The following is a 144,179-nucleotide window of genomic DNA, read 5'->3' on the forward strand; positions in this document are numbered from 1 at the left end:
CCGAGGGGCCAACGACTTCCGACGGGAGAACTATTTTTACTTGGATGTTGGTCGCCCCCGCGCCCCCAATGGAGTAAATACCACTGAAACCCAGTAGGCAGCATATGTTCTCCAGATAAGTGGCGGCTGAAAAAGGGATCTGTTCATCAGATTAGGGGTGTTTCATACAAAGTTAGCGGTAGGCATAAAATGGCCGAATTCAGGCTGTGGTGGCGACAAGTCGGTTGGTATTCTCGTCGCAACTTATGGACCAGAAAGACGCCGCTTAACCCCCTTAATGACGAGTTAAGGGCTGAACAATGGCATTCGAAGAACGGCCAGTGCCTGCAAATTATATCAAACCTATTTACGTACTTGGTGAGTGAAGCTGTCATAACAAGCAATAGCAAGTTAACTTGTGACGTGACTTTTCATAATGTCACCGTAGCCATGGTACCTCCAGTTTTGTGTAGAATCCGAACCATAGAGACCCATCATTTCAAAAAACCCATATGCATTGACCAGGTTTGTGATCACAGACACCGTGCCCAGAGAACAGTGACTATGCGACTCGGTTATCACGCCTATGCTAAAATAACAGTTCCTGACACCGTGGAGAACCTCATCTTTCCTCGCTACATAACCTACGGTTGCGTTTCGTATGTCAAATATATCCTTCAAGTTGATGACTGCAACAACCAAACAGGCAAGCAAATAAACACTATGGTGTCTTCCTTGCAGACGATTGAATTGCTGGAGATTAGAAGAATTCTGAAACTGAACATATCCATAGCTTTTCCAAATACATACTTCGGTTGTAAAGACGCTTTCATACAAAGAGGTTCACCGAACTAACGATGGAAGACATGGCGCTCTATGATGAAGATGCATGAAGATAAGAATGTGGAATTAATGCAGAGTAGGTTACATGTTATTTATTTATTTATTTATTTATTTATTTATTTATTTATTTATTTATTTATTTATTTATTTATTTATTTATTTATTTACTTAACATTTCGGGTTACATTGACCAGTACTTGCAATAAATATAAATTCATCTCCACAAAGTTCCAGAATGTGTCTATGGAAGGGAAGGAAAATATTTCCACTATCCGTAACCTCAGTACTAAGAAATATATTGTGTTTAGTTCAAGACATAGCCAGGAATCGAGCCGATACTCATTTCTCTTGCAGTATCTTTCGCAATATATATGATTATACTCGACTGAGCATATTATCAATTGTGCTTCGCAGCCGAAATGAATCATTTATTTCCAGTTTTCCTTTCCTAAAGCACTGCTCCTATCTTAGAGGTTTTATTCGTGCTTGTGGTGAGCTGCTGAAAGAGAAGTGTAGTGAAAGGTGCTACCGGCGTATTTGGCGTGCTATGGAAATAAAGCCATCGAAGCAGCCGGACTCATACCCTAATTTAGACGTCAACGGCGACAGGCGTCGACAGAGCAGGAAGCGCTTCTCTCCGGAACTACAGGGATTAATATTCAACAAGTTTGCATCCGGCACGCACAAGAAGCTCCCTCCCTTCCGCAGACTGCGGGCTCCTTCTAAGATACTGTATCACCACCCCTATGCTACATTATGAGGGCGCCTGCTGAAGATCAGATGTCAGCGGTACTAGTCTCTCTATCGACGTTCGTGGACTTAAACTTTGCTTGTTGTTATTTCCTTCATGGACCTAGGATACCGTGTACTAACTATAGGTGTTCGATAAATATTTAGCTTTCACGACTGGATTGTACCTAGGTACTTGAAAATACACTGACTGACAGAGCAAATGCAACACCAAGAAGGAGTGGTCAGAACTTTATGCCAATTGCAGGGTAGACTGACGTCACTGAGGTATGCTCATGATGCGAAATGCGCCGCTGTGCTGCGCACGTAGCGAACGATAAATGGGACACGGCGTTGGCGAATGGCCCACTTCGTACCGTGATTTCTCAGCCGACAGTCATTGTAGAACGTGTTGTCGTGTGCCACAGGACACGTGTATAGCTAAGAATGCCAGGCCGCCTTCAACGGAGGCATTTCCAGCAGACAGACGACTTTACGAGGGGTATGGTGATCGGGCTGAGAAGGGCAGGTTGGTCGCTTCGTCAAATCGCAGCCGGTGCAGCGCCTGTGGCGAAGATGGTTGGCGCAGGGACATGTGGCACGTGCGAGGGGTCCAGGCGCAGCCCGAGTGACGTCAGCACGCGAGGATCGGCGCATCCGCCGCCAAGCGGTGGCAGCCCCGCACGCCACGTCAACCGCCATTCTTCAGCATGTGCAAGACACCCTGGCTGTTCCAATATCGACCAGAACAATTTCCCGTCGATTGGTTGAAGGAGGCCTGCACTCCCGGCGTCCGCTCAGAAGACTACCATTGACTCCACAGCATAGACGTGCACGCCTGGCATGGTGCCGGGCTAGAGCGACTTGGATGAGGGAATGGCGGAACGTCGTGTTCTCCGATGAGTCACGCTTCTGTTCTGTCAGTGATAGTCACCGCAGACGAGTGTGGCGTCGGCGTGGAGAAAGGTCAAATCCGGCAGTAACTGTGGAGCGCCCTAACGCTAGACAACGCGGCATCATGGTTTGGGGCGCTATTGCGTATGATTCCACGTCACCTCTAGTGCGTATTCAAGGCACGTTAAATGCCCACCGCTACGTGCAGCGTGTGCTGCGGCCGGTGGCACTCCCGTGCCTTCAGGGGCTGCCCAATGCTCTGTTTCAGCAGGATAATGCCCGCCCACACACTGCTCGCATCTCCCAACAGGCTCTACGAGGTGTACAGATGCTTCCGTGGCCAGCGTACTCTCCGGATCTCTCACCAATCGAACACGTGTGGGATCTCATTGGACGCCGTTTGCAAACTCTGCCCCAGCCTCGTACGGACGACCAACTGTGGCAAATGGTTGACAGAGAATGGAGAACCATCCCTCAGGACACCATCCGCACTCTTATTGACTCTGTACCTCGACGTGTTTCTGCGTGCATCGCCGCTCGCGGTGGTCCTACATCCTACTGAGTCGATGCCATGCGCATTGTGTAACCTGCATATCGGTTTGAAATAAACATCAATTATTCGTCCGTGCCGTCTCTGTTTTTTCCCCAACTTTCATCCCTTTCGAACCACTCCTTCTTGGTGTTGCATTTGCTCTGTCAGTCAGTGTAGTAATATTTCAGCGTATTAGATCGAGTCCAATTCATACAGTAGGCCTACATAAGATAGATATGTGGCTACACATTTAATGTAAGTATTATTCCTTTCTTTCTTTCTTTCTTTCTTTCTTTCTTCCCTACTTCCTTCCTTTCTTTCTTTCTTTCTTTCTTTCTTTCTTTCTTTCTTTCTTTCTTTCTTTCTTAATCTGTTTACCCTCCAGGGTTAGTTTCTTCCTCGGACTCAGTGAGGGATCCCGCCTTCTACCACCTCAAGGGCAGTGTCCTGGAGCGTGAGACTTTGGGTTCTTGGAATACAACTGGGGAGGAGGACCAGTACCTCGCCCAGGTGACCTCACTTGGTAAGCTGAACAGGGGCCTTGTGTGGGGATGGGAAGATTGGAAGGAAGCGGTCGTGGCCTTAAGTTAGGTACCATCTCGGCATTTGCTTGGAAAAGTGACCAGTTTATTTGCCTAAAAACATTTGTGTCAATTTCAATAACATTCGATACGGATCTTTGCATTTTTTTATCCTTTCATGGCAATGACTAAAGTGAATTCAGAACTCACACCTCAGACTAATACGTCCAATATGTACATGGACTTCAATGCGTGTGTTCGCGTTATCCTTCGGAGTGAGTGATCTTGGCGAACAAAACTTCCAGACTTCCAAGATCTTCAAGTACTTCAGGAATTTCTAGAACTTCTAGAACTTCTAGAGCGTCCCTCATTGGAGCGGACGTGGTTCCATGGTGCCGAGAGCTGATCTATGGTGAGGACGAGAGGAGTAGTAGAGCAACGCGGGACATCGCAAGCCACATGACTGAGAAAGGTCATTCGAACTTGAATTTTCACAACAAAACAAACAGTTTAAAAAATTGAAAACTTCAAAGCAAATCCTCACACTCTCTGTACAACTCCAGTTTAATTTGTCGCACACGCCCTGCGTACTATCTCATGCTTTTCAAGCATAAAGTACAGGCATTTCCTGTTACAATATATATAAAATAAGGATTAATAGGGATGTTTTTAGTGAAAAGGCTATAGGTTTAATTAATTTTAAAACTGTATTTTGTTTTATCTGCCACTGTATTTTAGTATACAACACCTCAGTTGTTTGAGGTGTCTTTTACATAAATAAATAAATAAATAAATAAATAAATAAATAAATAAATAAATAAATAAATAAATAAATAAATAAATGTGTCCCAATCTGCATTCTGTATTCCCTCGCTATTCTCTGCAGTGTATAACAGATCCTTCGTTATGGCTGGGTCACGACTTTGGAATTCACTTCCAGCTGCTATCAGGTACTCTAACTCAATATCAAAATTTAAGAATTTTTGTAGTGTGTACTTGCTGAGTGCCACTGACTGTTTCGTGTGATTGGTGACGTACGATAGGTTGGGTGATTGTGGTAGGTAGGCTAGTAACATGCCTATTTTACTCTACAGCTGAAGAACACTGTCATTTCTTTTAATTAATAGTAATAATGTTATTTGCATTACGTCCCACTAACTACTTTTTAAGGTCTTCGGAGACGCCGAGGTGCCGGAATTTAGTCCCGCAGGAGTTCTTTTACGTGCCAGTAAATCTACCGACACGGGGCTGTCGTATTTGAGCACCTTCAAATACCACCGGACCGAGCCAGGATCGAACCTGCCAAGTTGGGGTTAGAAGGCCAGCGCCTTAACCGTCTGAGCCACTCAGCCCGGCATTTCTTTTAATTAATATTAGATTATTATTATTATTATTATTATTATTATTAATATTTTTATTATTATTACTATTATTATAGTGTGAATGTACATAATGTTTTACTTTTAACTCATGTACATAGATCATTATTTATGGCCATACTTATATTTACATTACTTTATTATGTATTGTGTTCTGTTTATGCATGTCCGACTCGTTGGCTGAATGGCCAGCGTACTGGCCTTCGGTTTAGAGGCTCCCGGGTTCGATTTCCGGCCGAGTCGGGGATTTTAACCTTCATTGGTTAATTCTAATGGCCCGAGGGCTGGGTGTTTGTGCCGTCCCCAACATCCCTGCAACTCATACACCACACATAACACTATCCTCCACCACAATCACATGCAGTTATCTACACATGGCAGATGCCGCCCACCCTCATCGGAGGGTATGCCTTACAAGGGCTGCACTCGGCTGGAAATAGCCACACGAAATTATTATTAAATTATTATGTTTATGCATTGCTTATATTCTTTTCAGTTTATATGTTACTTTTTTCATGATGACATATTCTCTTTCTTGTTTACATTTATAATCTTGATTTTTTACTTTTTTATTTTATTTGTTGTCCTTTGTCTTCTTCATTACATGTTCTCCCAAATCTGTAATTTTGCTTAGTTACTTTTTATTTTGTAATAGAATAGAACTTTATATATATTTGTGTGTATTATCTAGTAATTTACGTGGTTAAGTGCAACTTCATACTGCTAAAGTCAAATCAATAAATAAATTAATTAATTCCTCCTCTCGTGCATTTGATTTACTGATCGTTATGCCTTCCACCATTCCCCTTGTGAACTCTGCGAATGGAATCACCTTCACAGTCGTCCATTCCCAATTGGTACCGTGACATTTCTGCTTCTCACTTCTTACCCAGAAATAAATAAATAAATAAATAAATAAATAAATAAATAAATAAATAAATAAATAAATAAATAAATAAATAAATAAATAAATAAATAAATAAATAAATAAATAAATAAATAAATACAGAGTCTAACGATGGCCCTTACGTCTCTCTCTCTCTCTCTCTCTCTTTCTCTCTCTGACTCTCAACCTCCCCTGCTCTCCTAAGTTACTTTATTGTGCCTACCCGAACTTTTTTTTTTTGCTAGGGGCTTTACGTCGCGCCGACACAGATAGGTCTTATGGCGACGATGGGATAGGAAAGGTCTAGGAGTTGGAAGGAAGCGGCCGTGGCCTTAATTAAGGTACAGCCCCAGCATTTGCCTGGTGTGAAAATGGGAAACCACGGAAAACCATTTTCAGCCTACCCGAACTACCATGACACCACCAAATAAGCCCATTCTTACCCACTGTTCCATGCATTTTATTCTTACCGAGCTAATAATGGTAATTAACGATAGGCCTACTGTTATGTGATCATAATTATATTATTGGTTTACGCCCTACGAAATACTTTTGCGATTTATGGGGTCGGCGAGAATCCGAAATTCTTTTGCCGCAAGCGTTCTTTTGTGTGCCGATACATGTACCGACAAGAGACTGGCATGTTATAGCACCTTGAGGTACGATCAGACTGAATCGGGATCTAACCCACCAACTCCAGCACAGGGTGCGACCTATTTATCGTCTGTGCCTCTCAGCCCTGTGTAACTTGTTTGAGCACGGACTATACTCTGACACTGGTAAATGACTATAACTCTCTCTCTCTCTCTCTCTCTCTCTGTGTGTGTGTGTGTGTGTGTGTGTGTATTTTGTGGAAAGTTTTCCTTTAAAACTGGACCTACAGTAGCTGTGTCTCAGCACGGACATTGCTGTATGGTTTCACTTCCCTATGTTTCTGCGAGAACTGAGCTGTAAACGTTGAATTCCACTTCGTTACGTCACGTACATTTCTGAAAAACACACTGTGTTACGGCAAGGACTCTACTGTAGAGCCTTTTTTTTGCTATTTGCTTTACGTCGCAACGACACAGATATGTCTTATGGCGACGATGGGATGGGAAAGGCCTAGGAAGTGGAAGGAAGCGGCCGTGGCCTTAATTAAGGTACAGCCCCGGCATTTGCTGGTGTGAAAATGGGAAACCACTGAAAACCATCCTCAGAGCTACCGACAGTGGGGCTCTAACCCACGATCTCCCTATTACTGGATACTGGCCGCACACTGTAGAGACTGTACCGCACTGTGCTACAGCAAGGGCTGAATTTTTAAGTCTGTACTGCACCCTACTGTACCACACTGTGTTAAGTCAAGGACTATTAATGTAGAGACTGTACCGCACTGTGCTATAGCAAGACCTGTATTGTAATGTCTGTACTGCACCCTACTGTACCACACTGTGTTACGGCAAGGACTCTACTGTAGAGACTGTACCGCACTGTGCTACAACAAGGGCTGTACTGTAATGTCTGTACTGCATGCTACTGTACCACACTGTGTTACGGCAAGGACTCTACTGTAGAGACTTTTTTTTTTTTGCTAGTTGCTTTACGTCGCACCGACACAGATATGTCTTATGGCGACGATGGGACAGGAAAGAGCTAGGAGTGGGAAGGAAACGGCCGTGGCCTTAATGGCCTGGTGTGAAAATGGGATACCACGGAAAACCATTTTCAGGGCTGCCGACAGTGGGGTTCGAACCTACTATCTCCCGAATACTGGATACTGGTCGCACTTCAGCGACTGCAGCTATCGAGCTCGGTGTAGAGACTGTAACGCACTGTGCTACAGCTGTACTTTAAAATCTGTACCACACTGTGTATCAGCAAAGCCTGTACTGTACTGTGTTACTGCGAAGGCTGTACGTAGCGCAGTGTGTTTCAGCAAGGACTGTACTCTGACACAGGTTATAGACGCTCTAATGAGGGTATTAACACGAGCAGAAAGAGTCGAGCAGTCGGAAGCGATTTGCAATTAAGCTCCCAACAAAACAGAAGCCTCTTATCAGAAGAATTCTGCGCGGAGATGATGAACCCCGCCGGCCAGGGAGAATCAGGGGTATCCATCAGGCGTTCAGCCTGCATTTTGGTCCTTACTGACGATACATTCAAATATAACAATATTAGAATATTTTTTTTTGAACATTTATCAGTATTACAAAGTAAAGAGCATGAAGAACGTATATCCCGTGTAGTACAAGAACTCGAAATCAAAGAATTATTTCATGAATTTATCAACCAGTTTCATTTTCCTACAAAGTTACACATGATTAGTCAATGTATAATATGTGGTCAGTTTTGTTTAATATAACATCAAGCGACATTGTACTAGTCCGCCTCTGTGGTGTAGTGGTTAGCGTGATTAGCTGCCACCCCCGGAGGCCCGGGTTCGATTCCCGGCTCTGCCACGAAATTTGAAAAGTGGTACGAGGGCTGGAACGAGCAGAACGGGGTCCACTCAGCCTCGGGAGGTCAACTGAGTAGAGGTGGGTTCGATTCCCACCTCAGCCATCCTGGAAGTGGTTTTCCGTGGTTTCCCACTTCTCCTCCAGGCGAATGCCGGGATGGTACCTAACTTAAGGCCACGGCCGCTTCCTTCCCTCTTCCTTGCCTATCCCTTCCAATCTTCCCATCCCTCCACAAGGCCCCTGTTCAGCATAGCAGGTGAGGCCGCCTGGGCGAGGTACTGGTCATTCTCCCCAGTTGTATCCCCCGACCAAGAGTCTGAAGCTCCAGGACACTGCCCTCGAGGCGGTAGAGGTGGGATCCCTCGCTGAGTCCGAGGGAAAAACCGAACCTGGAGGGTAAACAGATGATGATGATGATGATGATGATGATGATGATGATGACATTGTACTAAGTGAAACGGGACAATACTCAAACGGTGACTACTCTTCTGCAATATACCACATTCATGTTAATTTTGAAATTATATATAGAATACGTACAGCGAGTAGTATGCGTTTGCTGGCAAGATGTAGTGTTTACAGTGTACTATGCCTTCTGGTATGGGCTATATCAAATTTGTGACTTTCATTGACCTGTCTCAGTCTCATCCTTGGCTTTGACAATATGAAAGTGACTGAGGTATGAGTGATGCTAATAATACCATTCCTTATGCAGCCAGCCCCTGTTATGAATGGTGTGAAAATATCGCTCATAGAGTCAGTTGGTGCATGCATTTCAGTGGACTTGGCAAATTGATATGTAATAGCAACGGCTAGCTCGGTGAGGAAAGCAAGGGGAAACTACCTCACTCCTTATTTCCCTAGTATGCTTCTTCACTGACGCTTAGGCTATTTATGACAGCTGTTGGCGGAGCTGCAGAGGGTCACACCAGCCTTCGGGCTGAATACACAACATAGACATACACACAGCGAGTAGTATACGCAGGTACTTGCTCTCAGAATTTTCTGTTTGTTCTACAATTTCGGTTTCTTTCCTGTAAAGTTGGTGTTCGATTTTCCTAAATTTTAGTGGATCACTGGCAGTGTGTCAGCATCTCGATCCTAAGAACGCGAGTTCAACTCCGGTAGAGGTAGTCAGATTTGTGAAGGGCGGAAAATAGCCCAAGCTGCATTCTATATCATATGATAATAATAATAATAATAATAATAATAATAATAATAATAATAATAATAATAATAATAATAATAGCGTGTGGCCTCCAGAGAGGCCTGGTGCAGATTTTTCAAGTTGACACCCGGTGGGCGTCCTGCGCGTCTATGAAAATGGGGCCCAGCCTATTATGAATTCTAATGCGGAAGACAGCACATATACCCAGCCCCAGAACGATCGGAATTACCCAATGAAGGTTAAAATCCCCGACCCGGCCAAGAATCCAATCCGGACCGCATGGACCAAAGGCCATCACGTTAACCATTTAGCTATGGAACCGGACCTCGCACGATGCAAGTACGTAAAAGATCTCTAGACACGTATTTGATGATTACCCGACAAAGTTAATTAAAACCTCAGCCATAGACCACTCTATGGAGTTGCAGTTTCTCTAACATCCTGTAGTGTAAAACAGAACGTCAAAATTGACATGTAGTAGCCTAAATAACTTAAAATTAAAATGACTGCACATGATATCTGAGTTCATCTGTCTGTTAGGTCAACAGCCCAGAGGCTGGTTGGATCCTCAAATAGCACCGCCAAAGGTTACCGTATGCAGTTATAAGGAAACCCAAAAAACCAATGGCAGCACCAAAATGAAGCGTACTAGGCAAGATGAGGAGTGAGGTAGTTTGCCATTGCTTTCCTCACTGGGTCAAAAGATACTATGCAGCACGACTGACCCTGTGAGCAGCACCTTTCATAACACTCAGATGCATACTATTCTTCTTCTTCTTATTATTATTATTTCTTAATTTATTACTTTTCTTAAAATCTGGTCTGGTCCGGCCCCACGGTGTGTGGAGCAACGCGCCTATCTTTCACCCGGTGGCTCCAGGTTCAATTCCCGGGCGTGTCGGGGGTTTTTAATTGTAAATAATTAATATCCCTGGCCTGGGGACTGGATGTTTGTGTCGTCTTTAACGTTCTTTTCCTCACATTCAACACTCTACACTCCGTCAATTCAAATTACACGCAGTTTCATATCATATGGTGCAAGTACGGGCAAAAGATCTCTAGAGATCGACGCCCCGAACAAATAGCATTTTAAAAAAATCTGGTCTATATTTAGTGCACTACAGGAGTATATACAGTAGATAGATAGATAGATAGATAGATAGATAGATAGATAGATAGATAGATAGATAGATAGATAGATAGACAGCCAGTAAGCAAGGATGATTGATTGATTGATTGATTGATTGATTGATTGATTGATTGATTGATTGATTGATTGATTGATTGATTGATTGATTGATTGATTGATTGATTGATTGATTGATTGATTGATTGATTGATTGATTGATTGATTGATTGATTGATTGATTGATTGATTGATTGATTGATTGATTGATTGATTGATTGATTGATTGAATCTATTTGCACTAGATGTATCAATATAATCTAATTTGCAGCCCTGAGACAGGAAAATGAAATGAAATTAGTGTACTGTTACCTGTAGTACCCACGCTGCCCGGGTTCTTTTTTGAATACACTTTTAGGATGTTTCTTACCTGTGTAATGTGAGAAGTAATTTCTTTATTAAGACGATAATTTACATTTTACGAACTATTTCGTGGTTTTAGAGTATTTTATCTGCTTAATTCTAAATTTTAGTTTTAAATTATTTTGTTTCGCGTTAAAAGTCGTCCTTGTCGCAGCTCCGCTAAGTAGCTGATACCTTCAAATAAATAATACAAGTAAATAAGAACTGCATATATATACCCGTCGCGCTATACATATGGATTATATGATTCCAGTCGTCATTGAAACTGTCGTCCCCGAAAACTGTGGATTCAACATAATCTCTGTCATGTCGAACATGTTCTCTCCCCTCACCCCCCCCCCTCCCTTCATGCCCCTTGGATTCAAAAGGCATCCGGAGTGTCACTACTCATCTCAGCGATCCCGAAAACTGTGGATTCAACACTAATATTGGTAGTTTTCGATTATTTTTTGCAGGTCACTCCCACCGCTAGTGGCGTTTTACCTCCACAGTATATCTTTTCAGATAATACTGTAAGTCATATGTGTACCAAGTTTGGTTGAAATTGCTTATGCGTTCCAGAGCTACTGTATGTTGGAGCACACTCACACATATAGGCAACATTTGATTTTAGGATTACCGGGCGAGTTGGCCGTGCGGTTAGGAGCGCGCAGATGTGAGCTCGCATCCGGAAGATAGTGGGTTCGAACCCCACTGTCGGCAGCCCTGAAGATGGTTTTCCGTGTTTTCCCATTTTCACACCAGGCATATTCTGGGGCTGTACCTTAATTAAGGCCTCGGTCGCTTTCTTCTCATTCCTAGACCTTTCCTCTCCCATCGTCGCCATAAGACCTATCTGTGTCGGTGCGACGTAAAGCAACTGAACCGAGCTCGATAGCTGCAGTCGCTTAAGTGCGGCCAGTATCCAGTAATCGGGAGATAGTGGGTTCGAGCCCCACTGTCGGCAGCCTTGAAGATAGTTTTCCGTGGTTTCTTATTTTCACACCAGGCAAATGCTGGGGCTGTAACTTAATTAAGGCCACGGCCGTTTCCTTCCAACTCCTAGGCCTTTCCTATCCCATCGTCGCCATAAGACCTATCTGTGTCGGTGCGACGTAAAGCAAATAGCAACAAAATAAAAATAAAGCAACTGCCAAAAAAAATTAGAAAGAAAAAAACGTTTTTGAGGATCACACAAAGTTGAATGAACTTAGAGACCTATCACTACTTGAAAGCTCATCTGCAGGTCATTCTGTAGTGAACGTTATTTATTTATTTATTTATTTATTTATTTATTTATTTATTTATTTATTTATTTATTTATTTATTTATTTATTTATTTAGCTTATGGAACAAGTTAAGCCGCGCACAAATTGAGTAACATGTCAATGCAACAAATAATTTATAAAATGGAATAAATATATAAAGTCAAGGTAAAGCATAAAGTAGAAATCGAGAGATATATGTACAATACAGAAAAATAGAAAGAAAAACTACAAAAAGACAATATGTAAAATATAAGAAAATACATAAATTAACAAAGGAACGTGCTCGGTTCACCCGGAAGGACGTGGTTTCGATTCCCCGTCAGGAAATCGTAAAATTTAAGAAACCAGATTTCCACTTCCGGAGGTGCACATGGCCCTGAGGTTTACTCAGCCTACACCAAAAATGAGTACCAGGTTAATTCCTTTGGGCGAAGACGGCCGGGCGTAGAGATAACCACTCTACCCCATCAAGTGCCGAGGTTACGGATAGTGGAAGCCTTTACCTTCCACCCCTCCAAGGGCCTTCATGGCCTGTACGGAAAGGACTGAACAAAGGAAAACTAAACTAGGATGTCCAGTTGTTGCAGCCACTGAATAGCGGTTGTTGAAGCTGTGAGGAGGTCGATAGTTCCACAGAAGGCTCTATGTGGGCATCCGTAGGTGATGTGTCGCATTGCCTGAAGTTCTTCACCATAGTCATAGCTTGGAGGTGGTCGCAGGCCTCAGAGAATTAAAAAAAATAGGATAATCAAGTCGGTCCAGTAGAATGGCTGGTCGGACTGGACAAAGCTGTTTTTAGTTTTTTTTTTAATATACAGATGGTTGCACGAAGCGAAGATTTTAAATGACAAGAGTGCAGTGAGATCTATGCCATGGTTTACCAAGTACGAAAGTAGAATGGGATATTTTCTTATTTTTATTTTTTTTTCTATTTGATTTACGTCGCACCGACACAGATACGTCTTATGGCAACGGTAGAATAGGAAAGTTTTAGGAGTGGGAAGGAAGCGCACGTGGCCTTGCATTTGCCTGGTAGGAAAATGGGAAACCACGGAAAACCATCTTCAAGGCTGCCGACAGTGGGGTTCGAACCCACTATCTCCCGAATGCAAGTTCTCAGCTATGCGACGCTAACCATACGGCCAACTCGCTTGGTAAAATAATTTGATATAATTAGCCCTTCATCCCTCTTTTTATGGTTCTCGGCGCAGAGATGCAAGAATATTTTTCCGGCAAGATTCTTTCACGTGCCATTCACTTTATTGACACCAGGGTGGCCTAATTATGTACCTTCAAATACCATCGAACTGAGGCAAGATCGGACCCATCACCTTAGGCTTAGAAATCTACCACGTAAGCCACTCAGTCCAGCATATGAAGGGAATCTTTGCGGAAAGTTGTTAGAAAGAATCTCCACATCTCATGCCGGTGTAGCTGAGCTGGTCACCACACGCCATATAGGTTACAGGATCCTCGGGTGATCTTGTCCAGCAGATGTGTTATTATAATTTCTGCCCTTTGAATTGAAAGCTCACCGGGCGAGTTGGCCGTGCGTGTAGAGGCGCGCGGCTGTGAGCTTGCATCCGGGAGATAGTAGGTTCGAATCCCACTATCGGCAGCCCTGAAAATGGTTTTCCGTGGTTTCCCATTTTCACACCAGGCAAATGCTGGGGCTGTACCTTAATTAAGGCTACGGCCGCTTCCTTCCAACTCCTGGGCCTTTCCTATCCCATCGTCGCCATAAGACCTATCTGTGTCGATGCGACGTAAAGCCCCTAGCAAAAAAAAAATAATTGAAAGCTGGATAGTTATCGTATTTTTTTAATAGAGTAATTCAGAAAAATGAGGTTAGAATATTTCTAAGATTCCTTTCGTAAGTTTCTCCGGGAATAGGAAGCATGTAATTAAGAGTTCAGACTTCCGTCTGAAAGGATGCCTTTATGAAGTCTAAGCTAATTTTCCACTTAGCAATAAAAACCCTCTCCATACAGGCCAGGCAGTCCCTTGGAGGAGTGAAAAGTAAAGGCTCCCACTGTCTGCAACGACAGCACAGAATGAGATAGGGAAGTTAGCTTTTCTCTTGTCCAACTTCGCCCCCCACGAATTAATCTGGTACTCATTCTTAATGCAGGCTGAGTGAATCTCAGAACTACGTGCACCTTCAGAAGTGAATATCTCGTTTCTTTCTGAATTGCAATAGAATCCACGTCCTTCTGGGTGAACCGACCATGCCTTCATCGCCTAGGCTAAGCAGTCCCTGACGAAATTAGAAAGTTTCTGGAACAGGGTAGGACGTGGTTGTTAGTTTGGACTCCCCTGTAGCCCTCCCGACTTGCTCAAGTAGCATTAAGTTCCGTCTCTTATTAAAAACAATTAGCTAATACTCTCAACTGACTTGCCCTTTTTATGAGCTTCAATTCCTGAAAGGGAGAACATGAGGGGAAAGAACAACATTAAATCAGGCTTAAAATAATAAAATAAAATAAACTGTTGCAAGAAGCGGTCTTAAAATTTGTCCAGATGTATACATATTCGCTGTTTCCTAGCATTCAGGTATAAAATACATGATTCTGTACCATAGTTATCTAAGATATCCGTAACTTTATAGCTCAAAACATCTTGAAGCAGCCATTAAAGTATCATTAAAAAGATAGTATATAATCTTCAGGTCATTATTATAGTTAAGCTCATCAACTTCAGTTCTGACTCGAGCCTCGAAAGGGGTCTCGAAACTTTATGGCAAACAGATTAAGAAAGAAAGAAAGAAAGAAAGAAAGAAAGAAAGAAAGAACGAACGAAAGAAAGAAAGAAAGAAAGAAAGAAGTCCTAATAAATATAGCTCCGGAAACCAACCATTTCTGAGATTTGATGTAATCACATTTACAACCGTTAAAACGTTGTTCATGATTTATGACCAAGATAACAGGTTCCACATTGAATTTTAACAGCGTCTTTCATATATAGCGGAATTTGAAGTAGATTTCATCGTTCCTTACACGTTTTTCAACGAAGAAATGGCCGACTTCAGTTTCCCGTATGGACGTACCAACGTGTCAGGTGCCATAACAACGCTTCTAACGTCGCTACAAATGTAACGTAAGATATTGTTCAAATGGAATGTAGAGCCTGCCGCATAAAACATAAAGCATGAACAACGTTGTAATATTTTAAAATATCGTTGCATTATCTTGAAAAAAATGGTTTGTTTCCAGATCTATGTTTATTACGTAGTGGATCAAAAGGTTAGTTGCACTAACGCGCCGCAGCAGCGCGCTGTGTGTCGCAAACGTGGGCACAGCGGAAAAAGGGACATACACTGCCCACACGTCTGTTAGGCAGGTCGCTGTGGTGTCTCGTCTAGTACTGTGTGAATAGCGGTCAAGTGCAATGGCGCGTCAATTGGACGTTCACTCCAAATATGAGGTGCGTGCGACTATCCGATTCCTATGGGCCAAAAGGAAGAATTGCACGGACATTCATCGTGAAATTAGTGCTCTGTATGGGGAGCGGGCCATTTCCAGGCAAGGTATCGTAAAGTGGTGTCAGCAATTCGAAGCCGTATGCACGGATATCACGGACAACCATCGCGAAGGCAGGCCCGCAACGTCCAGGACCCGTGCAAAGGTCAACAGTGTGAATGCGATCATTAGACAGAACCGGCGCATTAAACTGAAAGAAATCGCGACGTAGCTGAACATGTCGTATGGCAGTGTGTTCGCCATTATTCACGAGGACATTGGATATCGTAAGCTGTGTTAAAGATGGGTCCCACATCTTATCACCGATGAGCACAAGGGACAACGTTTCCAATCCTCCCTGGCATGTTTGCAACGCTATGCCGCAGACGGCAACGGGTTTCTGCGGCGAATCGTCACAGGCGACGAAACGTGGGTCCACCACTTCACCCTCGAAACGAAGAGAACATCAATGGAATGGGTACACCCCTCATCACCCCAATGAAAGAAGGCCAAGGTTCAACCTTCAGACGGTAAGGTTATGGCGACAGTGTTCTTTGACATGGCGGGTTTGCTCAACGTGGAATTCATGCCGAAAGGAACGACGATCAACGCGGCGTCGTATTTTCAAACGTTGTATTGGTTGCGTAAAGCGATTAAAGAGAAACGGTAGGAGGAGACCGTGGCCTTAAGTTAGACACTATCCCGGCATTGACCTTGAGGGGAAGTGGAAAACCACGGAAAACCACTTCGAGGATGACTGAGGCGAGAATCGAACTCCCTCTACTCAGTTGACCTCCCGAGGCTGAGTGGACCCCGCTCCACTCCTCGTTCCACGTTTCAAATTTCGTGGCAGAGCCGGATCTCCGGAGGTGGCAGCTAATCACACTAACCACTACTCCACAGAGGCAGGCTTAAGTACATATTCCGGGCTTTTTCCTGTTGTTTATGTGTGTTTTAAGACTGACCTTTTCCCATTTTTTTTTTCGTTTATAACGGATTAAATAGTAAGTGCGTAAAGTTTCTGGCCACCACATTGAAAAAGTTAATTATTGAAAAATCAGCTTAGACTCGTGTGTGATCAAATATATCATATATATCGTAATCAAATTTCAGCTCAGTTAGTCCAGCAGTTCAGGCATGATTGAGCGAAAAGTAAACAAACACTATCTCACTTTAAACAATCACATGATTTTTTGGGAATAATTCCGCAAATAATATATTTTAGATCAAAATTTCGAAATAAAGTATAATTAATCATTTGACAGCTCCCTCGGAGAATGTTCCTTAAAAAAATGTTGTCATATTTCCCTATGGGAAAATTAAATAACCATAAATATGTCATATATGTCTGTCGGTCATGGACATCCATCAACGATTGCTAAATTTAGCTGACCGCCAACCATAAGACATAACATTGTCTGGCCATTCATCCATACTTTACATCACTGCCTGCACGGTTGCTAGGTTACAGTTCCGTCACACATTTTATTACATACACTATTTCCCTTACACAAATTTCTGGGCGAGCCTCCAGCTCTAAAACATACTTATGTCAGTGTCATGAAATTCCACCCACGGGTTTAGACGTGATGTTGTTTCGGAAGATGAACAAACGTAATTTTATTTTCATAACCCGAGTTAAAGAAAAGTGCTCTAAGAAATAGTACTCCGCCTCCTATTTCCTTCGACTTCAATTCTTAGGAAGAAATTGTTTTAAAATTGTTCGAAAGCGTTCATTTGTTTGTAAAATAAATCTTCAGATTCGAATTATTAAAATAACAGATGAAAACCCACAACCTGTTTTCCAGTCATTGGCCGGGTCAAGGATCTATGTTTAATGAATGAATCAGATATAGGCTGTTATTACGATGGGGTCGCCACTCCCAAAGTGACTTATATTAATGAGTGATAGATGCTATGAAATGAAAATGGAGAGTGTTGCTGGAATGAAAGATGACGGGGAAAACCGGAGTACCCGGAGAAAAACCTGTCCCGCCCCCGCTTTGTCCAGCACAAATCTCACATAGAGTGACCGGGATTTGAACCACGGTATCCAGCGGTGAGAGGCCGACGCGCTGCCGTCTGAGCCACGGAGGCTCCCTAAAATAACAGATATATAGAGAAAATAGTTCTGAAAATATTAATATTCATCTGTCTGCATGTTACGTCATAGAGGGCACCGTGGTCTTCTGGGTCCGAACCGGAGTGACCCGGCTTTGAACATCGATTTTCAGTAAGGTTTTCATCAGGACAATCTAGTGGGAAAGTAAGGGAATTCAGGCCTTAAACCCATCAGTCGGGGGGCTCCGCTGAGTTCACATAAGCGAGGAAAGGAGACGAGGACAATAATGTATCGTCATGTCACTGTCAAACATTATATTCATATAATAATAATAATAATAATCGTATGGACTCAGCTACCGTGTGCAGACATTTCAATTTGACGCCATCTGGCTGTCTGCTCGTCAATTTCGACGTTCCGTTTTACTCTAGGCCCCCACTAGGTGGCAGACCGAGTAAACCGAAACTCTCTTGGGCGTCTATGGCTGAGATTTAATGAATTTTGTCGGGTAAACACCAAATGTGTCACCAGAGGTCTTTTACATGCCGACATCGTACGACATGGAGTGTCGAATGGACTTTTTTCCGCCCTTCAAAAATCCGACTACCTCTGCCGGGTTTGAACCCGCTATCTTGGGATCCGGAGGCCGACACTCTACCGCTGATGCGAGTACGTTAAATATTTGAGAACTAGGTGGTGAAGATTGACGGCTCTGAGGAGTTGGATGCATGCCGTGACGTCTTAAGTTCACCCTTACAGACTTCTTCATAGGTTGTTTTGATTCCATGCACGAGACAATGCATACAGATTACAATATACATTTTTACAATTTACTTTTTGTCGCACAGACGCAGATAGGTCTTATGGCGACGATGGAATAGGAGTAGGCAGGAAGTGACCATAGCCTTCAACAAGGTATAGCCCCAGTATTTACCTGGGGTGAAAATTGGAAACCACGGAAAACCATCTTCAGTTGGATTCGAACCCGCTAACTTCAGAATGCAAGCTTATGACTACGGGACGCAAACCGCGCATCTCGGTGATTAAAAAATTGAATACAATATTTCGAAACAAAAGCAATACAATAATTTTCTTTACAAGTTGCTTCCCGTCGCACCGAGAAAGGTCCTAAGGCGACGATGGATCACGGAAGGGCTAGGAGTGGGAAGGAAGCGGCCGTGGCCTTAATTAACGTACAGCCCAGCATGTGCCTGATGTGAAAATGGGAAACCACGGAAAACCATCTTCAGGGTTGCCGACAGTGGGGTTCGAACCTACTATCTCCCGAATACTGGATACTGGCCGCACTTAAGCGACTGCAGCTATCGAGCTCAGTAATCAAACAAATTAGGTCGAGGTCTTCGTTCATAAAGAAAAGAACAAAATGATTCAGAACTTGCACAACATAGACGAAATGACATTATGTCTGACAAATACGATGATTAGCTTGAGTAACATTTCTCTCTTGCTACAAATAAAAGAATTTAACTTTATTCTGACCAACTATGAGGTTCAAGCACCTGTGCTTGACGATATGGGTTGTTTTGTAAATCGTGTGATTAGACATTATCTGAAGCACTACCGCTGATGAATAACGATAAGCATTTGCATTAACTGGTAAGGAACGTGAGGAGAAAATCATCACTTCGTTCTTTCTCAAACCAGTTAGGTAAATACCGACTTTGAAATAACATACGTTACAGTTTTGTTGTAACGGATACAAAGAAATCGAACACAAAATAACTCTTCACACAGCGCTGCAAATAGAACCGGGTAGAGTGAAATGTGTTCATCCAAGAAACTATGCTAAAGTGATGTCCTGAGACAGATGTGGATCCATTTATAGTACATGTTCCCCGAGAAACTGAATCTTGCGAACAAATCCACAATTCTAGCCCTTCAGGCAAGCCACTCAATGTTGAAAACATCCCAGAGATATGAGCTACGAATGTTAGATAAATAAAATATTGTATGAGAAAGTATTCCATCTTTATTCTTAAATATTAAAATACTTTTCTTAAATCGTCATTATCCGGTCGATTAAATTAGTAATTTGCCTTTTTCTACCCCTATGAGCGGCGCTAATGTGAGTCACTGTATTGTTTCACTTAAGCATCACTATGAGCGCTCATGTGAGTCAATGTATTGTTTCACTTAAGCACCACTATGAGCGCTCATGTGAGTCAATGTGTTGTTTCACTTAAGCACCACTATGAGAGCTAATGTGAGTCAATCTGTTGTTTCACTTAATCACCACTATGAACGCTCATGTGAGTCAATGTATTGTTCCACTTAAGCACCACTATGAGCGCTAATGTGAGTCAATGTGTTGTTTCACTTAAGCACCACTATGAGCGCTAATGTGAGTCAATGTGTTGTTTCACTTAAGCACCACTATGAGCGCTAAAGTGAGTCAATGTATTGTTTCACTTAAGCACCACTATGAGCGCTAATGTGAGTCAATGTATTGTTTCACTTAAGCACCACTATGAGCGATAATATGAGTCACTGTATTGTTTCACTTCAGCACCACTATGAGCGATAATATGAGTCAATGTATTGTTTCACCAAAGCACCAATATGAGCGCTAATGTGAGTCAATGTATTGTTTCACCAAAGCACCACTATGAGCGCTAATGTGAGTCAATGTATTGTTTCACCAAAGCACCACTATGAGCACTAATGTGAGTCAATGTATTGTTTCACTAAAACACCACTATGAGCGCTAATATAAGTTAATGTATTGTTTCACTAAAGCACCACTATGAGCGCTAATGTGAGTCAATGTATTCAAGGTCTATCTAGACAGACCTTGAATGTATTGTTTCACAAGAGCCGTTACAACTAATTAATTAATTAATACTTTATTAACGGTAATACAGTACCATACCACATTCGATGTGGACATTTTTCAAGAATTCAAGTAAAATCTCAGTGTATTGAACCAAGAAGCACATTACAGAAGTAATTGTATAAGTAAGTTATTTCGACTTGATTAGGATTTGAAACAAAAAAGAAAAAAGAGTAAAAAATAAATGATTTTAGGCAGTTTTTCCGGAACTGCATTTAGGTCGGAAGTGGTTTCCGAAATTTGTGTTTTGTTTTGATAGAATTACCCAAGACTCAGAACGTGATACCTTTCCTGGCCCTTTAGCCGTTCAATTTTCGGCACAATTGAGGAAATTGCTTAATTTTACGTTTTTCTTAGTATGGGCCCCCACTTTGTCTGCTAAGATTTTTTGTCAAAATTAATATACTCGTATATAATGCGTAAGTATGGAGCTGAAAGTGTATAATAAATGAAAAGCTACTTGAAAGTGTTGAAAACTGGAACATTTTGAAATTATTAAACAAAGAGACAGACAAATATTAAAACATAAATAGTATACATTTTCTTGTTAAATGTTTAGTAGCGTGTTAATGGGCGCATGCGACTGACTGGAACTCAAAAGGTTAACAAATATATAACTATGTTTAACATACATTTAATCTTTAATTTTTGTTAACCAATTAAGGATAATTTCGAAAAGATACCATTGTTGGACAGTAAAGTGATGAAAAGACATTAAGTCACGATAGTATAAAGGGATCATTTACATCTCGCGAACATTTTGCAAATATAAGCGCCCTTCTAATTTCGATTTCAAATGAATAAGCTCGCTTTGAAATTCATCATCTTTACGCAGTGTAGATTTGCAGCAGTGAACCCGGTGCTGCATAAAGGAGTGTTCCGCTAAGACTTCTCGCTCTCTGACAAACAAAGCTACTTAAGAAGCGAGACGTTCCATAGCGAACATTCGGAATCAAGAGACAACCATTCCACAAGCACACAATTAATTAAATGGATTCTGCTTTGCTTTGCTTTGCTTTGCATCAGAATGCTGACTCCAGATCGATACACATGAAATCGACGGGGTTGTATCATTTCACCCATGCGCGAAAATATACGACTTTTCAGATAGAAAAAGTTGAGATAAATTGCTCGTGGGATTTGGTCTTTGTGGTGAACAGGAGTTATTTAACTATGGTGGCTGCACAATCTCATATCGTCAATCCTCAGCGGAATCGATACCAACTGAAGTATTTTACATTTAAACTAAATCGATACCGGTATTCAATTATTCCGTGTATTATGTAAGCTCTGCTCTTTGAGGTCAACCGAATAGAAGGGATTTGATTCCCACCTCAGCCATCGACGAACTGGCTTTCCGTCGCTTCCCAATTCTCCTCCAGGCTAATGCCGGGATGGTACACAACATAAGGCGACGGCCACTTCCTTCCCTTCCCCTTGTCCATGCCTTAAAAACTTCCCATCCTCAACAACGCCATTGTTAAGCATAACAGGTGAGGCCGCCTGTGCTAGGTATTGGTCCTCTTGCCTAGTTGTATCCCCGACCAAAACTCTAACGCTCCAGTACACTGCCCTTGATGCGGTAGAGGTGGGATCCATCACTGAGTCCGGGGGAAAACCCAACCCTAGAGGGTAAGCGTATTAATAAAAATAAATGTAATGTACCTTTTAAATAATTAATGTTAATTAATTGAATAATTATTATTACAGATCTACTCCAAAACTAACCATTGTAATTTTTAACATTCAGTTTCGCCACTGCATCTTAAAATATAATATACTAGACAGATATGCTCCTAATTTCAGTGCCCAGAGAATTCCAAGCGTTCTTTCCAAGAAACAAATATACAAGAGATAATTTGAAAATAACATCCAAATATTTTGTTTTTGTTTTTTTACAATTTGCTTCACGTTGGACCATCACAAGTAGGTCTTATGATGACGATGAGGCAGGAAAGGTCCGGGAATGGGAAGGAAGAGACCATGGCCTTAAGTAAGGTGCAGCCCGAGCATTTGCCTGGTGTATATTTGGGAATCCACGGAACACCATCTTCAGAGCTTCCGTCAGTGAGGTTCGAACCCACTATCTCCCGAATGGAAGCAGTTTAATACGCGAACCAAACCGCGCAGCCACTTGTTCTTTACATCCACATATACAAATCTAAAGTGTAACAATAACTTGTAGAAACTAATCTACAGTAAGGGAGGAACAAAGGGTCTGTCATTCCGAAACGACAAAGGTCTTAACGGTTCACCACTAAGGAAATGGGTTCGATTCCCCGTCTGGAAATAGAAAATCATTAAGAAATGAGATTTCTACTTCCGGAGAGGCCATGGCCTTGAGGTTCACTCATCTCACACCAAAATCTGAGTACCGGGATAATACCTAGGGCCAAAGATGACCAGGCACAGAGCTAACGACCCACTCCCACTCCCACTCCCACTCCCACTCCCACTCCCACTCCCACTGTTTTGTTGGTTTTTTTTTTTTTTTTTTTTTTTTGCTATTTGCTTTAAGTCGCACTGACACAGATAGGTCTTACGGTGACGATGGGACAGAAAAAGGCCTAGGAATGGGAAGGAAGCGGCCGTGGCGTTAATTAAGGTACAGCCCTGGTGTGAAAATGGGAAACCACGGAAAACCATATTCAGGGCTGCCGACAAAGGGGTTCGAACCCACTATCTCCCGGATATCCTCTCCCACTTAGTGCCCGGGTTATGATCAGTGGAAACCTTCCACTCACCCAAGAGCCTTCATGGCCTTTATTGAGAAGACGTTGAGTTGGCTTTTAAGAAATACTAGAGAAGAATTATGCAGATGGAAACAATATTCCAAAAACCTCACCAAAAGTAAATCCTTCCGGTAACGTTTTGAATCATAGAATTAATTCTTTCTTTCTTTCTTTCTTTCTTTCTTTCTTTCTTTCTTTCTTTCTTTCTTTCTTTCTTTCTTTCTTTCTTTCTTTCCTTCCTTTCCTTTCTTAATCCATTTACTCTCCATGGTTCACTTCTCCGTCGGACTCAGCGAGAAATCAAACCTTTACCACCTCAAAGGCAGTGTCCTGGAGCGTGAGACTTTGGGTAGGGGGCTGAAACAGCTAAGGAGGACCAGTACCTCGCACAGGTGATCTCACCTGCTATGCTGAACAGGGGCCCCGTGCGGGCACGGGAAATGAAATGTCGTATGGCTTTTAGTGCCGGGATATCCCAGGGGCAGGACGGGTTCGGCTCGCCAGGTGCAGGTCTTTCTATTTGACTCCCGTAGGCGACCTGCGCGTTACGATGAGGATGAAATGATGATGAAGACTACACATACACCCAGCCCCCGTGCCGTAGGAATTAACCAGTTAAGGTTAAAATCCCCGACCCGGTCGGGAATCAAACCCGGGACCCTATGAGCGGAAGGTCAGTACGCTGACCGTTCAGCCAACGAGTCGGACGGGCACGGGAAGATTGAAAGGGATAGACAAGAAAGAGGGAAGGAAGTGGTCGTGGGCTAAAGTTAGGCACCATCCCAGCATTTGCCAGGAGGAGAAGTCGGGAAACCACTTCGAGGATGGCTGAGGTTGTCCCGCTCCGGGTTCAAATCCCGGTCGTTTCAGGGGTTGTTAATTGTCTGAGTGTTTGTGTCGTCCTTAATGTTCCTTTCCTCGCATTCAACATATTACATTTCCGCAATTTCCAAATATCCGCAGGTACATAACATATGGCGCATACTAGAGGCAAAAGATCTTCTTAGGTCGACTCCCCGAATAAATAGCAAAGGAATGGCTGAGGTGGGAATCGAACCCCCTTCTACTCAACTGACCTCCCGAGGCTGAGTGGACACCATTCCAGCCCTCGTACCACTTTTCAAATTTCATGGTGGAGCCGGGAATCGAACCCGTCCTCTGGGCTTGCAGTTATTCACACTAACCACTCCCCCCAGAGGCGGACAAATAATTAATTGTTCTTGAAAAGAATGAAAACAGACAAAAGCTAAAGGAGCGAAGAGTATTGTAAATGAAACACAGTACAGTACGTAATAAAGAGTGGATGAAAAGGGGAGTGAAATGATGTTATTGTGAGGCAGGACAGGGAAGGAATAGCATTTCAAATTAATGGTATTATAAAAGTACTTTCTCCAGGTATCTCCTGATTGCAAGAAGGCAGTAATTGCGCCAATGTTCAGGCAAAGGAACAGGAAGAATGATTCCAACCTAATACTGAATTACAAAGCCTGTCTCTTGTTAAAAAGCTGTCGAAAATTTGTTAGAAGAATTGAGAATTCTGTTCTTGGACGAGACATAAATGTTAAAATAAAACATTAATGGGTCAGTCTCTCGTTTTGTCTTCCTAAAAATCATAGGTGGCAATTCATGACACTCTGGATCAAGTATTAATATTTCAGTAGAGTATACATGGTGGTCAGTACTTTTGACGTATGCATGTATATAATTTGACGGGCACTTACGGAGTGGTGTGAGTAAACGTATCTCTGCTATGTCGAGTAAAACGTATATTAATATTATCTCAAGAAAAACCTTGCCTGATTTACTTCAGTAGCGTACCTTATCTGGAATTACTGTACTTGGAGTCATGTTTCATGTCAATGCAACTCCATGTTTTTCGGATCATATTCTGTAGTTGGTAACAAGCTCTTATGAGAGATATCTCTTTATGTAACATCCGTGGAAGCAGAGTCTATGGGACATTACATTACAGGGTTTCCGGAAATTTTTATAAAAATGTCTTCGGCTTTGTACAGAGAACTGGCTGAAGTGGCTAGTGAAGGGATTTCATTTCACTGAATCGAATCATTTCATTCTTTCACACCGAGTAAGTTGGCCGTGCGGTTAGGGCCGTGCAGCTGTGAGCTTAAATTTGGAGGATAGTGGGATGCTCTGAAGATGGTTTTCGTGGCATTTTCTCACCAGTAAAATGAAGGCTGTACCTTAATTAAGGTCACGGTCGCTTCCTCTCCACTCCTAGACTTCTCCTATCCCATGATCGCCATAAAACCTATCTGTGTCGGTGCAACATAAAGCAAATTGATTGTAAAATAAAGGAAAAATGAAAATTCCGTTCATGTTCTTGAACCGATACAGTGATCCGATACACCGAACATTAGAGTCACAGTTCCTGTAACACCTAACCGCAACAATATTCGATGCACACTGCTGCCATCTGGTATTAATTCCATGAATTGCTTTTCCAGTCTTCAGATTCAGGTTTCTCCTGCAGCCACGTCTTCGCATCAAGCCTTTCCTCCAGAATGACAACTCTAAAATATACACAATTGGACGTACATTCATGTGATCTCGATGATTGAAGTCTTGTTCAATGATGCGATACACGAACTTCCCAGCGTTGTGTTGTTTGAGTCATCAGTCCATAGACCGCTTCGATTCAGCTTTCCATGCCATCCCATCCTGTGCTAACATTTTCATTTCTATGTAACTGCTGCATCCTACATCTGCTCTAATCTGCTTTTCATATTCATACCTTGGTCTATCCCTACCGTTCTTACCGCCTGCACTTCCCTCTAAAACCAACTGCACAAGTCCTGGGTGTCTTAAGGTGCGTCGTATTATTATATTTCTTTTTCTGGTGAAACTTAGCCAAATTGATCTCCTCTCACCAATTCGATTTAGTATCACTTCATTCGTGATTCAATCTATCCATCTCACCTTCAGCATTCTTCTGTAACACCACATCTCAAAATCCTCTATTATTTCTGAGCTACTTAGCCTATTGTCCATGTTTCACTTCCATACAATGCCACGCTCCAGACAAAAGTCTTCTAAAACCTCTTTCTAATTCCTATATCAATGTTCGAAGTGAGCAAATTTCTTTTCTTCTTTCTTACTCTACCAAACAAACCAAAACCAAACCCCATGGCACTACAGCCCTTGCAGGGCCTTGGGCTACCAAGCGACCGCTGCTCAGCCCGAAGGCCAGCAGATTGCGAAGTGTCGTGTGGTCAGCACGATGAATCCTCTCGGCCGTTAATCTTGGCTCCCTAGACCGGGTCCGCTATCTCACCGTCAGATAGCGCCTCAATTCTAATCACGTAGCCTGAGTGGACCTCGAACCAGCCCTCAGGTCCAGGTAAAAATCTCTGACCTGGCCGGGAATCGAACCCGGGCCTCCGGGTAAGAGACAGGCACGATACCCCTACACCACGGGGCCGGCGTTCCTTACTCTACCACCGTTACTTATTTTACTACCTAAGTACAAATATTCATTTACAACCTTTAAGACTTCATTTCCTAATCTAATATTCCCTGATCACCTGACTTCGTTCGACTGCACCCCATTACTTTTGTTTTGGAATTATTTATATTCATTTTTACTCCTTATCCAAGACTATTTCCATACCATTCAGCAATTTCTCCTGATGTTCTGCAGAATCAGATAAAACAACTATGTGATCAGCGGACCTCAGGGTTTTGATTTTCTCTCCATGGATTGTGACTCCCTTCCCAAATTCTCCTTTGATTTCTTTTACTACCTTTTGTATATAAATATTGAAAAGGAAGGGAGGGGGACAAACTGCAACTTTGCCTCACTTCTTTCTGGATCGCTGCTTCTTTTTCAAAGCCCTTGATTTTTATCACTGAAGACTGATTTTTATAGATGTTTTAGATAATTCTTTGTTCTCGGTATCTGATCTCGATTACTTTCAGAATCTCAAATAGCTTGGTCCAATCAACCTTCATAAATGCCTTTTTCTATATTTACGAATGCCATGTATGTGGGCGAGTCGCTCCATGTCGGCCCTCAGGTTCAAGATCCATATCGATATCTCGGCGCACCACCACCGACTGGTAAAATGTCCCTGCGAACCTCTCTGTCGTTATAAACCGAAGGTAATGGATCAGTGTGACTTGAGCAGACGTGCAGGATGCCTCGCAGACGTATGCGAGAACCGTACCGACAAATAACTGAGTTTGAAAGAGGGCGCATTATTGGCATGTGAGAACGTGATGCATCCATACGGCAAAGTGCTGCTCGAGTAGAGAATGGTTCACAGAAGGCCGTAGAACACGACGAGGTTGATCTGAATGCACCAACCTGACCCCCACACACCCCTCCCTCCGAGAAGATCAATACCTCATCCGAATGGCATTGCAGGACAGATCTGCGTCCTCGTCGACTCTGGCGCAACAACGGAACAGTCTAACATATTGTACACTACCAGGAGTGACAGTCCGTCGCCGTTTATTACGGTCTGGATGTCGTTCACTTCTCCGCCTACCATTGAATAATATGAATAAATATGCTAGACAGCAATGGTGTATGCAACGACGTCACTGGGGACAGAAATGGCAGGAGATAGTGTTTTCGGACGAATCTAGGTTCTGTTTGTTTGAAAATGATGGCCGCATTTAGGTTTACCGCAGACAACTGGAAAGGCATCACATTGACTGCATTCGCACAAGACATACAGCGCCAAGTCAAGGCCTTATAGTGCGGGGTGCTATTGGGTACAACCACAAATCACAGATGGTGCATGTCCATGGCACTGTGACCAGTTTGACCTACGTGAATGACATCGCGTGATCCGTCGCCGTACGCTTTCTGCATGACACCCCAGTTATCATATTACAGCAAGACAACGCGCAACCACATGTTGCTGCACGAACGCGTGCCTCCTTGTTGTCACAGGATGTCAGACTGTTGCCCTGGCCTGTCCGATCACCGGACTTGTCACCAATCGGAAATGTGTGGGATATGGAAAAACGACGGGTGCGGCGCTGTGATCCAATGCCAACCACAAAAGATGGACTGTAGAACCAGGTGAATGTGCTGTAGCATGGATGGCTATACCCCAGGACGCCATTCGCGCCTCATACGCGTCAATTTTTTCAGTCACTACTGATCTGCATTTAGGGCAGTTGCCCAGGTGGCAGATTCCCTATCTGTTGTTTTCCTAGCCTTTTCTTAAATGATTGCAAAGACATTGGAAATTTATTGAACATCTCCCTTGGTAAGTTATTCCAATCCCTACCTCCCCTTCCTATAACGAATATTTGCCCTAATTTTTCCTCATGAATTCCAGCTTTATCTTCATATTGTGATCATTCCTACTTTTAAAGATACCACTTAAACTTATTCGTCTACTGATGTCCTCCCATGCCATCTCTCCACTGACAGCTCGGTACATACCACTTAGTCGAGCAGCTCGTCCCCTTTCTCCCAAGTCTTCCCAGCCCAAACTTTGCAACATATTTGTAACGCGACTCTTTCGTCAGAAATCGCCCAGAACAAATCGAGATACTTTTACGTGTATTTTTCCAGTTCCTGAAACAAGTAAAGAATTTCGTGTTCGTCATCTTTAACTTTTTCGTAGCTTACAAATTCTTCTTTCACCAGAATGAATACTCCCCCTCGTACCATTCGTATCCTATCTCTACGATACACCCTCCAGATCCGTGGGAAAATTTCTGCATCCATTATATCATTTCTCAGCCATGATTCAACTCCTATTACAATATCTGGTAAGTATATATCTCTTAAATTAATTCTATTTCTTTCTTTACAATACTTCTACAGTTGAGAACTAATATTTTTATGTCATCTCTACTTGATTTCCAGTTCCGTGTTCCCTTAACACCACTCCCTAGGCCACCCTGTTTCCCTGAATGTATCTTCCTATAACCCTTGTAAACACATTTCCTAACTTATATGTACCACGGTGGTTTAAGTGAAGGCCATCTGAGAGCAGATCCCTATATCCTACCCACCCATTAGGATCTAGAAATCTCACTCCCAGTTTCCCACGTACCCCCTCCATAGTCTCATTTAAATCCCCAATCACCTTCCAGTCAGTACCCCTCCTACACAGTATTCCTGATAACAATCTCCGCTTCCTTAAACTACACCCCTGCTGCATTTGCCAGGTCCCACACATCCCTAACTATTTTGGTACTTATACCTGCTTGCCTTACGTTGTTAGTACCAACTTGAAATACTACCACCTTCTCCTTTTCCTCCTCCTTCTCTTCTACTTTCCTCAACATCTGCCTTAACGTAATTTCTGGATAGCACTCTACCCTGGTACCCTTTCCTCCACACATTTTCCCGACATGTCTAACGATGGAATCCCCCATGACCAGAGCCTCAACCCTACCCACCTCATTTGATGCCCTCCCCTCCTGGTCAGTCCTATCTTTCCTGACAGCTGCAGAAGCTACTTCCTCCTCCTTTTTCTCCATCCCATGACCCTGTTCCACCTGTCTTTTTCTATCCACTGCTCCATTTACCTTTCCTACCTCTTCCCTTTCTCCTACTTCCACACTTCTCGCCAACAGTTCCCTGTCCCTTATCTTCCCTCGGTTGTTCTACCTGCAGTGACTCGTACCGATTTCTCACCGACACCTGTACTGATTTCTTAGCCTGGAATCTCCTTCCCCTTAAAACATTAGAGCACCTTTCTTCTACAATTCCCCCCCTCCCTTTTACTTCCCATCCATCTCTTACACCTACTGTACCCTGTACATTATTTGAGGGAGGACTACTCTCCTTCCTGTCTTCTGAGAGAACTCTAATTATCTCCTTCAAGCTCTCTAACTCCTCTCCCATACGCCTTAATGCCTGGCCACACCCACAGTTCCTACACTCGCACTCCTTGGCCATTATTTACTAAATAATGGAAAGAAAAGGAAAAATAAGATAACTTATTCTGTGCAAAATAAAAATTAAAGAAAGAAATATTGTCTAGGTTAGTTCAAAAATATCACACGACAATAAGTTAATTAATATAGGCTACGATTTTTTATTCCTACAACACGCTAACAGGATGAAAATTGCTGTTAATTACTGGAAACAGTAATGCCATCACAAACGGAACAAGTTATCAGTACCCTTGTAGGACCCAGTGCCTACTAGGCAACGGGACACATGCTGTACCTAGGTGACTAAAATGCTAATCGTTTGTGCAGAACATACTAATGAACATGTCCTGTGAACATGAACTTTCACGATGTTCTGTTTCTTACGAACATGAGTGTAACACTGAAAACGAATCCAGCTATAATTTAAACTTCCCTGCTAGTGGAAATGAAAGAGAGTGTATTATTTTCAAATAGCTGAGACCGAGAGTCTGCTAAAACGTCCAAAGCGTACGATTCATTCCGTGACGCATAGCTTTCATGTCTTGCTCTCAGCGTAAGTTGGAGTCTTCGCCACTGTCCAGTGTTGCGATAATGAACCGAGTGTGTGTTTCGGCTCACTGATCCGCGAATGCGCTATTCATCATTGTCTGCTGCGAATCAGCTGACTTGTGTGCCTTGAGCTTGCTGGTGCTGAGATTCGATTCACTTGGAGATATGAAAGAATCGATACATTACTTCGAAGCATACACTCAGTAGCCATCACTTATAGGAACCCATCTCCAGAAACGTACAGTATCCGTACTATATGTACAACATCTTATAACCTCCACTTCTCCTGCATGAATGATGAAGTACACCTGTATATCATGTTTACCTGGACTGATATGCAATCGCGTTGATAAGGTGCGGGATGCTGAGGTTACATCATTCCTGCATGACGGGACGGACACGAAGTTCGCAATTCAGAAAACGGGGAAATATCCTCGAATCACCGAACCCGAATTTCGCAACTTGTCTTTGAGGTTGAAGAGCTAAAGCATGGGTTCTTCCGCCGAACAGGAGAGTCTGGCTAGCTTGTAGCTGGCGGCAGAGAAGAGTTTAGTAGTGGTGAAACGAGTGCTGAGAATGTAAGGTACTGAAGAATGCTGCTATTAAACGTCTAGGATAGTGATGCTTAAGATTGAGAAGAGTGTAAAAGTTACGTATAGTGAAAGGGGTCAGACACTCTTATTTTATAGGAACTGAGCATCATGCAAGAAAGATACACATACAAGTATACTGATGAGAAAATTGCATATTTCTCACCTGTTATTTAGGCAGACGAATCCTCCGCGCTTTCGAGAACGACACATGCGTGCGAGAGTTTATATTCTCGTTCTAACTCTTTGTTTGAATCGAATCAGCGTAACATTTACATTTTTTAGTAACATGATAATACAATAAGGCCCTTACATTCGGCTGAATGGTGTCGGTTCTGATTCCGTACCAAAAACTGAACAAAAAGGAGGGACATGTATTCATCCAGAAGAAAATTACGCAATCGCAAAATGGTGAAATGTACATCACTTTTTAAAATGTGTTTCGAACAAAGCTTAAATTGTATCGTTACATTAAAAATATTTTATAAATTTAAGTACTGTGCTTGCAACTGAAGATCATTACAGCTTGAAATATATTGTGGATTAAATTACTTGCAAATGAATCTCGTTATTATATGGCTTATTGATTTGTTTCGGGGAGTGGCAAAGAGGAAACCACAGAGCTGTTGCTGGTTGCAGAATTCGGATGTTGAGCAGGTAAAAGTTGCGGAGCTCGTGCGAGTCGGTATGATGATCACCTAATATGCCGTAAGAGCAGGTTAATACTTTTAGTGGCCAACAAGCCACAGCCGCAGTCGCTCATGACAGCCACTGGTGGAGTGATTCTCGGCCACACTTCTGAAGTTTCGTCCTGTCGAAGCAAATGACGACGAGACAGAAATTGCTGAGAAAAAAGTGTATACGAAACCATTCACGATAAAGTAATAAGGTTATCAGACTTATAAGGAGGAAAATAAGTGTACAGTTCTTTTCTATATCCAGTCAGTTATTGGAAGCCCTGGATAAGGAATTTAGTATATTATAGTTTCTGTAAATACAGTAGGCTTAAGAGATCGTAGAAATTACTTGAAAATACATAGTTCAAAAATAATATTTATTGATCAAATAATTTCTTAATATTGTGTAAGAGTACATGTTACAGTCGGTTTTCTTTTACTTTGATTCAAGTCATTAGAACTTCTGGAAGCCTGTCCAGTAAAGTGTATTTTACTGATTGAAGATAATATAAAATCGACTCAACAAAGAAGCACTCCAACCTTCAGAAGATCCTCCTAATGTTCTTAATGGGAAAAGGACTTCCAATTTACGTCATGACATGCACCAGAGTTTATACGGAAATTTTCATATTGATCTGCTGTCAGTATTAACAAAATGTGAATTTTAATAATAATATGTGTAATCAAAGGACAATGATAATATTTAATGTACTAATTCCATTAACGCAAGAGCAATAAATTATTCACCAACTCTAATTGGTGGGAAACCTATTTCGTTATTATCAACAGACTTTTAATCACTCAGGTCGTCATAAACGTGAAAGTGTGCAACATTAATTTGCAGTCCAATTTTACAAAGTATTTCAATCTCACAACACATTCACAATTTAAGACCTCCCCGAAATAAAGATGTAATCAACAAATTTTTGAAAGGTGAGATTTCAGTGCACCATCAAGCCTCTACGCTGTGGTGTCATATTACACTGACTGACAGAGCAAATGCAAGACCAAGAAGGAGTGGTTCGAAAGGGATGAAAGTTGGGGAAAAAACAGAGACGGCACGGACGAATAATTGATGTTTATTTCAAACCGATATGCAGGTTACACAATGCGCACGGCATCGACTCAGTAGGATGTAGGACCACCGCGAGCGGCGATGCACGCAGAAACACGTCGAGGTACAGAGTCAGTAAGAGTGCGGATGGTGTCCTGAGGGATGGTTCTCCATTCTCTGTCAACCATTTGCCACAGTTGGTCGTCCGTACGAGGCTGGGGCAGAGTTTGCAAACGGCGTCCAATGAGATCCCACACGTGTTCGATTGGTGAGAGATCCGGAGAGTACGCTGGCCACGGAAGCATCTGTACACCTCGTAGAGCCTGTTGGGAGATGCGAGCAGTGTGTGGGCGGGCATTATCCTGCTGAAACAGAGCATTGGGCTGCCCCTGAAGGTACGGGAGTGCCACCGGCCGCAGCACATGCTGCACGTAGCGCTGGGCATTTAATGTGCCTTGAATACGCACTAGAGGTGACGTGGAATCATACGCAATAGCGCCCCAAACCATGATGCCGCGTTGTCTAGCGGTAGGGCGCTCCACAGTTACTGCCGGATTTGACCTTTCTCCACGCCGACGCCACACTCGTCTGCGGTGACTATCACTGACAGAACAGAAGCGTGACTCATCGGAGAACACGACGTTCCGCCATTCCCTCATCCAAGTCGCTCTAGCCCGGCACCATGCCAGGCGTGCACGTCCATGCTGTGGAGTCAATGGTAGTCTTCTGAGCGGACGCCGGGAGTGCAGGTCTCCTTCAACCAATCGACGGGAAATTGTTCTGGTCGATATTGGAACAGCCAGGGTGTCTTGCACATGCTGAAGAATGGCGGTTGACGTGGCGTGCGGGGCTGCCACCGTTTGGCGGCGGATGCGCCGATCCTCGCGTGCTGACGTCACTCGGGCTGCGCCTGGACCCCTCGCACGTGCCACATGTCCCTGCGCCAACCATCTTCGCCACAGGCGCTGCACCGTGGACACATCCCTATGGGTATCGGCTGCGATTTGACGAAGCGACCAACCTGCCCTTCTCAGCCCGATCACCATACCCCTCGTAAAGTCGTCTGTCTGCTGGAAATGCCTCCGTTGACGGCGGCCTGGCATTCTTAGCTATAGACGTGTCCTGTGGCACACGACAACACGTTCTACAATGACTGTCGGCTGAGAAATCACGGTACGAAGTGGGCCATTCGCCAACGCCGTGTCCCATTTATCGTTCGCTACGTGCGCAGCACAGCGGCGCATTTCACATCATGAGCATACCTCAGTGACGTCAGTCTACCCTGCAATTGGCATAAAGTTCTGACCACTCCTTCTTGGTGTTGCATTTGCTCTGTCAGTCAGTGTACATTTGAACTTCAAGCTGTTTTACAGCTCCTTAGTATAAGGATCGAACATCAGTCGAGATGGTGGAGTGTGTTTGTGTTGTTTCATCACCAGGTGGAATAGTTCGTTCAAATACAGGCCATAGACGAAATCACATCTGTACTTTGAAATTGACATTTTATTGTTATTGTTGTTATTTTTATTACTATACTAATTATTTTTAGCTGTCATTTGTGTTGCAAGTGTGTGTGTACTTGATTTATCTTCAGTTATATACATACTTGCAGATTATTTTCCATTGTATCACTGGTCGGTCGAGGCAGAGTGGGTGTCAGCGCTAAGTGACCACGGCTGGTCCGTGCTCCAACTGCTCTGCACTCTGACCGGGCAACCGAGCAGAGAAGGGGTGGCCAAGGCTCTACCGTGGCTCTACGCCTCTGCATTTGGGAGACGGGACAGGGCTGGACCTCACGGCTGGCCCCAACTGTCGGCTGTTCTGAGGATGGTTTTCCATTCTCCTGCACTAAGGCGAATGCCGGGACAGTTCTTAGTACACGCCACGGCCGCCAACCCCCTCATCTTCTCCGTGCATCTCCTTCACCGTAACAAATCTCCCGGCCTGTGAGATGACGTCACCGTCTAAGAGGCCCTTCAGGGGAGGAATGAAAGCATTTTAGTAGTAGTAGTTGTATCACTTACAATTCATTAATTATTTTAAAAACCTCAAGTTATAACAATAAAATATCCTTTTTAACAGATGAACTCATCTGTACACTTGCATACGCAACTGGTTCCAATAAACCCAAAAATAATTTTCCTCTCTCCTGAAAAATTACTAATTTGTTCGTTACATCCTTATACCGCGGAGTTCTTCGATTATTGCTGGATTTTCATCATTTCACATCTCGATTGATCTTAGAAATTGAGTCCGACTCGTTGGCTGAACGGTCAGCGTACTGGCCTTCGGTTCAGAGGGTCCCGGGTTCGATTCCCGGCCGGGTCGGGGATTTTAACCTTAATTGGTTAATTCCAATGTCACGGGGGCTGGGTGTATGTGTTGTCTTCATCATCATTTCATCCTCATCACGACGCGCAGGTGGCCTACAGGCGTCAAATAGAAAGAACTGCACCTGGCGAGTCGAACTCGTCCTGGGATATCCCGGCACTAAAAGCCATACGACATTTCATTTCATTTAGAAATTGAGATTTCCAGACACTGATGATCAGAAAACTGTATGCTGTACTTTAAATATCCCTAATTTAGACACACAGATTTACAAGGTTTCCAATACTACGAGAATACTTTGGAGACGGACGACCAAATAATTTGTACGCTATACTTAAAATATTTCATGTTTTAGACGGAACACCTTTGTAAAGTTTGTAAGCTTTGGAAGATAAGTCGGTTACCTTTCTAAATTTTCTAATACTTCAGGATACTATGGACTGTATTAACTCAGCACACTTCTGTAGATTATTTGTTTTTGAGAAAGCTGTGAAAACTGAACTATAATACCCATAGAAAGTTCAATAATTGGCATAAGAGATCTTGCAGTGCTCTATTGCGGACCGTTGTGTTTGTGCTGCATAAATACTAAAACCTCCCTTACCACTCACTGTTGCTTGAAGGAAAGTTAGGAGAATTATCGAATACTAGCAAATGTACCCGTGCTTCGCTACGGTATTCTACATTGTACACGGATATCGAAGTAAATTACTGTATATGAAGTGAATAAGATTTTTTTAAATGGCATGTCTCTTGGCGTTATCCGGGAAACAGCATAGGGAGGTACGCAGACGTTGTTTCCAATGTAAAATGCGAGTTGCGGAGTTGTGATGATAACGACGGGTCCACTTGTCTACTGGAATTGGCTATTTTTAACGTCAGTCACCATTTTTATGGGTAAATTTGTTTATAATCGGGGGCACCATTGCAAGGTGGCACCTTTGCCTACTGACGAAGAGAATTAGGCAAAGGAGTTTTGAAAAAAGAGAATAACTGCTGCTAAACGGTGCATCATATCGAAAAACGGATTGTACGCTAAGACGCCTCTGGCCTCCCTTGCCTTCTGCTAGTCAAATCGAGAAGAGAATTATTCATTACAATGGTACACAGGATTTGGAGGAGGACCCCATTCCTACTGCCAGTTAGAGTCGATATGGGGAGTACTGATTACAATAGCAGGCAGTCACTATTGATGTGTAAAGTATTAATTAAAATGGCAGACACACCCCTTCCAGATCGCTACAAACCGACTTCAGTGAACAAATATAGATCGACATACGGAATTATATGCATGTTCACCTTGACTTACAGAATAACTGCTGCTAAACGGTGCATCATATCGAAAAACGGATTGTACGCTAAGACGCCTCTGGCCTCATTTAGCGATCTAAATGGCTGGTCCTATGATATTTCCTCGTATCTCATCTATTTAGAGGTAAGATTGTTTTAGAAACGTTGAATAGGGTGAAATTTGTGTAAGTTTTTCACACAGTGAATTACTTTTCAGATACTTATGCAGCAGCTTCAAACATAGGATTTGGCTCACATATGGCTACTGGGTGGGCCAATATTCGTGTAGAATTTGATGATCCTATCTTTTCTATAAGTGATTCAAACCATCAATTGTACGTATACAAAGTGCAAAATTTAGGTAAATCCAGATATATAGCTAAATGTAATGTATAAGGGATAGAGATACGACAAAAGGTCATAGGACCAAAGTTGTAGATCACTCCATATTGAGCCATCCATTTTGGACTACGACTTACCGTTTAGCCACCAAATACGTCGAAAGGAAGGTCTGCACCATTATTAAAATAGCCTCCATATTTCGATATTTTTCGGGGGTAAAAATAAAAAATTTAAACATCTTGTAAATTTCGGTTACACGCTAAAAGCTATTTTGCCAAATTTCAATTTTCTAACTCGTCTGGCAGATTGTGCCACCATCTTGATATGGGGGAGGGGGTTAAAAATTAGGACTTTCAGGAAACGTTTAAGCCCATGAAACCTGTACGTTATCGTTTTGGATAAATATATCCGACTGCGTTCTTATGCAGATTTGAAACTCCCAGCATCTCCCACTCAGAGAATTTTGAGAATTTTCGATTTTTCTAGGGATTCTGAAGACATCAGCTTGTCTTATAAGTTTCTAAGATGCCTGGAAGTGTCTCATTCATTCACGACTGTTTTCATTTTCATGCCTTAATTATTTTATAAATATGTACAGTATAGTATATATAGATCGCACCAAACTGACTTCCATTTATTAATATGGATTATATTTCACCAGCTTCCCTATAGGTTCTAGGGGCGTACTACTCCCACAGTATATTTTCCAGGTAGTAAGTCATACTCGAACATACACACGTCCATTATCTCGATCATTTTGGACAATTTATTTCTTCACCCTTTCTAGCCTCCTTTGCCAAAGGGGGCAGACGTTGGACTTTAAAAAATCTGGAATGTTACTATTCTTCCCAGCGACTCAGAAAACTATGGATTCGACACTATTTTCGATTATTTATATATCTTAATCACCCCTCGCCCCTACCCAAAAGGGGGTTGAAATTGGACATTAAAATTTCCGGAGTATCACTATTCATTTCAGCGACCCAGAAAACTATGGATTCGGCGCTACTTTCGATGATTCTTATATCTCACCCCCTCGTCATCCGCTGTTAAGGGTTTCTGAGGTGTCTTACCCCCACGTGGTTTTTCTCCTGATATTAAAAATCCGGAGTGTACAATTCACCTCGGCGACACTATTGTCGATTACTTTTATATATCACTCTCCCATAGGCCCCACCCCGAAAGGGACTGAAATTGGACTTTAAACTATTTCGGAGTGTCTCTATTCATCTCAGCGACCCCGAAAAGTATGTATTTGACACTACTTTCGGTGATTTTTATATCGCAGCCCTCTTACCCCCCCCCCCAGCTGCTTCTAAAGGTTCCTGAGGTGTATTACTTCCAGGTGGTTTGTCTCCTGATACTAAAAATCCGGAGTGTTCCTATTCATCTCAGCGACCCAGAGAACTATGGATTCGACACTATTTTCTATTATTTTTATATACCACTCTCCCCATCGCCCCCCATCCCGACGGGGGATGAACTCGGACATTAAAAATTCCGGAGTGTCACTATTCATTTCAGCGACCCCGAAAAGTATGAATTCGACACTACTATCTCACCCCTCGCACCCCCGCCCCTAAGGTTTTCTGGGGTGTCATAATCCCACGTGGTTTGTCTCCTGTTATTAAAAATTCAGAGTGAACAATTCACTTGGCGACCCCGAAAACTATGTATTCGACACTATTTTCGATTAATTTTATATATCACTCCCCCATCGCCCCCGAAGGGGGCTGAATTTGGATATTAAAAAATTCGGAGCGTCACTATTTATTCAAAGATTCACCCTTTCGTATCCTTCAGTTCTATTCCCAACTCTCGCATTGAAATCGCCCATTAGAAGTATTCTATCCTTGCTGTTGAACCTGACCACGATGTCACCCAATGCTTCATAAAACTTGTCAACTTCATCCTCATCTGCACCCTCACATGGTGAATACACAAACACAATTCTAGTCCTAATTCCTTCAACTGACAAATCTACCCACATCATTCGCTCATTTACGTGCCTAACAGAAACTATGTTGCGTGCAATGGTATTCCTGATAAAGAGCCCTACCCCAGACTCTGCCTTTCCCTTCCTAACACCCGTCAAGGAGACTTTATAATCTCCTATCTCTTCCTCGTTATCTCCCTTTACCCGAATATCACTTTCTCCTAGCACATCCAGATGCATCCTCTTTGCTGACTCAGCCAGTTCTACCTTCTTTCTTCCATAAACCCCATTAATTTGATAGCTCCCCATCGAATTCTATTTCCTTCGCCAAGTTGTTTCCAAGGAGTCCCTCGCCTGTCAAATGGGAGTGGGACTCCATTACTCCCATAGGTCCGAGGCTTGCTTAAAATGTACATAGTAGCAAAAAATAAATCAAGCATCCTGACTCAGCACTTTCACATCGGCATAATCTTCTAAGCAAACACTCCTTTTTTTGTAATTCAGTTTCAGACTCGGAGAACTGACATTCCAACCACTCTGCGTAAGTTAACTTACTGATTCTAAAAGTATGGATTCGACACTACTTCCGATGATTTTTATATATACTTCAATTGGCCAAGAATTGGACATCCCTTTCTTCCACTTCGTCACTCTGTCTTTTCCAAGAAATAAAGTACCACTACTTTCTGCCGCATTATCTTCACTGCCACTTTCATCACTGTCTGTCTCATGTTCACTGCATATCTGAAAAACGGGATCAGCATTAGAATCTTCATCTGATTCCATAAGGTCGGTACCCTCAGCATCATTCCGCGCATCCAGCAACTCAAGAATGATGTTTCTTGCCATACTCTACCACATCGTTTTTCTGTAACTTACACCCTTGCCCCTATTGCACTACAGTCCATTGCCTTCCAACAAACCACTGCTGAGACCAATGGCCTGCAGCTTAAAAGGCGACGCTTGGTCAGCGTAACAAATCCTCTAGGCCATTATTCTTGGCTTCTAGACAGAAGCCGCTATCTTACAGTCATACAATTACTCGATTGTTCTCTAGTAGGCTTAATGGACCCTGAAAAAGCCTTCAGACCCAGGTAAAAAGACTTGACCTAGCAGGGAACTGAACCAGTGGCCTTCTGGTAAGAACCAAACTCCCCACGCATTAACCCTTCCATCCTCCACTGCATCATCATCTTCAACAGACTGTACCTTAACTTCCTCATTATTTCTTCCGTCCTCTGCTCCTGTTTTTCTTCTACTCTGAGTAGGATAGCTTCCTGATTATTCCTTCCATCATCCACTTAATCATTCTTCCACTCTGCACTAGTTAGTTTACTGATTATTCCTTCCATCATCCACATAATCATTCTTCCACTCTGCACTAGTTAGTTTACTGATTATTCCTTCCATCATCCACTTAATCATTCTTCCACTCTGCATTAGTTAGTTTACTGATTATTCCTTCCATCATCCGCTTAATCATTCTTCCACTCTGCACTAGTTAGTTTACTGATTACTCCTTCCATCATCCACTTAATCATTCTTCCACTCTGCACTAGTTAGTTTACTGATTATTCCTTCCATCATCCACTTAATCATTCTTCCACTCTGCACTAGTTAACTTACTGATGATTACTTCCATCCTCCACTGAATCATTCTTCCACTCTGCACTAATTAGTGCACCGATGATTTCTACTATCCCCCAATGAATCATTCTTCCACTCTGCACTAGTTAGTGCACTGATGATTTCTTCTATCCTCCATTGAATCATTCTTCTGCTCTGCACTAGTTAGTTTACTGATTATCATCCATTGAATCATTCTTCCACTCTGCACTAGTTAGTGCACTGATGATTTCTTCTATCCCCCATTGAAAAATTCTTCTGCTCTGCACTAGTTACTTTAATGATTATCATCCATTGAATCATTCTTCCACTCTGCACTAGTTAGTGCACTGATGATTTCTTCTATCCCCCATTGAATCATTCTTCCACTCTGCACTAGTTAGTGCACTGATGATTTCTTCTATCCCCCAATGAATCATTCTTCTGCTCTGCACTAGTTAGTTTAATAATTATCATCCATTGAATCATTCTTCCACTCTGCACTAGTTAGTGCACTGATGATTTCTTCTATCCCCCATTGAATCATTCTTCCACTCTGCACTATTTAGTGCACTGATGATTTCTTCTATCCCCCATTGAATCATTCTTCTGCTCTGCACTAGTTAGTTTACTGGTTGTTATCCATTGAATCATTCTTCCACTCTGCACTAGTTAGTGCACTGATGATATCTTCTATCCCCCATTGAATCATTCTTCTGCTCTGCACTAGTTAGTTTACTGATTATCATCCATTGAATAATTCTTCTGCTCTGCACTAGTTAGTTTACTGGTTGTTATCCATTGAATCATTCTTCCACTCTGCACTAGTTAGTGCACTGATGATATCTTCTATCCCCCATTGAATCATTCTTCCACTCTGCACTAGTTAGTGCACTGATTATTCTTTCACCGAGTGAGTTGGCTACGTGGCTCGGGACATGTAGATGTTAAATGTAATAACGTTATTGGTTTTGTGTCCCATTAACCACTTTTGCTGTTTTCGGAGACGCCAAGTTGCTGGGATTTTGTTCCGCAGGAGTAAATCTACCGACATGAAGCTGGCGTACTTGAACACTTTCAAATACCGCCAGACTGTGCCAGGATGGAACCTGCTAATCTAGAGTCAGAAGACCAGCATTTTACCGTCTGAGCTATTCAGCCTGGTGTGTGTGTGTGTGTTAACTTGCATTGGAGAAAGAGTGGGTTCGAACCATTGTCATGAGCACTGAACAGGGTGTCCGTGGTTTTTCAAATCCTAGGGCTATAAGTTAATTAAGACCACGTCTCATTCCTTCCGAAAGCCTCTGTGGCTCAGGCGGCAGCACGCCGGCCTCTCACAGCTGGGTTCCTTGGTTCAAAATCCAGTCACTCAAAGTGAGATTTGTGCTGGACAAAGCAGAGCGGGACAGGTTTTTCTCCGGGTAATCCGGTTTTCCCTGCCATCTTTCATTTGAGCAACACTCTCCAATATCATTTTATCTGTCATTCAGTAATCATTTCCCCAGAGGACTGCAGCAGGCTTGGGCAGCCGCACAATTCCTATCTTCTTCACTAGATTGGGGCTTCATTCATTCCATTTCTGACCCGGTCGAAATAGGCTGTGGATTTTCTATTCCTTCCCAGTCCCAGTCCTGCCGTATGACCTGTCTGAGGCAGCACGACATAAGACGAGAAAAAATAAGTGATTCCTTCCGCCTTCCACTAATCGTCTCCTTTCAAAATGTATAAGTTCCTTTATGATTACTCCCTGTATCCTCCAATAAATCATCTTCTTACACCTGCTGTATTTAACTCTACACCCTCCATTAATCACATTACTGATGTTCGCTCCCCGTAGTGTACTGTACTGTAGTGTCAGCACTGTTAGCTGCCGTCCTCGGAGGCTCGGGTTCGATTCCTGGTACTGCCAAAGATTTAAAAATGTTAAAAATTTTGATATATGATCGCCTGCTCGGAACGAAGACACGTGTTGACGTTACCTTACTGATATTTCTCTCATGCTGCATACAATTAAAATAATTCATTTCCAAATTCGGACTCCCTTTGTTTTTGAAGGGTGAACTACTTAGCCTAGTTGTCTCCACTTTAACTCTCTTACACACGTGTACTCCGCACTCAGCATTTCACAATTTATTTTTCTGAACGAGGCACGTGTGTTTTGTCTAAAAAAAGAACAAACAAATTAGAGTTTTAATTCCGTGTCCGCTCTTCGGCCATCACTTCACTTCTCTCGAGAATGCCCACTTCCATTAACGGCATCCCTCTCTCTCTCTCGCCTCGTTCTCCCTCAGCCATGCTCTTTATTTATGTAATTGAATGAACAACCCAAGTAATTGTTGACCGAAAAAAGAAAAAATGAAATTTGTCCAGAAACAGGACTGAACATCAAATTAGAGAAGATTAATGGAGTTTTGTGAAAATTGGAATGTATTAATTATTGGATACACACAGTCATACATGAGTACATGGCACTGAATAAACAGGATATTGCATGGTATCAGTTATTGGCTGCGCTTTGTCGATAAACATAATGAAATAGAGAGGGAATTGTAACTTCGTAATTCATAAAGATACCTAGATGAACGTTCACTACTAAATAGCATGTATTTTTGTTTTGATGGATGTACAATATTTTTTAGTCATCCAAGAAGTATTCATATTTAGTTTGACAGTTTTTACAGAATGGTTTGTTAATAAATTGTCCTATATTTACAGTGTCTCCAAACAAGTGTGCAATGACAAGAAAAGTCCATGTCAAATTGGACAAGAAACAGCAAAGAATAATCTTCTAAAGTAAAGCCATCTCCGTACAAAAACTTTCTAGGCACTAATTGGTAAAGGGAGGTGGTACACCCGTAAGGGACAAAAATGTATACTTTTTGTTTTTTTACTAATTTTAGTTACTTGAGGTATGATAAATAATATTTCAGTAGTTATATCGATGGAAGTCGTTTCTAATGGCTCATATCCTCTAGAGACCCAAGGTATAAAGGAATGGCATTTTCAAAATATAAATTAGATATATTGCTAAATAGCAAATGTACCCGTGCTTCGCTACGGTATTCTACATTGTATACGGTTATCGAATTAAATTACTGTACATGCAGTAAAAGCCTCTTAGCGTTATCCAGAAACAGCAGGGTAAAATTCCCATACATTGTTTCCAGTGTAAGGTGTGAGTTGCGGAGTTGTAATGATAATGGCTGGCTCACTTGCCTACCGCCATTCACAATCGAGTAGGAACATTTTCACTATAATGGGAGGCTCCATTATCTACTGCGCCGTTACCATCTATTTGGGGAGATTTCGTTACAGCTGCAGGTGCCTTTTCCTACTTCCAGACAGATCACATCTGAGGAGTTTTTATTATAATAGCAGGCACCTTCCCTACTGCCAGTCAAAGTTGGATTGTGCTGTTATAATTATAATGACAGGCCCCTTTTCTTAATGGCAGTCACACCGAGTTAATTAACTTATATTACAATAGCAAGGAAACTATGCCTAATACAAGTCACATTTTAGATGGGTAAATTTGTTTATAATAGCAGGCACACTTGCCTACTCCCGAACACAATCGGTTAGGGGAGTTTTGAACATAATTGCATGCTCCTTTGAGTTCTGCTAGTCAAATAGAGAAAGGAATTATTACTTCCAATGGTAGTCCCTCCTTACTAATGCTAGTTACAAAGGAGTTGGAGAAGGATCCCATTCCTACTGCCAGTCAAAGTCGATATGGGAGGTAATGATTACAATAGCTGACGCCATTCACCTGAGAGTCACTATCGATATAAAATATTAATTATAATGGCAAAAGCACCCTTTCTACGTCGCTACAAATCAACTTCAATGAATATATATAGATCCGCATACGAAGTATATGCATGATTACAATATTGCAAACCTTCATGATACATATTAACTACTGCTAAATGATACATGATATCGACAAACGGATTGTATTATAAGACGCCTTATTTGGCGCTCTAAATGGCTGGTCTTAAGATATTTTCTCCTTTCCCATCTATTTATCGGTAAAATTGAGTTAGGAACGTTGAATAGGGTGACATTTTCGTAAGGTAGTCTCACAGTGCATTACTTTTGGGTACGAATGTGACAGCTACATGCATAGAATTTGGCTCACGTATGGATACTGCGTGGGCCAATATTCGTGTATTTTCTTTTTTTGCTAGTTTATTTACGTCGCACCGACACAGATAGGTCTTATGGCGACGATGGGATGGGAAAGGCCTAGGAGTTGGAAGGAAGCGGCCGTGGCCTTAATTAAGGTACAGCCCCAGCATTTGCCTGGTGTGAAAATGGGAAACTACGGAAAACCATCTTCAGGGCTGCCGACAGTGGGGCTCGAACCCACGATCTCCCGGATGCAAGCTCACAGCCGCACGCCTCTACGCGCACGGCCAACTCGCCCGGTAATATTCGTGTAGAATTAGATGATTCTATTTTTCATATAAGTGATTTGAATTACGAATTATACGTGTACAAAGTGCAATATGTAGCTATAATCGAGAAATTGAGACAAATCTAACATATAAGGAATAGAGATACGACCTAACGTCATAGGACCCAAGTTGTAGATCACTCCAAATTGAACTGAGACTGGGCCATCCGTTTTCTGATATGACTGACCGTTTAGCCGCAAAATACCTCGAAACGAAGGTCTGCATCGTCATTAAAATTGCCTCCATATTTCGATATTCTTCGGGGATAAAAAGTGAAAAATTTAAAGATCGTGGAAATTTTTCATCGGTTACAGGATAAATTGTATAATTTCGCCTAATTTCAATTTTCTGGCTCGTCTGGCAGATTGTGCCACAATCTTGATTTTGAGCGAGAGGAGTAAAATTTAGGACTTTCAGGAAACTATATCTAAAAATTATGCGGATGTTCATTATTACCCCTTAAATGGATAGCTGCATGAAAATTTCACCATAATAGTCAATGCACAGGCGCACGGTTGTTACAATTTTATTTATATAAATAGATAAGAAATCTGTTCCACGTACAACACCTTTTGGGCTATGTCCGCTGGACTTAGCCAGCAAAACCAACCGTTCGTGATATCTCCCTTATTATTACTCCTGTCGAAAAAATGCACATGAGAAAAAATTTTAGAAATTGGTTTCAATGTAGATTGGTCGATTTCCAGTCAAACTGGTCTTGTATATATTGTGGGAGAGTAAAATCACTGTTTCGGTTCCCAATAAACCCCAAATCCATTTCGGGAATTTGAGATGGTATGGACCAAAAAATCTACCTTTGGACAGGTGGATGCTAAACATAAAGTTTGGTTGAAATACCTTCAGTAGTTTTCAAGTTATAGCCAAACAGAAAATAAACAGACACCAAAGCTAAAAAGTAAACGGATAACTGTACGGATATTTCTCCAAAATAGCCAATGTACAGACACACGGTCGTTACGATTTTATTTATACAGATAAGGAATCTACTCCACGTATAACACCTTTTGGGCTATGTCCTCTGGACATAGCCTGAGAAACCGACCTTTCATGATGTTTCCCTTATTAATCCTCCTGTTGAATAAATGTACATGAGAAAAAAATGAGAATTGGATTTCCATCAAGTTTGGTCGATTTCCAGTCAGGTTGGTCTTGTACTGTATATATTGTGGGAAACTAAAATCACCATTTCGGTTCCCTAGAAAACCCCAGTCCATTCCGGGAATTCGAAATGGTATTGGCCTTGAAACCTCCACTTGGACAGGTGGATGCTAAATATAAAGTTTGGTTCTAATATCTTCAGTAGTTTTCAAGTTGTAAGAAATACGCTTTACACGCACCCGCTCTTGCGTTAAGTCCGTTAATGACATCTCCCTTATTAATCCTGCTATCGAAATGATGCACATGAAAAAATGTTTAGAAATTAATTTCCATTAAGGCAGGTTGATTTCCATTAAGTTTGGTTGTGTATATTTTGAGGGAGTGCAAAATTACAGTTTCGGTTTCGTATAAACCCCCAGTCAGTTCAGGGATTTAGAAACAATATTCACCCTAAAACCTACCCAAAGACACGTGGATTCTAAATGTGAAGTTTGGTGGAAATATATCCAGTAGTTTTCATGTTATAGAAAGACAGACAAACAGGCAAACAGACGAACAAACAGACAGACACCAGAAAAACCTACCCTTGGACAGGTGGATGCTAAATATAAAGTTTGTTTCAAATATCTTCAGTAGTTTTCAAGTTGTAAGAAATACGCCTCACACGCACCCGCTCTAGCGTTAAGCCCGGTGGGACTTGTACCGAAAAACGGTCCGTTAATGATATATCCCTTATTAATCCTGTTATCGAAATGATGTACAAGAGAAAAAAGTTTTAGAAATTAATTTTCATTAAGGGGATACGGAATGGGTATTTTGCCAAAAATTTGTCATTTTTATATTATTGTTATTTCTTAATATGTCAAATGTCCTCTTTAAAATGGTGTATGAGTTATGATGATATGATAACGACAAGCGTGCTTTTTAAAATAATTTATATGATGATGCACGCTAGATTTCTGCTGTTAGTAGACATGACGGTCTCTTGCAAGTCACTTGACTAACGTTCTATTCAGTGGTACAACGCTAGGTATTTATATTACTTAGAGGATGGTGACTCTAAGGCTTTCAAAGTGGTTCAGGATTCTAAACCCTATGGAAATGATGTAAATATAACCAAATTGGAATGTGTTGGTCACGCTCTGAAACATATGGGGACAAGATTGAGACGACTAAAATCAAGCACGAAGGGAAAGAAACTTAGTGTTGGTAGAACATCAGAGGGTAAGAACAGATTGACTGATTCAGTCATTGATACTCTCCAGAATTACTATGGTCTGGAAATCAGGCAAAATACTGGTAATGTGGAAGCAATGAAGTAAGCTGTCTGGGCATCATACCTAGGTATTTCCACATTTATTCCAGTAATGAAAATCCAGTACATGGCTTGTGTCCTTCAGGGACAGGCAGCTGGTGCAAATATAACAGGAGCAAAGTAACAGGGGAGAAGTAGGCTATAACCATCCTCATGGTTTACCACCAGCCATTATGGATGAAATCAAATCAATTTTCAGGGATCTTTCTGACAATAATCTCCTGAAAAAATGCCTGCACTGTAGGACACAAAACCCGAACGAATGTGTCAACAGTGTCATCTGTATCCGCCTACCCAAAACCGTGTTTGTGGGTATCAGCACACTTCATTTCGGCGTATATGATGCTGTTTCAAGTTTTAACCAGGGCAACATCACAAAGTGCAAAGTTCGGCAAATGTTAGGGTTGAATGTTGGGTGTCGAACTGTTGATGCAATGTTGCGTAGTGACCTGGTAAGACTAAGGTCTGCTGAAAATGCCATTAAAAATAGCCCTTCAAGCCACAAAGGACAGGAGAGGTGCCAAGATGAGACTACAGGAGGAATTTGAAGAAGAATCAAATAATCCAAGCTATGGACATGGCAAGCACTTATGTGTTAACTTTGAAGCCCGTTTCCCATAAGTTTACTTTTTAATACTTAAGGTGCATTTTCTCAGCTAGTTTTGAATATATGAACTTAAAATTTTTAGGTCATACTGATAAATATCTCTTTCAACTGCTGAAATAACAGTTTTTAATTTGTCTGTATATTACAAATTTTATTAGCAAAATATATTTTTAAAATGCCAAAACTATCTAGTTTCAAAATTAAAAATAATAACTTTCTTAATTAAGTCCTTATAAAAATTATGCCTATTTCAGTAAAAGACCAAGATATTCAACTATAAGCTGCAACAATTTGAAGTGTCTACCTTCAGTGGTTTCAGAGAAAAATTACAATATAAACAGCCGATTTTATCATTGGAAGCATAGAGTATTCCGTACCCCTTCAAGGCAGGTAGATTCCCATTAAGTTTGGTTGTGTATATTTTGAGGGGTTGCATAATCACGGTTTCGGTTTCGTATAAAACCCCAGTGAGTTCAAGGATTTAGAAACAATATTTGCTCTAAAACTTACCCAAGGACAGGTGGATTCTAAATATGAAGTTTGGTGGAAATATATCCAGTAGTTTTCAATTTATAGAAGGACAGACAAACAGACAGACACAAAGCTACAATTTATGCAGATGGTCATTATTACACCTGAAATGGATAACTGTGCGGAAATTTCGCCAAAATATTCAATGTACAGACACATGGTCGTTACGATTTTATTTATATAGATAGATTGGGTATCACAAATCACAAATACAATAAAAACTATGAATTTTTGAATTTTTTTTTTGAAAACTGCATGTCTCGTATGCGTCACACTGGTACTGTAACTTACTAAGAGGCACTTCATAGTCTTGAATGAATTCCTGGGTTCTTGGATCAAATTTACAAAATCTACCACACAAAACACTACTGTATGTTCAGTACTGCAAGCCAATTATCTATGTCTATGTTCTGAGTACAGTTAAGGATACTGGACCTGAAATTGTGATGATGAAAGTGTCCCCAGCTATTGGCAGCATATCACCATATCTAATTTTTTTGACGGTCTAAGAAAATTCCAAGCCAAATAAGTATTAGAATTAAGGTTGAGTTCCAATATGTTGTATGGGACACACGCTTTCAAAACACCTCATACACAAAATTCTAAATTATACTGCATGAACAGACTCTTTAATGCGTTGTAATTGCAGCTGAATTGAAACAAATCAGGTACATACAAATAAAAACAGTGAAAATTACTTACAGACAGAACGGGCCATTTTCTGTTCTCTTTCTGAGGACACGGTCTCAAACAATGATATCCCTGGCACGCAGTTCCCGCTCTTTGGGCTCAAAACTACTTGCAGTCGTTAACTGCACTCTACAGTTTACAATGAGAACTAAAGTGGATGTGTCGCACGCGATACACCGGTTCCCTAGCCTTCAGAACAATGCTAATTTTATGTGTCGTATAGGACACACAGGATCCGTAGAGGAAGTCAAGTTGACACTTGAGGTTACGCCCACCTATTCCACATGGTACCGGTACGCATATTTTTGAAATGATGCCCGTAATTTCAAACTTCGCGCTCTGGTGGCACAATTTTGTTTCCACAGTGCGTAGCACCTGTTTCCGCTCGTCAATTGTTTGTTTGGCCATGTTTGGAGTTGTTTACTGAAACCACATGTGTTAGCTTGTTATGGCAGTGAATCAAACGTACTTTTAGAATGCCTCCTTCTAATAGAATGTTTAAGACACGTACTGGAATGGGTGGAAGGAAAGGACGTGGGCCAACATGTGAAATAGTTGGTAATCAGGAGACTGGTATTGGAAATGATGCAGTTTTGACATACAAAGAGGGGTGTGCAAACCGATCGAGGGTTTGCAATGAAAGATTTGCAATGAAGTTGATGCCCTAAGGATAAAAATTTCAGACCTACAGGCCCAGGTGTTAATCGCAAAGCAACAGAGAAAGGTGAAAAGATCATTTGAAGATACTGATATTGACCCAGATCCAGATTACGGGCCAGGAATGCACTGAGGTATCGTTCATCTTTGTTCAATTTATCTCACATATTTTGAAACTTTATGTTCCTTTTTCTTTAGAACTACTAAGTTAGGAACATGAAACTTGCACCGCATCATCTTCTTAGAGTTGAAAGTACACTGAGTTCATATAATACTTCTGTATTTTATATCTTCAACATTGGTTATTCAAATAATAATTATTTTTTAAAAGAAAAGTTGACCTCTAAACAAATAACGCTCAAAAATGTATTTGTGGGTTAATATTTTAAAAAAGCAAACTGAAAGTGTGCATGAGGCTTCAGTCTTTAAGTGTGGTAAATCCTAATAACTTCTATGCAATGGTCTTTGAGGAAAAAGAACACGAATTTGACAAATTTAACATTATGAAGATAGGGCGTACCACCTCCATTTATACATTAGACATGATAATATTTTGGCTTTCTTGCCGAGTCACAGAAAACAAAGAGAAATTCTTTACGTTCTGCGCAGAATTTTATCTTCGTCTTCAGAAGAGAAAAGTGGTCTGTCCGCGAGGAAATCTTCTCCAACAGTGATGGTCTGAACTTGGTATACTCGACCGTTGGTATATTGTTAGTATACAACTGCAGAAGTACTCTTATGAGATTTCATTTATTTATCCTTCCTTGGTACACTTTCGTTCCGTACTAGACTCCATACCTAGTACTCTTAACCTGCAGCCTTCTATCAATTTCCATATCCAGTCTCGTATTTTCCAACAGATCAATCACCGCTTTGTCTCCAAGGTTATTTTCATTCCTTCTTTCTTTCCTCTACTCATCACTAAGTCCTTGTAGATCTTTCACTGCACGTCATTTTGTCTTATTTCTTCTACCATATTTCCCCATCATATTCGATAAATATGATGATCTCGATATCATTTCGCAACACATAGACGTATTGGACGTACTAAGCAGGAAACATCTTATTGTCGGTTAAGATAATAATAATTTCGTGTGGCTATTTCTAGTCAAGTGCAGCTTTGCAAGGCATACCCTCCGATGAGGGTGGGTGGCATCGGCCATGAGTAGGTAACTGCGTGTTATTGTGGTAGAATACAGTGGTATGTGTGGTATGTGAGTTGCAGGGTTGTTGGGGACCGCACTATCACCCAGTCCCCGGGCCACAGGAATTAACCAATAAAGGTTAAAATCCCCGACCCTGCCGGAAATTGAACCCGGGCCCCTCTGAACCGAAGGTCAGTACGCTGACCATTCAGCCAATGAGTCGGACTTCAGTTAAGATGTCGTCACCACTTCCCACTCGGAAGTTTGGGTAAAAAGTGAAATTCCATTCCACCCACTTGTCTTTTCATGCGACAGACAGACGTCTATTCATGTTTAAAGATAGAGATAAATTATTGATCTGTAGATTTCGGTAGCTACAAGCCTATCTTTTTTAATTGCAGTGTTTATTAAACGCATACCTTCCTGGGGGTCTCAGAGACCTAATGCGAGTAATAAGAATGAGCGCAAATAACTAAAGGCTAAGAATAAATTGATCACAACATCTCTGTTCAAGTTATACATAATACTTCGTACTATAACGTGAAAAGAAGATGTGTGGGGGGGGGGGGTGAGCTTCATATTTATTATTACAGGAAAATTGAAATGACAGAATGGCTGCAGGAGAATCATATTGTATATGATGTGATAATATTATAACGTTGAGCTATTATATCTCATGAAGGAGTGCAAAAACTGAGTGTGGAATGTAACAGAACATTGTAGGCTCAGTTGGCTACATAGTGCTGAGGTAACCACTCAGATACGTCAACAGCTTAAATGGTTCGGGCAAATGAAACAAAGCTATGCAATTCACACTCAAATGTCTAATGCCTGTTGTACGCCATCAAATGTTTCCTTCAATTCAATACTTCACAAGAAAAGTTGTTATATCTTGTCAAAGATTGTTCAGCATTTCTGAAGGTTTGAAAAGATTTGAAAAGATTTGGAAATGTTTGATAGCATTTGATTCTAACATGGAGGAAAGGCATACAGCAGTTATGGTTTTTGGACTACCAGTGGGGTATATTCTTGAAAAGAAGAGAAACGTGCAGAAAGCCTTACTTTACGTGGGGAAGATATTAATGTGATTATCTTCAACATAATATTTTGCAATGTACGGTAAGTTTCTCTCATCTTCTGGCGGGCAAGCACGCCCAGCTTATCTGCCTCCCGCTGATTCATCACTTCCCGTTACACAGGGCAGCGACAACACGAGAATGCCCGCAATTCGCAGTTCAGGTTCGTGCTTAGAACGTGTATTAAATGTTTGATCTGTCGCTCCATTTATGTACAATAATTATGTGAAAACAGAGTCTTGCAGGGAAGTCGTTAGGCGATTTGTAACACAATTTCCAGGTGTACGCCCTCCACATAGAGAGACCGTGCGGAAACTCGTAAACAAATTGAGAGGAACTGGTTCTTTACTCGATAAGAAGCGAAGTGTTAAAACACGTGTACTTAACAAGAAAAAGTAAAAGAAATCGCAGAAAGATTAGATCATACGCCTACAAAATCCCTATGATGTTTTGAACAAGAAGCCGGGGTTTCGAAGAACTCACCATGACGGGCTACCAAAATGTTAAAACCGGGCGAGTTTAGAGCGCGCAGCTGGGAGCTTGCAACCGGGAGATAGTGGGTTCGAACCTCATTGTCCGCAGCACTGCAGATGGTTTTCCGTGGTTTCCCATTTTCACACCAGGCAAATTCCGGGGCTGTGCCTTAATTAAGGCCACGGCCGCTTCCTTCCCATTCCTAGGTCTTTCCTGCATCGTCGCCATAAGACCTATCTGTGTCGGTGCGACGTAAACCAAAGAGCAAAAAAAAGTCAAAATTTAAACCATACAAGGATTGAAGATCATGTTATTAGTACAGTCTTATGGACGTCACGGTCTCTAAATTTAACTGTTTGCGACTGTTATTTATTGGGGAGCTTAAAAAATAAAGGCTGTGCAAGAAACTGTCACACGTTGGAAGAAGTGAAAGAAAATATCCGGAGATTATGGAAGGCGAACTTATACGTGTGAATCGGAGTTTCCTAAGATTATGCCAGAAATGTGTTGATGCAGGAGGAAAACATTTCCAACATCTGCTGTCATAAAGTACGAGCTTATTTTCTTAATTGTTGATTACTAATTTTCTTAATTGTTATTTTCTTAATTTTAATTGTTATCTCATGTCATGTACGGACAAAGTGAGCGAAGTGCTGTCCTTATTTCTATGCCGCGGAGCGGGCAGTGATGAGTCAACGGGAGGCAGGTCTGGGCGGGCCTGAAGGCCAACCGACGAGAGAAACTCAATGTATTTACTGCCATAAAATAACTTGCAGTGGTTGTACTATATTTTATTCACTCACATTAATTGAATAAAAATTGAATAAAATGATAGCAATGCAACGAAAAATTCATATCTTATTATATGGAAACACATTAGGAATACATTAATAATAATAATAATAATAATAATAATAATAATAATAATAATAATAATAATAATAATAATAATAATAATATGCGAAGATTTCCATAAATCGAACATTGCTGATAGTGTTTAGTTATAGGTCACCGTACGGTAATTATACAGGATGTTTCAGAAATGGGGGGCATAATTTCAGGTATGTATTTATTATATGTAGACAATCAAAAGAGTTCATTACAACATGCGTCCGGAAATGCTTCGTTTCCGAGTTATGGCCTTCACAACACTGAACTTCACCGGAACGTTTTCTTTCCGCAGGTCATTGTCATTACAGAAGATGTTCAAAATATCCACCTCCTGCTTGAATACAGACCTCACATAGATGTCTCATTGACTTGGATCGAATGTTTCCTGATCGATAGATAGGTAGAGGTGACCCGATTGCTTGGTGTCCACGCTCACCTGATCTGAAGCCTCTCGTTTTCTACTTGTGGTGCCATTTAAAATCATCGGTGTATTCGTCTTCGCTGCCTGATGTGGAAACCCTTCGGAATCGAATTGTGGCATCGTGTGAGGACATACGCAATACTCTTGGCGTTTGGGATCGTGTTCGGAGGTCAATGAGACATCGATGTGAGGTCTGTATTCAAGCAGGAGGTGGACATCTTCTGTAATGACAGTGACCTGCGGAAGAAAAACGTTTTGGTGAAGTCCAGTGTTGTGAACGCCATAACTCGGAAATGAAACATCTCCGGACACATGTTGTAATGCACTATTTTGATTGTCTACATGTAAGCAATACACACTTGAAATTATGCCCCCTATTTTTGAAACACCCTGTAGAGCCCGGATGTTTATGACCTAAAAAGTGTTAAAATATGACAATAAATATGACTTCAATAATATTTTGTTAATATTTGCGAAATCTTCAAACTCTTGCCGCTGTTTAAATTAACATTGTATTAAAAATATACTTTTAATATCTAGCACGTTCAATATCAATAATAAATAATAATATTAATTATACGGTATTTTGAATTTAGTGAATCAATTAACCAATCAATGCACAGGTAACTCTCGACCAGTGTTGCCAACTTATATATTCAAGATCCGCTAAATACTACCAAAAATCCGCTAAAATTCTGCCAAGAAATCCGATCTCAAATAATGTGCACTAAAAATGAGTAATAATAATGATAATAAAAGTAAATGTCTGCACTCACTTGATCTGTGAGTTTCACTGGGATTAACCCCCTGCCTGCGAGATGAAACTTGTAGGCGTTTTAGTGCCGGATGCAAACTAGGTGAATCCCCTACCTCAAGGGCCTCACACAAAACAGGCCAGTTCATTAAACGGTCTTTCTTCACAGCATAATATAAATGTTACTCTCTCACAGTTCCATTATCTGTCGTCATTCGTCAACTAAGAGACAAGTCCCTTTCCCCACGCACTAGAAACTTATGATACCATGATCTCATAACATCGAATCCAAATAACATATTTTCCTCATGTGACTGCTAGCTCCTGACAAGAAATATAGAATATCTCGGAGACAGACTGGAGTACAAATTAAAAAACGTAAAATAGATAAAACACTAAATTCCGCTATAATAAATCTAGAATTCCACCAAAAAATCCGCCGACTGCTAAATGAGATATTTCTCCGCCAACAGTCTTCTAATTCCGCCAAATTTAGCGGAAAATCCGCTAAGTTGGCAACACTGCTCTCGACTCTGCACAGAATGAAATGTATGTCACACTTTGATGGGTGATCAGAGAAAATTACAGTAGCAAATTACATACATTTTTAAGTTTTCAAATAGGAACGATCTTCTATTTTCACGCAACACTGACTTGTAACGGGGAAATGCCCGCTCAACTACGCAGGATGTTATTGGAGCATATTTGAAATACGTCAAATCATCAGAGTTCAAATGAGGCCCACATTTCTGTCGTTTTCTACGCATCTGTCTCTTTCTATACAGCTTGCCCTAATTCACATAAGTATGTATTTCTAAGAAAGATAATTGTATTGAATTACAGACAACAATTGGGAGATGTGAAAAATCCGAAGATATCAAGAAAGTATGCGAAAAAGGAATAAAAATTAATATGACGAAAATTCACTGGAAATAGGACCATGCTATGAAAAAATTACCAGAAAATGACAAAAACGTTAAGAACACCAAAATATGACTGTATATGGCCCGTGAAAATTGCATAATTTTAGTCTCCGTAGAGAAAATCATGCTTAGGTTGTATTTTCCATGGAAATATAAAGAAAAAGTATGACATGTCATAAATATCCTGGTCCTAGCTAATAAACATTAAAGCTGCCCGCTTGCTTGAGATACGTCTCTTGTAATTCCCTCGTACGCTGCCAATTTATTCTTTTTATTTCGATACTGTACGAATTCCAGTTAGTATAGGCAGGAATGTGCCTCATACTTAGCAATTAATACACACACACATATCCCTCGGGCATGAAGACGAAACCATTTTGTTGTTATGTTTCCTAGCAACACCAGCTTGGCGTGCAACGTACTGTATATACTTGAATTCCATTGGCCAATTCTGTGAAAGACTTAGCAATTCTTTGATCGATTAGAACATGTTATAATACACGTTCAAGCCTTTTGAATTCTTCTCAGGACTTCAAAAGTATTGCAAGTGATTAACATGTAAACTTGGAAAGTACTGAAAATTCTTGTGAAGTCTTGAAATTGACAAAATGTTATCGTGTAGATCAGGTTTTAGTGGTAATACTATCTACATAGATATATCTGTGATAGATGACATTTCTATTATTCTGATCGCCTATCCCAACTGAATTTGGAGTCTAAGGACTATGACAACTGCACATTAAAAGAAATCTTCTCTCACCTGAAAAGCAATTGATAAACTTTCTCTGACTACCATTCCTCCAAACCTGTGCATACATAATGCCTGCCTTTATCGTAACCTCAATGCGTTAACTGGTTGGTATTTCGACTATGACACTCAGGAGAGGATAATGTGCAATAATAATTTCGTGTGGCTATTTCTAGCCGAGGGCAGCCCTTGTGAGGCAGACCCTCCGATGAGAGTGGACAGCATCTGACGTGTGTATGTAATTGTGTGTTATTCTGGTGGAGTATAGTGTAATGTGTGGTGTGTAAGTTGCAGGGATGTTGGGGACAGCACAAATACCCAGTCCCCGGGCCATTGGAATTAGCCAATGAAGGTTGAAATCCACGACCCGGCTGGGAATCGAACCCGGGACCCTCTGAACCAAAGTCCAGTACGCTGACCATTCAACCAACGAGTCGGACATAATCTGCAGTGTTACAACATTATTACTTGTTTGAAACAGTGTCATTACATTCCTGTCCAACGAACAACTTTGCATCAACAACGTGATGCGTCCTTACTCTGCAAATTCTGAAAAACGGATTGGAAATATAATAAGAAATTGCAATATACTCACCGTAAGAGGCAGTGAGTTTTTCAATAATAATGGCCATTTTGCCATAAATCACGAGATCTGTAGTATTTAACATGGAAGCCGAACACCAGGGACAAGATCTTCTAGTATAAACATCCTACATGCACTGGCGAGAACTCGAACTTCAGTTGCCTTGTTGGGGTTACTGAGAACGTCACCAAACTATTTATATGGTCTTCATTTCCAATAGACAAAAGCGACATCAATAGTAAAATTATAAAACTAAAGCATAATTTCTTATTACCATAAAAGTTTCTCACAAATTCTGCTGTGTGTAAAAAGTAAGTAAATCGTTATTCTACAACTTCCGCCATACAATAAATTCACACTGTAAGTAAATCGATGGCCGAAAACGAAATCCATTATTTTTCAGTGAAAGAGTTCAAAGATTTTGGGTTGATTCCCAAAAATACACTTGTTACAGAATTTTTATGAAAATTGTCATTTGTATAGTTCTTACACAATTTACTATAATCACGAAAAGAATTACAACTCAAAATGGCCATTTCTAAATCAGCAAAGCAACTAATATCAGAACATTGAAAACCGTTAAAAGTGTTTCCAAGCTTAATACATTAGATAATTTCTTATAACAATTTCGGACGATATAGAGGTCGAAATAAGCTATGCATTGAAGGTAAAACCTCAAAAATACATGTCTTTTAGTCGTAAAACTTTATTTTCAGCCACCGAAATAAGGTGTAGGAATATGCCAAAATGTTCTCATATATTTTAGAAATCTTTTAACCCTTCTTGAACCCAATTTTTTTACGGAAAATGTATCTTATGGAACTAAATTAGGCATGTGAGTACAAAAATAGTTCATTTAAGTCAAAATACCAGTTTGTTAAAATTTTAAAATGTGCACATTACAATGGAAAAATTTCTCTGCTTACCATGGAAGAAATTTGAAGCAATAACGTCCTTTAAAAATATAGAAGATGTTTTTAATATATTAATAATCTCTTAAAGTGGAAGCTTATTTTATTTTCGATTACCCATTCAGTGGACACTAATGCAAGTTAATAAATGCTAGAAAATTTGCTGTAAATCAAATGTTTCCTTTCTCATGTATTTTCCAGTATACATATCCAGCAATTGTATCCAGGTAAAGAAGTAGGTGATAAGGTTCTAGAACAAGAAGCGTCTGTTGATACTGATGAAATGGGAAACCCAATTTTGAGGTCATATTTCGAGAGAACATTAAGAGACCCAGATAGGAACTAGGCACCTAGAATTGATCACATACTCTCTGAATTACTGACAGCTTTAGGAGAAACAGCATGGCGAGGTTTTCCCATTTATTTAATTAATAGAGAAATGTACACTCAAGTTTGAGCATTAAATAAATTTCACATTTCAGTCTTTGCTATAGTCTGTAATTGTCCTGGTTCTTTTCGTGCATGTTATGATATGATATCTACTACACTTCTGTCCACACAAAATGCATTTACAATCTTCGTCTGGCTCATTGGACTTCTGGTTTACGCATATCTTATGGTGAAACCCATGTATGGAGAGTCGTGTTATCACGTGGCGTTGTGCGTTGCACTCTCTAGTCCATCTATCGTCCGTCATCGCTGGTGAGTGTAAGATGTATGATTCAGGAGAGGTGCCCTCCGATTATATGCATAAATCTTGTTATACCTATTCCCAAGGAAGCAAATGGTGACAAGTGTGAAATCTACCGCACAGTTACTTTAGTATCTCACGCCTGCAAAAGTTTAACATGTAGCACTTACAGAAGAACAGAAAGACATATTGAAACTGAATTGGAAGATCAGTTTGGCTTCAGAAGAAATGTAGAAACACGTGAAGCAATCCTGACTTCACGTCTGATCTTAGAGGAACAAATTAATAAGGACAAGCCCACGTGCGTGGCGTTCGTACAACTAGAAAAGGAATTCGATAATGTTGATTGGGCCAAGCTATTTGAGATTCGAAGATGATCGGGATCAGATAGCGAGAAAGCAAAATTATCTACAATCTGTACAAAAATCATTCTGCAGTGATAAGAATCGATCAATTGCTTTGAAAAAGAATCAGCAATCCGGAAAGGAGTGAGGCAAGCCTGCACTCTGTCGCCCCTTCTTTTCAATGTTTATATATAACAGGCAGTAAAGGAAATAAAAGAGGAATTTGGAAAAGAAATCGCAATCCAAGGAGAAATTTGCCGATGATATTTTTTTTATCTGAGTCTCCAAAAGATCTGGAAAAATTGCTGACTGATATGGACAGAGCCTTTGGAAAGTAGTTCAAGATGAAAGTAAGTGTTGAAAACAAAAGTTTTTTTTAAAATTTTTTTTTATGTTTTGCTTTACGTCGCACCGACAGATATGTCTTACGGCGACGATGGGATGGGAAAGGCCTAGGAAGTGGAAGGAAGCGGCCGTGGCCTTAATTAAGGTACAGCCCCGGCATTTGCCTGGTATGAAAATGGGAAACCACGGAAAACTATCTTCAGGGCTGCCGACAGTGAGGCTCGAACCCACTATCTCCCGACTACTGGATACTGGGCGCACTTATGCGACTGCAGCTATCGAGCTCGGTACAAAAGTAAAGGAGTGCAGTCGAACAAAGTCAAGTGATGCAGGAAATATTAGATTAGGAAATTAAGTCTTAAAGGAAGTAGATCAATATTGTTACTTGGACCGTAGAGTAAGTAATGGTGACAGGAGTAAGGAGGAGATAAAATTCACACCTAAATATAAAATGCTCACTTCGAACATCGATGTAGGAATTAGAAAGACCTTTTCGAAAACCTTCATCTGGAGCGTGACATTGTATCTAAGTTAAACATGGACGATAACTAGCTCAGAAAGAAAAAGAATAGAAGCTTTTGAAATGTGGTATTAAAGAAGAATGCTCAAGGTGAGCTGTGTAGATAGAATTACGAATGAAGTTATACTGAATCGAATTGGCGAGAGGAGATCGATTTGACTCAATTTGACGAGAAGAAGAGATAGAATGATAGGACACATCTTATAACACCCAGAACTTGTTCAGTTGGTTTGTGGTGGGGGGGGGGGAGTGGAGGCGGTAACAATTATAGTAGAGATAAACCAAGGTTTGAATATGAGCAGATTAGAGTAGATTCAGGATGTATTAGTTAAGTAGAAATGAAAAGTTTAGCACAGGATAGGGAGGCATGCAGTGATGGATCAAACCAATCTAAGCACTCCAGACTCCAACAGAATCATATTAATCTTGCTTTAGTTTTGATGGACTGGAATGCTTAAAGTTTATATAATACTAGCAAGATACCCGTGCTTCGCCACGGTATTGTACTGAAATTTACAATTGAATGCTTATCGTTTTATACATAACCCACCGATATTCGCGATCTGACTCGTTTTCTGAGAGAATCCGCCAAAATTCGCGATCTGACTCGTTTTCAGAGAGATTACGGCAACGTTCCTCCCATTTTTCAATCTTCTCTCCAGCAATCGATTTCGTACTTCCCGGGATAGGTCCAGGTATTCCACTCGGTCAGTTGGGTCCCTAAATCTTTGCCATCTTTTCCTATAAGCATTTTTAATGTGGATCAGATCCTTGAGGAGATCCGGCGTGGTGTCGTCTTGGGTGCCTTGGCGGTACTGAACCTCTACTTGGCGGTAAATTACATCTGCTGCCGTTGTCATTCATGACAGTATGACCAGCACCATTGTCGCCCGCAGGCAAGTCCGCAGGACTTCTGGCGATACGAATGACATACTTCCGTGCATTATTGACTTTATTACAGAGGTGAACAATTGCACGGTCAATCATATATCTATCGCTTATTTCAAATATGTTTAAATTTTTGTTTATATGCCAGAAGAATCTACTTTAATCTAAGAAGGTTCTCCAAAGGAAAAGATGGCTCTTGAAAACGAACCCAGGAGAGATTAAAAATGATCGGTTTATGATCAGAATAAGTACATTGAAAATCCACAGCCTGTTTCCAGTCATCCAACCGGGTCAGGAATAGAATGAATAAACCCTGCCGAAGCCTGTAGCACTCCAATGGGGCAATGATTAAATGAATGAGAAATGAAATGAAATGATATTGGAGAGTGTTGCTGGAATGAATGATGACGGGAAAAACCGGAGTACCCGGAGAAAAACCTGTCCCGCCTCCGCTTTGTCCAGCACAAATATCACATGGAGTGACCGGGATTTGAACCACGAAACCTAGCGGTGAGAAGCCAGCGAGCTGCCGACTGAGCCACGGAGGCTCCTTATAAGTACATTAGGAACAGTAAACTCAATTGGTCTCACCTCCGTTTTCACCCCACCGCGGTTAAGTTGATTTACCTCCCCCCCCCCCCAAAAAAAAAAAAACGTGTTCCTTTATGTTTACAGGAGATTCCAAATACCAGTGTTCACGTGTGTTACCTCCAGTTTTGAGATATAAGTATTCCCACAAAAATAATTCACTTTTTGCACTTACTTTCACACTCCCCGCCCCTCTTAAGTGAATTTTGCGGCAAAAAATACTCGTTTCTTTAATAGTAAAGGATCTTCTAAAAACCGATTATCTTCAGTTTTTGAGATATGTGTCCTCATGAAACGAATTCAACTCCTTTTCACACTCGCCTCCAAAAATGATTCTCCGCCCCCTCACCAAAAGGCGTCGTTTTATTTTTAAAGAAGATCTAAATACCAATCTTCACGTCTGTAACAATTTTAGTTTTTATTAGATGTAAGTATCCTCACATAATTAATTCAATAAATTTTTCAATCCCCCCCCCCCCCAACCTTCATTAGATTTTCCGAGAATACCAGTTTCTTTACTTTAACAGGAGATTCCAAATACCATTTTTTACGTCTGCAACATTTTACGTTTCTGAGATATACTGTAAATATTGTCTTTCTAAAAAGTCACCCCAAATTGTCACACCTGTTTAACCCCTATTAATTAGATTTCCAAAAACAAAAAAATTAATGTTTCTGTATTTTTAAAGGAGATTCCATATACTAACTGTCCGGTCTGTAATATCTTCAGTTTCTGAGATATAAGTATCCTCATTAAAGACATTCAACCACTCATTCACACTTTTCACCCCTCCTATTGGGATTTTCCGAAAACAAAAAGTACGTGTTCTTTTATTTTTAAAAGAGATTCTAAATATCAATTTTTACATTTGCAAACTTTCGAAGTTTCGAGATATAGATACACTCATTTTCAAAATACACCTCCCTTCACACCCCCCCCCCCAACTATTTGGATTTTTTAAAACAAAAAATACATGTTTCTTTACTTATAAAAGAGATACCAAATACCGATTTTCAGGTCTGTAACATCTTCAGTTTCTGAGAAATAAGGATCCTTATTAAAGGCATTAAACTATTTTTCACCCCTTTTCACCCCTCCTATTGGGATTTTCCGAAAACAAAAAATGCGTGTTTCTTTATTTTGAAAGCAGATTCTAAATACCAATCTTGACATCTGTAAACTTTGAAAGTTTTGAGATATAGAAACACTCATTTTAAAAATTCACCCCCCTTTCAACCCTCCACTATTTGGATTTTCCAAATTCAAAAAGTACACGTTTCTTTATTTTTAAAGGAGATCCCAAATACCTTTTTTCAGATCTGTAATATCTTCAGTTTCTGAGATATAAGTAACCCCATTAAAGGCATTCAACCCCTTTTCACCCCTCCTATTAGGATTTTCCGAAAAAAAAATGTTTATTTATTTTTAAAGGAGATTCTAAATACCAATTTTTACATCTGTAAACTTTTAAAGATTTAAGATGTAGACACACTCATTTTAAAAATTAACCCCCCTTTTCACCCCCCATTATTTGGATTTTCCAAAAACGAAAAAATGCATGTTTCTTTATTTTTAAAGTAGATCCCAAATACCAATTTTTAGGTCTGTAATATCTTCAGGTTCTGAAATATAAGTAGCCTCATTAAAGGCATTCAACCCATTTTGCACCCTTCCTATTGGGATTTTCCGAAAACAAAAAATTAAGTGTTTCTTCATTTTTAAAGGAGATTCTAAATACTAATTTTTACATATCTAAACTTTGAAAGTTTTGAGATATAGATACACTGTTGTTGTTTGAGTCATCAGTCCATAGACTGGTTTGATGCAGATCTCCATGCCACCCTATCCTGTGCTAACCTTTTCATTTCTACGTAACTATTGCATCCTACATCTGCTCTAATCTGTTTGTCATATTCATACCTTGGTCTACCCCTACCGTTCTTGCCACCTACACTTCCTTCAAAAACCAACTGAACAAGTCCTGGGTGTCTTAAGATGTGTCCTATCATTCTATCTCTTCTTCTCGTCAAATTTAGCCAAATCGATCTCCTCTCACCAATTCGATTCAGTATCTCTTCATTCGTGATTCGATCTATCCATCTCACCTTCAGCATTCTTCTGTAACACCACATTTCAAAAGCTTCTATTCTCTTTCTTTCTGAGCTAGTTATCGTCCATGTTTCACTTCCATACAATGCCACGCTAAACACAAAAGTCTTCAAAAACATCTTTCTAATTCCTATATCAATGTTTGAAGTGAGCAGATTTCTTTTCTTAAGAAAGCTCTTCCTTGCTTGTGCTAGTCTGCATTTTATGTCCTCCTTACTTCTGCCATCCTTGGTTATTTTACTACCCAAGTAACAATATTCATCTACTTCCTTTAAGACTTCGTTTCCTAATCTAATATTTCCTACATCACCTGCCTTCGTTCGACTGCACTCCATTACTTTTGTTTTGGACTTTTTTATTTTCATCTTGTACTCCTTACCTAAGACTTCATCCATACCATTCAGCAACTTCTCGAGATCTTCTGCAGTCTCAGATAAAATAACAATATCATCCGCAAATCTCAAGGTTTTGATTTCCTCTCCTTGGACTGTGATTCCCTTTCCAAATTTCTCTTTGATTTCCTTTACTGCCTGTTCTATATAAACATTGAAAAGGAGAGGGGACAAACTGCAGCCTTGCCTCACTCCTTTCTGGATTGCTGCTTCTTTTTCAAAGCCCTCGATTCTTATCACTGCAGACTGATTTTTATACAGGTTGTAGATAATTCTTCGTTCTCGGTATTTGATCCCTATCATCTTCAGAATCATAAATAGCTTGTTCCAATCAACATTATCGAATGCCTTTTCCAGATCTACGAATGCCATGTACGTGGGCTTGTCCTTCTTGATTCGATCCTCTAAGATCAGACGTAAAGTCAGGATTGCTTCACGTGTTCCTACATTTCTTCTGAAGCCAAATTGATCTTCCCCCAACTCACCTTCAACTTGTTTTTCCATTCTTCTGTAAATAATACGTGTTAAAATTTTGCAGGCATGAGATACTAAACTAATAGTGCGGTAGTTTTCACACCTGTCAGCACCGGCTTTCTTGGGAATAGGTATAACAACATTCTGCCGAAAATCGGATGGGACTTCTCCTGTCTCATACATCTTGCACACTAAATGAAATAACCTTACCATGCTGGTTTCTCCTAAGGCAGTCAGTAATTCAGAGGGAATATCATCAATTCCAGGTGCCTTGTTCCTATTTAGGTCGCTCACAGCTCTGTCAAACTCTGACCTCAAAATTTGGTCTCCCATTTCATCAGCATCAACAGCCCCTTCATGTTCCAGAACGAAATTATCTACATCATTACCTTGATACAACTGTTGGATATGGTCCTGCCATCTTTCTGCTTTGTCTTCTTTCCCTAGAAGTGGCTTTCCATCTGAGCTCTTAATATTCATGCACCTAGATTTCCTTTCTCCAAAGGTTTCCTTGATTTTCCTGTATGCAGCATCTACCTTGCCCAGGACCATACAGCCTTCGACATCCTTGCACTTCTCCTTCAGCCATTCTTCCTTAGCTACCTTGCACTTTCTATCCACTTCATTCTTTAATCGCCTGTATTCTTTTCTGCCCTCTTCATTTCTAGCATTCTTGTATTTTCGTCGTTCATCAATCAGGTCTAGTATCTCCTGAGTTATCCACTGATTCTTAGTTGGTCTTTTCTTCCTTCCTAACATTTCTTCAGCAGCCCTACTGACTTCATTTTTCATGACTCTCCACTCTTCCTCTACTGTGTTTCCTTCGGCCTTTTCATTTAGTCCTTGTGCAACATGTTCCTTGAAACAATCCATCACACTCTTTTCTTTCAACTTGTCTAGATCCCATCTTTTTGCATTCTTTCCTTTCTTCAATTTCTTCAACTTCAGATGGCATTTCATGACCAACAAGTTGTGGTCAGAGTCCACGTCTGCTCCTGGGAAAGTTTTGCAATCCAACACCTGGTTTCTGAATCTCTGCCTAATCATAATGAAGTATATTTGATACCTTCCAGTGTCTCCAGGTCTCGTCCACGTATACAGCCGTCGTTTGTGGTGTTTGAACCAAGTATTGGCGAGGACTAAATTATGGTCAGTGCAGAATTCAACCAGCCGACTTCCTCTTTCGTTCCTTTGTCCCAATCCAAATTCTCCTACTGTGCTACCTTCTCTTCCTTGGCCTACCACTGCGTTCCAGTCTCCCATCACAATTAGATTCTCGTCACCTTTGACATATTGTATTAAATCTTCTATCTCCTCATATATTCTTTCAATTTCTTCATCATCCGCTGAACTAGTAGGCATATAGACCTGCACTATTGTGGTGGGCATTGGTTTGGTGTCTATCTTGGCGACAATAATTCTTTCACTATGCTGGTCGTAGTAGCTTATCCGCTGCCCTATTTTCTTATTCATTATTAAACCAACTCCTGCATTACCCCTGTTTGATTTCGTGTTGATAATTCGGTAGTCGCCTGACCAAAAATCCTGTTCTTCCTGCCAACGTACTTCACTTATACCAACTACATCTAACTTTAGCCTATCCATCTCCCTTTTCAGATTCTCTAACCTACCACAACGATTCAAACTTCTAACATTCCACGCTCCGACTCGCAGAATGTCAGTATCCATCTTCCTGATGATCGCCCCCTCTCGTGTAGTCCCCACCCGGAGATCCGAATGGGGGACTAGTTTACCTCCGGAATATTTTACTCGGGAGGAAGCCATCATCAGTACATCATTCATACAGAGAGAGCTGCATGTCCTCGGGAGGTGGTTACGGCTGTAGTTTCCCGTTGCTTTCAGCCGTGTAGCAGTATCAACACAGCTAAGCCATGTTGAGTATTATTACAAGGCCGTATCAGTCAATCATGTAGACTGCCGCCCTTGTAACTACCGAAAGGCTGCTACCCCCCTTTCGTTGAACCATTCGTTAGTCTGGTCTCTCAACAGATACCCATCCGATATGGTTGCACCTGCGGCTCGGCTATCTGCATCATTGGGACACGCAAGCCTCCCCACCGCGGCAAGGTCACATGGTTCGTACACTATACACTAATACACTAATTTTCAAAATTCACCCCCCATTCACCCCCCCCCCATTAATTGGATTTTCCGAAAACAAAAGAATACGTGTTTCTTTATTTTTAAAGAAGATCCCAAGCAACAATTTTCAGGTCTGTTGTATTTTCAGTTTCTGAGATATAAGTATCGTCATTAAAGGCATTCAACCCATTTTTCACCCCTTTTCACCCTTCCTATTGGAATTTTCCGAAATAAAAAAAAACTTGTTTCTTTATTTATAATGAAAATTCTAAATACCAATTTTTACATCTGTAAACTTTCAAAGTTGTGAGATATTGATACACTCATTTTAATAATTCATCCCTCTTTTCCCCCTCCCATTAATTGGATTTTCCAAAAACCAAAAATACGTGTTTCTTTATTTTTAAAAGAGATCAAGTGTACCAATTTTCAGGTCTGTAATATCTTCAGTTTCTGAGATATATGTACCGGTATCCTGATTAAAGGCATTCAACCCCTTTTTCACCGTTTTTCACCCCTCCTATTGGAATTTTCTGAAAACAAAAAAATACGTCTTTCCTTATTTTTAAAGAAGATGCTAAATACCATTTTTACATCTGTAAACTTTTAAAGTTTTGAGATATAGATACACTCATTTTAAAATTTCAACCCCATTTTCACCCCCTTAGCGACGGAATATCCAAAAATCCTCTCTTAGCGAGCACCTACATCTTAATATGAATGTATCCCCAAAATTTCATTTCTTTATGTCCAGTAGTTTTGGCTCGGCGATGATGAATCAGTCAGTCAGTCAGTCAGTCAGTCAGTCAGTCAGTCAGTCAGTCAGTCAGTCAGGACAAGTTATTTTATATATATAGATTAAATATCTAGACTCATAATGTGATATGCAGTACGATAACATAAAATGAGTACATAATGTACAATAAATCGTACATATCTACGGTTGTTGTACAATATTGAACTTCTATTAATGTAAAGAATAATACTGATCAAACAAAAAAATTAAAGAACTCATAAGTGTTAATGACATGTGATCTGTGTTATCACTGAACACAGTAAATTAAAATAAATTTTCCTCCATCGCTGAATGTCGGGTTAATGTGCGTTAGGATTGTCATCACTAGGACTCGAAAGCTGAAGACCTATACATTGCCTAAAACTGACAGAAAGGACTAAAACGCATTCGAAGTTAATTCATAATTCTAGTTTTACAGTAATTATATTTTTAAAGCAGTAATATAATATTTTAAATTTCAAAATTGTGGTGGTATGCAAGATACAGTTCAAAATATATATAAGTGATACACTTTCTCCTTCAGACATTATATATGTTTGGTTTAATATAATTTAAGAAACGGATCCCTGTTTGTTTTAAGAGTTACTTGAAGTATTTAGAATGAAATGTTTTTTCAATATAGAGTGAATTCGGCTAACCCGCAATGGACATCCTGGAAAAATAAATTGAAATTTGTATAGTTGGAATATTTGGCTTAACCACACTAGGGTTACAGAAATTGGAATTCGGAAACCTTACGTTGGTAAGCTTTGCAGTATATCACAGTAGTCAACTTGAGGTTCTTAGGTGTAATGGATCGTCGGTTATCAGACAGCACGCTGCGAAACATCGAGGAACTTCTCTCCACATCAACGGATGTTAAGGGTTCATACTTGATTCAAGTGAGGTCTTCTCTCTTCAAACACACATCAAAATGCTCTTCTTTCAATATTTCACTTATCTTGCGCATAATTTGATATCCCCTGGTTTTTCAAGCATTAGTGTCATGTTTAATTGCATTGGATTTTCAATTCATTTTCTCTCTCACTACTGAAAATATATTTAAGAGGTTATGGATGAACTGATGATGATTCGCATTGAGAATGGGCAGTACGAAATGTACTCGAAAGAAAGGTGAAGTTGCAAAACAAAAGCCCGTTAAAACCTATAAAGGCTAAAAAGGAGCAATAAAACCCACCATTTGACGGTCTAGATTGACCCAGAATGAACATATATTGTGTTGGACGTCGTCTTCCGACACTCGAGTAAAAATTGTTTTTCCTCAAACTTTCAAGCTCTAGCCATCACCTCTAATCTGTAATGCAGTGGTGGGATGAATTGTAGCAGACGTTTACGATCTTCAGATTTTCTGGATTGATACTATGCTCCTTAGGATAAAAAATAGTAACATAAAATGAATAAGCCATTATATTTTGTTAGATAACTCGCTTTGGAGTGTGAAGTAGGTTACTACAAGCCTTAAGCCACAACAACATATCTCTTTAGCGGAAGTTACTGTAGAGTAAAATATCCTCTGGTTCATTGTGGCATAAGAGGAAGCGTGCCTCAAGCTTCCGTTTGATGTCATTTACTCTGTTTTTATTAACTTAGTTCACTTAAGCACATGGCCATCCATTTCATCTCCAAGGTAGAATTTTTAAAAAGGTTTGTTTCCAGGGTGATGATTGTTGAGTACAAAAATGTTATACATCCATTATACAGAGGGTATACTGTTCATTCGAAACCTCTGTGATATAATTCCCTAGAAGTGATAGCCATTAAATAAATTAGCTTGTATGTACGAAGACATAAACTGGATACTGACAAGTGTATCACAAAGGACACGAAGCTTTCACATTGACATGACTGCCTTTCGCTGGAGGAAATAGGTGGCTGCACAAATATTTGAGGTCCAACCGCAGACTTGAGTAAACAAGAGCGCCTTATCACGACAGACCGGAACTCTCTTGGCCGCCAACCCTGTCAATAGTACCGTCCACGAGCATGAAAATAGCCTCATATGCACAGTTACTTCATTGCTTAACATTACGGTAGATTCTTAATAGTGGAGACTCGAATAAATCCAAGATGTTAACACAATGCACTTTTAGAATAATTATCCAAACAATATGCATTGATTTCTATTTTCATTTATTTTGCTTTATATATTTATTTTATATTTTATTGGTAAACGGGTTCCAGAGAGTACGATCTCTGCCAAGAGGAACAATACATAGATAACCACAACAATAGCGGATTAAGGTCTAAGGTCCAAAAGTGAAACAGTAATAGTGGTTTAACATGTTTTACATGTTTTACATGTTTAACATGAGCGTTGACTATCACTATTTACCTAATGGAGAGGATTACATTAAGTAAATGTATTATTATCAAAGTAAGAATATAGGAGGAGCAATGTTTCGACTTTTAAGGTGACTTTGGAAATTAAAACATATCAGAGAAATAATTGTTACCCATTCAGAGTGCCTAAAAGGTGCTCCCTGTGCTTATTACGAAATGGCACAGTTTTATAGATGATTGGTATATTGTCAGGAACACTGTTACATTCAGATATTAGTAAATGTTTCACCCCCTTAGAGCCAAAATGTGTTGTATAATATTGAAAAACATGTAATTTATTTATTACCTTGTCTTATACGAATGAATGTCAGTGACTTTAGGAAATTCAAAGTTGGTGAAAATTTTATTACACAAGACCTTATGAATAACAAATGATGTATTTAATGAGATTAATTGCTTAAGTGTAAATATATTGGTTTTAGAATACATTTTATTTCGATAACGTAGTTGATGGAATCCATACATAAATCTGATAACCCTGTTTTGTAAGACCTCCAAAGTATTTAAGTTATTACTCCAAAAAGTACTATATATGTTTCAATGAATTCACTTAACTTTAATTGTAATACGTCGGCTAAATCTACAGCAGTGTGGGTGATTCCACAGCACGATATGGCTAAATCTGCAGTAATCAGTGAATACATTACGGATAACAAAGCAAGTAATACTACTCGAAAAGCAATAAATATCGTAAAAGTATTCGCCTTAAAGAAGCCTGTTTCCCAAGCACAGTAAACAAGAAAAGCACCTACTGAAGTTTCTTGATGCTGTATCCAAAGAGATCCATTGCACGATTTACAATCTTACCATCTAGGTACAAGAATTTAGGAAACCAAATAAGCCGATTACATCTTTTCAGACTGGCATACAGCTATAGCAAAGTTACATTTCTATTACTGCGTTATTAGTAGTTTTGCTGATTTAGCCGACCATTTCACTCTATGGTAACCTATACCCGCAATATACATATGAATACAATAAAGAATACGCAAGAATGGAGAGATTTTAAATAAATATCACGTTAATACTACTGTATTTACAAGCCACACTGGAAGTTAATTCGTTATCTGTAATCAGTCAAAAACAGCAGAATTACGGAGTCCTAGCAGAATTACAGTGTTACGGAGTATACCACGCAGAATGTAATTGTGGTACATTCTATATAGAGGACATGAAGTGACTAATTTTGGCCAGAATCGAGGAACAGTGTACCTGTTGTTCTGCTGTGCTTTGTCTCTTCTCGCTCAACCTAATAGTGTAGTGTCATCTGCCCCGAGCTTTGACGCTTGCTCTGTGTGCGTTCTGGTGGCATTTGAGCTTGGAATAGGTGACCAGGCAGACAGACGACACTTCTTTCTACACAGTACTTTCTACCCTATTAAAGCGATCTTCCTGAGCAAAAGACTACCGGGACAGGAACACTTGTCCTTTCTATATAACCAGCACCGTGATTAGATTGGCATTTGTGTAACATGGGATCGGATAGTGCATGGTACCTGTTTTGTTATGTTCAGCGTTCTATTTGTGTGTAGATCTACCTTCACAACGAATATGCTATGGTGTTTGCATAAACATTAGGGGTATGGCCCATCAGAACCCCTATAATTTGTGTTGCTCTTGCTATATTTTGGTAAAACGGGTGGCCGACACTTCCTGCTAACCAAATTAGTTTGCAGTCTAACCTGTTACTGCATAAATAATCTAGGCTTTATTCATAACAAAAGTTAAAGAGAACACATATTTCAGATCGTATATGTCTTATACAGATTTACCGTGGTGATTGTTATAAATTCATGAATTTAGACTTTCGCTGCTTAGTCCAAATCAACGCCAAGCATCGCTAACATGGAAATATTGTTTAAACGTGTTAACTGGTATTGGTATTTTTCATTATTGTCTTAAGGCGTAAAACCACGTGGTCATTGGCCCATATCGCCAAGGAGAATTGTTAAGATGAACATAAAAGTTAGAAAAAACATAAAGGAACGACCGCGTGAAGAATAAGACAAGAGAGAGAGTCACGAAATAAGAAAGGACTCACTTTTCATTAGATTCCCTAATATCATAGAGTCGGAAGAAAACTAAATGTAAAGGCCTACAATATCTAAAGTTCATAAAACTGATCAGCAATAACATTATATTGACCATTGCTGTGATGTGTTTTGTCTCCTCTGTTGTCACTCATTTCCGATAGATGGGATTACTGTTACGTCCCGAACATGCCTGAATGTTGGTGGAAAGTAGCTGGAGAGTTAGATAATTTTGCACATGCAACGACGGCTACTACAGCTAGCTACAGCAAGAGAAATTGTTGCAATGGCTAACTAAGTGAAGAGACGTCGTGAAGGAATGTAATAAAAGGAGGAAGAAGAAATCCCTTTACATTGGATGCCCCAATATCGCAGTCAAAAGATGTAAAGGCCTACAATATCGGAACCCTAAAACTGGTTTTCTTTCATACCGGAAGAAAGCGGTCGAATCACGATCATCAATAACACAAAACAATATTAAACTCCACACAGCCACAGACAGCAAGAGAGTGAGTACGTCACAATAAGCCGCTCATAGGGAGAGGCATATCCACAACTCAGAATCTGGGGACCAACTTGAGGGGTGGACAAAAAACATAATCATGCACATATCAAGTAATTTTCCCGTCTAGGACGGGTACTTCAGCTAGTAACTCTATGAAATGCTATATGAAGCGCATGGGTGAGGAAGTTGGACCAATAAGAGATCGAATAAGACCAAACATCGTATTTGTGGAACGAACGAGAGGCGCAAACTTCAGCTTGCAGTGCTGCAACATTTTTTACAAACGATACAGTAAATCGTGCATAATTTACTTTTCAAAAAAATTATTTCTCAAAATTTGTGCAAATGAAAATGTAAATGATTAACTAAAGCGTTGCAACAACTAAAAGTTGTTTATCATCCCTAATAGCAGTGCACGTTTTACGTAGGGTGTATATCACCCCAGGTGCTGTACCCGGTACAGTATACCACACACTTTTAGGCGAGGTCTACGGCCCAGATCCCTCCGAAGGAACCCTCACAACGTTATGATGTGAAGCGCACATTTTTAGAGTCTAGTGGTCCTGAAACATCATGGTTCCTCCAAATACGGAGTTGTTCGAATTTCTGTTCGAAGGAATTACTCCCTTCTGAAATACCGTTTGGAAGTAAGAAATGGAACTGAGACTAAGATAAAAAATCCCTGAAATTCCCACCTAATGAATTTTATGGGTAGAGCTATGAGCGGATACGGATATTCGCGTATTTATCCCGATAAATATGACCTAGGCCTAACTAGCTCCCGCAGTAATTAGTGAAAGTGAGGAACAAAGGTTCCGAAAGAGAACTGGTCAATGTGTCGGTAGTTGTCGAGGGAGGAAATTCCTCATAAACCTGTCACTGTACGTGACGTGGGGTGGGGGGGGGGCTAGGTATCAGGCCTATTGTATCATGTTAACAAATCTATCGGTGTAATATAGTCAAATAGTTGCAATATCCGCGGCTAACAATTCGCGGATGCAGATGAAGGAAATGCGGGTGCGGATGAAGGTAATGCGGATACGGAGCGGATGCGGATAATATTTTGTATATCCGCGCAGGGCTCTAATTATGAGCACGGAAATATATTACGTCTCTTTCCACCACCAGGTGACTCTGGATGAAAATTACACGTTCATTATATTTACCCCCCTTTCCTTTATTAGGCCCTGTGATTAACGGTCGCCGGTCGGTTGGTGCATGCATTTCAATGGGCGTGGCAGACTGATATGTAATAGCAACTTCTGGCTCTGTGAGGAAAGCAACGGGAAACTACCTCACTCCTCATTTCCTTCGTACACCTCTTCAGTGATGCCTAGGCCATCTTTGACAGCTGATGGCGGAGCTGTTAGGATCCAACCAGCCTTAGGGCTGAAGAATGAACATTTCCTTTTTTTTTACCCTGTAGATCAATTTGATGCTGTTTTCTAAGCCACATACATGTGCGCCAGTCTTCTAATGTTCACGACTGATCTACGAACTCATAGATTAGTCTCCCCAACTATTTATACCTCCTACACTTCCTTCAAATACCAACTGACACATTCCTGGCTTTCTCAAGATATGTTCTCCAAACTATATCTTCTTCAAGTTAAAATTCTCTAGATTACTTTCCTCTAAGTTTGACTCAGTACTCTTTCATTTGTGATCCAAAATACGTATCACGTCCTCAAGATTCTTTTGTATCACCATATTATCTGTCCTTCTTCATTCTGCGTGATTTTTTAAGTGATATTTCCGCCTGGGATCCCAAAGCAGGCCGTGTGAGCGGCAAGCCAACAGCTCATCCACATCAACAATCATATGAAACATAATTAGAATGTGTATTAATTGGCTATCGTCCGTCTCTGTGGTGTATTGTGGTTAGTGTGATTAGCTGCCACCCTCAGAGGCCCGGGTCTGATTCCCGGCTCTGCCACGAAATTTGAAAAGTGGTACGAGGCCTGGAACGGGGTCGACTCAGCCTCGGGAGGTCAACTGAGTAGAGAAGGGTTAAATTACCACCTCAGCCATCCTCGAAATGGTTTTCCGTAGTTTCTCGCTTTCCCTCCAGGTAAATTCCGGGATGTTACGTACCTGAGTAAAGGCCACGGCCGCTTTCTTCCCTCTTCCTTGTCTGTCACTTTCAGTCTTCCCATCCCACAAAGCTTCTGTGCAGCATAGCAAGTGAGGCCACCTGGGCAAGTTACTGGTCCTCCTTCGTATTTGTATTCCCCGACGCAAAGTCTCACGCTCCAGGACACTGCCCTTGAAGCAGTAGAGATGGGATCCCTCGCTTATACGGAGGGAAAAAACCAACCCTAGACGGAAAACGCATTAAGAAAGAAATGGGTTAGCTATCATTGTGAACGAAATCATACTTGCTAAAAACATATCTTCTTCTGGTTGTTATTTTCCAAATTAGCTACGGTCGGCGCTACATGTGAATTTGCCCCAGTTTTACATCCGGGTACCCTTCTTAAAGCCAACAATGTGTGTAGGAATGTGTGTTGTGATGGCTGGTGGTGTGGAGATAGGGTCTGCCTAGCCGAGGCTATAAAGGCTAGATTCACCCGAAAGGAAGTGAGTTGGATTCCCCAACAGAAAGTAGAAATGTTTAACAAACGAGATTTCCACTTCTAGAGGTGCGCATGGTCCTGAAGTTCACTCAGCCTACACCGAAAATGAGTACCAGGTTATTTCTTACGGGAAAAGCGGCTGGACGTAGAGATAATCACTCTACCCCACCAAGTGCCGAGGTTACGTATAATGACTTTCCACCCCTGACAGGGTCTCCACGGCCTGTACGGAGATGACTTTGCTTTTCTACTTTGAACGATAACTAGCTCAGACAGAAAGAGAATAGAAGCTTTTGAAATGTGGTGTTACAGAAGAATGCTGAAGGGGAGGTGGATAGATCGAATCACAAATGAAGAGATACTGAAACGAATTGGCGAGAGGAGATCGATTCGGATATATTTGACGAAAAGAGATGATAGGACACATCTTAAGACACCCAGGACTTGTTCGGTTGGTTTTTGAAGGAAGTGTAGGTGGTAAGAACGGTAGGGGTAGATCAAGGTATGAATATGACAAGCAGATTAGAGCAGATGTAGGATGCAGTAGTTACGTAGAAATGAAAAGGTTAGCACAGGATAGGGTGGCATGGAGTAATGCATCAAACCAGTCTACGGACTGATGACTCAAACAGGAACACTTTGGTAATGTGAAGAAATGAGTGCATGTTATTTATTACGACGAACACAAACATCTAGGCCTGAAGCTGGAAGAATCAATCAGAAGTAGCTAAAATCCCTGGCCTGGCGGAGATTTGAACCCGAAATCTTCAGGACCGGACTACTCAGATAAGAAGCAGGACATTATCTCAAACCCTAGTCCAGCCGCGTATTGGACAAGCTTTTTGACAGAGGGAACTGATGTCCTTCTCGCACGAATCAAATACGATTTTGCCGTGGAAAGTACTGCAGGTTTGCGATTTACAAGGAAGACCATGAATTGGCTTAACTCGAACCGTGAAATGTAACGAACCATGTTAGCAAGTTAAGGAGGGCCCGCTGATGTGGAGATTAGAACTTCCTTCGAGAAGGCGTGACCCTGCTTGTCAGCGATCCTCTTAGAGAAAATGAGCGTGTCCTAAGATGCACGCTCTCGTCCAGATTTAATATCAGCTACTGTAATCCTGTCCGCAGCTGACGGCAGGCGTGGGAGTGACGCACTGTCTGACACCTGTCCTACACAATGGAAGGAAGCTTTGGATTTCTCAAGCCTGTTCCTCGCTTGTTGGCTTCAATTTGTACTCTGAAACGGCTTTCTCTTCAGCAGAAAACAACGATGAAATCTTGGAGGCAGACGCTTACACTTTTATTTTATAAAAGTAACCAGCCTATTTTGAGACCCTTGAAACGAATTATTCTTCACACATCAACACAGATGAAAACATCTAATCAATACAGACACGTAGCTTGTCACAGAAACGCTAAAACAAGTTCATGAAAAAATACGAACTCCAAAACCTGTTCATAAAGAAATGTTGGAATGGGTTTTTGAACAATCAGTTACCACTGATCTGCATTTAGGGCTGTTTCCCAGTGATAGATTTTCTAACAATTGTTATACTATTATTTTCTTAAATGATTTCAAAGACGTTGGAAATTCATCGAACATCACCCCGCGGTGTAGGGGTAGCGTTCCTAACTCTTACCCGCAGGACCCGGGTTCGCTTCTCGACTAGGTCATGGACGTTTAGCTGATTCTAGAAGCTGGCTCGAGATCCACTCAGCCTACTTGATTAGAATTTAGGAGCTGTCTGATGGTGAGTCAGTGGCCCTGGTCTAGAAAGCCAAGAATAACGGCCGAGAGGATTCGTCGTGTTGACCACACGACACCTTGTATTCTGCAGGCCTTCGGGCTGAGCAGAAGTCACTTGGTGAGCCAAGGACGTTCGGGGCTATTGCGTCATGGGTTTTTGGTTTGGTTTTATCTAATACCTAATAATACCTTTCCTTATAAATGAATCTTTGTCCCAAATTTTCCTCTTGAATTCCAATATTATCTCCAAATTATGATCTTCCCTACTTTCAAATGTCGATCAATGGTAGCACCTCGCTGGACTCAAACCCAAGACACGTATGTGCAATTACTGTAGAGTTGGGTCCACAAGACTTTTGATACGTTGATCCCTTAGATACTCTTTTCTGGAAAGAACTAGATCATTTTTATATATTTTACTCCACCGCTTTTTCTCATCCTGGTTGCGACACGGGTGCGACTTGAGTTTCAAACATGGACCTCGCCCAGTTTTACATACGTATGCCTTTCATGACACTGATTCTATCACGAGGGATATACTTATTATTGCATGTTACCGTAGTGGTTCGTAGTGTGATGTGCTGAGTATGAAGCAAGAAATGTGTATAAAGATCAACACAAGAACTCATTCCCCGAGCCAGAGGAATAATCTGGACATGGATACAAATCACCGGACCGGCCGGGAATCGAACGAGACCTTCTGATCCGAGTGTCTCAAAGATGCCCATTCAGGCAAGAAATGGATTGATGAGAATTAAAATTAGTTTCTCTATGTCTTCTTTATTATTTTATTTTTATTTTTTATTTTTACAAGTTGCTTTATATCGCACTGCCACAGGTAGGTCTATGGCAACGAGGGTATAGCAAAGGCCTAGGAGTGGGATGGAAGCAGCCAGAATTGTCAGAGCACGGCTGACTTGATGCGTCGGGATAGCTAGCGCACCGTCGATCTAGTTGGCCGTTGTCAGAGCACACCTCATCCGTTGTCTAAGTAGGCAATGCCTTAACTAACAATGTGATATTATTGCCGATCAGTTTTATGGATTTGGGCCGTGTAGGCCATCAAATTTAATCTTCGTTTGGCTTGGCATATTTGGCCATCTGAGAGCAATGGAGTCATTCGTCACCCCAGGTACCTCTCCTTTCAATACTTCCTTCTCTCGTCATTTTATCCTTTTCACTTCGTTAGTTGTTCACTATCCTCTTGATCAACATGGGGTTACGACTACGCGGTTTCACTACCTTGATTTTTAATTAAAAATGGAAGAGTCTTAATTAGTACGACTCATTAGCTGAATGGTCAGCGTGGAGGCTTTCGGTTCAGAGGGTCCCAGGTTTGATTCCTGGTCGGGTCGGGGATTTTAATCGCGTCTGATTAATTCTTCTGCCCACGATATTTGGTGTTTGTGTTTGTTCCAACACTCTCCTATTCGTATTCAGACAACACACTACACTACCAACCACCACAGAAACACGCAATAGTAATTACATCCCTCCATATAGGGTTGGCGTCAGGAAGGGTATCCAGTCTTAAAACAGGGCCAAATCTACACAGTTAGACCCGCAACCCCACAGATGTGGAAAAAGTGGTGGAGGAAGGAGAAGAGTCTTAAGTAAATCACAGCCCAGCATTTGCCTTTGTAATAATAATAATAATAACTTCGTGTGGCTATTTCTAGCCGAGTGCAGCCCTTGTAAGGCAGACCCTCCAATGAGGGTGGGCGGCATCTGCCATTTGTAGGTAACTGTGTGGTGTGTGAGTTGCAGAGATGTTGGGGACAGCACAAACACCCAGCCCCCGGGCCATTGGAATTAACCAATGAAGGTTAAAATCCGCGACCCGGCCGGGAATCGAACCCGGGACCCTCTGAACTGAAGGCCAGTACGCTGACCATTCAGCCAACGAGTCGGACATTTACCTTTGTGAAAATGGGAAACTACGGAAACCATCTTCAGGGCTGCCGACAGTGGGGTTCGAACCCACTATATCCCGAATGCAAGCTCACAGATGCACACCCCTAACCACACGGCAAACTCGCTAGGTGGAATCATTAATAAACAAGGAGGCTGGATAGTATATGTTCGGACTGACAGAAGGCAGAAGGATTCAGTCTGCAGTATGTAGTGATTGTTGGATACAAGGATAATGTCCAAGTGGAGGAGGTGACAGGGGGCCGAAGGGGTAGTATGTGGTCTTGTGGGTTCACTTCTTGCTGGTGGAAGTGTACTAATAAAACACAGGAAATGCCCTTTATTCCTACCAAGTCTGATACATGCATGTCCACGCCGTGGCCCCTGGGCAACGAGTACACCGCGTGTACACGGCTAAGTCATGTACGGGCGAAAAAGCGAGTTCCCGACGCTTCAAAATGGGGACCCACCAGCTAAGGGAGACAACCCCGAAAGAAAACATCGGCCCTCCAGGATTGCTGGGGGTTGGCGTTGGGCTGACAACCCAATCTGTAAAAAAATCTCTCGTTACGAAATCTGAAGAAGGAATAGCCGGCCTGACCTTTTTACGACGACCTCGCAAACATGTAAAGGACTTGAGAATTGGTTCGTGGAATGTTTTAACTCTTTACAAAGATGGAAACCTCAGAAAGTTGCTCGATCAGCTGGATGAGTATCGACTAGATATTACTGCTATTCAAGAAGTGAGATGGATTGGTGAAGGAGTGATACAGAGGAAAAATCACATGGTATTCTATAGTTGCCACATGAAGGATCACATGCTTGGTACTGGTTTTATTGTAAATAATCAGATAAAACACCTTGTCATGGATTTTCGGGAAAAATCGCATAGATTGTGCAGACTTAGAATTAGAGGGAAGTTATTCAATTACAGACTTATCTGTGCACATGCTCCAACTGAAGAGAAGAGCGACGAAGATAAAGATTCATTTTACAATGAATTGGATGACATTTATAATGAGTGCCCAAGAGCAGACTGTAAAATAATCTTCGGTGATTTGAATGCGAAGATAGGAAAGGAAGATGAATACAGACCTTGTATTGGAAAATATAGCTTGCATGATATTTCTAATGATAATGGAATCAGGCTTATACATTTTGCATCCTAGAGAAATATGGTAGTGGGAAGTACAACTTTTAATCAAAAGGACATACATAAAATGACATGGAAGTCTCCAGATGGAAGTACTTTTAACCAAATTGACCACCTCCTAATAGATGCAAGACACTTCTCTAACTTGATGGATGTTATAAGTTATAGGGTGGCCAATATTGACTCTGACCACTACCTTGTGGTAGCAGCTATTAGAAGCCGAATATCTAATGCAAGAAAGGTACATGGATCCAGTGCAAGAAAGTTCAACAGTGCTCGGCCGAAGGAGCTCTAAACTGCTCTCAGATATGCTAGCTTGCTTAATGAGGCCCTGACCGATATGCCTAATAGTGAGAGTATTGATGAAATCTGGAAGAATCTTAAAGACGCACTATCAAAAACTGCAAATGAAGTTTTAGGAAGGGAAGAGAAAGTCTGGCACAAAAATTGGTTTGATGAAGAGTGTGCACGAGCAACAACCTTAAAAAATGAAGCATACAAGAGAATGCAACAGAGGAACCACACCCGAAAAGCAGTGGAAGAGTACAGAACTTGCAGAAGAGAAGAAAAGAGATTACACAAGAAGAAAAAGAGACAGTTTGAGACGAAAGAATTAAAAGAAATGGAACGGTTGATGTGAGAGCTTTCTATCAGAAGTTAAATTAAAGTCGTAAGGATTTCCAGCCTAGAACAAGTTTGTGTAAAGATAAAGATGGTATAATACTGGGCAGTGAGGAATCAATACTAGAAAAATGGACCCAATTTGACGAACTGTTGAATGAAAGTCTAGGTGATAACCAAGTAACCTTACCACCTGTAAATACAAGAAAACCAGACATAGAAGTACCGATACCTACTGTTCAGGAAGTTGAGCTGGGCATTAAGAAGTTAAAGAATAACAAAGCCCCGGGAATGGATGTAATACAATCAGAGCTTGTAAAAAATGCTGGAAAAGAATTTGTTAAACACTTTCACAAACTAGTGGCCAAGATATGGGTAGCTGAAACAATCCCTGATGAATGGAACGTAGGTATCATCTGCCCGATACATAAGAAAGGTGATATCATGATGTGTTCTAACTATAGAGGTATCTGCTTATTATCCATTGTTTATAAAATATTTTCCAATATTCTCTTTAGCAGATTGGTGCCTTACGTGGAAAGTGCGGTTGGTCACTATCCATGCGGATTTCGCCAAGGGAGATCTACTATTGATCAGATCTTCACAATTCGCCAGATACTTGAAAAATGTAAGGAATTTGGAATTGATACACACCATCTCTTCATTGACTTCAGATCAGCCTATGACAGCATTGATAAAAGTAACCTCTATGTAGCAATGGAGGAGTTTTAGATCCCTAAGGAAATTGATCGCCCTTGTGAAAGCTACTATGGAAAATAGTCGGAATCAAATTAAGATCCAGAATATGTTTTCAAGTGCTGTAATGACCAAGAACGGAGTTAGGCAAGGAGATTCATTATCATGCCTTTTGTTCAATATAGCTCTGGAGAAAGTTGTTAGAGATGCAAGTACAACACAAGCGGAACCATCTTATATAAATGAGTTCAAATTTTGGCATATGCAGATGATATTGATTTAATCGCAAGAACACTAAGAGCATTCAAAGAAGCTTTCTCAAGCCTCGAAAAAGCAGCGAGAAAGATTAATTTACAGATTAATGAAGGGAAAACTAAGTATATGCCCGTAACTAAGAAAGACTGAGTGGGTCAACATTCATAGAAATTGGCTCGTATAAGTTTGATGTGGTGCCTAGCTTTACCTACCTTGGATCAGAAGTTAATTCCAAGAACAATGTTAGTTCTGAAATCCAAAAACGTCTACTGTCTGCTAACAAGTGCTATCATGACCTCAGGAAACATCTGAAATCTAAGTTACTGTTTAGGAAAACTGAAGTCCTGATAAATAAAGTTTTAGTAAAGCCTGTATCACGTAACACATAGTGGAAAGAGGATATGCACTTGCAATGTATGTCAGGAAAATTTCAACGGAGGATAAGGTCAAAAAATTACAATAAACGTCTACAACATTCGGAGAAGAAGCTATGCAAGAACGAAGAGTGCAAGTTAACGCTTTTACCTAGAAACAACCTGAACCCTCCCTGGGATAAAAGTGTACACGTGTCATTAATGCAACAGTGCGTTTTCGCGAATTGTTGTTCCAGAAAAACACAATTGCATTCACTCAAGGGTGAGACTACACAAGTGTACAATATGCGGTAATACGTTATCATGAAAAACTACAGATTAACCAATATAATAATGCTCTTCAGGACCTGCTCACCTGATGAGCTAAACTGAGCACTGTCCCTGCATTGCAGGAGGCCATAGCCCTTAGGGGATTCATACGGCTAATTTATTTATTTATTTATTTTATTTAAAGCCTGTATTAACGTATGGTGCTGAGACCTGGACACTCTCAAAATCTGATGAAAAACAGCTCAGTATATTTGAAAGAAGGATTGTGAGGCAAATGTTTGGGCCAGTGGAAGAAAATGGTGTCTGGAGAAGAAGATATAATCATGAACTGTATAATTTATATAACGAACCAAACATTGTTAACTGTATAAAGATAAGCAGGTTGGAGTGGGCAGGACATGTGCTGCGTGCTAATGACAGAATGATAAAGAAGATATTTAATGCAGTAGCAGAAGGAACCAGGAAAGTTGGCAGACCAAATTTAAGGTGGGAAGAAGGGGTGAGAGAGGATGTAAAGATAATTGGAATCAAGAGTTGGACGACCTCTGCACTTAACAGGAAAGAATGGGGAAAACTTCTTCAGAAGGCCACGGCCCACAAAGAGCTGTCGTGCCAGTGATGATGATGATGATAGAGGAAGTGACAAACAGTAACAAAGTAGTGGCATTTGCCTACTGATAATAAAGATGTTTATAAAAGGATATAATATTTGAAAACTAGAGGACATCTGAGGTTGATAAGATTTTTGGGGATATAGTTCAGGGCAAAGGGCTGGACTTTAAGGGCCATTCGTGGATAATGATTTGATTACTGTTTGGCTGAAAGAGCTGGTATATACCATATGAATGGAGAGATGCTATAATAGCCCAAGTGTACAAAGGGAAGGGTGACAAACATAAAGCTGTTAACTGCAGGCCAGTTTGACATATGTTACATGTAAGATCTGGGAAAGCATTCGTTCTGACAAGTTGTTTCCACAAGATTTTCGAAATTGCTAACTAGTCTTATGGAAGGCATTTCGGGTTCAAGAAATCTTATTTCAGAAAAAAATTGGACTCCGCCTTAACTTGTATATCCAATAACAGCGGCTACCAATTAATTCGTTTCCATTACGACCGAAAATTATTATTCAGCGATGTTTGGCGTTGATGAAAGCGAGTGGTATAGTCTTGGGATTTCACCGTGGATGAAACCGTGGCCAACGCACTGGAAATTTAATAAGAAAAGGTCAGGAGCAAACGGAAGAAGGTGTTTGAAATACTGACCATCTGGTGTTAAAACTTATTCATATACAATAGGGCACTAGTATCAAGGCTTCAAGAATAACAGTGTGTGCCAGGAGGGAAGACGGTACAGCCATCTATCGTTCACAGGGCAAAACAAACTAGCGATCAGCAGCAAGGTAATGACATGATATTTTTATTCTCCAAGAGAGCTGTCAACTCACAAATAATAATTGACCAGGGGGTCTTCAAACAATAATACAATTACCTGCATTGTTGAGTATCAGTATGTACAGTTTAGTAACAGGATTAACTCCCTATCACGTGAAGTACAAATGGTGAAGGAGAATGTTAAGTGAGTTTTTAATAATTTTTAAGGCGGTGTCATTTAGACAAGTTAAAGATCTGAGGCTTTTCATATGTTTCCAAGTCAACAGTACAATACCCCTCCTGCCAAACCGTAGTTCTATAACACATTTAACACACCACTTTTCAATGGAATATGATAACGATCAGAGAGTTGCGGTAGACAAGGTTCATGGACGGACCTCTTCTCCTGGTGGACTTCAGATGCCTGATGTTAATCCCTTTCAAAGGGAATCGTTGGATTTAATACAACAGCTTTTCCGGTGCTCCGGTTTATTGCGATCTAAAAGATCAGTTGGAAGACTCACAGTGTACCTCTTCATGGGTTTCCCATCCCAACGATCTCAAGGATGAGACTAAAGCACTTCTCCTCTGGTGATGTCTTGCGTTCACCTTTGGGGCCTGAGCCCAGCACGAGTCCACGAGTTTCAATCTCAGTGCAGTCTGAAAAACGGCAGCGGGTTGTGCTGGAACATCCACTCGGTATTGCGCGAACCGCTGTAATGTTATATGACATCAGAGCATTTGTTTTGTACGTGTTATTGATCCCTAACGAGACTGATTTGATCGTGTATTATAATGTCCATCTCCATAAAGGTCTAACTGTTCCTGACACACTCTAAGTAAAAGCTTGAGATACAGCCTCTATAAAACCTACTTTACTTTCCTGTCAATTTCGATTTTAAAAACATCGAAACAAGTAGTACTAGTAGGAGTAGCAGGAGAACAAGTGCCCAAGCTTATACTGTAAATGCGTGTTTGATTCACTTGAAAGGACGTGGATTCGATTCCCCGTGGGGAAGTCGAAAATGTAGAAACTAAATTATTCCGTCTGGAGATGTATATGGCCCTAAGATTTACTAAGCCGACACCAAAATGAGTTCCATGTTAATATTGGAGGGCACAGGTGGCCTGGTGTAGAGCAAACCACTCTGTCCCACTTAGTCTTCAACCACAGACGTGTATAATGAGAGCCATCAAAACACACGTGCGGTCTGTGTACCGCTGCTGTATTTAATATTGCTTTGGACACAAGAAGTAAATAATGGATAATAAATATATTTCCTGGTGTCTTTTTACAGTCCTTTGCCTACATACATACATACATACATTATCATTATAGACTGTTATGCCTTTCAGCGTTCAGTCTGCAAGCCTCTGAGAATTTACTAAACGTCGCCACAATCCTCGATTTGCAACTAGTGTTGTGGCCTCATTTAGTTCTATACCTCTTATCTTTAAATCGTTAGAAACAGAGTCTAACCATCGTCGTCTTGGTCTCCCTCTACTTCTCTTACCCTCCATAACAGAGTCCATTATTCTCCTAGGTAACCTATCCTCCTCCATTCGCCTCACATGACCCCACCACCGAAGCCGGTTTATGCGTACAGCTTCATCCATCAAGTTCATTCCTAAATTAGCCTTTATCTCCTCATTCCGAGTTCCCTCCTGCCATTGTTCTCACCTGTTTGTACCAGCAATCATTCTTGCTACTTTCATGTCTGTTACTTCTAACTTATGAATAAGATATCCTGAGTCCACCCAGCTTTCGCTCCCATAAAGCAAAGTTGGTCTGAAAACAGACCGATGTAAAGACAGTTTCGTCTGGGAGCTGACTTCCATCTTACAGAATACTGCTGATCGCAACTGCGAGCTCACTGCATTAGCTTTACTACACCTTGATTCAATCACACTTACTATATTACCATCCTGAGAAAACACACAACCTAAATACTTGAAATTATCGACCTGTTCTAGCTTTGTATCACCAATCTGACATTCAATTCTGTTGGATTTCTTACCTACTGACATCAATTTAGTCTTCGAGAGGCTAATTTTCATACCATACTCATTGCACCTATTTTCAAGTTCCAAGATGTTAGACTGCAGGCTTTCGGCACAGTCTGCCATTAAGACCAAGTCGTCAGCATAGGCCAGGCTGCTTACTACATTTCCACCTAACTGAATTGCTCCCTGCCATTTTATACCTTTCAGCATATGATACATATAAACTACAAACAGCAAAGGTGAAAGATTACAGCCTTGTCTAACTCCTGTAAGTACCCTGAACCATGAACTCATTCTACCATCAATTCTCACTGAAGCCCAATTGTCAACATAAATACCTTTGATTGATTTTAATAATCTACCTTTAATTCCATAGTCCCCCAGTATAGCGAACATCTTTTCCCTCGGCACCCTGTCATATGCTTTCTCTAGATCTACGAAACATAAACACAACTGCCTATTCCTCTCGTAGCATTTTTCAATTACCTGGCGCATACTGAAAATCTGATCCTGACAGCCTCTCTGTGGTCTGAAACCACACTGGTTTTCATCCAACTTCCTCTCAACGACTGATCGCACCCTCCCTTCCAAGATGCCTGTGAATACTTTGCCTGGTATACTAATCAATGAGATACCTCGATAGTTGTTGCAATCCTTCCTATTCCCTTGCTTATAGATAGGTGCAATTACTGCTTTTGTCCAATCTGAAGGTACCTTACCAACACTCCACGCTAATTTAACTACTCTATGAAGCCATTTCATCCCTGCCTTCCCACTATACTTCACCATTTCAGGTCTAATTTCATCTATTCCTGCTGCCTTATGACAATGGAGTTTATTTACTATCCTTTCCACTTCCTCAAGCATAATTTCACCAACATCATTTTCCTCCTCCCCATGAGCTTGACTGTTTGCAACACCACCATGATGATTTCCTTTTACATTGAGAAGATGTTCAAAATATTCCCTCCACCTCTCCAGTGATTCCCTGGGATCTATTATGAGTTCACCTGAATTACTCAAAACACTGTTCATTTCCTTCTTCCCTCCCTTCCTAAGATTCTTTATTACTGTCCAGAAAGGTTTCCCTGCTGCTTGACCTAGCCTTTCCAGGTTATTACCAAAATCTTCCCATGACTTCTTTTTGGATTCTACAACTATTTGTTTCGCTCTGTTTCTTTCATCTACGTACAAATCCCTGTCTGCCTCGGCCCTTGTTTGGAGCCATTTCTGATAAGCCTTCTTTTTACGTTTACAGGCTGCTCTCACGTCATCATTCCACCAAGATGTTCGCCTTTTCCCATCTTTACACACAGTTGTTCCTAGGCATTCCCTTGCTGTTTCTACTACAGCATCCCTGTATGCCACCCATTCACTTTCTATATCCTGAACCTGCTTACTGTCTACTGTTCGAAACTTCTCACTAATCATATCCATGTACTTCTGTCTAATTTCCTCGTCCTGGAGATTTTCTACCCTTATTCGTTTGCAGACAGATTTCACTTTCTCTAACCTAGGCCTAGAGATACTTAGTTCACTACAGATCAGATAATGGTCTGTATCATCGAAAAATCCGCGAAAAACTCGTACATTCCTAAAAGATTTCCTGAATTCAAAGTCTGTTAAGATATAGTCTATTATGGATCTGGTACACCTAGCCTCCCATGTGTAGCGGTGAATAGCCTTATGCTTGAAGAATGTATTCGTAACAGCTAAACCCAAACTAGCACAGAAGTCAAGCAAACGCTTCCCATTCCCATTAGCTTCCATATCTTCCCCACATTTACCAATCACCCTTTCGTATCTTTCAGTTCTATTCCCAACTCTCGCATTGAAATCGCCCATTAGCACTATTCTATCCTTGCTGCTGTTCCTGACCACGATGTCACTCAATGCTTCATAAAACTTGTCAACTTCATCCTCATCTGCACCCTCACATGGTGAATACACGGACACAATTCTTGTCCTAATTCCTCCCACTGACAAATCTACCCACATCATTCGCTCGCTTACGTGCCTAACAGAAACTATGTTGTGTGCAATGGTATTCCTGATAAAGAGCCCTACCCCAGACTCTGCCCTTCCCTTTCTAACACCCGTCAAGTACACTTTATAATCTCCTATCTCTTCCTCCTTATCTCCCCTGACCCGAATATCACTTACTCCTAGCACATCCAGATGCATCCTCTTTGCTGACTCAGCCAGTTCTACCTTCTTTCTTCCATAAGCCCCATTAATATTGATAGCTCCCCATCGAATTCCATTTCGTTCGCCAAGTTGTTTCCAAGGAGTCCCTCGCCTGTCAAATGGGAGTGGGACTCCATTACTCCCATAGGTCCGAGGCTTGCTTAAAGTGTTCTGAGCTCGGTAAATTCATGAAGCAGGATGCTGCCCTACTTGCACATAGTCCAAGTGAGGATCTCTCCTCTAACGGGTTATGGACCACTTTGCCTAATAAATAAAAAATAGAGACGTAACATATTGCAATCTTTAACTTATAATATCATAAATTCGCATGTTCATGATAACTACTACTTGTAAATGCACAAACAGACTACACATGTAGCCATTTCGGTAAAACTCCATTAAGAAGATATGAACAGTGAATTAAATTCGTGGAATCAAGATTTCATTAAGAAGATATGAACAGTGAATTAAATTCCTGGAATCGAAACAAGTCTCGGGTGAGCAACTAGTTGAAAGAGGCATTAATTACCTGGAATAGTATTACTGGTAGGATTAGCAGGAGAACAGGAGTGTTAAATTGAAATAAAAATTGAACTCAATACTGACTTTCTGTGAGATTCCATGTGAGAAGTAAACAAAAATGCGCAAACACAGACGAGTTGTCTAGATGTACTATTATCATCGATACTACATGAAATAACAGCATCATTAAGTAAACTGCCCAACTGAGTTCCCACCAGAAAGTAGATGGACGCTTACATTCATGAAGTAGCAAAAACGGGTTGATTTACATATTCTAAATTTTGGAACATTCGGAGAGACCACACGCCTTTAGTTGAGGGTTAGTGCCGAAAGATTTGTGACAGCTGAGCTGTATTTTCACAGGCTTCTGATCAATATGGCAGCAGCAGTTCGAATCCCGCCCAATGCACGTGGAAAGTCTTAAATGAAACTCACGTGCCTGGGATTCAAATTCAACGTAAAACAGTAGGTCTATGACCAAGATATCAACAGGCTTTCTTTACTTAACATGAAGGTTACATATGGGGAGAAACCTTCACCCTGCAAGGTTATTCATTCTTGTATGGAGATGTATTTTCTTTACTGAGAAAGAATAGTTGTCGCTTTCAGTTGGTTGATCAATTGAGGAACGTACAGAATATCAATACACTCGCCCTGGATTTACCAAACAGGAGATAAGAACTGTGTTTTCATCATATGCCTCGTTAACCCTTTACTCCCAAAGATAAACTATCCTTAGTTGACATACAATCTGAATTATCTTGGGAACCTGGTTGAGCCGGGCAAGATCCATTTGGAAAGTACCTGGGAAGTTCTAAAATATCTACAATTTTCATAGATAGAAACTTGTTCTTTCTTCTTCCTGGGCTTATGTCCGTTAATTTGGGTCGAGATTTCTTGTTAATTAAGCCCAGTTTTTCAGTCAGATACCCTTCCCGACGCAAAACCAACGCTGAGAGATGTATTCCCTATTGATTGTTCCTGAGTTGTTTGTAAATGATGATATATACTAAGAAAAACATAAAAGAACAGCGCTCGCCCCTGTGGTGTAGTAGTTAATGTGATTAGCTGCCACCCCAGAGGCCCGGGATTGATTCCCGGCTCTACCACGAAATTTGGAAAGTGGTACGAGGACTGAAACGGGATCCACTCAGCCTCTGGAGATCAACTGAATTGAGGGGGTTCGATTCCCACCTCAGCAATCTTCGAAGTATTTTTCCGTAGTTTTCCACTTCTTCTCCAGGCGAACGCCGGTATGGTACGTAACTTAAGGCTACGAATATGGCCTATTTCTTCCATTCCTCCCATCCCCCCACAATGCACCTGTTCAGCATAACGGACGAGGGAGAGGAACTGGTCCTCCTCCCCAGTTGTATCCACGACCAAATGTCTCACGCTCCAGGACACTGCCCTTGAGACGGTAGAGGTTGGATCCCTCGCTGAGTCCGGTGGAGAAACCAAACCTGGACGGCAAACTGACTAACAAAATTTAAAAAATAAAGCAAAAACCGCTCCCCGTGCTAGAGAAATTAATCCCACGTGCTTAAAATCCCCGATCCGGTTGGAAATCGATCCCAGGGCCCTCTGAACAGAAGCCCACTAAACTGAATATTCAGCTAAGGATCCAGACCTACTCCAATCAAAATACATCATCAAACAACATTACAAGAAGAGGAAATGAAGCAACACAACAACTAATCTCTACCTCTGAGAGGACTATTTTAAAACAGCTCACAGGATGTGTGGAGCGGGTTGCCGCGCCTTCCTCAATTAGTTTAACCCCGAACACGTCTGCTGCTCGTTGCTTCCTCATCAGGTTCCACTAAATGGAAGAAATTGAAGGCAGCAGGCTACTCCCCTCCAATACTAATTTGTGTTCTCCCGTTAACCGTCCGGAACCAGCCGGGGGATAAAGAAAAGTCTTACAAGAGGCTTGTTGACCAAAACTCAATAAGGCAGGCAGGCTAACACAGCAGCATCCTGAACGGCACTGGAATACTCAAAGTAAAGAATGGTGGCGTTGCTGGCACTTCATCGCGACAATCAGCCTGCAATTGTACACGTGTATGTTCCCCGAGTAGCGACCACCTGGGGCTTGCATTACTTTTACTGTATAGTCGCTCAAATAAAAGAATGAACACACGTTCGTCGAATTCGGTATTCTGTAAAATTCAATTTCAATTACTATTCAAATATAATTCATCTCCCATGTAGATACATACCCGGTGTATGGCCACAACAAACATATCTATAGGTTCAACTGTTTCTTAGAACAGTGTACCTGCGAGGAACATATACAATACCATGCCCCCACTCCCTTTTTCCAGCGATTGTACATTTCATTAATTCATATTTCCATCCAAGACTTCCTTGGTAAATTATACAGTGGAACCGATAATCACAACACCGAAAAGCCTCTGTGGGAAAGGTTTCTATGACTAAAACTTTCACTAAACTCGTCGTTTTGGACACCCCAAAAATATTTATTAATAAGATGGCTTTAACTCCCTTCAGAGTTACAATTTTCTGGTGATATTTGATCAAGTGATTGCAATACAATAGGCTAGTACCTTAATTAAGGCCACGGCCGCTTCCTTCCCTCTCTTAGGCCTTCCATATCCCATAATCGCAATGAGACCTACGTGTGTCGGTGTTACGTAAAGCAAAATTGTTCTAAAATAATACAAAAAAAGCAGAAACCTAATATACTGAGGGGCAACACAGCTTTTGCTAGATGTAAAGGTCACGATTAAAGTGAAATGCATAATTATTATTTCTTCTTGACTGCGGCCGAACATAACAAAACAAAAAGAAGACAGAAGGGAAGAGATTAGATCCGTGGGTGTATAAGAGTATTGAAAACATGAGAAGGACTGTCAAAGGCATAATAATAATAATAATAATAATAATAATAATAATAATAATAATAATAATAATAATAATAATAATAATGGCGCGTGGCCTTCAAAGCGGCCTGAGGCCTGATGCAGGTCTTTTGAGCTGACGCCGTGTAGTCATACTGGGTGTCTGTTAGTATTTGACCCTACTTATGATGAATTCTCATGCTGAGGACGGCATATGCTCCCAGCCCCCGAGCCATCGAAATTAACAACTGAAAGATAAAACCCCCGGCCCATATGGGAATCGAACCGGGGACTCCATAGAGCAAAGGTCAACACACTAATCATTTAGGCATGGAGCTTGAAACCGAATGAATGAGAATAATAAACTCCCTGGGCACCGCAAATAAGGTAATGTCGTTGTTTTTCCCTTAATACAAAGCTGCGTAAGCCTATATATAGAATCATCATACGGCTATCATTTCAATCACCATCCTGGAGGTAAATCAGATCCTACAAGGTAATTGCTGTAGATTATAATCTGTTTAAAAGGAAATGCCAGAATCTTGTAAGCCCTTTTGCGGCGAATTAACTTGAGATTTACGTAAATATAAAATATGATTTTGTATCTTCCGGCATGTTCTCATACAAGTTATCGCCCTCCGACATCACAGACACAAAGAATTTGCAAGCGAGCATTTGGGAATGAGATCAGGCTCACGTGCTATAGTCTCCATCCTCAATAAGCCATCAGCTCGGCGTCGCTCCTACACGCTCATAATACATGACGCATTAGTCGGCGCACAGCAAGAGAATAGACAAAAGGAAGTAATAGTCTGATTGGGTCTGTAGCTCATCACGCATCGGCTCAAGCACAGACATATCATGATAAAAGGCTATGGATGTAAAGGTTACAATAAGAAAGCTCTTCAGGCGTAAGAAACACTTGTTCTACAAGTTGTCGCACAGACAGAGATAGGTCTTATGGCGACGATGGGATAGAAAACAGCTAGGAGTGGGAAGGAAGAAACCGTGGCCTTAATTCAAGGCAAAGCCCCAGCATTCGCCTGGTGTGAAAATGGAAAACCACGGAAAATCATCTTCAGGGCTGCCAACATTGCGCTTCGAACCCACTATCTCCCGAATACTGGATACTGGCTGCACTTAAGCGACTGCAGCTGCCGAGCTCGGTACGTAAGGAACAAATCAAGTATGCATTCGTTTCAGTAGCGTACAAGTTATCTAAACATTCGATCTTAAAATTATGAATCATAAATGGCCAGTGGAAGTCCTGTAAATTCGCCGAATATCCAACACCCAGTTCTTCGGTTCACAGGGTTCTAGGTTCTATTCCTTACTGGGTTCGTAATTTCAACCACGTCTTGCTTATTCTAACTCTAGGACTGAATGTCTTCAAATACAGACAACAAATCATACCGCTAACCACCACAGAAACTCGTAATAGTGAATATATCTCTTCACATAAGGGTTAGCACCAGGAAGGGTATCCAGTCGTAAAACAGGGTCAAGCTCACATGTGCAACATGATCCCACCAGGGTGTAGAAAGAGCGGCAAAATAAGAATAAGAATAGATGATCTGTATGTATGAGGTGTATGTGCGAATTGGACTCTATTACTGTAACAGTTAATATGAACACGGCTTATAGGCCTAATTAAAATGCCATTATAAGAGGATCTCTTGCCCACGCTCCCTGGGATCGATTCCTGGCCAATCCAACGAATTTAATTCTGAACTGAGAGCTGGAACAGGATTCACTCACCTTCGTGAGACCATGTGAGAAGCTGTTGATGTGAAGGTCAGGATCCTGAAAGCCCAGCAATAAGCTGACCATGTGTTACTCCTTATACAGGCTTTCTGACTGGGATGCAGCTAAGGCTCCAGGCATTATGAACCACGGGTTGTTGTTTATTTATATGTCTATATGAAAAGTTATCAGAAGGGTTGGTGTCCAGTAGCATATCTCTGAATCCTACAATTGGAATTCTTCAAATCTGTATTATCAAAGGAGAAGTTGAGAAATTGAGTAGGTTATTTTTAAAACCCGCATCTCCTGTTTTGAGGAAAGTTAAGTTATATACACAACTAAGTTAATTTACGTGAAAATCTCACATGTCCGTGAAGAATCTACAATTTTTACTACTGGTTAAAATATTCAACTTCACGGAGTTTATTTATTGTACGGATTTTAGTGCCAGGGGTGCCGAAAGACATATTCGGCTCACCTGGTGCAGATCTTTCTTTGACATCTGTGGGTGAGCTGCGCATCTGGATGTGGGATAGTGATGATAATGACGTAGGTAGAGGGCGAAACCCAATATCGTCAAATATCCTACTCATGTCAAATAATACCCAGCGGTCTGCTCAATGCTTAACGTCTTCGTGCGACAGACGAATCACCATAAAATATGTCATACCATATGAACCGTGCGAAGAGGATTTGAATTGAATCCAGGCTTTTGGCACACAGTCTAGTGATTAGAAAATTGTATACCACCACCTTCCCTATCCTGCCAGCCAACATTCTGATGGTGAAGAAACTTCCACAAACGGGCAACGGGACTTGAATCGGCAATCCACGGTGTCAGACATATATACTTGAAGCCTTGACACATTGATTATTGCCACAAGATTGGCTAATTACAGGGAGGCGTTTTGAAAAACACCGTACGTCCCGGACTAGTGTTTTGGAAGCCATCGGTCACACTGATATAAACATTGATGACCCTATACACTCGACCTTCTTAACAAACTGAGTTACGCAGCAGTTGAAGACTTCGCCACTGGACGTCATGGAAATGTCTTACAGTTGGTGAGAAAATTAGCGAAAGCTCTAATTACGTTCATCTTTAAGTACAGTTTTCTTAATAGCAACATTCCATAATTAATATCTTCTGAAGTATAGCATCTAGAATCATTAATTCTTTTTTAAACGCTCAGTATCTTAAGCCAATTTTAGAACCACAAAAATCTCGAAAATGAAATTTTCTGGGCAGTAACATCCTTTCCAGCATGTTTTTATAAGCAAAACATTTTGTCCTTACTTTCTTATATTTGCACACTAGTAATCTGTATCATTTCTTGAACGCTGGGAAGTTTTAACTACTGAAATGGACACACTCTCATCATCACACAGTACAGAGCAACAGCCGACAAGGTAAATTTTTTTCATGTTAAACCAACCCGTGACACAACACATTTCAAAAACTGGTGGAATTCGGAATATAAGAGGTGATTTCCATATAAAGCACGCTGGAAATGATGTCCGTGCTCAAAAATTTGGTGATAACTGCAACTTAGTAAAGCATTTTATTTTTACGTTATATTAACTTTAGATTTCTAAACGTTTCGTAATGGATACCATATTGAAACAAATCATTTTCAAATATTATTTTATTTTTCAAGAAATCCATTGTCTTTCTTTATGCCTGGGACGAAAGATTGGTGTAAAGAAAATGTTGCAAACATTGGGCTTGGAAGAATTAGGACTGTGGAGACGTTATGAAAATTTATCTCATTTCATATCGGGCCATGTAGAGAAACTGGATAAGGGTTGGACATACATTTCGGCCTCTTAGGACGACGTATAATGTTTGTCGGCCTTTCTAGATATCCACTACTCCTTCATCTTAGTGGAGGATGCAACTCTTCGCTCTTCGGACCTCTTTGCTCCAGTCTTGTCACTCTTTGCGGAAGATCCTTTATCCGTGCGCCAAGGTCCTGAACTTATTTTTAAAACCTGTGTCTTAAAGACACCGGGGAGATCCTCCATCAGCGCAGTTGCCCGTGGAGTGGTACGTTTCCAAGTCACGAGTATATCAAGGTTCCTTCGAGATACTCTGTTGTTTTATTCGAGACATATGGCCGTAAAACGTAAGATTGCGCTTCCTTATAACAAGTTGGAGCTTTCCAAATTTACAGTACAGCTCTTCATTTGACCTCAGATGATATTTACCCTCGGAATTTTAACGTGGGCCGAGGATCATTCCTAAGAATTCCTCACTTTAATGTGTACTCTCCATATCTCACCTTGGTGAATGAGGTCCAATGACATACTATCATGGTGTAATGGCGATTTTCGGTCTATAATGAGATCGATCTGGACTGATAAATAGGTTTTTAGAGGTGAAAAATCTATTTCCAGGTGTTTATATTGATATTCCAGAGCTTCTTCCTCCTAAGCATTAAAGGCAATGAATTCTACAAGCTTAAAGTGAACACAACGTATGGTGTTTCCATACTTGTTGTAGATAAGTGCAGTGGTATGACTACTAAAGTCATGCCTTCGTGGAATGGCACCTACAGTGTACGCAACACGTCTACTCATGTACTACAGTCAATAAGTTCCTGACCTGGCGCCTACAGTGCAGACAACACAGTGTACACCTGTGTAATACAGTCAATACGTTCGTCGACGGGCGCTAACAGTTCAAGGATCACATAGCCTTTTGACCTGTCTTTTCGCTACTTTTTCCCGACGTTATTATACGAACGATTTGGGCGTCATAATCCCAAACGTTTCGCTACCAGATTTGTGTAATTTTTGGCAGACCTTAAAATTTACCTGTTGCTCAAAGTACGTCATTCTCCAATTCCAGCGCTCGCATTCAACTACTCTTCACAGCAGAGGCCATGGTTCTGCTCACTATAAGCACGCAACTGTTTCTTGCTGGGACTAGCGAAGAACTCTCACACACCATCCTGTTGTGCAAACTCTCGGCTGTAGTGCACCACAGCGACATTAGATGGCCAGTCCACGATCTTAATGGCTCTACTACGTATGACGGTCAGACATTACTACAGTTTTTCAAAAGATATCTGAAGGCCTACAGCTGCAGCTACTTCTTGTATGGTTTCAAGCTCGAGGTGGTCGATGTTGACGTCACCTGTCATTAAGACCACCTCATCTGCAAAATCAAGGCAGCTGATGGGCACTGCTTTGGATCCAGTTCCCAGCCCAATAACCTTACTGAGTAGTCTGTTTCTCGACTCAGGGATGACCTTTTCAAGAACACAGTTGAAAAGAGTGAGTGAGATCCCAGTCTCAATCTCATAGGGTCTAGAGATTCCCCTGTGAATTTCACCTGTCAACGGGTGTGGGACAGAGTTTGTTTGATGATTGAACGAGTCCTGACATCCACGCCCATATCCTTGAGAATATAAAGAGGGCTGAATGTTTCGATTGAGTCAGAGGCCTTATTGAAACAGTCAAAAGTCAATGCAACTGGTTTGGCGCGAAGAGAACTTATCTTGATGATGCTCTTTTGTGAAAATATTTATTCGCTACAGGAGCGGGTCTTATTGCAGCAGGCTTGATATTCACCAATTTTGGGATCAATAATAGGTTTAATGAGACTTTGAAATGTTCTTTCCAGTATTCTATAGGCAACTGAATCATGAACTAACATGCCTCTGGAGTTAATTACGTCTGCTTTATTGCCTTTTCTGGGAAAAAAAAATGTATATGAGCTGATTGCCACTCCTTAGGAATATTTTTGATTCCCATATGTCATAAAAGAGTTCTTTTATTTTGTCAATAAAATTGGGGCCAACCATTTTCCTAGTGGTTTAACGTTGCGCTAATATATTGGAATTTTTCGATAATGCAATGTTGGTAAAGGGCTGGGATTGGGAAAGAAATGACCGTGTCCTTAATTAACGTACAGCTGGTGTGAAAATAGGAAACCATGGGAAACTATTCACAGGGCTGCCCACTGAGGGATTCGAACCCACCATCACCCTGACCGCACGGTCAACTCGCTCTATTATGAAATCCTTGTCTGCTGTCTTGTTACTGGGAAGAGATGCAATGTATCTTGTTTATTTCTTCTCGATGAGGAGAAAAAGAATCAGGGAATTAGTTGAAATGAAGGATGGACCAGAACTACTAATATTTGATATTGGAGGAAGGCACTTCATTATTATTACTGATTGATTTAGTATTTTAACCATTTAATAATTACCGCTTCAGCAAATATTTCAATTAAATATTGTTCCGCAACTGTGGCTCGTTTAGTCATGTTAGTCAGTTTTCCGATAACACATCAATGAGCCAGTGTGGTTCAAGATCTGAGATGAATACTCAAGTTTCTCCACATAAAGTAGTGAAGTTATTCTCAGTAAGCTAGCGACATAATCGAGACCTGGTATTGAGCTTCCACTCGGAGTGGATTTCAAACTCGAAACAATTCCATTACTGTTCGGGCGAGATTAGAGAGCCAGGATTTCACACGCTGTTGTTAGTCCTTTATTGGCAAGCCCTCCCCTTCCTCCAGCGAGTACTGTCCCGGGCTGCTACAAATAGCTCTGAGCTCGCATCACAGTTTACAATGTGTAGTCGCTAATCCTCTGAGATTGTATTCCACATGAGAATTTTCTTAAACAACAGTCCCAATTACGTCACTAAAGGCGTATGGGAGTATCTGCTTTGAACAGGCGTTGCCATAATGAGAGAGCATGTGTAGGAGCTGTTAGTGTACTGTGAAGGTTCTTCAGCATAGCAAGCAAAATATCCTGGCCCACGGTAATAAATTTAGTCACGTTCAAGGAGATTCACGACTAAAATTTTGAACTTCTACACTTTACCACTTATCACAACCAAGTTTCAGACACGTGCACATATTAATAAGATATAACCCCCACACAAAATTTGGTGTTTATTAATTAATTGGTTTTTATTTTGCATTGAATGGAAAGTGCTCCATGTGGCAGAGTTTTCATTTTTATGGACTATAATTTAGCTGACAGGTAAAAATACTCAAATATTTAATAATAACTCAGGGTTTTGTGGTCAGGTATCAACTATTGGAGATATTATTTTCTCATTATTCATTCAATAGGCAGAAATTCAGTTTCGTGCTCTTTTAGGAGGAAAAATATGAAGGTATTATTCAGCTGATAATAAAATGCAGAACTGCTTTTAATTCTTGTACACAGTCGCTTAAGTGTGGCCATTATCCAGTAATTGGGAGATAGTGGGTTCGAGCCGCACTGTCGGCAGCCCTGAAGATGGTTTTCCGTGGTTTCCCATTTTCACACCGGGAAAATGCCGGGGCTGTACCTTAATTAAGGCTACGGCCGCTTCCTTCCAATGCCCAGGCCTTTCCTATCCCATCGTCGCCATAAGACATATCTGCGTCCGTGCGACGTAAAGCAAATAGAAAAAAAAATTCTTGTACATACTGAAACATTCTCAGGAAATTTCAGGTGAATCTGATACGCACACTGTCGCATGGCAAAGAGCTGAGAACAGTTTTAAGCTAGAAAAATTGCAATTGAAAGTTTTAAGAAACATACATGCCTTAAAACTGTCCTCGACTGTAAGTTACTCCCTCAGATGTATTTCTCCTGTTACGCACAGCCTAGGCCTACTGCAAGGTAAATATATTCAAGCGGGATTATGAAAATTGTAGTCCAAAGAACATTGAAGCTAATTTTGTCTGGCAGTGTGGACTTGCTCGGTACATGACGTACCGCTACCCTTTAAATCCGACATTTAAAGCTTTAAAGTCGCGTTACGAAAAAACTGATCACGGGATTTGAAAGAAAGAATTGGTGGAATTTTTAAAGTTAAAATTGAAAATTCAGTTTTTACTTTTTTTTGCCGGACTGAGTGGCTCAGGCGGTTGTTCGAACGTGGCTCAGTCCGGTGGTATTTCAAGGTGCTCAACTATGTCAGCCTCGCGTCGGTAGATTTACAGACACGTAAGAAACTCCTGTGGGACTAAATTCCGGAACCTCGGCGTCTCCGAAAACCGTAAAAGTAGTTAGTGAGTCGTAAAGCAAATAACGTTATTATTAGTATTAGTATTAGTATTAGTATTAGTATTAGTATTAGTATTAGTATTAGTATTAGTATTAGTATTAGTATTAGTATTAGTATTAGTATTAGTATTAGTATTAGTATTAGTATTAGTATTAGTATTAGTATTAGTATTAGTATTAGTATTAGTATTAGTATTAGTATTAGTATTAGTATTAGTATTAGTATTAGCATTAGTATTAGTATTCGGTTTTTGGTTAAAAACGTACCATTTCATTCACGACTCGCCTTAAGTCCATAAAATAATCCCATACTTTAATATACATCCGTTGTTATTCCGTGATGGATGCAGTGAGTTTACGTTTGTTCTTTGGCACAGGGCAAAGCTTCTCCCGAAGTCCCAGTCTCTTTTATGGCTCTGATGGTATGGAAGATTCTCATGCCATGAGAAGAGCTGAGGAATAACGTTCGGAGTACAACTGGCGCGTCTCGATGTCATGAAACGTGCTGTTCATAAATCCACTCGTGCTACAACAGCACTTTCCGAACAGTGAGGAAAGAAACGGCAAAATACCTCACCCCTCATAATTCCTTGTACACCTCATTTTAGGAGCCTCTATCGGTTACTTTCAGAGTTAGAAGTAATTGAGTAAAAGTAATCGAATTACTTGTAACGATTACATTCTTGGTAACTTTTAACGATTATATTCTTAGTAACTTGTAACGAGTAACGATTATATTCTTAGTAACTTGTAACGATTATATTCTTAACAACTTGTAAAAATTATATTCTTTGTAACTTGTAACGATTATATTCTTAGTAACTTGTAACGATTATAGTCTTAGTAACTTGCAACGATTATATTGTTAGTAACTTGTAACGAGTAACGATTATATTCTTAGTAACTTGTAACGATTATATTCTTAGTAACTTGTAACGATTATAGTCTTAGTAACTTGCAACGATTATATTGTTAGTAACTTGTAATGATTATTTTCTTAGTAACCTGTAACGATTATACTCTTAGTAACTTGTAATAATTACATTCTTAGTAACTTGCGACGATTATATTCTTAGTAACGTGTAACGATTATATTCTTAGTAACTTGTAACGATTATATTCTTAGTAACTTGTAACAATTATATTCTTTGTAACTCGTAACGATTATTTATTCTAAGCAACTTACAATTATATTCTTTGTAACTTGTAACGATTATATTCTTAGTAACTTGTAATGATTATATTCTTAATAACTTGTAATTGTAATAGTTACTTTTTACAAAATTTAATTTTTACTCGCAAATTACTTCCTTAAAAAAATGTTAATCATCACATCCTAGTCATTGATATACATCGCACCGAGCTCGATAGCTGCAGTCGCTTAAGTGCGGCCAGTATCCAGTATTCGGGAGATAGTAGGTTCGAACCCCACTATCGGCAGCCATGAAAATGGTTTTCCGTGGTCTCCCATTTTCACACCAGGAAAATGGTGGGGCTGTACCTTAATTAAGGCCACGGCCGCTTCCTTCCCACTCCTACTCCTTCCCTGTCCCATCGTCGCCATAAGACCCATCTGTGTCGGTGCGACGTAAAGCAACTAGCAAAAAATAAATAAAAAAAAAAATACATCGCACAGAAACAGAAAAGTGAAAAAGAATTATGAAGATACATTTTCAGCTCTACTACAGCAGAACCAGTAGCTTCACCACTTCTGGATAAGGACTTTCTAAGACATTCCAACGATGTTCTTAAAATTGAACACAGGTATTCCTTCAAGCGCCATCTTCTCAGCAAATTCAGAGATGTACTCCCTCCTCAATACATCGTGGATTAGCGATGAGAAGTTTAAGAACCAATTAATTTATTTGCAAAGCAAATGAAAAATCATCTCAAACGCTGAAAGTCATTAACTAATATAAAAATTATGGGAAATATAATTTCAAAAATTCTAAGGTACTGTCGTTTCCTCCTCCCGAGGTATGAGCGCAATACGGCAGCTGTCTCTGAGAATCGACCCGTGGGGAAGTAGGAGGAACTGCTATGGAATGATATATTATGAGTCAACCAGCGTAGGGAGCTGGGATTCATTGTATGTGTAACAAGGTAGAAAAAACTAAGGAAATTGTATTTATTCCATATGATTATGTAGTAAGATAATTTAGTTAAAATCTCAGTTTTCAGAGACTTGGGAAAGAAGTCGGTCACAAGGGAATACAGAAAGAGTCACAGATGATAATTCAATGCACACAGGACATAGGTCAGACTCGGGAGCTGGCCAAGTCGTAGATGAAGAATATGGGGTTCCAGGGCTGTGATTGGTGGAGCCCGTAACCATGTGGAATGTTCTATGGTACGGAATTCATAGAACTTTTCCATAGTGTTCGAGAACGTTTGGGTGGGGCTTCGAGGTCTTCTGAGAACTCGCCGGAGCAGGTAGCAGACGAATCTCTGTCAGCTGGCAAAGAGATTATGCAATTGAAAACAATAATAAGGCTTTCATCTATTTAAACTTGGAGCAATTAGACACGTCAGATGTCTTCTGCTCAATACAATCACTTTTGAGTCATACATTTCTGTATATATTGTACATAAATTCAGTCTTCTAAAGATTATTAAATATTCTTCAAGGGACTGGTAAGCAGCATTTTCGTTTTCTCCTCACCTAGTTAGAGCTTTCTAATCAGCTCGTTCCAGCCACTTGGGAACGACGCAATCACTTAACAAACCAACCAAGCAACCTTCTACGAGATGCTATCTCTGTCAGTCACGACAGTAGTATGCTTAGTCTCGCCTATTTATGATAGCTACTTAACGCATCTGTGCTAAGAAAAACATAGGAAATGAAGCAATACATTTTCCTTGCCAACGTTTGTATATTGGAAACCCAAAGGAAAACAAAATCAGTGATTTTCTTGACTAAAATACTGTAAAATATTTGTAATTTTATTGATTATTTGTTTGAAATGTAATTTTTAATCTAATTTTCTAAAATATTTCTCAAGTGAAAGTAATCGGGCCTAATTACACTTTTCTTGTCTCTTACCATCGCTGGTTACGTTGTAAACTTAGAACCTATGATGGGACTATTTGAGTATCCAACCATCTCCAGGCTGAAGACTTAACAGACAGATATCATTTATTAATAGGAATCAAACACTGTATCCGAAAATATTTTTCAATATTAATGTAGCATTGGTCTCATTTTATGATATTTTGTAAAAACTGCAATATCTCTTGGACTGTGTGCTTTACTTCAATTACATTTTCTGAAAATGTGAATAGCAATACAAAGCAAGCAAGCTAGTGGTTTAATATAATGTTGAAATATCAATCATACTCACGGGCTTCAAGTTTTAGGTTGATTCCCAACCACAGGGACGTGTTTTTTTTAATTTTAATAATCTCATGTATAGTGGCTAGGTTTCCGACCAAGGCCGCTTTGGTCAGAAGCCACTCGACTATCACGCCACCTGAAAATAAATATACAACTGTACATATTCTATAAGACGTATCTAAATATTCCTGGTATCTAAACAAACAAAATTATTCCTATGAACATATGCCCTACAGTGCGTTGCTACTGAGTTACATGCGACAGAGTTATAGGGCGTGCAGTACGTTAGCCACATCACAAGAGATTCCCGAACGGTTCACCTTGCGTAGCTTCAACGTGGACTGGCTAGGCCGCTCCAAGATACTTGGATCCTGTCGAACAGCTGCACGGGCTTAATTCATATGCAGCTCCAGGTCAGTTTGATGTTGTTAACTGGAGTAACGAACATCACACTTTTCACGTAATCCCACATATAAAATTCCCGTGGATTAAGGTCAAGAGACTGGGCAGGCCAATGCGCTGGGCCTCGGCACCCGATCCACCGTCGTGGGAACGTGTAATCCAAAAAGCAGCGTACATGCAAGCTGAAGTGCGCAGGAGTCTAATCATGCATGAACCTCGTGGAGCGGCGAACTGCTGGACGTACATGTTCCAGTTGTACAGTCATCGTGTCCCTCAAGAACGTCAGATATGTGAATCCATTAAATCGTCTGGGTAGCATATATGGGATGATCAGTTGGTCATGGACAATACCACACCTCATGTTGCATTCAAAGCGTTTTTGATGATTAGCGAGAAACGTACCCTAGGGAATTTCAACTGCCCACGTGTGTTTATATTGCTGTCTCTTCCAAATATGGCCTCGTCGGTGAATACAACGGACGACGGACAACTTGAACAAACCACAATTCCACTCCCATGTGAACGAAAGTGTCCGCTTATTTGGTGGCGTGGTGACCTGGTCTGAAGGGGGAGCGATTCGATTCCGATCGGATTACAAATTTTAACCATAAATGGTTAATTCCAATGGCTCGATGTCTAGATCCAATTCACTGAAAACAAATAACACTTTCCTATACTATATTTATACGCAGTACCTCACACAGAAGATGCAGCCCACCCTCCGAGGACCGTTTGCCTAGGAAGAGCAGCACGCAGTCTGCAGTTGCCCACAAAATTACTATAGTGCATTTTCTGTATGGGATAGAACAAGTTATTTCGTTATTTTCACCGACCGTCCAGTACGGGAAAGGTTTGGGTGGAACCAAACAAATGTCAATAACTTGGGTGAATAGTCAATTAACATATGCTTAATTTAACATAATATTTTTCTTGTGCCATAAAATCAATAGTAATATTGCTCAAAATTAGCTAAATGGATTTGAGTAGTCAGCTGATGACATGAAATGACCTCGCGTTTGCACGGTAGAAAGCCCACGTATGTGTAAAATGCTGTAAATATCACTTTTTGGAGTTCCAACACTTCCGTTTTGATCACTTGTGGTGCTAGTTTGTATCTCTACAGACAAATTCCCAATTAAAATTTATGTACAGGAATGAATATTGGCTGTGCGCCATTTTTCCTACTGTCCACGTATGTAGACTAATTCAAAATGTTAATAAATACTTCGAGTTATATACGAAAAGGCAATACATCATCTTCCCCAACAGACTACAGGTGTGATCCTACATCAAACTCGTAAAGAAAAGTGCTTAGTGAGGCACGTTTTTAAATACCACAAAGAAAAATCTAACTTTCTTAACTTGTAGGACAGAACGGTCTTCCTAGTGGTGATGCCTGATGACATCTTTTTTCACAAAGAATTTCATGAAATGTTGAAGACCTATGACATCCCAGTACTTGCAGTACTAAATATATGTGGCCATTAGTAATTGGGGATGGTATGAAGAGCGAGGACCATACAGTGAACAGATAAAGAAAATGAACGTTTGTGAGGAAAGTATCGCGAAGGTTTGATTTTGATAGAACAAATTTAGAGTTTATTTCTATCCCGGTATAGAGTTAACCCCACTTCATCGCGGTTCCACGCTTCTCAGTAACTTCGTTGGCACAGACGTGCTTTGTGGAGCGAAACAGGCAAACAAACAAAGGATGGGGGAGCTTTTAATGAACGCGGCTGGTAGCGATTGGAAACCTGACCGCGCTGACATAAGGAGATTACTGAAGCACTCAGGCACTTCTTGTCGGTAACCTAATTCTGCCTCCACCATCAAACCTCACACAAGTTTGACCTGACGGGATATCACAACAGGAGCCAAGAATTATAAATAACCTCTAAGCTTCAAGACTTAACGAAGTCTCTCCAAGTTCTTAGGAAGGTTCTCAAAACAGCCATCAACAAAGATCTCTGTAGCACGCAGATTGATCACCGTAAACATTATTCACATTCAGAGATATATGAAAAACGGACAAGTTGCATTTTTACTGTTAACGTTATTTGAAAATTTGAAGCCAGAAATACAGTGATTTCAGTCGCAGCTTCAGTATTTTGTGAGATTTTTTATGTTAGCAATTTATAAAAATATATATCCAGTGAAAAATATATAGCAACCTCTATCTTTTAAAGTCAAACCGTGAGTTAAAATACAAATATAACTTTTTTTGTGACAAAAACAGGCTTTCCGCTTACTAGCCCCATGGTATGCGAGTAGCGAGCCAACCTACCTCCCACTCAGCCTCTCCAAAAGCTAACCTATGTTAATGCGGCATTAAACAGTTGGCATTGATGGCCATTTTATTCATGTACTGTATGTAAAAACGTGCCGATAATTTACTTGGCTTGTACAAGCTTCCTTAATATCAAACAATCCATATACTGTAGATGCTGAAACGCAGTGGTATCGCGTGTTTAAAATCTTTGGGTGTGCACACAGAGTAGATAGTAGATTAAAAACTACGTATAAGTTGCTCCTCAGTCGGTTACTACGTTAACGGCAGCCTGCTTAGTCTATATTGGGTTGTCAATAATATTATAGAACAAACGGATATGAATGCAAACACCCGGAAGTTAAAAAGAAATTACCGGTAATATTGCTGTGACACAAACCATCCCGTCCACTTCAAGGAATATATACTCCGATCCTACTGTAGGTTTGCCAACGTAGTTGTAGGAATCATACTTAATTAATATTTTGTTAACAAGCAATTAGCTAAAAGTCTCTTTGGTTCATTAAGCAATTATTGTGTTACCGGTACTTCTCCAAATGGTAATTAATCACTCCGTGGTAGCAGCCCTTGTTTTATTCCTTACCCACTGCCACGAACTACGGGATTCATGCTGCCATCTTTGGGATTTGAGAAGAACTTTAGGAGAAGGCATTGGAAGCGACGAGCAGACCGTGATCACACAAGACATTGGGCTCATATTGGCCATACGCACAGCATTGCCCCTTCAAGCTCTAGCTATGCAATACGCCCAACTTTGCGGTTTAAAGCCAGGCTGTGATCAGTTGGCGTGGGGCGTGATTCAAATGGAAAAGGAAAATAAATCGGCACTTAAGACTTTGTAAATACATTCTCAAATTACAAAAATCTAGTTCTCATGATACAATATCGTGTAAATTGCAATTGTTTGGGATTACAACGGTGTGTACGTGCTCGTGTGATCCTTAACAGGAGACGCCCCACCTGAAAGGAAAGCTAAACATAACTTTAAGGCTAGATATGAAACTAGAAGAAAGGGACGTCCGACGATGAGTAGGATCAGATAGTCAATAAAATTACCCAGTACCGATGGAAAGATCGGAACGAAGTAAAACAACTGTCATCGCTCAAAACTGAGTACCAAAGATAGGTACAAGGGCCGACACCTAAATGTTTGAGAGAGCGTTGAAGAAGAACAACTCGTCCTGCAAAGTAATCATCCCCACATCATTCGCCAGTGTTCAGAGTTCATCAACATTTTCTGAAAATGGATATACAGTTGCAGCCGTCGTTCATCGCGTCCCGTGCGTATTCAGTGAGACAGAAGTTCGGTGAAAAGAATGGAGCAGAAGTTAAATATTGTTATTACAATAATTTATTTACCCTTCGTACTCAGCGCGGCTTATCATATGTTCACATTACAATGTGCTACATATCTTTTAATTTATTTCCTTTTCGGTACTTACAATACATCTTCAGTATACGCACAATTGCGTAGGTCAAATGAATAACCCACTTCACTAAAATTAATATAAATTATTGCAACTCAAAGAAAAGAAACCTATTAAGCCGGGCTGAGTGGCTCAGGCGATTGAGGCGCTGGCCCTCTGACCCCTAATTGGGAGCTTCGATACTGGCTCAGTCCGGTGGTATTTGAAGGTGCTCAAATACAGTACGTCAGCCTCGTGTCTGTAGATTTATTGACAAATAAAAGAACTCCTGTGGGACAAAATTCCCACTCCTCGATGTCTCCGAAAACCGCCAAAAGCAGTTAGTGGAATGTAAAAAACGAACATTATTATTAAACCAAATTAAATCAAATTATATTTGTTACCATTGATGCTTTCACGGCCCGTACTTATACTTGAGCTTATGCCGTGTCAAGAAGATGAGGTGAAACTCTTTACGTTTCGCAGAGAACATCCCTCTGCGTCATCAGAAAAAAATCTTGAGTGTCCACGAGAAAGGCTTCTCAAACAATGAGGTTTGAATTTAGAGGTTATAATAGAAGTGGAAATTGTAAGTTCGTTCGTAACCAGATAGCTCCCCGTACACGGTACAGCACTAACGTTCGAAGCAGGAGCTGACGGAACCACCAGAATCAGCCTGAGAGGGCCACATTACATAACATAACATAACATAACATAACATAACATAACATAACATAACATAACATAACATAACATAACATAACATAACATAACATAACATAACATAACATAACATAACATAACATAACATAACATAACATAACATAACATAACATAACATAATGTAATAGGTGTATGCAAATAATAAGGTATGGCATTGATACAAGCCTGGAATGAAACATCTAGCGATGAGGAACGTACGAATATGGAAAACATCGAAACGAAATAACAATAGTGAAGGGACAGAGAAGGAACTACCTACGTAAATCCTTAATGGCTGCCGACCAGGTATTACTTAATTGATAGCCAGTGTCCCTGTTGACATTGTTAGGATATCTACGTGTTTTCACAGCTTCTCGTATAATCCTGGACCATTATTTTCTAGTGTGGGTAAGAGCTCGAGCATCTCGGAACATGACATCATGACCCAACGATAGAGCGTGTTCAGCTATTGCTGATTTGTTTGCTGGGCGAGACGAATATTACGGCCATGTTCCTTGGTACGAGTACCAATGGACCGGCATGTTTGGCCAATGTATACATTACCGCAAGTATAGAGAATTTAGTATACCCCAGGATGTAAAAGTGGGAAAAATTTGTCCTTGGTTTAGCCAGACTGTGAACAATTTTAGTGACTGTGCCAAACCCGCTTTTCATATTGTGTTTGTGGAGGACCTCGGCAAGTTGATCTGTGGTGTTGTGAATGTAAGGCAGGTAGTCAGTTCCCTTCACTTCTTCTTTCTGTGAGCTTTGCTTGGCCGTATGAATCTGCAAATCGCTGTAACCATTACGCTTAAACGTGACCTTAGTGTGTTCATATCCACCTGGATATGTCATGGCTCACAAATTCGTTTCACCCTCTTGGTGAGTGTCGTGAGAATGCCTTGTTTTTGTGCTGGGTGGTGGTGAGAATCTGCATGAAAATAGCGATCTGTGTGGGTAGGCTCCCGATAGGTGGTATGTCCTAAGGAGCCGTCCAGTTTCTTTCTTACTAGAACATCCAAGAAAGGAAGGCATCCGTCTGACTCCATCTCCATAGTGAATTTAATTGAAGGTTGTTACTGATTTAGGTGGTTTAGAAGTAGATGAAGTTTCTCAAGACCTTCTGTCAAGATCACAAAACTATCATCAACATACCTCCACCATATCATAGGTTTGACGGGAGCCGAAGCAATAGCCTCCTACTCAAAATGCTCCTTAAAGAAATTAGCCACTTCATCAAAAGTAGACTTCCCATAGCCACTCCGTCCGTCTGCTCATGAAAATTACCACTACACAAGAAATAGATGGAAGTCATGCAGTGGTAAAATAGCTTAGTAATGTCCTCAAGGAACAGGTGTTCAATGAGTGACATGACCGAGTCAATCGGCACTTTAGTGAACAAGGAGAGTCCCTGACGTATGCAACTCACCAGAAGTGCATTAAGTTGAAGAGTTTGACAGCTTGTTGATGAAATACCGAGAGTCCCTGACGCATGATTCAGTACGTCCTATGTGTGGCTGAAGCAGTTTGCTAAGGTATTTAGCCAGAGCATACGTAGGAGAACCTATCGCACTAACAATGGGCCTTAGGGGAACATCTCTTTTATGGATCTTAGGAAGTCCGTATAATCTAGGTGGCACTGCGTCCCCCGGGGACAGATGTTTAGCCTCCTGTTTTGGAACTGAAGATTGGCTTAAGAGCTTCACGGTGGCGTTGGATACACGAGTGGTAGGTTCACGTGAGTCCAGTCTGTAAACAGGCCCTGACAATATAGCCGAGATCTTATTCTTATACTCGCCAGTGTCCATAATCGCATTACCCTTATCAGCTGAGGGAATTGTCAGTTCAGAATCATCTCTAAGTTCCTTCAGAGCTCTCCTCTCGCATCTTGTTAAATTGGGAGTGGGTACAGCAGCGGACATTATGAGTCTCACACATTTCTGTATAACTCCTCAGCCTCATCTGTAGGTAGTTTGTAGATGGCTGCCTCAATGGAAATAATTAACTCCTCATTGGGGATTCTAGAGGATGTGACAGAGAAATTAATACCCCTAGCTAGAACTGCCGTTTAGTTCTCGTCCAAGGATTTCTTGGAAAGATTGACGACACTTTTATAGCATCCGGGTTCGTGCGAAAGACCGCCTGTTTCTGAGCTAGTCGGTGGAACTTAGATTTCTGTATGAATAACACCTGGTTCAGCTTGTATAACAGTAATGCAATCGAAAGACAGCCACAATTCCTACGAGAAAGTGTTGCTTAACAGCAGGTGTAAACGGGACAACACTCAAGAGACTGAGTACTCTGTGAAACGTGAAGAATTTTACTTTATTTTCTGGACACGGCATGAGCCCAAAAGCCTATAACATGTATACAAGTTATATTTGTTACATAATGATACATACCTAACAATCTAAATAAATGAATATCTAAGTATCCTACAATCTGCATTTTAAATACAGTACACTATGTAGCAAATATTTTACTCTCGTGTTTCCTGAGAAACTTGGTGTGGACAATTTAATATTGTTACGTGCAAGCCCTGTCGTAACCCCATTCAGTACTTCTTGGACGGGACTAGTGAATCAGACCGGAGAACTCCTAGCCGGCCTGGAGTGCAAGGCCGGCCTTTTCGAGTATTCTTATTTTGGTTTCCCCGTGCGCTTTCTTGAAAATGCAGTGAGAATGTTCCGTCTCTAGTAACATCGCGAATATTCCGGTACTCATCACCCAAGCTATAAAAAATAGGCTAGCCGCGAACAGTCAATGAGTGTTGGAGTTCCGTTGTCGGACTGGAGTGACAGCTCAGGGTATCTGAGTGGAGTACGGTGTGTGTACTGCCAACGAGTACTAGCTGGATTACTGTACGTGTACCGACATGGAGTGAGCGATTGGATATTGACGGCAAAAATGCTGGTTATGCCCCGCCGAAACTGCTAACTGAGCAAAGTATTAGCTGCGTATTACCTTGTAGTACTGCGTGTATACTACCGTGGATCGAGACAGTCGAGGAGTCAGTTCTCATAATTAAGTAGTTCACTGTGTTTCACTGTGTGAATTACTGCAATTTCTCTGGAGTGAAACTAAGGAACAGCCATCGTGGATTGTGGGAATTAGCAGCCCTGTTCGAATCTGTTCAGCTGTAGATGGTGTGCGGGCTGACAGGACTTTGTAACTGACAGTGAAAGTGAGGCGAGCCTGTCAATAAGAATGACCACCCGTCCCGGTAGACCATCCAACTGACCGCCCCTGCGAAGAGGAAAGTGACTTGTAAAAAGGCAGCAATTTTTAGTGTGGTCATTCATGGCTGAATAGAATTTGTGTGTGTGTGTGTGTGTGTGTGTGTGTGTGTGTGTGTGTGTGTGTGCACATTAATTTAGTCATCCTGAAATAAGTTATAGTTTTAAAACAGACGGTGTTTTGTTCACAACAATATTGGTGTTACTGATCACTGTACCACTCATACTAGGTTTAGGAGAAATGATTCCGGGTTCGAGCCGCTGAATAATCTCACCAATACTCCGGACTTTAATGTACTGTGAACGATGTAGAATAAAATCTCCAAGGATAGCAGCTAATGTTTTCATTACAGAGGTGGGCATTTGAATGATCTGACATTATTTCGTTGCATAATTCAGAAGAGAGAGATTGTTGAGAAGTTGCCGTGAATATACTGCTCAGGGTTCTCTTAGACGTTTGAATTACCGCCTTTAAACCCCTCTAACGGTAAAATACACCACATATTACTATACGTCTAATACTCCAAGTAAAAGGCTATTTAAGTCAATAAAGTGAACTCTATCAGTTAAATCCTGGTGCTTTGAATGTGATTGGTTAGGGCATTTTAATAATTTAGTCAATGATATTCCGATTTGTGTGGGCACTTGGGGACCTTCACAAACAAAGTAACACTTCAATTACCGTTCACAAGTCAAGTAGCAGACCGTTGATGGAGGTACAGAAACAGCGGAAGAAGAATGATGGCACCCTTCAGTGTCTGTGCTTGTAGGGGCCAGATACCTTCCCGCAAGTCACTTCAGCTAAAACAATAGCATTCAGCTCCTGTACGAACATCTCACAACAACGTTGAGTGTTGTTTTTGAGAGAAGAAAATGTCTAGCCTAGTATTGCATTGTATTTGAAAGTTAAGTAGGGTATCTTAAAACTAAGAACATTTAAGTCTACTCAGAAGAACAAGGAAACATCAGTAGATATCTAGAGAGATTGCTAGCCCATGATTGTCGAAGCTTTGAATATTTAGCGAGAATGTTTAGTGTTTTCTGAGTATGTGGTCTAGTCTTTCTAAATAAAAGGTGAGTAAGGGCAATATTGTACCGTACCCAGGGGTAAATACCCTCTAGGACGATGCCTCCATTCCTGTATGAACATCCGACTAACTCAGGGTTGGGCAGAATGTGGGTTGGTTGTCGATTGGGTCAGGATAAAAAGTCGAAGTTCTACACTAAAATAGCAATCAATGACAGGAAATGGAGGTATAACACGAATGAGAAACAATCATAGGGGGTAAGATGGATTTATTAACAAATATCCCCGATCAAATCACACGAAAATAATTGAATCAAGAAAAATAATAATTTGTAAAAAAATGAACTCAAAGTATAGAAATAAATCGAAATTAAAAACGTTAATGGAATGATTATACAAATCTGACATTTAAAAGAAAAACAAGTTCAACAAAGAACATTAATATAAATCAAGACTGAATTTCTTCGTATAGTCCAATGTTTATGTTGTATGGCAACAAGTGTACGCAAACACTGCCATGTAGTATTTCCGTATGGAGTTTCACACTATCGCATCCCAACGATACGGCTTCAAAATTAAGTTACTCCCGAGAGTCGTCAAACTATTTCCGTAAAATAAAAGTTACATAATAAGAAAAATTACGACGGAAAGAAAAATAATTAAGACGCACCGGACGCTATGTAAGGTATGCAAAATACTAGGGGCAAATCCTACACTATATTTACAGCAATTCAAATAATCAAACTAAACATATATGTACATCGGATATCGAGTAAAGTCTTAAATGCTACACTGCTTCTAATGTGAATCCCGGTTCACTACAAAAGATCTAGACAGAACTAGATAAACCAACGATACTTCAGCACTCGGGCTGTTCCCTTCAAAAACAACGAGACAAGGTATACAATCATAAATAATAATGTAGAAACATCATCCTGTAAGAGAAAAACATATAAATAATCCTTGATGTCATGAAGAAAGCAATGGGCAACATTGCCTCCTTCTGCTGCGTTTAAGCGCTCAACAGCGCGGTCATCCGTCATGTACTTCCGGGTAGATTACGAGCTGTAAAGAAATATAGAACTCCACTATGCTAAAGATTGGATTTTGTCTCCCGAGGCCGCCACAAGGAAATACTGTCTCTTTCACACATAGCGATAACACAGGCCAGGAATCAGCTTGCCATGAGATAACGCCCATCATCAGCTACACGGAAACTCCCGTGTATTTATTCCTTCTTGGCATGCTTGGGCCATTTAACAACATCAGACTCAATAGTCTGGAATTAACACTGTCCATTCTGATCACAATATACACTCAGAAGACACTAGGCAGGCACACACATCTGCATAATACTCTATCTTGTCAGGCTTACCATCAGCCTGCACCAATACATTATAATTCATCATGCAATTATTATCTCATTATTCCTCATGAATCCCACTGGCCTTTCCACATAATGAGACGCAGTTCGAGTCCTTGGCAGACCATCAGGCAAACCAAATCCAACTTAACTTCAAAGATCTTAATTTAACAACGAAGTTCTGCAGCTCCTTCTGGCAGCTTCTGTAAAACCATGCATCATGCAAAATATCTATACCTGTCTCTCTGAATAACCGAAATAAAATGAATTGATACGTGTTTGACGTAATATAAAATGAACCTGTCGATCTAGCCCTTCTAGCCTATATTTAAGGAAAACTCGGAATATCCTACGCTAAATACTATATTTACAACAATAACTGATCCTATCAATCCCTCATTTTCCCAAACATCTACTCATAAAGCAAAATTAAAATAAAAAAACATGCATTAATCTCGTATCCGAATCTATCATAGTAACAAAATTAAACAAATACATGCCGTCAGGCTTACTTTAAATGAAATAAAAATTCTATCTACACTGCCCTAGTACCTTAACATAACTTACATATCATGCCGTAAATAATACATGCGTCTTACTTTACATTCTACATGACTCTCGGGAAACCAGGATAGCAGCTTACATCCCCACTACTTATGGGTTTACTCCATGTTAATCACAGCATTAACATGTGGGAATGCACTTCCTTCCTCTACAGGCGTATCCATCATCTTGCTGGAAAATAATTCACTGGAACACAGAAGACTATTATTGATAACCTCTTCACTGCTTAATGCTGCGAGCCGCAATACCCTTTCTTTTACCAGATCAGCTAACACACTGATTCACCTATATATAACACACTTCACTTAAAGGGTAAAAATACAGTTTTTAAAGCAGCCCACGTTTCGGTACGGAAGTTCCACGCGAATACGCGCCCGTCGCGAAATAGTGAAACAATAGCACATTTCCACTACACTTGTTACTCAGCGGTCACTAAACACCGTCTTTATCAATTGAAAGTAAGCTCTGCCAAAATTATACTATTTCATTTGCTCAAGCACAGTAAATATTGCGACTGCACAATTTGAAGTATCAATGAAACTCAGTTACTGTTACAGGAATGATACCACGTTAATCACGATCACCAGCCACAGAGTTAATACATCCGCACTGTGCAAATCTTAACTACGGAATACAGAGTTAGTACAACCGTCCTGCTCAAATCTTTGCTACGGACTGACGCTCTCCAGAGCTAAGGGTTACTGAGGAGGCTTCGGTGACGCCAATAATATTGGGGTTCCCGGGTGTCTGAACCAACCACCAATCAGAGAGTTCGTCATGTATGATGACATAAGACTTATTGTAATATATTTACGAAACACAGCTCAAACACTAGCAAATCTCTTCCACCAATTTTTATAATACATTTCCAAATATATCTGACTTCAGAAACTGTGGAAAACCGATCTCTTACAAAAACTAACTTTATCCACAGAGCACGTTGGTCATCCTGGAATTAATATTTGGCGCGGTGTAGCCTCCAGGTTTGCCAAATCCCTAAGTTCCCATTGGCTGAAATATCTTGCTTGGTCAGCATCTAATACACGTGTCGATCCTTGCCAACGCTTGGGTACGCTATACTATCTCACGGTCATACGGAAATATGAAGCAATATCCAGCGAACCACTGTCTTGCTCAACATCCGGTATCAACTATCTTAGACTGTAACTTTTCCGAATAAATTTCACATGTTTGGTCAAATAATATTCCAATTATTATTATGGGCCGGTAGGATACGGCTCAATATATCATTTATATACAATATGGCAGGTGCACATATTTTAAAATGTTTTACGTAGCACAGACTGTGGTTAGAGCTGACCTGACTTAGGGCTCCGAGTGTTCAACAAGGCAAAGCAAGTATGATCTGCAAATGCATCTAACGGAAATTCCGATGCTGCGATGGCCAGTGGATGTCCGTTTTTTTTTACTGTTTTTCCATGTTATTTGACATGTATACTCACTACACATTCATTGTTGCAGCCAGTGTTGGCAGCTGGAATTTAACGTGTAAATTATAACCAAGTAATGTTTAGTGCCTGTAAAAAAATCAGCTCTGAATGGGTTAAATATCATTGCATCAGGACCCACGAAGGAGGATGGGATCAGCTTTGATACCTTCTCAGACTACCACTTTTTCGTATACAGAGTTCAAATGGGCGGGTATGGAATCAAATCGACATCATGTGTTATCTCTCAACATATTGGTCCACAATTGTTGCAAGAGTATGTTCAAACTCACGAGAACTACAACAGAGGGTAATATAGCTTCCTACATCCTCCCAGAAATGAATGATGAGTGACAAAGTGCAGGCCTTGGCGTAAACTCTCCTGTAAAATCTCAGCTGTTTGCCAGTGTGGGGTGGTCCTGGTTGGCACTTAGGTAGGAAGGGTAGCATACAGGTCCGAAGGCAATATCAACGTACCACTGTGCAGTCAATACCTCTCGAACGAGGGGACGAAAAACGATTATGCCATTAACGTGTGATCCTCTAACTCCCAAAGAAAAGCATGATTGCCTTTGAAGACAATAATTAATGTTCCAGGCTCTAGCATTCCACCTTGTTTTTTCCTTATAGCCTATCATTGAATAGTCACATGCTGAGTTTTCTCTGGGTGAAAATGTAAAGTTTGACGGGATTGCATAGTTAATATTGTGCCAGGCATCTGGAAATGTTCTGGTAGAGATACATTAACGAATGTGACCTCACCTTCAGATGGTGAACAAGGGGACTGCTGGAACTCTTCGTGCTTCGCTGACAATCAAACCTATCCTTTCCCCTCGTAGTCTGTGTCCATGTTATCCATATATAGTTACCAACGTTTTTGTCTATTACTCGCAACAAGATCTGATTGTGAAATTTGGACGGCCAAAATAACGGGAAGTTTAGTCAATGCTCATGAATCACACCTGATGACTGTTGCACATATTTGGAAGCTCAGCTCTGAGAACTTTTCATATTCTTACCTGCTCAGCGGCCTCAGCCTTGTTACAGCCCCTTCCGTATTACTTGAAAGGGATGACCTCCCAGCCCTCCCAAGGACATACCGCGGCCCTTCCTCTATTGTTCCCTTCATCTAGTTTCTGCACCCGATTTCTGGAAGATATGACGTGAAAGTTCGATCTCCATCCGAATGCTGAAAGTTCTAGTGGCCCATCATCGAGATTTAATCTTACCTGGAGGTCTCGTTTCCGATTACCGGCCAGGTAAGTGATTTGTACCTGGATGTGAGGCTGATTCAAGATCCACTCCACCTACATGATTACAATTGAGGGTTTATCTGACGGTGAGATGGCGTCTTTGGTCTACAGATCCAAGAATAACGCCCGAGGGAAATCGTCGTGCTGACCACACGATACCTCGAAATCTGCGGGCCTCTTGGGCTGATCCGTGGCCGCTTCGTGGGCCTAGGCCTTTCAGATCTGTTGCGCCATGGGGTTTGCTTTTGTATTTTGGTCTTCCTTCTTTCAGTCTGCATCTTCCCTGTAACACTGTCTAAAGCAAACACACGATTCTTCATATCGTTGGCGTTTGTTCACGTAGAGCCTAAATAAATCCTTCCTGGAATGCTCCAATTATTTTTCCAATCACCTGTCTTGTTTCATGTCTTGTGCACCCGCTGGCTTATCATTAGCCACTCTTCAGTAGCGTAACGATTGATACTTACGTCTGCCATGTGATATCTCATTCCTCGAACGCCATTGCAATATCAGCACAATTACCACCTGCCGGCCAACAACAATTGAAATAACTTTGACAATAATTGAAATCGTATTTAATGATCCTCCTTCTTCCGCTGCTTTTAGCATAGCTTGGTAGCGGTTGAGAACTAAGTCGCACATGAGGATTTGGCGCTGTTTCACGTGTAGCTGTTCTTCCTGACTCCAAAGCTATGTAGAAGCACATATTAACTACCGCATGATTCTGTGCTGGTTGGTACTTGAGACGAACATAAATATCCAGTCCCCGAGTCATTGGAATTAACTACATGTGACTAACATTACAGACCCATCCGGAAATTGAACCCAGAGCCCTCTACACCGAAGGCCTCAGAGCTGACCGTTCACCTCAGGAACGGGGAAAAATCACATCCAATTCTAAATACATTGGCGGAAAACTAAATCCCAACACCAAGAAGAAGTTATGCGAAATAAATGAAATTTGGGAGGCGTGTTTGTACATATGAAAAGTGACTCCTGCTCAGATTTTCTTACTGGTCAACGAAGAGAGTTGCTAGTAGCGCCACCATGACCTTGAGAGGCAAGTTTGTTTTAAATATGCGCGGTACATTTCGTGAGCGTTAGTCACCGTCCGGTCTTGACGTTGTGAAGTAGGTGTGAATCAAACATGGCTTTAAAGGAGACAAAGAAGGCAGTATCAGCAGCTTACTGAGTTTTTAAAAAACGTGTAATAGAGCTACGAGAAGGTGGATGTTATTCCCTCTATATTGCGGGAAGACGTGGCAGAGATGTATCCACAATGCATCGGTGTTGGCAACAATAGTCACGGGAAGGCACGGTCTCAAGAAGACCGGGGTCCGGCCGCACACCAGCCAATATGGAGAGCGAGGACCGCCATATTCGTCACTGTGCTAGATCATCCTGCATCTTGAGCAGCCATTAGAGCTTCAGTTGGCACCAGATTGATATAGCTAACTGTAACAAATCGATTACTTGAAGGACATTTCCGATCCAGACGTCTTGTAGCGTCCGTGAAACTGACTCTGAATCACTGCCATCTGCGGTTTCAGTGGTGTCAAGCTAGAACCCACTGGAGGACGGAGTAAATATCTGTTTTCTCAGATGAAAGCCGTCTCTTTCTTGATGCTAGTGATGGCCGTAGGTTGGTAAGAAGGAGGCCAGGTGAGTGCTTGGAAACAAGCTGTCTGCGGCATCGATGCATTGGATCTATACAGCAGTTATGATTTGGGGATCGATTTCCTTTGACAGCAGATGCACTCTCGTCGCTATTCCAAGAACACTGAAGGCAAATTTCTACGTCAGACTGGTGATTGACCCGGTTGTGCTGCCACTCATTCGCAGTATTCGAGAGGGTGTTATACAACAGGATAACGCTCGTCCTCATACTACGGTTGTGACCCAAAGTGCTGTACAGAGTGTCGACCAATTTCTTGACCTGCGACATCACCAGACCGTTCATCCATTAAGCATGTATGGGAAATTATGGGACGACAGATCAACCGTCATCCAATACCAGCATTAACCGTTACTGATTGGACTTACCAAGTGCAACAGGCGTGGAACTCCGTCCCACATAATGGCATACGGCACCTATACGACCCACATGCTTGCATTGAAAATTGTGGCGACTACAGCTGTTATTAATGTACCAGCTTGTGACATGTCTTCATGTGCATACTTGAATCCGTGAGCAGAAAACTTTAATTAAATAAATATGTTACCTAGACAATTGATTAGCCTAAATTGCATTCCTCTAAACTAAGGTCTTCTTGGCCTTGGGATTTCATTCATCAACCAGTGTAGTTACATAACGGGACATCGAGAATTCTCGGCCATAATATACAGTACATACGCATAAAAATATCCTAAACTAAATTATAATTAAAGATATATATCATCATATTGTAGCTATGGATTCAAAAATATTATTGTTCGTCTTGATGGGTATACAATGCAGCAACCTACCTGTACATTTTTCTGAAATCATAAAAGCCTGTTTCATTTGGAAAATACCACTTCCGTAAGTTCACCTTGCATCTGCTTACTTACACCCGTAGTCCATTTAAGGATTTCCAAATCGCCCATTCAAGCATATGATTTGAAGCTAGGAATTCGTTCCATCCAGCTTGATTTATGACATACGAAGGGCTCCTTCTTTCTACTTGATGATTCTGGATTTCTCTCATGATCCTTAAGGATTTCCTTAGTTCTTAGATAGTTTCTTCTGAACGTTAGCATTGGTTGTGCTGGTTAGAATCCAAAGAACGGACTTGAAGGCAGTGCTTCGTCTTGCACTGTTCTCTGCAGCCTGCCTTCTGATATCTTGTGGGCAATTCATACAATAAAAATAATATTAGTGGTGCTAAGTGTTGTACAGTGATTGTATTGCAAGGTCATTGGCTCAATGTGTTTCTTTAAAGTACACAATTAGTACCATGAAGTGGGAATGCAACTTAGTTTCTTTCTTTTAAAGTAGTCATTTTACCCAATTGAAATTGAAAGCAAACGAAGGGAAAAATATACCTAGTCCATTTATACTGACATAGGCCCTACAACTCATTTTTATCGTTTATTGGTATGTTCTTCAATGCTGAAGAAATAACTCTTAATTCAATTATGAGAAATTTTATTCTTTAGGCTACGTTCAGTTTCTAGAACTCCAGATGCAAGTATAATATCAGTGTGAAAAGTTTCTATTCATCACGATGTCTAAAGAACACCTTGCCACTCATTTAAACTTTCTAGAAGTCATTAATTTCCGTAAAGGAAGTGCAAGCATCAACAGAAAACTTTGACCACTCCATTGCCTCTATAATTCTACGCACGAAGTTCTCCGTAGACATGACAGAAGAGTACACGAAGACTGCGATCTATTCTCAAGTCTTCAACACTTTCCCGTCTCAGCGGATATATTTATTTAAGAAGCTCACCTCATCTGCTCCGCTTTGTCAACTTCATACCGAGAGAAGAGGTGAATTTGAAAGTCTATCAGTCTGTATTGAATTTCAAATTTAACTCCACCTCCATAACATATTTATAACTTGAAAAAATCGTTGTGGGACATTTCGAGAGGTTTATCACTCCCGACCATTGAAAATATGCATTGGATCATTTGTAAGGAATAGTGCGGAAACGTAAAAACGAAAGAAAACATTGAACCTGCGAATCAATCGCACATTTTTTTAGGGACTGAAGTTTTCTTCATGTGTGCTTTGAAATGAAATCCGACATTGTCCACATTAGTAATCACTAAACACATCCCACAGCCAGTAGGTGAGATCGTTTCACGTAAGCGCAAGGTAATGAATTTAAAGGGATCTTATCAATTTCATATTTAATTTTGAAAGCAATATTGCGTTCCTTTCTTAATTCCTTGAACTTGAATATTTAAAAACAAAGTTAGGAACTAAGAATACCTCAGATTCACCCATAATCTTAGAAGTTTGTATACAAACCATCTTGGAGATCAACTTATTTAGCGTATGGCTTTTAGTGCCAGGTGTGTCCGGGAACATGTTCGGCTCGCCTGGTGTAATCTTTCTCTTTGACATCCTTGGACTACTTGTGCGTCTGGGTATGGGATGATGTTTATAACTAGGTAAGGTAAAGGTTAAACTCAGTGTCAACACATACCCTACTCCTGTCAAATAACACCAAGTGATCTGCTGAAGGTTTAATGATTCCCTCCAACGGATTAATCATCATCAATAGCGTCATATAGCCTCACTCCATATGAAAAATACGGAAACTTTGGAACAGAATTCAGGATTTTAGCACGCACTTTAGTGATTAGATGTTCTATACTACCACCTCCCCTACCCTGCCAGCCAACATTCTGATGGTGAAAATTCTTCCCACAAACCGCACTCGAATCACCTACCCACAGTGCTAGACCATAGAAACTTGATGACTTAACGATCCTGACCACCAGACTGGCTAGAAAACTACTTTTATACATACTAGTTTTATAATAGACGTTCAAACTGAGGATAAGAATTAGGTGCGTCGATTAAGGCTACTACGAAGGTTGTAATAATAAAGTAGTGGCAACGAAACCACACTCTGGCAGGAGATCGGGCATGCGCAAATAGTATATGGGAGCGGTCAGATGGCGCTGTTCTCGATGTGCAGTGTGTATTTGACGGACATCCAGTCGGGAGTGTTGTTGCTGTGTGTCCTTGAAGTGAAGATTGTCGATTTCACCGCTCTGAAGCATGTTTCCAAAAGGTGATCAGCGTTCAGGGATTAACATCCAAGTAAATCGTGGCATCAATGCATCAGAATGTTATCGAGGATTACGTGAAGCAGGTAGCGAGAATGCATTACCGTATAGGATGAGTCGAGACGTCGGAATGATACTGCGGATTTGCACGGCACAGGTCGGTTGTCCATTCCTCAAGATCAGATTGACATCGTGAGTGATCTCGTTTCTGTGGTCCACCGATGGACTCTCCGGGAATTATCCGTAGAAGTTGGTCTCAGTCATCAAACAGTGTGGCATATACTGACAAGGTCTTAACAAGAGGAAAATTGCGTACCACATGAAGTCACCGACATACAGAAATGGCACCGGTATGCACTGGCTGGCATTCAACCGGACAGACACCGCAACGAAGGCGAAGCATTTCCGTAGCGTATTGTCGCCATTTATCAGACGTGGGCACGAACCTGAATTAAATTGTCTATCGATGAATGAAGTCATCCAGGTTCGCCACGTCCACAGAAATTTCGACGGGAAGCCAGTCGGTGAAGCTTATGCTTGTTGAGGCATACAACTACGAAGGTGTTATTCTCACGCGTACTGTGCCTGAAGGACAAACCAGCAATAGTGGCTAATATTGCGGATTTCTGGAGCAACATCTTCGTCCGGCTATGAGGTCCAAACGTCCAAGTTTATTGCGAGACGTTGTAAGACAACGCACGTTGTCATGTCGCAAACAACACCAAGCTCTTATTGTAACAGTGGCGTTAGGAGGTTTCGGAACACCTTCCGTACTCATAAGACATGACTTCGACCTGTTTCCGAAGTTGAAGGAACCCCTCCGAGGCCGCGATTCTTGACATGACATCTATACTCCGCGCAATAGGGCGCTCCGTCGCTGTCATCAACAGAGAACGGCCTTTTCAATCAGTCACTACTGAACTGCATTTAGGGCAGTCGCCCAGGTGGCAGATTCCCTATCTGTTGTTTTCCTAGCCTTTTCTTAAATGATCGCAAAGAAATTGGAAAATTATTGAACATTTCCCTTGGTAAGTTATTCCAATCCCTAACTCCCCTTCCTATAAACGAATATTTGCCCCAATTTGTCGTCTTGAATTCCAACTTTATCTTCATCTTGTGATCTTTCCTACTTTTAAAGACACCACTCAGACTTCTACTGATGTCCTCCCACGCCATCTATCCTCTGACAGCTCGGAACATACCATTTAATCAAGCAGCTCGTCTCCTTTCTCCCAAATCTTCCCAGCCCAAACTTTGCAACAATTTTGTAACGCTACTCTTTTGTCGGAAATCCCCCAGAACAAATCGAGCTGCTTTTCTTTGGATTTTTTCCAGTTCTTGAATCAAGTAATCCTGGTGAGGGTCCCATACACTGGAACCATACTCTAGTTGGGGTCTTACCAGAGACTTATATGCCCTCTCCTTTACATCCTTACTACAACCCCTAAATACCCTCATAACCACGTGCAGAGATCTATACCCTTTATTAACAATCATATTTATGTGATTACCCCAATGAAGGTCTTTCCTTATATTAACACCTAGGTACTTGCAATGATCCCCAAAAGGAACTTTCGCCCCATCAACGCAGTAATTAAAACTGAGAGGACTTTTCCTATTTGTGAAACTCACAACGTGACTTTTAACCCCGTTTATCATCATACCATTGTCCACCGTCCATCTCACAACACTATCGAGGTCACCCTGAAGCCACTCACAATCTTGTAACTTATTTATTACTCTGTACAGAATAACATCATCTGCAAACACCCTTATCTCTGATTCCACTTCTTTACACATATCATTGATATATATAAGAAAACCTAAATGTCCAATAATACTGCCTTGAGGAATTCCCCTCTTAATTATTACAGGGTCAGATAAAGCTTCGCCTACTCTAATTCTCTGAGTTCTATTTTCTAGAAATATAGCCACCCATTCAGTTACTCTTTTTTCTAGTCCAATTGCACTCATTCTTGCCAGTGGTCTTCCATGATCTACCCTATCAAATGCCTTAGATAGGTCGATCGCAATACAGTCCATTTGGCCTCCTGAATCCAGGATATCTGCTATATTTTGCTGAAATCCTACAAGCTGAGCTTCAGTCGAATAACCTTTCCTAAACCCAAACTGCCTTCTGTCAAACCAGTTATAAATTTCGCAAACATGTCTAATATAATCAGAAAGAATGCCTTCACAAAGCTTACATGCAATGCAAGTCAAACTGACTGGCCTGTAATTTTCAGCTTTATGTCTATCACCCTTTCTTTTATACACAGGGGCTACTATAGCAACTCCCCATTCATTTGGTATAGCTCCTTCAACCAAACAATAATCAAATAAGTATTTCAGATATGGTACTATATCCCAACCCATTGCCTTTAGTATATCCCCAGAAATCTGATCAATTCCAGCCGCTTTTCTAGTTTTCCACTTTTGTATCTTACTGTATATGTCATTGTTATCATAGGTAAATTTTAATACTTCTTTAGTATTACTCACATCCCCTATCGGGACATTATCCTTGTAACCAACAATATTTATATACTGCTGACTGAATACTTCTGCCTTTTGAAGATCCTCGCATACACACTCCCCTTGTTCATTAATGATTTCTGGAATGTCCTTCTGTGAACCTGTTTCTGCCTTAAAGTACCTATACATACCCTTCCATTTTTCACTAAAATTTGTATGACCACCAGTTATGCTTGCCATCATGTTATCCTTAGCTGACTTCTTTGCAGATACAATTTCCTAGTAAGTTCCTTTAATTTCTCCTTACTTCCATAACCATTTCTAACTCTATTTCTTTCCAGTCTGCACCTCCTTCTTAGTCTCTTTACTTCTCTGTTATAATATAGTAGATCCTTACCATTCCTTACCACCGTTTCAACGACCCCCTACGGCTTCCTGACACTTGACAAAAGGTGAGAGTGACTGCATTGAAGGAATGCAATTGTACTGGCTCGATCATTAAATATTGTCACCGCTTTACTTACTGCCCTCGAATTCTCATTACACTGATAAGTGATAATAGCAAGGTCGCTTCAGCTACACTGATATCAAAGGGATGTTGCTCTCACCAATGTGAGAAGATACTTTTGCTAATAGGTATGGATCGTAAGGTAAAATCATCATCACTCTGCACCACATTCTGCACTTCTTGCACTGTTGGAACAATGTTAGGTCATTTTTATTCAGGTTAGTAATTAACAATGTGACAAGCGGAGCAGAAAATATCATGAATTTTTCAAGGAGATTTCCTGGAAAAATATTTATTTACCTTCCACGTAATATTTATTCCAGACATACCTTCTGTTTTATAATATTGACTACTGGTTCAAGACGCGATTCGTATTTCCGCCATGTAGGAAAGATATTGCGTGCCACCTGTCTGTTAAGATATGTGGCAGATGAGATAATTGAACTTAATTTTGACAATTAGTGCGATATGGAGCATGTTACAACACTATCATATACTACATTACGTATACATTAGATGGCGATTTCACGTGTAAAGTTGACGTCTGTTTAAATAAACAAAACTTCTAATTTTCTTAAGCTCAGCTATGCCCATTGTCATGTACATAAAATGACGAAAATGAACAACCTCGTGAAATGTCCACGAAAGGTTTAGGAGCCGACAATCACTCATATTTCTGTCTTTGTGCACGGCTACAGAAGAGCTACAGAACAGAATAGCATAATCATAATACATAAAATAAAAAATCTTCAGTGGATATCACATGGAAACGCTTTGTACATGAGGGTAAGTAGATCTGCTGCTCCTGGAAATCAGCAAACAGAAATACAGTTAATAAAGAATCCTTCATATTCTTCAGTTAAGCTTGTTTATTCTCTTTAGAGTACGGTAAAGCTAACATTACAACATGATAAAACACAACTCTGACAAGTTTGTGGATATTTTTTTGTTTTTACTTTTGAATGAATGTTTTGTATTGATCAACATCCCCGCGCTATTTTCAGTAAATGTGTTATTACTTTAGCCATCATAATTTTATGCAACCTTACAGTAACTTATCCATGACAAACCTCCTGTCAAAGTACTTTCTCGTGTTGTGATGTATTTAAAATTAATTTAAAAAGTAGACTAAATATAATTGAGGTGGTTCCGAAGCACCACTTGACAACGCATCGAGCTGACAAGAGTTTCTCTCATAGGCTCGTCGACCGGAATGCACGTCACGTAGTCAGAGAGAGAGAGAGTTCATGTGGGTTTGTATTTCCTCCCGGAAGTTCATCTGCAGCTTCGCTGGACCATAATTCACAGCGCTAATTACCGCACAGATAGCTGCAGGAAGGGCGACAAGTTCCGATCGGGAGTGGTAACAAAAATGGCTTCTACGTTCAAATAGTGATAAACATAATATCAACACATCAACTGTCAGTTTGTTTGACTCTGGTAGAATAATTTACGACGTCCGACGTGAGCTGACAAGCGATCCTGTTGTGTGCTATGTTCATTGTTAAAGGAAACAGGATCTTTTCTTTTTTTTTTCTTTCTGTCAGGTGTTGTGAGTAAACATGTATCATGTACACTTTTTGTGCTGTTCCGGAGTGACCCTAGACAGAAGCCCAGTTAACTTTCACAGAAGCTCCCGCAGCAACGTGTATAAGTGGACAATTACCTCTTATGAATCTTCCCATAAGTACACAAAGAATCTCTAGAGGTCATCAGAACTCGTCAGGATCTTTGTGATCAATGAATCCTTACTAATTATAAATGTTAAAATGTGTTTTGATAGTTGTGTAACTATCACGTTCGTACGACATGATGCGTCTGGATTAAATTTCAAAAACAATTAGAGTATGAGCAAGGGTAGCATACAGACTACTGTACTATGACGCTGTCTCTTAAGAGGTCTATACAGGGAAAGAAAATTGTTTTCATATTATTATGGATATGTGTTTGGGCTGGGACTGTGACTGAAATTAGCGTTTTGAGCTTTCCGAAATTATTGCAATCATGACAACGAGTGTTCGTTATCTAGGTATACTATGTCAGTAGCGTCATCTATACTTCACTGCAAAAATGCGAGATCTTAGTCACTTGTTTCCCTCTGGGTGAGGTCAGTAGAATAACATCCTCAGTATCTCCTGCCTGTCGTAAGAGGTGGCTAAAAGACCACCCAGAGCTCTTAACTTGGGAACGTGGGCTGGTGACCATGGGGCTATTAGCTGAGTCCTGGCATTGCTTCCACTCACTTCTGCCGGATTCCTCACTTTCATCTATCCCATCCTACCTCCATTCGTCAACCCTTGCTCTTTTCCGACCCCGACGGCATTAGGTTCACGGGGCTTAAGGAATCGTTCATTTCCACGCCGTCCATGGCCCATGTCTTTCTTTGGCCGATACCTTCATTCTTAGAAGTGTCGGCCCCTTTCCATGTTTCCCTCTGTTTAGTGTTAATAGAGGATGATTGTCCAATTGTACAGTACTTCCACTTAAAATAATAATCACCACCACCACTCTTAGTCACATGTTGCAAATAGTTTGATATAGAAAACAGTATTCACTTACTGCACTTCTGAATTATTATTTCACCGGGTTAGTTGGCTGTGCGGTGAGGGGCTGTGAGCTTGCATCCGGGAGATAGTGGGTTCGAACCCCACTGTCGGCAGTCCTGAAGATGGTTTTCCGTGGTTTCCCATTTTCATACCAGGAATATGCTGAGGATGTATCTTAATGAAGGCCACGGCCGTTTCTTTCCCATTCCTAGGCCTTTCCTATCCCATCGTTGCCATAAGACCTATCTGTGTCGGTACGACGCAAAACAAATAGCAAAAAAATTAGGTGTTTTAGGTTTTACGGTTAGAACTACACAGTCGAATCATATTAACTTATTATGACCATCTGTTAGTAGTACCATCTGAAGTGCGTAGCCCATGACGAATGCTCTGTGACGTGGGCTGGTGTGAAATATATTGTGGCCGACAGGTTGTTGGCTGTACACATTGCACTTTCTTCTGCCATGTGTAAGGGGAGCGACTTAACTGAGTTGCATAAAAAAAAGGATGATTATGGGCATTCGAACATAGTGAGGCAGAGTTTCTAATACAGTGACGTTTTTGAACTGTTCACGTGTAAATATGTAATGTGGGTGAACGAATGGCACCATTGGCAATAGCCATCGTGGAAACTGCGTAACTTTATTCGCCACTGATACCCGAGGTGGACGTCGACTTAGACTGTGTGTGAAGGTCAACCGACAAGGTACAGTGGAGCATCTCTTCGTCTCAATGAACCAGGGACATGCAAACACGTTTCTACCGCGAAAGTTCAGAGAACTCTTCTGCGAATGGTGCTGCAGTATACTGTACCCGTGTTATCATAAGTGCATCGATGAAAACGATTGGAATTTGCTCGACAGTATGGCGACTGTATCGCTACTGATCAGCAACGGGTAACCTTCTCCCACGAGTAACGTTTTCAGCTGCATAGAACGGATGGACGCCAGCGTGTGCGGCCAGGAACGTCGGAAAACCAACACCCTACATCCATTACTGGATGAACACAAGGCGGTGGAAGCAGCGTTGTGGTGTCAGGAAAGTATTGATATTCCGTAGGCTCCATCATTCATGTGAAAGACTCTTTTAATCGATACAGCATCGATACAGTATCGAATCCGTCCTCGGTGATCACGTTCACCCTTACATGGATCTTGCAGTATGATAACACACCTTGCGACAAGGCCAAACGTGACCGCACGTAGCAGGAAGAGTACGATCACATCTTCAAGTTTATTCCCTGGTTTCCAAACAGCCTTGATCTCAGTCTAAGTGAACATCCGTTGGACCACCTCGATCGTCATTTCCGCTGTCTGTCTCCGTCGCCACGCACCCATCTACAGTTGTGGGACGCACTGCAGACAGCACGATTGCAGGTACCAGTGAAGACCTATCAGAACCCGACTGAGTCACTGCCAGCGCGTCAAGCTGCTGTCCGTGCTGTGAAGTGCGGTTACTCTCAGGGTGCATGCACCAGTGCATTGCACTGTGCACGGCGCAAAAGACTACTTCGCTTGGTTTCCCAGTGTGCAGACCCCCACTTCTCAATTTGGAGCAATAGCCCTGTCTCTCTCATTCCCCACTCCTGTCTCGCTCGCTCCGCTATCTTCCTCTTCCTCTCTTGCTCCGTAACGCTCCAAATCCAAGCCGAGTCGCCCCGAGACGACGCGCTGGTCCGAGCCGATCCGAGTGGAACCGATGGCACCGTGCACAGGACCTCTGCGCCTCAGTTTGCACGCGTAAGATTTTTGGTGCTTGAGAGGCCCTGCTCTAGATACTAGCAAGGAGTCATAATAATGTAATTCGACTGTATGTATAGAAGGCACTTTTTATCCATGAAAGTTATTTGCTTTAATCTTCTTGAAACATCTTACACTGCAGTAGTAATATTATAATACCAATCATTCCAAATCAGGTAATATAGCCTGTAAAACAAAGTGCTTCTTTATATGTGTGCCTGGAGAGACTGTGCAGACAAATGCAAAAGTCACACAATTTGTTGCAGTGATGAAAGGTATTCCCTGGAGGGGCAGCCAGATATCTTCCATTCCTCCTCAGAAGTCCTTTTGCTTTTCACTGTTACCTCTTAGCAGTTGCTGTTTCTTCAAAATGCAGTGTACCATAATGGATTAATGACCTCCAGGACAAATCATCGACGATTGAGTACTCCCAGTGAACAACATCAATATTGCACATCCTCATATTAGCCTTGGTATCATCCTTAAACCACATCCTCCGACCTCCAGCATGACGTGTTCCCATTATCAACTCAGAGTAAATACAGCTGCGGACTACATGAACTTTCCATCGGAACTGCCGTCTTGTAATCATGATTTCTATTCTGGCGGTCTGTGCCTCTTCAAGGACACGTTTGTGCGTAAGTCTAGCCATGTTATTTGAACTATTCTCCTCAATCATCGCTGATGGTATTGTTCTAGGGTTTTAACATGTCGCCTCTAGCTTGTTTAGCATTCAGATCCGTAGAGTAAGTTGGCAGTACAGATGAATTACGCTCTACAAGGATCTCTGTTACAACACTGATGTCATTATTGTGAAAAACTGTAGATCTTGGCCTGGAAACAGACGTATGAGTACAGTTAATCCTGATCCTGTATTGGGCTGTGAATCAATATATGTACTCGATGAGAGGCTACTGTCTAGATAACGGAAGCTATTTACATCTTGAAGGATCATTCCGTTAATCCTTGCCCTTCTTCTGGAGATAGTTGGTGAAGGATCTTGTTATTACTGGTATTATGTTGAACAATAACTCTTATGCAGGAACAAAAGCTATTAAATGATCATAAATTCATAAATTATAATCAGGGTAAAGGGGTTACTCTTTGTAAAGACTACACCCCTTCTAATAATTGGATCTGGCACCGAATGGAAGGACGCCCTCAGAATGTCGTGGAATGTTGCTGCAGTCCGAACTATGCCAGTGGGGAAGTCTGGACGGTAACCATCGTCGGCGTTGCCACAGTGAGATGGAAATCTTTCCGCACTTCCTTGGCTTTTCCCCGCTCGGTGAAACTCTTCGCGATGCCCGTCAGCACACCATTTGTCACATGCTAGCCGATTCTTTACAAAGGAGAGAATGAGGAAGTGTCTGGAATCGCTATACAAGTGAGCACGAGGGGAATAGACATGATAGCCTTTAAAGCCTAAACAAAACTGTCTACATACTAGATCCAAACGTGAGGTTTAAACTGAGTTCAGACCAGCAAGAGGAGGTTGACAATTAGAAGAAGGCTATCTACGAGCCTACAGTGCCCTACTGTAAAAACAAGTACAACATTGAATGTACTGAGGTGATTGGATTGATGGTGGGTGCTCGTGGAAATATACCGAACCTTTCTCTAAAGACCTGCAAAACGCCAGGCATCCCTAATAATACCATACAAGATATTGCAATCTTGGCAGTTAAGAGGTCTGTCACGATTTTACGAAAACACTTATATGCTACATAACAATGTGTTATTGTCCTTAATCCCTTCTGCTATTTTCCTATCCTGTATCACCAATTGCATAACAATATTTTGCGTCTTTGTTATGCTTTGTCCCTGTGCCAATCTTGATAATTTTCAGAAAGCTCATAAAATAGTTTTAACTATCGATGCTGAAGATTGAATCCTCTGCTGAAACTGGAAAAGTTTCCCATCCAGTCTGTAAATTAACAGAATAATACAAAGAAATAATCATTTTCATTACAGACCATTATGACTTTCGGTATTCAATCTAATATCCTCAAGGTTGAATTAGCGTTTCAAATACTAAAGTTACGTCAGTAGAGATCGAATGTCAGGTTGCTAACACAAAGCTGGAACAGGTAGGTCATTCAAGCGCAATACATAGGACCTGTTATTCGCGAGGTTGGTAGTATAATAAGTCAGACTGAATAATGGTATAGCAACGCTAACAGCGTGAGCTCGCAGTTGTGATTCACAGTACTCTGTAAGAAAGGAGTGAAATCCCAGATGAAGGTGATGACGGTATTAATAAGTAAATTCGTCTCTTTGTCCCAAGATAGTGCAGCTCTTTCCAGGCACACCCCCAATGGAGTTGTGCTGCGGGTACCTCTTTAACCACAGATCTCCTGTCTATCTTAAATTTCTGGCAGTACTGGGAATGGCCGCCTTTGCTGGAAGGACCTAGTGTTTACAGTGCACTGTGTCTTCTGGTATAGGCTAGAGCAATTTTGTTACTTTCATAGATCTGTCTCTGTCTTAACCTTGGCTTTGACAATATGAAAGTGACTGAGGTATGAGCGATGCTATGCATGGTGTGAAAATGTTGCTCATAGGGTCGGTTGGTGTATGCATTTCAGTGGGCTTGGCAGACTGATATGTAATACAACTCTGGCTCGGTGAGGAAAGCAACGGGACACTACCTCACTCCTCATTTCCCTAGTACGCCTCTTCAGTGATGCCTAGGCCATCTATGACAGCTGATGGCATAGCTGTTGAGGATCCCACCAGCGACATCGCTGACGGACTGAACATACATACTGGGAATGGACGGCAGCCAACCCCCCACGCCACAAGTAGGACAGCTATTAACACTAACCTAACTAATCAGATAAATGATAACATTATATTTGGGTTCATCCCAGGTATTTCCAGAGGTTTGCCCTTCCTGTCATCACATAACTTTTCAGGAGAAAATTTCAAAACCTGAGATTTACTTGTATTTCCAGAAGGAAAGTTAGCAGCTAAGATAATAATAACTGGAAGAAGACGAATTGTGACAATTATAAGAAGAAGAAGAAGATGATGATGATGATGAAAGGTCAATACACTTGCTATTCCGGAGTGTAATTCTCACGACAGTATAATATATTTCGAACAATTCCTTGTTTTAATCAATTTAGTTCTTTGAAATTTTGTTGTAGTTCCCTGAAGTTTATTTCCTATGCGTATTATTGTCTACGAAATAGTGTAACCGAGAGGGTCGTGTAGGTATAAGCTTTGGACACTGAGACCAAATTTCCGAGTTCGATCCCTGTTCCATTCAGTGATATTTGAAGGTACTCATATACCCCAGATTAGGGTCGTTAGATTTATTGGAAGGTAAACGAAGACTTGGATCAAAATTTTGGTACTTTGACATCTCTAACAACCGCGAAAGTAACTAGTGGTACGTCGTAGACTTGTCTGAAACAATAGAGAGGTGTGCGATTATCGTCAGAATAACCTCATGTCAGTAAATTTGCTAGTACGTAAAAGAAATCCTTTGGGACCAGATTAAAGTACTTCGGCGTCTCCGAAAACCGTAAAGTAGTAATTGGTGTGTGAAATCAATAGCATTGCTTGAATGAAGAGTGAGAGAGTACAGTCAAGGGATCAAGGTTAAAATCAAAGGGCACGAGGGCACCTTAATCAAAATGAAGAAACTCCTATGTAACCGTTATCTAAACTTAGATCTGAGATTTCCTATGGTGAAGAACTACGGGTTTCCCATTAATGTATGGGATGGGAAGATAGACTTTGTCTCAAACCCTATTGAAAATATTTAAATTCTCAGAAATACGGATCCGCCCGTGGATATTACGAATCTCGTGGACGGAAAGGGTGAGAATTTACGATGTGATGAATAGACTAGAATAGAAAACTGAAGAATAGTTTTCCATGGAAAAACTAAATTGAAAACTTTCGTACACATGATTCGGAACAATAAGTAACCCAGGATTATGTAAGCAGTGATCAGGATAAGATAAAAGACTGACGTAGATTTGGTCGTATGATAAGGAATGTAAGTCTGGGGCATGCATTGTGCGTAACTTGCAACCTATGCTCAAGATATCTACAAGTTCTGTTTCACTCACACAGTGAATTATACTAATTCAGCCACACAGAATTAACGGACGATTCCCTTCTTCATAAGAGAACGTTCGACGCATTAGGGGCGTTTTAATTGTTAATCTCCACGCTCTGCTGACTTCATTTGTTTCGGACAGCTGAGCGCCGGCCATTACTCACTCGCCGCTATTCTTTCTCTCCCTCAATCTGGATGTCCAGGGCAATTTCAGTTAAATTCACATTTTTCACTGTAATATTTTTAACGCCAACACATGTTAGAGCCAGCGACTTTCAGAGCAAAATACGAGTTATCTTCAAAGAATGGCTGTAAATAGACCAAACAGAGTTGATTACATGTACATAACAAAGGATGCACATATATGTAGTTCTCTTTACATCAAGAGAGCTAAACGTATTTCAACCACGCGTGGATAAAGAAAGACGCCTCTGCATATGACATTGTAATTTCCTGGATTTAAATTAATGGGTGGGAGACCTAATTGTTTGAAATAAGCTACTCATTTACAAAGAGAAGTGTCATACAACTTTTGGTAAAACCTATTTCAATCCTCTCTTAGTGCCTACGAACCCTTAGCCTTCAGTTTAATGGTTCAAAAACATGGCGATCCTCTTTCAGAGCATAACATTCCTTGCACTCCCTTCCCCAATTTTCACAACAAATAAATACTGTACATACCTGGCCTTGGAGATCTTCTGGATATTCATTTATGTACAGCAGATAATAATAATAATAATAATAATAATAATAATAATAATAATAATAATAATAAAATATTCACAGTGACATTAGCTTCTATGGACACAGTAAAAGAATGGACCCAGACAGACTTACGAAACAAATAGCCGAATTCTATGGAAACACGAGTGAAGCCAAAAAAGCACAATAAAACGGCTTGGCGGAATCAAAACTGGTCTGAAACAGTCAGGGACCGGTCTAGGTGACCGTACGGTTAAGGGCACGCAGCTATGAGCTTGAATCCGGGAGATGGTAGGTTCGAACCCCACTGTCGGTATTCCTGAAAATGGTTTCCAGTGGTTTCCTAATTTCACACCAGGCAAATGCTGGGGCTGTACCTTAATTAAGGCCACAGCCATTTCCTTCCCACTCCTAGCCCTTTCCTATCCCATCGTCCCCATAAGACCCAATCTGTGTCGGTGCGACGTAAAGTTAAAGGAAATCACAGGTAGGAATTACACCAGCAGATATCCAGAACCAGACGACCTTCAGATCCAAAATTCACAAATGGCAAGTGGACCAAGAGGTAAGACCTTAGAAGAACACTGGAACATCTTCGTCTGAAGAAAGAAAGGAAGCGCACAGTAAAAGAAATATGGGCAGAAAGGAAGGCAATTGCACGCAACTCAGTAATCTACGTAGTTCTATAATATATATATATATATATATATATATATATATATATTTACAATTTGCTTTACGTCGCGCCGACACATTTAGAAGCAAGGAAGAAGTGGCCATGACCTTAATAATAATAATAACAATAATTCGTTCATCTTGTCCTTCTTCCTGGCCTTTTTCCGGCTACTTTGGATCGGCACTCTATGTGAAATATGCACAGATTTATGGCCAGGTACTTTTCCTGTCGCCAACCTGATATAGAGGGATGTATTCACTATTGCATGTGTCTATTGTTTGTAGTGTAATATGCTGTACACAGAGTGTTCGAAATCTATTGGTACAAACTGACGGTTCCAGAGATATGATGTCATCATTGCTAGTACAGGGACTCTGGGGTAACACAGCCCTACATTAACACTGTAGAAGAAAGCGTTATAAGAAATGTTCGAAATAACCCCCGTTCATCATAAGGCAGTAACAAGCACGCTTTTCTATTGACAATCGTACATGTTCTAATATCCCAGGTGTTTCTCTAATGAGTTGAAACTCATTAGCAATATATTTCAGGAGTTCATCAACGAAGAAACAGGGTGCGAGTACTCCTAAATAAAAAGTCTAAGAGATTCAAATCGGGAGAACCTGGATACCATGGTGTTGGTAGGCCACGGTCGATACACCTGTTTTGGAAGGTTCTGCATAAAACTGTCAAACGTTCATATAAAGATGAGTGGGTGTTCAGTCATTAATGTATCACAGACGCTGCATCTTTCGACCTCACTAGGACTACTTGATAAGAGAATTGGAAAAAATCAAAGGAAAACAACACGACGTGTTCTGGGTGATTATGTGTTATGAAAATGTTGCAAACTTTGGGCTGAGAAGACATCATAGTAAGGAGACGAGATGCTTGACTATGTGGTACGTTTCGGGCTGTCAGTGAAGAGTTGACATGGAATGATTTACATAGAAGAATAAGCTTAAGTGGAGCTTGCAAACGTAGGAAAGATCATAATACAGTATAAAGATAAAGTTGGAATTCAACAGGACAGATTGGGGCAAATGTTCATTTATAAGACGAGGATTAGGGGACTGGAATGAATTATCAAGGGCAATGTTCGATTAATCTCCAAGTCCGTTGAAAATTTTTAAGAATAAGCCAGGTAAAATTATAAATAAATGTAAATATGTAAACAATTGATAGGGAATCTGCCACCTTGGCGACCGCCTTAAATGCAAATCATTGATGATAATTGATTGATTCGTGTGGCATATCCTCCAAATCATCACGTAGCTCTTGTTGCAAAAACTAAGGGTACACACGACCGTAAAGCCTGCCAGGTTAGAAGTGAGATCTGAACACCCGATCACCTATAATACCTGCCCACATATTGACGGAAACTTTCCGCTGATGTCCCTTTTCAACACCATGTTAAGTACAGCCTGCTCCATCTGTAGACAACACGTGCGTCATCATTTGCACATTGCACACGGAGCCACTGATTAAAGGCAACACGGGGTTGAAAGTCCTCTGCGTTTAAGGCTCGCACTATGATAGGGGTACAACTGCTCTGTATGTAAAATCCACCAAATTGGTTTGTGCACAACCTGTTCTGCAGCTGCAATCCGTCTGGTACTTGTGCCCAGAGCTTCGTCCACTCCGCCTAATACTCGTTCTTCAAACTCTGGGATGGACACTCTTCTTGGTCTACCTGTATCGCGTATGCGGGGTGCGAATGAACCATTTCCGCGCAGGCGCTGATGGGATGTCGTGAATACGCGACTGTCTGGCTGTCTTATGTCAGGAAAAGTTCTAAGTGCAATCGCACTGCCTCCCATTAATTGCCGTTGGCACGTCCTCGCATGAAATGGATGTCTGCCATCTCTTCGATGGGGAATGTGTGAGGTGCCATGACAACTGTTTCAAATGCTGCGACCAATTACAGGATGCTGTTGACGACCTGGTACCTGGAACATAAAGCATAAACATCGCTTGAAAATGGTCGCCAATGTACGGGGTGTGTGTGACCACAATAACATTATATCGTATATCTCGGAAATTGTTGTTTCCGGCTCTATGCTCATTTGGAGTTTTTGTGTATTTTCAGTGTCCCATACTCAGCCCTGAGGTTTGTACCTATAGTTTTGAAGCACCCTTATACATGAAGATGTGTAACAGGACGAACACAAATACTCAGTCCCCGAGCTGCGGTAGATACGGTTAAAATCCCCGGGTCAACCAGAAATCCAACCCAGGACCCTCTAAGCCGAAGGTCAAACTCTGTTTATTCACCTAAGGAGTTAAAGAATAATAAAATTCTATTATCATATGTTACTGCATATCAACTCTTTAGTCCAGTTTTTTGATAGAGGTTCAGGGGTGTGGTGAGTCGAACTTACAGGGCTTGTTTTTATGGCCGGATGCCCTTCCTGATGCTAACCTAAGTTGAGGAGCGAATGAAGATGAAATGAATGACAGTGAATGAAATTGGGTAAGGAAGTGAAGTAATCGACAGTGGCCTATGAATAGGCCTATCAACCCGTGTAATGTAATGTAATGCGTCCCTGGAATAGGAACTGCTCCTGGTACTTGCAGGGAAATGAAAATTAGAAACCACAAAACCATTCTCAGGACAGCTGCTTGTGAAATTCGAACGCACTTGTCTCCCGATGCACAGCTAGCCTCTATAGCCGTAGCGTGTTAAAAACCACTCCGTACGGTATTAAAATAGTTTACTAAAACAGATTTCGTACATCTGTCCTTCCGTTCTACTGAACCGATTTTCTTCATTTTTGTTTTTTTTTCCTCCGAAATTACTTGCGGCTGAATCATGAGACGGTGATAGGTCAAGTTCAGCCAACTTTGAGTAATCTTAAAATCAAATCATTAAATGATCACTCTAATAATTGCAGGCGAAGGCTTACACATATCAGATGTAAGGCTTTTCCAGGCGTTTGCTCTATTAACCAGCGTTTCGTCTTAGGTCTGACACTAGACTCGTCAGAGTGGGATGTGTCACACCCTACCCACTGACGCTGGGTGTATGCAGGTGAGCTTATCAGAAGCCTATATAAGAGGCACAGTCTGATAACTGCATACGGGAGATAAATCTCCACAATGGAATTATTGCCCGCCTAGCAATTCCGAATGGAAAATTATAAATTCCCATGGAGGGAATTGGATATTTTTCACCAATAGAGCATGTCAAAAACATATCAGATGCAAGGCTTTTCAGGCGTTAGCTCTATTAACCAGCGTTTCGTCTTAGGTCTGACACTAGACTCGTCAGAGTGGGATGTGTCAGACCCACAATGCATTCTGAACTTAGCGGGTTGCTTAGTGACTAACACTTTCATTAATATTCTGATACATATAATTTGATCCTTAGTAATGTCGTTTCATGAAGCCATATTTGATTGCTACCTGTCAAGCCAAAGGATATACGCTTCCTCTGATGATGGAAGATAGCATTCTCTGGTAGATACTCCTTGATCCTCTGACCTTCCACCGCTTCTGAATATACTCCATAACTTACATGTTACTAAGAGGAAAAAGTCTACGTACGTACAGACGGAAAGGTATCAAGTCGACTAGCCTCCTGTATCACCACTAATAGAGCGCAGAGACAAACTCTCGAAAACGTTGGTACCGGTACTCCACTTACGCGAACCAGTAATCGGCCACGGCCAATTGAATGTCGCACTATCTCGGGCAAGATCGTTTGAAAATATTAAGGTCCAGATACGGCCGAATGATCGATGCACAGAGAATATCGTATGGAAAGACGTGCTATAAACTAAATTACGAATGAATCAGTTATTATGTACCGGTATTAAATGTTCATAAAAATATTGAAAAAGGCAGGCAAAACAATATGACTGCGGCAGGCATATCAAGACGATTTATATGACCTATTTATAAGGAATGCCGCGAAACAGCACGGGTCCATTAATTTTGTTATTATTATTATTATTATTATTATTATTATTATTATTATTATTATTATTATTGTTACCGTGTTTTGTGGTAGTTATGCGTGAAAGAAGGTGCGGGGTGGTGAATAGGTCTCAGGCTACGAAATTAAAGTGAATTTAAAATTTAACAAGGTTATATTTTCTTTTCAAAATCAAGAAATAACAAACATGGCAGGTACAGAGTAGCAAGGCAACAAAAGTACAATTACAGTATTTACAGGATTTGGGCTTCGAGCCCCGCGATCACAATCCTTGAGCAATTAGCTCAGTTTTACCCCAAACACAAGTGTCAACAGAGGGGCAGAGAATCCCATTCATGCCTAGGAGCACTTGCTCCAAAATACACAGTAAGGCCTCCTTGAGGCGCGCAGAAAACAAAATTTTCAGAAAAAGAGCAACTTGCTCTCAAAATTCAGGCCTGTCAAAGGCCCCACCTAATTCCACTTTCAAGCTGTCCTTTCAGGACATATACACAGGGGTAAAATACCCAACCTACTGAGGTCTGTTAAATGACAAGAAGGTTAATTACATGACCTCTAAAATAACAATTTGAGAGGAGGCGATCTGCACTCCTAATACACTTGTTTTTAAAACCTAATCTGGCTCTAGGCCACTAATGCAAGGGCTAATCCCATACTACAGAGGTGACTTTAGAAAAGAACAATTTGCTTTACGTTAACGAAGAATAGGTTGAGAAAAATAAGTTCACCTCAAAACAATATGATTGGGAGCTCGAGAGGGTTAAGCACTCTCTATCCCGATATGCAGTTTAAAAGATGGAATAGATACAAGTTTCTTTACATTTTAAGGAAGGTTACATAATGGAAAAACTTCGGACACGCCCCGAGAGTTAAACTGCTGAGCAAGCAAGAAAAGAAGTAATTAATCGGCCATTACCTGGTTGTTGACTGCCGCCGAAGAAAGAGGCGCTTCCCGCCCCCTGCTATGTACTTTACACACGAAAAGATGGAACAGAAGTGGCCCGGAGACCCTAAAATCAGCAGTTTATATACTCTCGCGGAAAGTTCGAGGCGTTAGGGGAATGAGAACACCCTCCCACAAACTCTTTATTGGGTAGGATACAGCAACATATTCAAGTTGGGGGAAGATACATCCGATTGGTCAGAAATTAATGAAAGAAATTCGGGATTGGCTAAATTTAAAACAAGGGGAAAGAAAGGGTTAATATTGCCAACTTAAACAATGACAGAAGGAAATTTAACAAAGAACAAACTTTTGAAATTAAATTTTCTCCAAAAGAACAGTTCCTTTTCTTCGCACTAGGGTGCAATATTGTAGTTCTTCAGTAGTGTCCTCTAGAAGAGAAAGTTCACACTTCTTACCACCGGTAAAACAAAAATACATCAAAAGTGGCACAGTTCAAAAACTCCAAACTTTCCAAGTAGTGACATCTTCCGAGAAACTTGAAAATTAATACCGTCGATAAAGTTCAGACTTCCTCCAGCAGAGGAGTTTCAATTGGCGCACATTTTAAATTAGCGGCGTGGAGGTGTACCGCCCGGTACAATTATTATTATTATTATTATTATTATTATTATTATTATTATTATTATTATTATTATTATTATTATTATTATTATTATTATTTTTATTATTATTATTATTATTATTATTATTATTAATATTATTATTATTATTATTATTATTACAGGTATTTATCGTGGACGGCAGAGTTAAGGAAGCGCGTGGGGGTGAACGGCTGGACAGGGGACCACCATGTAAAGATTACTCTAACAAGAATTGGAAAATGTATTTATTTCCTCTCTTAAAATCCAAATAGAGTACTTCAATGATTTAACAAGAACCATAAAAATCGTACGAGTTGAAAAATTGCTTGAGAATAGTAACATATAACAAAGATCTCGTCAGCTCCAACAATACAGCGGACTTATAAGTCCTTAATCAGGTATAAGTTTAATGGGAAGACACTCCCATTTATTAACCTACATATTGAAGTGCATACTTACACCTAACAGGTACAGCATTATAGAGTCTGTGTTCTTATTGCATAGAGACTGGCCTAAATAAAGCGAGCTGTCGCGTGTTACCTTTTATGAAGGGGAAAGTGTTGGGACAAACACAAACACCCAGTCCCCGAGCCAGAAGAATTAATCAGAGGCGATTAAAATCCCCGACCGGGCCGAGAATCGAACCCAGGACCCTCTGAACCGAAGGCCTCAACGCTGACCATGCAGCCAATGAAACACGACGATATCCAAACATAGACTCATTTAAAATGAGCAGAAGAAAACGTTGAAAATGCCCAATTCATATCAGAATTTAAGGTTAGATGTATTTTAGCATACACTGTTTCTTCAGTAGAGTCTGATTACGAATAATATTTTTGTTAATGTAATAACGTCACAGGGTTTGGTATCTTCCTCAGCAGAGTACTGCTCTTCACGTCGCTGGTAAGACCGCAGTTAAAGTATGGTTCCAGTGTATGGTACCGTCACCACGATTACTGGATACGAGAATTGGAAAACAATTTAAAGGAAAGCAGCACAGTTTGTTCTGAGTGATTTCCGATAAAACAGTAGTGTTACGAAAATGTTGCTAATTTTGGGCTGGGAGGACTCGAGAGTAAGGAGAGGAGATGCTCGGCTATGTGGTATATCTAAGAAATGTCGATGCTGAGTTGGCGTGGAATGACATTAAGTAGACGACTAAGCTTGAGTGGAGCTTTTAAAAGTAGGGAAGTTCATAATATGAAGATAAAGTTGGAATATAAGAGAACAAATTGGGACAAATATTCATTTACAAGACGAGAAGCAAAGGATTGAAATAAATTATCAAGGGAAATATTGAATACATTTCCAAGGTCTTTGAAAATTTTATGCGCTAAAAGCAAGTAAATCACGTCGGAAACTTCGACCATAATAAATTCTCTCCGAAAAGGTCCAGTGATATCGGGTAAGCCGAAACATATGTTCGCTTATTTCGACCCCTCTTCCAATGAACGAAGTTTCTGGGAAATTGTTGTTTCACTTGGCGGGACCCCCTCCTTAATTCCATGACTGAGTGACTGGCATCATAGCCTTCAGTCCTCAGGTCCTGAATTCGACCCCCAGCTAGTTTGTTCATTCCTTGTTAATTCACACAGACATTTGTACTGCACTCACTTACACATATTTAAAATATGAACTATAATTAAAATGAAAAAATAAAAAATAATATTCATGAAATAAAATAATCATAGAACCTTGTACTCACACTTAGATCTTACCTGATTACTTACACATACAATATTTGATGAGCGCCAGCTACAACTCAATGCAGCAATAAGAGAATGATAGTCTTGAATATCTCTAGGATGTGGGGTAATAGGCTTACTTTTGACAACATACCATATAGGTTCTGCAAAAAGGATATTGCCGTTCGCTTTCCACATTAAATTTTAGGTTATCTAATTCTAGCATGGAAATAAAACGATTAATTAATTTGATAGAAAAAAATATATTCTTTACATTATTTCGAATAAAATAGTAAGACTGGCTGCGATAAAACAGATGAGAATATAAAAATATGACATTACCACTGAAAGAAACTAGGCATTAATTTGAAATCCTCTTGACCGGACATTTAAAAATTGTACAAGAAATTTATCCCTCACTGGTTCACTTGACTGTACTTTCAACACTTTGAGTGTAATTACGACGTATTCCTTTGAATTGGTGTCTGCTTTATGTGTATCAAACCTAAGTTGGTGATGTATCCTTTTCGTTTCACTGGCAAGATATAGCGTGCCTTGAAATTAGATTCACACTCCAAACATTTAATCCATATGGTAATCCATGTGACTGCTGCTGCTCCATCCAAATGACTGACAACTATCATCTCATTAGTCCTCCGTATAGCAAGACTTGGTATCCCACTGACTTCATGGCAAGTTTCTCCGTTCATATGACTTCATGGCAAGCCTTTCCCTCCAAATGAACTGACCGACTTAGGTCTCTTCATCCATTTGACTGAAGCTATAAGACGCTGGTCCAAGTATATATAGCCTTAGCTGACACACCTACGCAAACTCCAGAAATAAGTATAATGTTACTCCCACCCTGTTCCAAATATTACATACTGTGGTAAAATTGCCTGCGGCGGCTGTAGGTGTTCCCAAAAAATGAGCCCATCGCTAAATGCACACAATGACAGAGCGATGACTCGGCAGTTACGCTAGCAGTATTGCACAATGTCACAAAGTCAAAAGTTATTTCACACAATACATCCACATCTGATATCATACAGCAACTCTTACTGTACATACCATTAACGTTAATCTACACACACATACATAAAAAATCAACTACAGTCACGCAATTGATAATCATTACAGAATTGAATTGAATAATAATAGTTACAATCATAATACAGATATCATCTTGCAACGGGATTTGAACCGTTACAACACGGCTCGGAGACTGGATGGTTTAGGTGTCTGCAACAGTCCTGCAATTCCGCGCATTTCTGAGGGCCGCTGGGTTCAATATGTCCAGTCAAATGGATTCTCAACCATTCGGATCGAGGTTTTAGTTCTGGAGTTGTAAGCACGAATGTGAGTGCATGCTTTCGTTACACCAATGTTCGAATGTACTGTATAGAGTCTGATTTTGTGGACATCATCACGTAGAAGGAAAAGGAATTTATGTGCAGGATTATTATTCAGGAAGAGTAGTTATCTAAAGGCGGGATTCCACCGAGGCAACATTTGGGTGACATGGAGCATGCGGCAGTGACGCATACCGCAGTCAAATTTCAATTGAGGTAACGCGTCGCGATATGTAGCGTGCGGCTGTGTGGCATTAGTCATGTTGCCGTCTGTCGAACACTTTCTGGTGCCACATGCCTCAAAAATGTGCTTGTGGAACAGTGTCGCCCGGGATCAGACACTATGTGGATTGGTGCGACAGTGTCCATGCGGTAAGATGGAGTGGGCTATTGAAAAAACTGTGAATTTAACTGATGATTACCACAATGCTCCGGAATTGCGTAATTTAACTTTGGGTGATTATCAAAACTTTCTTTCTTTATTTCTTTCTTTCTTTCTTTCTTTCTTTCTTAATCTGTTTACCCTCCAGGGTCGGTTTTCCCTCGGACTCAGCGAGGGATCCCACCTCTACCGCCTCAAGGGTAGTGTCCTGAAGTGCGAGACATTGGGTCGGGGATACAACTGGGAAGGAGGATCAGTACAGCTGCCAGGCGCCCTCACCTGCTATGCTGAACAGGGTACTTGTGCAGGGATGGGTAGACTGGAAGGGACAGGCAAGGAACGGGGAAGGAAGTGGCCTTGGCTTTAAGTCAGGCACCATCCCGGTATTTGCCTGGAGGAGAAGTGGGAAACAACGGAAAACCACTTCGATGATGGCTGAGGTGCGAATTGAACCCACCTCTACTCAGTTGACTTCCCGAGACTGAGTGGACGCCGTTCCAGCCGTCGTACCACTTTTCAAATTTCGTGACAGAGCCGGAATAGAACCCGGGCCTCCGAGGGTGGCAGCTAATCACGCCAGCTACTACACCACTGAGGCGGACAATTATATAAAAAATAGCATTAAGAAAGGACAAGTTGAAACGGCTCTCAGAAAAATACAACTGCTGTGTCCAGGAACTGAAGAAAATTAAAAATATGCGTTCAGCTTTCCATCGAGAGCGTAAAAGAATTCAGAAAACGAAAACTAGTGGTGCTTTTCCATTGTGTGTAATCCACTTACCTTTCTTTTTGACATTGTAACCGTACAACAGGGTTACAGATTCCATTCAGTATTTATTATTATTATTATTATTATTATTATTATTATTATTATTATTATTATTATTATTATTATTATTATCATTATTAACCCGATTCATTAGATTTTATATTCTGTTTCTCATCATTTAGACTGTAGTAATTAGGCATCACGCATATTATTGTATTTAATCATAGGCTAAGTGAAATTTGTTTGTAATTATTCTGTATTGCTGTAAGTGAGATTTGTTGGTTTCATATAGTCATGCTATGGCTTGTAACTCTGGCTAGATGAGCTGGCATAGTATTTTGCAATCGAGGCTATGTTTAACTGAGAATGTTGTGTGCAAGTAGAATTCCCGGTGACGCATGAAACTTAGTCATCTGCAATCTGCTTGGGCACGCTTAGACAACACTTGACTGATGACATCAGTGCGTGGGCACGTGATTGCGACCAAGTGTCAGTATTCGCCAGCTACTGTATGTTGGAGTGGAAGGGATGAACAGAGAGTAGGGAGATGAGTCGTCATCGCGAGGTTATAAAAGTCGATGCAACGGTGGTGAGAGGTATTCAGATCATATCGTTCAGATCATATGTAACAGTCAGATGTATCAAATGGAAGAAGTGGTCTTAGAGTGATGGTCAGAGCTAAGAGTTGTGTTTTCAAGAGGTCTGTAATAATCGAGGAGGTCTACAAGTGGTGGTTGTATCCGAGCAGATACGGGTACTATGCTGATAAAGAAACATCATCTTCTTGTGAGGATGGACTTCACAAGATGTTTCAATAATATTGTCAATTACTTATAATATATTGAGTGGACGTAATTACATTAGAGCTCCCTACACGCGTACATGGTATGTAGGCCAACTCCTTGTTATACGAAGATAAGATAACAGCAGACGGCTCCCGACTTCAGCTCATAGGTTTTCCCAAGAATTTCAAGTTCAACAGCGGTGTATGCAGACATCAGGTAATTAAAGCATAAGACATGTTATGCATTCATAACATGAAGAAGAATGTAATCAGCGGCGATATCACATCTCACTTCAAGTTCATGCCAATAGTTTTTTTGTTTAGATTAAATTTTCCTTTTATTAGTACCGCAAATCCCACTATATATATATTTTTTGTTAAATTAAAAGACGTCAATGATTGTTCATTGTGACGTAAATTATAGTCATAAACTCAGTTTTATTTTAATTATAATAAGTGATTCCAGCTCCATGTACAATCCTCAATTGTGGAAATGCAACAGTAATTTAATATTGTCCTGATCCATATCCCTGTATATTGCCAGATATGTGAGTTTATCACCTCACGCCTTGAGATAATTGATATAAGAGGTGTGCTTTACCGAATTTTGTTGTTTTTCTTAAAAAACCAACTGGCGCTCAAACAAATGTTATTTATATTGTGTGGAAGATATGAAGGTATAAGAGTAGTGGTTGGAGTAGCCACAACATCGATGCTCCGAGGAAAACTACTTGAAGTCAGGTGACAATGAGGTACGTGAAGTGAATTGATTCTAAGCCACTGCTATCCTTTAATAAATACAATAAGTTAACTGCTTATGAACTTTTGTAAGTATGATTGTGATTTATTCAATGCCTGCCACGTGGAGTGGCTCAGATGGTTGAGGCGCTGGCAGGTTCGATCCTGACTCAGTCCGCTGGTATTTGAAGGTGCTCAAATACGTCACCCTCGTGTCGACAGATTTGCTGGCACGTAAAATATCTCCTTCGGGACTAAA

The sequence above is a fragment of the Anabrus simplex genome, chromosome 1 (genome assembly GCF_040414725.1).
Source record: "Anabrus simplex isolate iqAnaSimp1 chromosome 1, ASM4041472v1, whole genome shotgun sequence".
NCBI classification, from domain to species: Eukaryota; Metazoa; Arthropoda; class Insecta; order Orthoptera; family Tettigoniidae; genus Anabrus; species Anabrus simplex.